Source organism: Bufo gargarizans, chromosome 6 (genome assembly GCF_014858855.1).
Source record: "Bufo gargarizans isolate SCDJY-AF-19 chromosome 6, ASM1485885v1, whole genome shotgun sequence".
NCBI classification, from domain to species: domain Eukaryota; kingdom Metazoa; phylum Chordata; class Amphibia; order Anura; family Bufonidae; genus Bufo; species Bufo gargarizans.
Genome location: NC_058085.1, coordinates 137,304,970 through 137,449,148, shown reverse-complemented (window position 1 = coordinate 137,449,148; position 144,179 = coordinate 137,304,970). Strand labels below are relative to the sequence as shown.

At 44.2% G+C, this 144,179-nt stretch overlaps 1 protein-coding gene across 1 annotated transcript; it reads left to right on the top strand.

Annotated features, from left to right (window-relative positions):
• Positions 1-58,392: 58,392 nt before the first annotated feature.
• Positions 58,393-143,430, top strand: PLCD3 (phospholipase C delta 3). The gene is made up of 15 exons (XM_044298825.1): positions 58,393-58,674; positions 82,120-82,278; positions 83,256-83,484; positions 84,240-84,369; positions 91,865-92,090; positions 108,210-108,411; positions 123,816-123,960; positions 127,328-127,480; positions 132,776-132,853; positions 133,155-133,284; positions 134,295-134,411; positions 134,496-134,662; positions 135,173-135,305; positions 141,232-141,381; positions 142,647-143,430. The coding sequence occupies exons 1-15, from the start codon at positions 58,548-58,550 to the stop codon at positions 142,733-142,735; spliced, it is 2,235 nt and encodes a 744-aa protein (XP_044154760.1). The 5' UTR covers positions 58,393-58,547; the 3' UTR covers positions 142,736-143,430.
• The last annotated feature ends 749 nt before the right edge of the window (positions 143,431-144,179 follow it).

The following is a 144,179-nucleotide window of genomic DNA, read 5'->3' as shown; positions in this document are numbered from 1 at the left end:
ATTATAGCTCTTGGAAAGTGGGGACATAAAAGCATTTTTTTATATGAACCTGTTGTTTCCTTCTTTGTGACAAAGTATCTGCACCTTAACCTACTTGTATCAGCCCTTCTTCTGCTGCTGACCGATCTATAAGCCGCCCAGATGTAACTTGTGCACCCCTCATTGCTGCAGTATAGTAGAATTGATACCTAGGGTGTGAATAGGTGCATACAGATCTCACAGCCCTGCTTTTCTGTAGGGAGCACAAAGATTCATTCCCATGTGTCAATGACACTGCCAGAGGATAATTGCTTTTCTATAGAGATGTCCAGTCAGCACATTCTCTGTAGTCAATGTGTGAAATACTCCAGAGACCTTACAGTCTGTTCCAACTCAACGCTGGACTGGGAGATGGACAAAGAGAAGAAGCATAGACCGTGGTGGAGGAGAAGGGGCAAATCTCCAAGGTGGGTGAGACTGGAGTGACAGCTCTTTTCTTGTGACAGTACCAATGTTCATAGTACACAGTATAGTAAGAAAGGACCAGGAGAAGTCGGCCCCAGCCCCAACTGTTTAGTCAAAAGGGTTTCAAGTGACTGCTCTTAGTTTTCATGAATAGGCAGAAAATACAGAGCAGAAGAATGTATATTGTGTTCCCCTTTGAGAGTTTTTAATATATCGTAATTGGTTGTTTAATTGGTATATTTTTTTTAAACCTTACGATTTTCCATTTTTGCATTTTTGTTTTTCACTCCCCATTTTCCCAGAGCCATAACCTTTTTATTTTTCCATTCACATAGTATATGATGTAGTGGTGAACTGGAATAAAAATGTGAATGAGGTGGAATTGGCAAAACCCCCGCAATTCTGCCATAGTTTTGTGGGGGTTTTATTTACGGCATTCCCTATTCTGTAAAATTGACCTGCTACCTTAATTCTTCAGGTCAGTACGATTACAGCACACCACACTTGTATAGTTTTTATTGCGTTTTAATGCAAAAAAAAAAATGAAAACCTTGGAAGGTGAAGTAAAAAAAAAAATGGTGAATTGGCCATTTGCTGTATGAGATAAAAAAAAATTGTGATAAATGACTCTCCCCATCATTGTACCTTCAATGCTGCATTCATAGCTGATCTCAGAATCTGATACCAATATTACAGTATAAAATAAAAAAATAATATTACATCATGCTTACCTCATCCATTTGCTTGTAACGGGCCGGCCACTGCCATCTTGATTGAAGATCTGGCCCAAAACCTTGCGCGGCCTGTGATGACGGTATTACGTCTGCCGGCGTGGTGACGTCATATGTAACTGAGCACAGGATTTTGTGCGAGATCTTCAATCAAGATGGCAGCTGTTGGCCCATCACAAGCAAATAGATGAGGTAAATATGATTTTGTTTTTCTTACACCATTTCAGAGAAAATTTATTTGCTACCACGAAGCACGAGGAAATTCGGCTTTGTGGTGAATCGAATTTTCCCTGAAATTTGGATCAGAGTTTGTGGACTTAAATTTGCTCAACACTACCTCTAATGCATTTTAATTAATTTTTTATTGTTTATTTAGATTTTTAAACTTTTTTTTTTACTTTATTAAGTTACCCTAGGTGACTATAACTGTTTTATAAGCATATTTCTTTTATTGTTGCAGTCTGGAAAATGGGAACTTGAACTGGTCCTTTCTATCTTCCTTCTCTGCATGGATTAGTGTCACACAAAGTGGTGAGTTTCTCTCATCCTAAAATCCTATTCAACAAAGAGGGTACGGCCACACATGCAGGGCCGTCTTTAATATTGATTGGACCCTGGGCAAAAATTTACTTGGGCCCCCTGGATCCTGCCTTCCCACACCTTAGCAATCACGCCCTCCACCACAACACACACACAAAAAATCCACACACCTGGTACAGTACAGTGAATGACTGTAAATACTTCCAGTTCTGAAGACTCCGGCGGCTCAGGATCAGTGCTCTGGGCAGCTGGGCTCAGGCTGGAAGTGGACACCGCTCTGCAGGAAGGAGACCAGGGCTCGGCTCACCCTAGTGTTACAGTGCACCCCAGCACCCCACAGTATGCAGTATAGCACCCTATAGTATACAGCACCACACAGTATGCAGTTTAGCACCCCACACTATACAGTACCCCACAGTATATAGTAGAGCAGTATAGCACCCCACAGTATACAGCACCCCACAGTATACAGCCCCCCACACTATACAGTACAACACTCCACACTATACAGTACAGCACTCCACACTATACAGTACAGCACTCCACACTATACCGCACCCACAGTATACAGTCCCCCACAGTATACAGTACAGCAGTATAGCCCCCCCACTATACAGGCCCCCCCACACTATACAGGCCCCCCACACAGTATACAGACCCCCCTAGTATACAGGCCCCCCCACAGTATACAGGCCCCCCCACAGTATACAGCCCACCACACAGTATACAGGCCCCCACACAGTATACAGACCCCCACACAGTATACAGGCCCACCACACAGTATACAGACCACCACACAGTATACAGTCCCCCACTGGTATACAGCCCCCCATACAGTATACAGGCCCCCACACAGTATACAGGGCCCCACACAGTATACAGCCCACCACACAGTATACAGCCCACCACACAGTATACAGCCCCACACAGTATACAGGCCCCCACACAATATACAGCACCCCACTATACAGTAGTTTACAGTATAACATAACAGCCCCTGTCACCTTTTTCTGATGTAATCTTCACACAAAAAAGCTCCACAGTTAACTTCTGCAACACTCCTGATAGGACCTGTGATGATCCTCATAGCCATGTGACCAGTAATTGCTAGGGTTACTGGTCACATGGTGATGATGTCATTAAGGTCCTAGATCACAACTTTAACACAGTACGATCACAGACCTTGTTCTAACAACTACACTCTAGCATCTACCATACGATCATGATGCCTGGACTCAGTGCCGGCAGGCATGGCATGGCAGCACCCCCTGTGTAGCTGACAGCTTGACACCCTGGGGCAGTAGCTAGCAGGGCTCAAGAGGAAGCTGCCTTGGGCCCCCCAGGAGCAACTGGGCCCGGGGGATCTGCCCCTTTTGCCCCTTGGTAAAGACGGCCCTGCACACATGCATATTTTTATATCGTTTTTGAATCCAAAATCAGGATCATAGGAGAAGAGAAAATACGTAGGGGGAAATTTGAAATTTAATTTACTTAAAAAAAGTTTGCAACTTTTTAAATGCGACTTTTGAAAAGATAGACACAAGTGGCGTTTACTGGCGCAAATGAAGCCCGAAATCTACGGCAGCTCACAGCTGTCATAGATTTCTGTGTAGGCGCATGGACTAATGGAGGATGCACCTAATTTATGACGAGGCCTGTGCCTCGTCATAAATTAGTCTTATCCTTTAGCAGACAAGGGGATATCAAGACCATTGCAGAAAGAGCTGGTCTTGATAAATCTCCCCCATAATGTTGATACATAAGTTAGTGAAGACAGCAGGATCCTGGACACACAGGGGGTCTGAAAATAAATGAATGAATGAAGATTGCAGACTGAAACGTAGTGCAACTATGTTTTTTAAGGTAACCGCTAACATACGTAACAATATTTTATTACATGTCAAAGTTGTCCTTTGCCTTTAATTCTGAGTAACATACTAAACCGTCCTACATAATAAACAGAAGAATATAATATCCAAGACACTTGCTGTAGACAGGAAGATGTCCTCTTCTCTCCTGAACATCCGTGTTGAAGGAAACTTTATATACTCTATATATGATTCTCTGAAATAAGAGGACCTGTCACTTGCAAGAGCAAGTTTGCAAATCTCCTCACCTATTCTTCTGAAGAAACGCTTGACTAGGGTATTGTCGACTCACTCCAATCCTAACTGCCACCACCCCCCAAATTCCTTTAACCCCAAGAAAGACACTTATCCAAAGGTAGATTTAGTTGGCCACAGCAGCCATTTTATTAACAAATATAACATAAATAACATAAATACTATAAATAACATCTAACATCCCCAACGGCCTTCTTTCCTTAACCGCCTCCGGACCGCCGAACGCAGGATCGCGTTCCGGAGGCGGCAGCTCTGCGCACAGTCACGCATATATGCGTCATCTCGAAAGATGCGAGATTTCCTGTGAACGCGCGCACACAGGTGCGCGCGTTCACAGGATCGGAAGGTAAGCGAGTGGATCTCCAGCCTGCCAGCGGCGATCGTTCGCTGGCAGGCTGGAGATGCGATTTTTTTTAACCCCTAACAGGTATATTAGACGCTGTTTTGATAACAGCGTCTAATATACCTGCTACCTGGTCCTCTGGTGGTCCCTTTTGCTTGGATCGACCACCAGAGGACACAGGCAGCTCAGTAATAAGTAGCACCACACACCACTACACTACACCCCCCCCCCCCCGTCACTTATTAGCACCTTATTAACCCCTGATCACCCCATATAGACTCCCTGATCACCCCCCTGTCATTGATCACCCCCCTGTCATGGATCACCCCCCTGTAAGGCTCCATTCAGACAGTCCGTATGATTTTTATGGATCCACGGATACATGGATCGGATCCGCAAAACACATACGGACGTCTGAATGGAGCCTTACAGGGGGGTGATCACCCCATATAGACTCCCTGATCACCCCCCTGTCATTGATCACCCCCCTGTAAGTGTCACGGAAGGTGTACAGGAAACAAGACCATGCAAAATGAATATATGACTCACTGGATCCAAAACTAAGGAACAAAAGGGAGACCCCTGCATCAGACCTGGCTCTCTCCCTGTCTGCTCAGCCTATGCGAAAATCCCAATGGTGGATGATCGCATATCCACGTATCTCGACTATATACCACCTGAACACCCTACAATAGTGAGGGGACACGACCACCGGCTCCCTACACTAGACACGGAGGGAGTCAGGGCCACCTGGGATCCAGCAAACTGAAAATCACAAATAAATGTACAGCACTTATCTTGTAGAAGGCTGGAAGATAGGATCAGCATGCGCGCGCACACACACTCCAGGAAGTTGTATAAGCCGCACACTAATGCATTATGGGGATGAATTTAAAGGGATGCAATCAGTCCAACTACATGACAGCTGAGAGAGGCTAACGAGATGAGGAACTGAAATTCAAAACAAAGAAAACTCAAGGAGGAGGTTCTGAAAGGCTTCTGTCAGAGCTTCTCAGCTGTCTGGTTGTGACAGTAAGGCTCTATTCAGACGTCCGTATGATTTTTATGGATACATGGATCGGATCCGCAAAACACATACGGATGTCTGAATGGAGCCTTACAGGGGGGGTGATCAATGACAAGGGGGTGATCACCCATATAGACTCCCTGATCACCCCCCTGTTATTGATCACCTCCCTGTCATTGATTACCCCCCTGTAAGGCTCCATTTAGACGTCCGTATGATTTTTACGGATCCACGGATACATGGATCGGATCCACAAAACACATACGGATGTCTGAATGGAGCCTTACAGGGGGGTGATCAATGACAGGAGGGTGATCACCCATATAGACTCCCTGATCACCCCCATGTCATTGATCACCCCCCTGTCATTGATTACCCCCCTGTAAGGCTCCATTCAGACATCCGTATGTTTTTTACGGATCCACGGATACATGAATCGGATCCGCAAAACACATACTGATGTCTGAATGTAGCCTTACAGGGGGGTGATCAATGACAGGGGGGTGATCACCCATATAGACTCCCTGATCACCCCCTGTTATTGATCACCCCCCTGTCATTGATTACCCCCCTGTAAGGCTCCATTCAGACGTCCGTATGTTTTTTACGGATCCACGGATACATGGATCGGATCAGAAAAACACATACGGACGTCTGAATGGAGCCTTACAGGGGGTGATCAATGACAGGGGGGTGATCACCCCATATAGACTCCCTGATCACCCCCTTGTCATTGATCACCCCCCTGTAAGGCTCCATTCAGACGTCCGTATGATTTTTACGGATCCACGGATACATGGATCGGATCCGCAAAACACATACGGACGTCTGAATGGAGCCTTACAGGGGGGTGATCAATGACAGTTGGGTGATCACCCATATACAGGTCCTTCTAAAAAAATTAGCATATTGTGATAAAGTTCATTATTTTCTGTAATGTACTGATAAACATTAGACTTTCATATATTTTAAATTCATTACACACCAACTGAAGTAGTTCAAGCCTTTTATTGTTTTAATATTGATGATTTTGGCATACAGCTCATGAAAACCCCAAATTCCTATCTAAAAAAATTAGCATATCATGAAAAGGTTCTCGAAACGAGCTATTAACCTAATCATCTGAATCAACTAATTAACTCTAAACACCTGCAAAAGATTCCTGAGGCTTTTAAAAACTCCCAGCCTGGTTCATTACTCAAAACCGCAATCATGGGTAAGACTGCCGACCTGACTGCTGTCCAGAAGGCCATCATTGACAAATTCAAGCAAGAGGGTAAGACACAGAAAGAAATTTCTGAACAAATAGGCTGTTCCCAGAGTGCTGTATCAAGGCACCTCAGTGGGAAGTCTGTGGGAAGGAAAAAGTGTGGCAGAAAACGCTGCACAACGAGAAGAGGTGACCGGACCCTGAGGAAGATTGTGGAGAAGGACCGATTCCAGACCTTGGGGGACCTGCGGAAGCAGTGGACTGAGTCTGGAGTAGAAACATCCAGAGCCACCGTGTACAGGCGTTTGCAGGAAATGGGCTACAGGTGCCGCATTCCCCAGGTCAAGCCACATTTGAACCAGAAACAGCGGCAGAAGTGCCTGACCTGGGCTACAGAGAAGCAGCACTGGACTGTTGCATGTCATTCGGAAATCAAGGTGCCAGAGTCTGGAGGAAGACTGGGGAGAGGAAAATGCCAAAATGCCTGAAGTCCAGTGTCAAGTGCCCACAGTCAGTGATGGTCTGGGGTGCCATGTCAGCTGCTGGTGTTGGTCCACTGTGTTTTATCAAGGGCAGGGTCAATGCAGCTAGCTATCAGGAGATTTTGGAGCACTTCATGCTTCCATCTGCTGAAAAGCTTTATGGAGATGAAGATTTCATTTTTCAGCACGACCTGGCACCTGCTCACAGTGCCAAAACCACTGGTAAATGGTTTACTGACCATGGTATTACTGTGCTCAATTGGCCTGCCAACTCTCCTAACCAGAACCCCATAGAGAATCTGTGGGATATTGGGAAGATAAAGTTGAGAGACTCAAGACCCAACACTCTGGATGAGCTTAAGGCCGCTATCGAAGCATCCTGGGCCTCCATAACACCTCAGCAGTGCCACAGGCTGATTGCCTCCATGCCACGCCGCATTGAAGCAGTCATTTCTGCAAAAGGATTCCCGACCAAGTGTTGAGTGCATAACTGAACATAATTATTTGAAGGTTGACTTTTTTTGTATTAAAAACACTTCTCTTTTATTGGTCGGATGAAATATGCTAATTTTTTTAGATAGGAATTTGGGGTTTTCATGAGCTGTATGCCAAAATCATCAATATTAAAACAATAAAAGGCTTGAACTACTTCAGTTGGTGTGTAATGAATCTAAAATATATGAAAGTCTAATGTTTATCAGTACATTACAGAAAATAATGAACTTTATCACAATATGCTAATTTTTTTAGAAGGACCTGTAGACTCCCTGATCACCCCCATGTCATTGATCACCCCCCTGTAAGGCTAGGCTCCATTCAGACGTCCGTATGTTTTTTACGGATCCACGGATACATGGATCGGATCCGCAAAACACATACGGACATCTGAATGGAGCCTTACAGGGGGGTGATCAATGACAAGGGGGTGATCACCCCATATAGACTCCCTGATCACCCCCCTGTCATTGATCACCCCCCTGTCATTGATCACCCAAGTTAGTGGAATTTTTTTTTTCTTGGTTTTTTTTCTTGCAAAGTCTCATATTCCACTAACTTGTGTCAAAAAATTAAATCTCACATGAACTCACCATACCCCTCACGGAATCCAAATGCGTACATTTTTTTAGACATTTATATTCCAGACTTCTTCTCACGCTTTAGGGCCCCTAAAATGCCAGGGCAGTATAAATACCCGACATGTGACCCCATTTCGGAAAGAAGACACCCGAAGGTATTCCGTGAGGGGCATATTGAGTCCATGAAAGATTTAAATTTTTGTCCCAAGTTAGCGGAAAGGGAGACTTTGTGAGAAAATACAAAAAAAAAAAATTTCCGCTAACTTGTGCCAAAAAAAAAAAAAATTCTATGAACTCGCCATGCCCCTCATTGAATACCTTTAGGGGCCCGAAAGCGTGAGAAGAAGTCTGGGATCCAAATGTCTAAAAATGCCCTCATAAAAGGAATTTGGGCCCCTTTGCCCACCTAGGCTGCAAAAAAGTGTCACACATGTGGTATCGCCGTACTCAGGAGAAGTTGGGCAATGTGTTATGGGGTGTCATTTTACATATACCCATGCTGGGTGAGATAAATATCTTGGTCAAATGCCAACTTTGTATAAAAAAAATGGGAAAAGTTGTCTTTTGCCGAGATATTTCTCTCACCCAGCATGGGTATATGTAAAAAGACACCCCAAAACACATTGCCCAACTTCTCCTGAGTACGGCGATACCAGATGTGTGACACTTTTTTGCAGCCTAGGTGGGCAAAGGGGCCCACATTCCAAAGAGCACCTTTAGGATTTCACAGGTCATTTTTTACACATTTTGATTTCAAACTACTTACCACACATTAGGGCCCCTAGAATGCCAGGGCAGTATAACTACCCAACAAGTGACCCCATTTTGGAAAGAAGACACCCCAAGGTATTCCGTGAGGGGCATGGCGAGTTCCTAGAATTTTTAATTTTTTGTCACAAGTTAGCGGAAAATGATGATTTTTTTTAATTTATTTTTTCTTACAAAGTCTCATATTCCACTAACTTGTGACAAAAAATAAAAAATTCTAGGAACTCGCCATGCCCCTCACGGAATACCTTGGGGTGTCTTCTTTCCAAAATGGGGTCACTTGTGGGGTAGTTATACTGCCCTGGCAATTTAGGGGCCCTAATGTGTGCGAAGTAGTTTGAAATCAAAATCGGTAAAAAAAAAGGTGCTCTTTGGAATGTGGGCCCCTTTGCCCACCTAGGCTGCAAAAAGTGTCACACATCTGATATCGCCGTACTCAGGAGAAGTTGGGCAATGTGTTTTGGGGTGTCATTTTACATATACCCATGCTGGGTGAGATAAATATCTTGGTCAAATGCCAACTTTGTATAAAAAAATGGGAAAAGTTGTTTTTTGCCAAGATATTTCTCCCACCCAGCATGGGTATATGTAAAATGACACCCCAAAAGACATTCCCCAACTTCTCCTGAGTACGGCGATACCAGATGTGTGACACTTTTGTGCAGCCTAAGTGGGCAAAGGGGCCCACATTCCAAAGAGCACCTTTCGGATTTCACAGGCCATTTTTTACAGATTTTGATTTCAAACTACTTTGCACGCATTTGGGCCCCTAAAATTGCAGGGCAGTATAACTACCCCACAAGTGACCCCATTTTGGAATGAAGACACCCCAAGGTATTTCATGATGGGCATAGTGAGTTCATGGAAGTTTTTATTTTTTGTCACAAGTTAGTGGAATATGAGAGTTTGTAAGAAAAAAAAAAATCATAATTTTCCACTAACTTGTGACAAAAAATAAAATAAAATGGACTCACTATGCCCATCAGTGAATACCTTAGGGTGTCTACTTTCCGAAATGGGGTCATTTGTGGGGGTTTTCTACTGTCTGGGCATTGTAGAACCTCAGGAAACATGACAGGTGCTCAGAAAGTCAGAGCTGCTTCTTAAAAAGCGGAAATTCACATTTTTGTTCCATAGTTTGTAAACGCTATAACTTTTACCCAAACCATTTTTTTTTTTTACCCAACATTTTTTTTTTATCAAAGACATGTAGAACAATAAATTTAGCGAAAAGTTTATATATGGATGTCGTTTTTTTGCAAAATTTTTCAATTGAAAGTGAAAAATGTCATTTTTTTGCAAAAAAATCGTTAAATTTTGATTAATAACAAAAAAAGTAAAAATGTCAGCAGCAATGAAATACCACCAAATGAAAGCTCTATTAGTGAGAAGAAAAGGAGGTAAAATTCATTTGGGTGGTAAGTTGCATGACCGAGCAATAAACGGTGAAAGTAGTGTAGTGCAGAAGTGTAAAAAGTGGCCTGGTCATTAAGGGTGTTTCAGCTAGGGGGGTTGAAGTGGTTAAAGGGAACCTGTCACCGGGATTTTGTGTATAGAGCTGAGGACATGGGTTGCTAGATGGCCGCTAGCACATCCGCAATATCCAGTCCCCATAGCTCTGTGTGCTTTTATTGTGTAAAAAAAACGATTTGATACATATGCAAAACCTGAGATGTGTCCTGTACGTGAGATGAGTCAGGGACAGGACTCATCTCAGGTTAATTTGCATATGTATCAAATCGTTGTTTTTTTACACAATAAAAGCACACAGAGCTATGGGGACTGGATATTGTGGATGTGCTAGCGGCCATCTAGCAACCCATGTCCTCAGCTCTATACACAAAATCCCGGTGACCGGTTCCCTTTAAGGCCCCTCGACGACCCCAAAACATTCCTAAATGGGGATGTTCCTTGGAGCCCCAAAACCTGGTGGAAATTTGCCACGCCCCTCAACTAAATTATCTCTAGCCGTATAGCTGCCAGTCCATCTTTGACCTGCGGTTAACAAACTCCACCCTATCCTGATATAGGTCCACTTCCTCTCTACGCAATCCTCGCAAATAATTGGCCCAAAAGCTGAAATGAAACCGTCCGTCTCAGGTCCACCGCCGCGCTCTGCCGCCTCCAACACTTCAAAGCCTGCAACACCAAAAATAACTTTGACACATCCCGCATGCCCCTATACCTACACTCAAAAGCCACCCCCACCATCAAACTCGTGATACGAGACACCGATCACCCTTGCTCCCTACAATGCCCCAACAGCAACAAGACCTCATCCTCCAACCCCTCCCTCCAAGACTCCCAGAAACCCCACGCTCTCTCATAGGCAGCCCATGTACCGCCCGCCAATGACCCCCGCAACAAATCCTGCTCGTACGCATCCGGTGCCAGCTCCAGAAAGCGATCTCACTGCAAACGAGATAAAGCATCCACAATTAAATTGCTGACCCCAGGCACATGAGAAGCCATAATCCACACGTTCAACGACAAATAAACTAATACCAAATGCTGTAAAAGCCGAACGACCAGTGGGTGGAAGAGGCCGACAAGTGATTAATGGCTTCCACTACCCCCAAGTTATCGCAATGGAAACGCACCTTCCGACTCCTAAAGGATGCGCCCACACTGACACTGCTACCACTATCGGGAAAAGTTGTAGCAGAGCCATATTCTTCACCCAACCTTCCACCTTCCATTGTTGAGGCCACACCCCCACGCACCAATGCCTCTGAAAATAAGCCCCAAATCCAATGCCCCAGCTGCATCTGTAAACAATTCAAAATCCACAGCAACCACGGCGTCCGCCATCCACAACGACATACCATTGTAATGATCCAAAAAGGATGCCCAAACCCACAAATCCCCTCACAGCTCCCTACCGAGCCGGACAAAGTGATGCAGAGCCCGGGCCTCTGCCATCGCCTGCGCCAACCGCCCACAAAAAATCCTTCCCGTGGGCATGATGTGGCATGCGAAATTCAGTTTTCCCAAAAGTGATTGCAGGTCCCTCAGCTGTATCTTCCGCATGCTACTAGCAGCAGATACCATTCTCCGCAAATCCTCTAACTTATCAACCGCAACCTGCACTCCATTGCAACCGTATCGATGACAATACCCAGGAAACCTAAAGCCATGGTTGGCCCTTCCATCTTATCCCAAGCCAGCAGTACCCCAAACTGTCTCGTCATCGCCTCGAAAGAATGCATCGCCTCAGCCCAATAAACAAAAAATCATCCAAATAATGGATGATGGACCGCAACCCCGACCAATCCCGCGCCACCCATTCCAAAAACGTGCTGAACTTTTCAAAATACGAGCACAAAATGGAGTAACCCCTGGGAAGACATTGATCCATAAAAAAAAATAAAAAATCCCAACAACAGCCTAACAGATGCTGACAGTCAGGATGCACTGGCAACAACCGGAAGGCCGACTCAATATCCACCTTTGCCAGTATTGCCCCAGACCGTATTCGCGAACCCAACGAACCGCCTCGTCAAATGACGTATAAACTACTGAACACAGCTCAGGCACAATCCCATCATTAACCGAATCCCCTTTGGAAAACGATAGATGATGAATCAGCTGAAATGATCCTTTTTTGGGAACCACCCCTAAAGGGGAAAACCTCCAATCCTGCATCGGATGACCTATAAACGTGCCTGCCATGCGCCCTAACTCAACCTTCTTCAGCAACTTATCTGAGGCTATATCCGCAACCACAGCGCTATATCCTTGTGGTCCCACCTGATACTCGGATGCACCGCCTTGCACTGACAAAACTGCTCGTCATAACGCAACCAAGCAAGCCCCCCGTAAACCCGATACGCCTCCCCAATAGCGTCTAAATAACAAGAAAGGGCAGAGCCTTTTCCCCTATAACACTGGCCAGGATCACAAAGGCCTGCAAACAATTTAAGAACGTATGCGGAGTCAGACGAGAACACCGCTTATCCTCATCCTCCTTTCTTTTATCCCCCGTCCTTTCTCTATCCAGCTGAAAATGCTCCAAAGGGAGTAGGGAAAAAATATCCAAATACTTCCCTTTCTAAATTTGATTCCACACCTCTTGATTTAAATGTGCCCCTAAGGGTCCTTCAAAGCAAACATACACCACGCCCTTTGCAGCGTCATCCAAACTCGGCGCATCGCCATCCTTATTAACATCTACTTCCCCGTCCTTATCACCTCCCGACTCTGCTAAAGTCCTTCCAGCCCCGCTGCCACCACTACTACCGCCGTTCACAGTCATCCCCCCTTGACCGAAGCTCCCCTCCCCTGAACCATCCCACGCCGCCAATGGTGACCCCGCCGTCGACCCAGGTGCCATTAAACCCTGCACCAACTTCCATAACCCGGCCCAAAGCTCCCCTAACCCCCCCACCGGCTGCTGCCCCCAGGGTCCCCATCAGATTTGCCACACCCAAGGGGTTAACCCAGTCATGCAGGCCTTCCCCCAATCTTGCAGCCCAGGTCCGGCCCGTCCTTTATTAAAGACTGAGTTAGAAAAATTCTCAACAAGTACAGGGTTTAAACAGCATGGCTCCACCATTGTTACCTTCATATGCTGGGTTAATTGTTACTTTTGCTCAAGTTTTGCGCAATCATGTTTTCCATAAACAGCATTGTGCAAACCCTCCCTTACCTTCAAATTAATTGACTAGTTAAAGGGGTATTAGCATATTTACATTTATGGCATATTTCTGGGACCCACACCTAACACAAGAATGGGGTCCTGTTTCAAGCTACTGGCCATGGAGAGGTGGCTACACATGCCCAGCTCTCTCTATTCACCTATATGGGCGCACTGAAAATAGCCAAGCGCACTTAATCGGCTATTTTCTGAGAGAGCCACACATGCGCGGCCACTTCTCCATAAAGCCTTATTCACACCTCAGTGTTTTGGTTGGTGATTATGATCCAAAACCAGGATTGGAGACACCACAGAGATAAGATATAAGGGCTCATGCACTCGAATAGCGGTCCACAATGCATGGGCACCAGCCATGAGGCCAGCGTTTGCAGATTCAGACCCATTCACATGAATGGGCCCATGATCTGCAAGTCTACATAATGCTACTCAAGACAAATCTAAGGCTACCTGCAAACAGGGGCGGATTAAGTGCATGATAGGCCCGGGGCTGTCTATCCAACTCGGGCACCCCCCCCCCCCCCTCCATTTTAGTTTAATATTTTTTTCTGTATGAAGAGGCTGCGGTGCTTCGTACGCGCCACAGTCTCTTTCTAGGCCATATGACATCGTTCACATGGTGTCACCACCAGACATCTGAGAAGCTCTGACAGATGCCTTTCAGAACCTCCTCCTTGAGCTTCCTTGTGTTTTGCTTTTATTTTCTCATCTCGTTAGCCTCTCTCAGCTGTCATGTAGTTGCACTGATTGCATCCCTTTAAATCCCTTCCCAGACTGCTTCACTTTGCGGTTTATATTCCTTCCTGGAGTGTGTGCATGCTGATCCTACTTCTGAGTCTTCTACAGATAAGTTTTGTTCATTCATTTGTGTTTTTCTGTTTGCTGGATCCCAGGTGACCCTGACTCCCTCCGTATCAAGTGTAGGGAGCCGGTTGTCGTGTCCCCTCACTATTATAGGGTGTTCAGGTGTTATACAGTCGAGGTACGAGGATATGCGATCATCTACCATTGGGATTTTCGCATAGGCTGAGCAGTCAGGGAGAGTGCCAGGTCTGATGCAGGGCTCTTCCTTTTGTTCCTAAGTTTTGGATCCAGTCAGTCGGATATTCATTTTGTGTCTTCTAGTTTCCTGTACACCTTCCGTGACATTATAAACCGCCAAAACCGTCTTAAGCATGAATCCGGTTTCAACCTTGATTGACCGCATGCAAGGTCTTTCACTGGAGGTAGAAGATCTCCGGAAAACTGTCTCTCAGTTTGAGGTGACCGTTTCTGCTTACGTTCATGGAGTTTGTTCTGAGCCTAAAATCTCGCTTCCGGATACGTTCTCCGTGGGTAGTGAGAATTTTGTTCGTTTTAGAGAGGCTTGCAAACTCCATTTTCGTCTACTTCCCCATTCCTCTGGTGATGAGGAGCGGAGGGTGGGGATCATCATATCGCTGCTCAGGGATAACGCTCAGTCCTGGCCCTTTTCGCTGCCGGTGGGGGCACGGCCCCTCCGTTCAGTGGATGAATTCTTTTTAGCCCTGGGTCAGATATATGATGATCCGGATCGTATTGCTTTGGCTGAGTCTAGACTACGTCTGTTATGCCAGGGGAAAAAATCCGCAGAGATATACTGCTCAGAATTTCGGAGATGGGCAGCTGATACTGGTTGGAATGATGCTGCACTCCGAAGTCAATTTTGCCATGGTCTTTCAGAGGGATTGAAAGATGCATTTGCCTTTCATGAGAGACCTACCTCCTTGGACTCTGCCATGTCTCGGGCCGTTTGTATTGACAGTTGTCTTAGAGAGAGAGGAAAGATCACTCCTCCCTGTCATACTCAGTCCCAGGACAGTGCGGCGGTCTCATTCAGTGCACAGGGGTGTCAGTCGCTCTCAATCCCTTCTGAGCAAGAGCCCATGCAGCTGGGTTTGATTACCTCTGACAATAGAAGATTCAGCCCTCATGGGAAGGTTTGTTTCTGTTGTGGGGGTATAAATCATTTGGCAAATGTTTGTCCCTCTAGGAGATTCAGGCAGTTTTTTGAGAGTAATAAAGTAACAAAAAGGAAAAAAATCCTCTAAAAACGTTCCATCTGTTACTATTGGCAAGGTTGATGCGGAAATTGAAGGTTTTCCGTTTGCTTGTAGTTCCCGTTTTGTCCTACCTGCCAGGGTGGCGCTAGAGAGCAAGAACATTTTTTGTGAGATTTTTGTAGATAGTGGAGCAGCTGTCAATCTCATTGATAGTCAATTTGCTATAACTCATGGTTTCCAGGTATGCACTTTGGGAAAGGCTATACCTGTTTTTGCTATTGATTCCGTTCCACTTTCTCAGAAATCGTTAAAGGGCATAGTTCACAATATCCGTTTGATTGTGAGTGATGCTCATGTTGAGGATGTGTCATGTTTCGTCCTTAGCGGGTTGCCTACTCCTCTAGTGTTGGGGTTACCCTGGCTCACCAAACATAACCCCACCATTGATTGGCAAGCGAGGCAAATAAATGGTTGGAGTGACTTTTGCAGAGAGAATTGCCTCACAACATCTGTTTCTGAGGTTTCTACTAAGACTGTACCATCTTTTCTCTCAGAATTTTCAGATGTCTTCTCTGAGAGTGGTGTTCAGGACTTGCCCCTGCACAGGGAGTACGATTGCCCTATTAATCTCACCCCAGGCGCCAAGCTGCCTAAATCTCGTTTATACAATCTCTCCCAACCTGAAAGGGTCGCTATGCGTGCTTATATCTCTGAGAGTCTGAGAAAAGGACACATACGACCCTCGAAGTCACCTGTTGCCGCTGGTTTTTTCTTTGTTAAGAAAAAAGATGGTTCTTTAAGACCATGTCTGGATTTCAGGGAGCTGAACAGTATCACAATTCGTGACCCTTATCCGCTTCCTCTGATCCCGGACCTGTTTAACCAGATTGTTGGGGCTAAAGTTTTTTCCAAGTTGGATCTAAGAGGGGCATACAACCTGGTCAGGGTCAGAGAAGGAGACGAATGGAAGACGGCCTTCAATACCCCTGAGGGCCATTTTGAGAATTTGGTTATGCCTTTTGGTTTGATGAATGCTCCAGCCGTCTTTCAGCATTTTGTGAACAGCATTTTTTATCATTTAATGGGGAAATTTGTATTAGTGTATCTAGATGACATTTTGATTTTTTCTCCTGATTTCAAAACTCATAAGGAACACTTACGTCAGGTCTTGCTCATCCTGCGGGAGAATAAATTGTACGCTAAACTGGAAAAATGTGTGTTTGCGGTTCCAGAAATTCAATTTCTGGGGTTTCTTCTCTCCGCTTCTGGTTTTCGCATGGACCCCGAGAAGGTCCGCGCTGTGCTTGAGTGGGAGCTTCCTGAGAATCAGAAGGCGCTGATGCGTTTTTTGGGCTTTGCCAATTATTACAGGAAGTTTATTTTGAATTATTCCTCTGTTGTTAAACCACTCACTGATATGACTAGAAAGGGGGTAGATTTTTCCTCCTGGTCGGTAGAGGCGCGTAAGGCCTTTTCTAATATCAAGGAGAGTTTTGCTTCCGCTCCTATCTTGGTACAACCTGATATTTCTCTACCCTTCATAGTTGAGGTTGATGCTTCTGAGGTGGGTGTGGGTGCGGTCTTGTCTCAGGGTCCCTCTCCTGCCAAATGGCGACCGTGTGCCTTTTTCTCGAAGAAACTCTCCTCCGCAGAGAGAAATTACGATGTGGGAGATAGGGAGTTGTTGGCCATCAAGTTGGCTTTTGAGGAATGGCGCCATTGGCTAGAGGGAGCCAGACACCCTATTACCGTGTTTACTGACCATAAGAATCTGGCCTACTTGGAGTCAGCCAAGCGTCTGAACCCGAGACAGGCCAGATGGTCTTTGTTCTTTTCCAGGTTTAATTTTGTTGTCACGTTCCGCCCTGGGGTTAAGAATGTGAAGGCGGATGCCCTGTCACGTTGTTTTCCGGGAGGTGGGAATTTTGAAGACCCGGGTCCCATTTTGGCTGAAGGTGTGGTGGTCTCTGCTCTTTATCCTGAATTGGAGGCAGAGGTTCAGGTAGCCCAGTCAGAGGCTCCTGATCTTTGTCCTCCTGGGAGGTTGTTTGTGCCTCTCGCTTTAAGACACAAGATTTTTAAGGAACACCACGATACTGTCCTTGCTGGGCTCCCGGGGGCAAGAGCCACAGTGGATCTCATCGCTCGGAGATTCTGGTGGCCGGCACTTCGTAAGTCGGTTGAGGGTTTTGTGGCAGCCTGCGAGACTTGCGCTCATGCCAAAGTCCCTCATTCACGGCCATCAGGTCCTTTCCTTCCCTTACCCATTCCTTCCCGTCCTTGGACACATCTGTCCATGGACTTCATTATGGACCTGCCTCGTTCCTCGGGGAAGACTGTGATTCTGGTGGTGGTGGACCGTTTTAGCAAAATGGTGCATTTCATCCCTTTTCCTGGCTTGCCCAATGCTAAGACGCTGGCGCAGGCATTTATTGATCACATTGTCAAATTGCATGGTATTCCTTCAGACATAGTCTCTGATAGGGGCACGCAGTTTGTTTCCAGATTCTGGAAGGCTTTCTGTTCTCGCTTGGGGGTTCGGTTCTCATTCTCTTCTGCTTTCCACCCGCAGTCGAATGGCCAGACAGAGCGCGTCAATCAGAATCTGGAGACATATCTGCGCTGTTTTGTGGCGGAGAATCAGGAGGATTGGTGTTCTTTTTTGTCCCTTGCTGAGTTTGCTTTAAATAACCGTCGTCAGGAGTCCTCTGATAAGTCACCATTTTTTGGTGCATATGGGTTTCATCCGCAGTTTGGGACATTCTCTGGAGAGGGGTCTTCTGGTTTACCTGATGAGGACAGATTCTCCTCGTCTTTGTCATCTATTTGGCAAAAGATTCAGGATAATCTAAAGAGCATGAGTGAGAGATATAAGCGTGTGGCGGATAAGAGACGTGTGCCTGGTCCGGACCTGAATGTTGGTGATCTGGTGTGGTTGTCTACTAAGAATATCAAATTGAAGGTTCCCTCCTGGAAGTTGGGTCCTAAGTTTATTGGGCCTTACAAAATCTTGTCCGTCATCAATCCTGTTGCCTACCGTCTTGATCTTCCTCAGACTTGGAAGATCCATAATGTTTTTCATAAGTCCTTATTAAAACCTTATGTCCAACCCATTGTACCCTCGTCTTTGCCTCCTCCTCCGATTGTGGTTGATGGTAATCTTGAATTTCAGGTCTCTAGGATTGTGGATTCTCGTGTTGTCCGCGGTTCTCTCCAGTACCTCGTTCATTGGGAGGGTTATGGTCCTGAGGAGAGGATGTGGGTCCCAGTGACGGACATTAAGGCCACTCGTCTCATCAGGGCTTTCCATAGGTCCCATCCTGAGAAGGTGGGCTCTGAGTGTCCGGAGTCCACTCGTAGAAGGAGGGGTACTGTCACCACCAGACATCTGAGAAGCTCTGACAGATGCCTTTCAGAACCTCCTCCTTGAGCTTCCTTGTGTTTTGCTTTCATTTTCTCATCTCGTTAGCCTCTCTCAGTTGTCATGTAGTTGCACTGATTGCATCCCTTTAAATCCCTTCCCAGACTGCTTCACTTTGCGGTTTATATTCCTTCCTGGAGTGTGTGCATGCTGATCCTACTTCTGAGTCTTCTACAGATAAGTTTTGTTCATTAATTTGTGTTTTTCTGTTTGCTGGATCCCAGGTGACCCTTACTCCCTCCGTATCAAGTGTAGGGAGCCGGTGGTCGTGTCTCTCACTATTATAGGGTGTTCAGGTGTTATACAGTCGAGGTACGAGGATATGCAATCATCTACCATTGGGATTTTCGCATAGGCTGAGCAGCCAGGGAGAGTGCCAGGTCTGATGCAGGGCTCTCCCTTTTGTTCCTTAGTTTTGGATCCAGTCAGTCGGATATTCATTTTGTGTCTTCTAGTTTCCTGTACACCTTCCGTGACACATGGTCTTGGTGCAGCTCTGTCCCATCTGAATGATTGGGGCTGAGCTTCAGTACCAAGCACAGTGCTATCAAATGGACAGCACTGTGCTTGGTAAGGAGCATACTTCCCACTGGAAGCTGGATCTTGGTCTTGGGCCCAGGGTGGGTGGAAAACGGCGAGATCCCAACCAAGCTGCGGCAGTTCGCGGGGTCGGCAGTGCTTACGGCATCAAGTGGATAGGCTTGGAGTCCTCGGGAAGCACTAGGAGCATCCATCAATAGAGGTACCCAGTCGGAGACATCGGTAACGTGTGGAGTATATTGAAGCAACGCTAGTATCCTTACAGCGCCCCTGGATACAGCAGGATGGAGTCGGCTAGTCTTCAGACAGCGTTCTATGACGAGGAGAAGGAGGCGGCCGCGGACTACAGGGATACAGACAGAAAGAAAGTCTGGTCTGATGCCCTGGAAAATGCCAAGCGGCAGCGAGGTGAGAGTTTCCCCAGTTATGAGCAGCGGCTACAGAAGCATGTGGCAATGCGGATGGGTCTCTTGGGAGAGCAGCCCCTGGACGAGTGGGTAACAGAGCTCCAGAGGCTGGTATGTAAGGAGCTTTGGCTGGAGGATGCTTACCAGGCCCTAAGGTGGCATGTCATTCAACATATCCCCTGGACGGCCGAGCATGATTTAGCCGAAGGGAAGGATTATGATGGACCTGGGTTACTATGGGAGGCCTTGAAGGAGGAAATTGATCTCAGCAGCACAGATGAGTCTAGGTTTTGGGACATCTACAACTACCGGATGGGCATGCATCTTTATGCTGACAGATGGGAGGTGAGCAAAGACATGACCCACCTGGTAACAAGGGAGTGGAAGCTGGAGCAGACCTACCAACACTTGCTCAGCTCCATTCAGCCCAAACCTACCCGACAAGCAGAGCCAGATCTGCCTATCCTACAACTGGGAATACTGGGCGGTGATACCCCCTGCTTCCCTACTAGCTCCCAAAGTAGGGAACTTCATCGACTGGTTCTGGGAAGACCTCCCGACTGTAGGTAGAGATGGGACTGAAGTCTCTGCACCTGCCCTACACAGATTCTGCGTGTCTCCTCTCTCCCTATTAATTCATTAGGGAGGGGGTGAAGATGTCTGTTTGCATGTTGTTCACAGTTGATTAATTTCTGTTGTTAGACTTCTTGAACTGTATATATACTGAGTTGGTCTTCAATAAAGTGAGTTCCTGTTCTACCTTCAACATAGAGCCTCGTCTCATGTGTGTGGGGATTGCTATACGCTGCATACTCCCCTGGCTATAATCTCTAGCTCTTGTAAGAGCTGTTCCTGTTCCTTGTTCCTGCATCACTCTCTGAAGGAAGACTGCGAGCCCCCAACCAAGCTGCGGCGGTTCGTGGGGTCTGTGGTGGTTACGGTCTCAAGTGGAGAGCTTGGTGCCCTCGGGAAGCACTAGGAGCATCCATCAACAGAGGTACCCAGTCGGAATGCTAGGAGATCCGTTACAGTCCCTATAGTGTCTACAGCAATTATAATGTCCCCTAGAGTGCTCCCAGTAATAATATTGTGCTCCCCAAAAATAATGTCCCCTAATAGCAACGACCCCACAGTACTCCCATATAGTATATTTCGCCACACTGCCCCAATAAAGTGATTTCCCCCACACTGCCCCAATAAAGTAATTTCCCCCACACTGCCCCCATATATTAATTTCCCCCACACTGCCCCCATATATTAATTTCCCCCACACTGCCCCCATATATTAATTTCCCCCACACTGCCCCCATATATTAATTTCCCCCACACTGCCCCCATATAGTAATTTCCCCCACACTGCCCCCATATAGTAATTTCCCCCACACTGCCCCCATATAGTAATTTCCCCCACACTGCCCCCATATAAGTAATTTCCCCCACACTGCCCCCAAAAAAGTAATTTCCCCCACACTGCCCCCAAAAAAGTAATTTCCCCCACACTGCCCCCAAAAAAGTAATTTCCCCCACACTGCCCCCAAAAAAGTAATTTCCCCCACACTGCCCCCAAAAAAGTAATTTCCCCCACACTGCCCCCAAAAAAGTAATTTCCCCCACACTGCCCCCAAATATGTAATTTCCCCCACACTGCCCCCATATAGTAATTTCCCCCACACTGCCCCATATAGTAATTTCCCTCACACTTTTTTCCATGTAGTAGTTTGCCCCCACAAAGTAATTTCCCCCCACACTGCCCCATCAAGTACTAACCCCCCCACTGCCATCCATTAAGTAATTTGCCACCACACTACCCTTCATTAAGTAATTTGCCCTCACACTGCCCCCAATTAAGTAATTTGCACCCACACTGCCCTTCAATAAGTAATTTGCCCCCACACTGCCCCCAATTAACCTCCTCAGGACCGCCGTACGCAGGATTGCGTCCTGGCGGCGTCCCTGCTATTCTTGGTGGACGCATATACGCGTCCTCTCGCGAGAGGCGAGATTTCCTGTGAACGCTCGCACACAGGCATGCGCGTTCACAGGATCGCAAGGTAAGCGAGTGGATCTCCAGCCTGCCAGCGGCGATCGTTCGCTGGCAGGCTGGAGATGCATTTTTTTTAACCCTTAACAGGTATATTAGACGCTGTTTTGATAACAGCGTCTAATATACCTGCGACCTGGTCCTCTGGTGGTCCCTTTTGTTTAGATCGACCACCAAATGACACAGGTAGCTGTGTAAAGTAGCACCAACCACCACTACACTACACTACACCCCCCCCCCTGTCACTTATTAACCCATTATTCACCCCTGATCACCCCATATAGACTCCCTGATCACCCCCTGTCATTGATCACCCCCTGTCATTGATCACCCCCTGTAAGGCTCCATTCAGACGTCCGTCTGATTTTTATGGATCCACAAATACATGGATCGGATCCGCAAAACACATACGGATGTCTGAATGGAGCCTTACAGGGGGGTGATCACCCATATAGACTCCCTGATCACCCCCCCCCCCCTGTCACTGATCACCCCCCTGTAAGGCTCCATTCAGACGTCCGTATGTTTTTTACGGATCCACGGATACATGGATCGGATCCGCAAAACACATACGGACGTCTGAATGGAGCCTTACAGGGTGGTGATCACCCATATAGACTACCTGATCACCCCCCTGTAATGCTCCATTCAGACGTCCGTATGTTTTTTACGGATCTACGGATACATGGATCGAATCCGCAAAACACATACGGACATCTGAATGGAGCCTTACAGGGGGGTGATCAATGACAGGGGGGTGATCACCCCCTGTCATTTATCACCCCCCTGTCATTGATCACCCCCCTGTAAGGCTCCATTCAGACGTCCGTATGATTTTTACGGATCCACGGATACATGGATCGGATCCGCAAAACACATACGGACGTCTGAATGGAGCCTTACAGGGGGGTGATCACCTCATATACACTCCCTGATCACCCCCTGTCATTGATCACCCCCCTGTAAGGCTCCATTCAGACGTCCGTATGTGTTTTGCGGATCCGATCCATGTATCCGTGGATCCGTAAAAATCATACAGACGTCTGAATGGAGCCTTACAGGGGGGTGATCAATGACAGGGGGGTGATCAATGAGAGGGGGGTGATCAGGGAGTCTATATGGGTGATCACCCCCCTGTCATTGATCACCCCCCTGTAAGGCTCCATTCAGACATTTGTTTTGGCCCAAGTTAGCGGAATTTATTTATTTTTTTCTTTCAAAGTCTCATATTCCACTAACTTGTGTCAAAAAATAAAATCTCACATGAACTCACCATACCCCTCACGGAATCCAAATGCGTAAATTTTTTAGACATTTATATTCCAGACTTCTTCTCACGCTTTAGGGCCCCTAAAATGCCAGGACAGTATAAATACCCCACATGTGACCCCATTTCGGAAAGAAGACACCCCAAAGTATTCCGTGAGGGGCATATTGAGTCCATGAAAGATTGAACTTTTTGTCCCAAGTTAGCGGAAAGGGAGTCTTTGTGAGAAAATACAAAAAAAAATCAATTTCCGCTAACTTGTGCCAAAAAAAAAAATAAAATTCTATGAACTCGCTATGCCCCTCATTGAATACCTTGGGGTGTCTTCTTTCCAAAATGGGGTCACATGTGGGGTATTTATACTGCCCTGGCATTTTAGGGGCCCGAAAGCGTGAGAAGAAGTCTGGGATCCAAATGTCTAAAAATGCCCTCCTAAAAGGAATTTGGGCCGCTTTGCGCATCTAGGCTGCAAAAAAGTGTCACACATGTGGTATCGCCGTACTCAGGAGAAGTTGGGGAATGTGTTTTGGGGTGTCATTTTACATATATCCATGCTGGGTGAGATAAATATCTTGGTCAAATGCCAACTTTGTATAAAAAAATGGGAAAAGTTGTCTTTTGCCAAGATATTTCTCTCACCCAGCATGGGTATATGTAAAATGACACCCCAAAACACATTCCCCAACTTCTTCTGAGTACGGCGATACCACATGTGTTACACTTTTTTGCCGCCTAGGTGGGCAAAGGGGCCCACATTCCAAAGAGCACCTTTAGGATTTCACAGGTCATTTTTTACACATTTTGATTTCAAACTACTTACCACACATTAGGGACCCTAGAATGCCAGGGCAGTATAACTACCCCACAGTGACCCTATTTTGGAAAGAAGACACCCCAAGGTATTCCGTGAGGGGCATGGCCGGTTCCTAGAATTTTTTGTCACAAGTTAGCGGAAAATGATGATTTTTTTTTTTGATTTTTTTTTCTAACAAAGTCTTATATTCCACTAACTTGTGACAAAAAAATAAAAAATTCTAGGAACTCGCCATGCCCCTCACGGAATACCTTGGGGTGTCTTCTTTCCAAAATAGGGTCACTTGTGGGCTAGTTATACTTCCCTGGCAATTTAGGGGCCCTAATGTGTGCAAAGTAGTTTGAAATCAAAATCTGTAAAAATGGCCGGTGAAATCCTAAAGGTGCTCTTTGGAATGTGGGCCCCTTTGCCCACCTAGGCTGCAAAAAAGTGTCACACATCTGGTATCGCCGTACTCAGGAGAAGTTGGGCAATGTGTTTTGGGGTGTCATTTTCCATATACCCATGCTGGGTGAGATAAATGTCTCGGTCAAATGCCAACTTTCTATAAAAAAAATGGGAAAAGTTGGCTTTTGCCAAGATATTTCTCTCACCCAGCATGGGTATATGTAAAATGACACCCCAAAACACATTCCCCAACTTCTCCTGAGTACGGCGATACCAGATGTGTGACACTTTTTTGCAGCCTAGGTGGGCAAAGGGGTACACATTCCAAAGAGCACCTTTCGGATTTCACCGGTCATTTTTTACAGATTTTGATTTCAAACTACTTCTCACGCATCTGGGCCCCTAAAATGCCAGGGCAGTATAACTACCTCACAAGTGACCCCATTTTGGAAAGAAGACACCCCAAGGTATTTTTTGATGGGCATAGTGAGTTCATGGAAGTTTTTATTTTTTGTCACAAGTTAGTGGAATATGAGACTTTGTAAGAAAAAATAAGAAAAAATCATAATTTTCCGCTAACTTGTGACAAAAAATAAAAAGTTCTATGAACTCACTATGCCCATCAGTGAATACCTTAGGGTGTCTACTTTCCGAAACGGGGTCATTTGTGGGGTGTTTGTACTGTCTGGGCATTGTAGAACCTCAGGAAACATGACAGGTGCTCAGAAAGTCTGAGCTGCTTCAAAAAGTGGAAATTCACATTTTTGTACCATAGTTTGTAAACGCTATAACTTTTACCCAAACCATTTTTTCTTTTTTACCCAAACATTTTTTTTTTATCAAAGACATGTAGAACAATAAATTTAGCGAAAAGTTTATATATGGATGTCGTTTTTTTGCAAACTTTTACAACTGAAAGTGAAAAATTTCATTTTTTTGCAAAAAAATCTTTAAATTTCGATTAATAACAAAAAAAGTAAAAATGTCAGCAGCAATGAAATACCACCAAATGAAAGCTCTATTAGTGAGAAGAAAAGGAGGTAAAATTCATTTGGGTGGTAAGTTGCATGACCGAGCAATAAACGGTGAAAGTAGTGTAGTGCAGAAGTGTAAAAAGTGGCCTGTCATTAAGGGTGTTTAAGCTAGGGGGGCTGAGGTGGTTAAGTTATTTGCCCCCACTGTCCCTGTAGTAATATGTCCTCCTCTGCCCCCCAAAGTTGGCACGCACAAAAAAAGAAAAAGGCTAACTACTTACCTGTGCATGGAATGATGAGGCAGGCGCGTGTATGTCAAAGCCCTGCGCGCGCCTGTATATAGGTGCGCGATGACTTCACAACGCAAGCTGCGCTGGGCTTTTACCACCACATAGGCCTCAGGCCTACTAGGCTTGAAGCCTATGGAGGTGATAGGCAACGGGGCAGGGAACTATGTGCTCCCATGCCCCGCCTTAGTTTGTTGGCGTTTGGGTCGGCGTTGGGCCCCCCAGCGATGTCGGGGTTACAGACTCAAACACCCCAATTATAATCCGTCACTGCCTGCAAATCTGTAGTAGCAGTGTTCTAGTAGCCTGTTCCGGCAGGCAAGCGGAGGATCTTCCGGACACAAACCACAGCATGCAGTGGTTTGTGTCCAGCTGGCTCTCCGCGTGTAAGCCAGATGCAGTTTGCCAGACTCCATTATAATTTAATGGGACTGGATCCGGTTCATTCCGGCAGGCTGTTCTCTCACACAACAGCCTGCCGGAATGAAATACGCAGTTGTGAAGCTAGCCTTAACTGTTTACTTCAATAATTTGATCCTGCATCAGGCTGCCCTGCTGTGAGCAAATATCACAATAGTTATCCACCCCAGAAATCAGTATCATTAATTGGTTGCAGGGGGGAGAGCTCCTCTGCAGGGAAGGAGATGGCTTCGGGGGCCCGATGACGGCTTTGGCCCGATGGCGGCTTTGGCACCATGGCTTCGGTGGCCCGATGACGGCTTTGGCACCATGGCTTCGGTGGCCCGATGACGGCTTTGGCCCCATGGCTTCGGGGGCCGATGGCGGCTTTGGCACCATGGCTTCGGGGGCCCGATGACGGCTTTGGCCCCATGGCTTCGGGGGCCCGATGACTGTTTTCAGTCCTGCTGGGCTGATTGCCTGGTTGGTAGTCCATCTTTGCTGATTTGGCCCGTATGTATCACATACATACCTGCTTCCCTAATTTCCTAATAATCCATGTTGATCGCTCACTTTATGTTTTGACCACAAACTGGTCCGGTTCGCCCTACAGCATCATTGTCATGTCTTATGCAGATATTTCGTCTTGCTTTAATTGTTCATGCTTTCGTTCAGGTCCTGCCAGAGGAGAAACAAGTAGGGTAATTCCCTCTAGCATTTCAGTCTCTGATCGTAGTCGATCATATCTTGTCAACCAGAGGATCTGTGTGGCAGTTGCTTAGAATGATCACTGTGGTCATTCAATGGATGGTATACAACAGTTGTGGTCATCACTACAGCCAAGAGATATCCGAAGAACCCTAGGGAGAGAAACAACGGGAACAACCTAACCCAGCTAGGCGTGTCTTAGCTAGCCTGACTAAATGGCTTGTTGTGTGCCCTAAGCCATGATCGTGGGTAGGCCTATAAGTGGGCAAAAACCAAGCCAAGTAGGGTAGAAAAAGAACTCGAATGGCATGTGCAAACTAATCCCCAAGCCAACTGCAAGGCGTCAGGGATCTAGAGCGAAAAATTCGGTGTGTATGAGGCAAGGCCAGAAGGAGACCTACAACCCATCTTGTGGATGACAATCCTCAATATTGCGGATACTGCCCCAAAGCAGAATGGAGGACCAGGAATATGTTGTGAAATGGATCATGAAAACCAACTGAACCTTGTAAAATGTTGGTTCTAGGGAGTACGGGCAATGCCCTAGCCTCAGGAGATTGTGGGACCGAAACCTAACTGCCTAGACCATGCAGGAATGAGGGCCAAAAATAACTATGTAGATAGGAAGAGAATCCTTGAATAGTTCCCCAGACAACAGCTATCTGCTGGCCGTGGTCTGCGCGTTGTTCTACTGTGTGCCCCTGAGAATTGTTTTAACGCTTGAGACGTGAAGACCGACCTACTATCTGAATCTTCTACCGTGAGGAAATGCTGAACCTTGTCCAAAGCCAGATTCAACGTGGTTGTAGGGAGTCTGAGGTTAGTGCGGCAAGAAGCTACGAAGCCATAATATACAAGATTCTGTCTATGACCTCCCATGAGTGAGGGAATGCAATTGCAATGAAGCTACCGGCGAAAATGAATTCCTGGTCATGGTAAAAAGGCAAAGACTTTGCGCGGGGACCTGGTTGACAAGATATGATCGACTACGATCAGAGACTGAAATGCTAGAGGGAATTACCCTACTTGTTCCTCCTCTGGCAGGACCTGAACGAAAGCATGAACAATTAAAGCAAGATGAAATATCTGCATAAGACATGACAATTATGCTGTAGGGCGAACCGGACCAGTTTGTGGTCAAAACATAAAGTGAGCGATCAACATGGATTATTAGGAAATTAGGGAAGCAGGTATGTATGTGATACATACGGGCCAAATCAGCACAGATGGAATACCAACCAGGCAATCAGCCCAACAGGACTGAAAACCGTCATCGAGCCCCCGAAGCCATGGGGCCTAAAGCCGTCATCGGGCCCCCGAAGCCATGGGGGCGAGTTTTTCTTTTTTTTAAATAAAAAAATTATAACTATAATAAGTGACCTGAATAAGGTGCAGGTGAAATGAAACCATGAGCCTGACCGATGCTAACCTACGTGGCCTGAATAACATGCAAGGCAAAATATTGTTAGGAACGACACCTGACTGACGTGAAAGGTGACACCCAACATGAATTCAACTGCATGACCTGAAAAGACAAATGTAAACGTGAAAGAAAATTAAGATAATAACGGACATTAGTAATCCGAAGCACGTGCATACATAAAACACTAACCACCGTGAACCATAAAACGTAGACATTGAAATTGAAACAGATGGGAGAAAAACAAGGGTCTGAGGCATTGCAAGTTCGCTAAGAGAAGTCTCTTATCGTGACAAACAAATGAACAGCTTGTGAAAACATAGCAGGAAACTTACTCCTATTGGCCCACTGACCTCCGCTGAGGAGCTGTTTGGTGAACTGGGGCAGGAGACCAATCTGAGGGAATACGAACCAGAAGTAAAAGGAGACCAGTCTGAGTGAATATGAACCAGGATTAAAGAACCAGAGCGGTGGGTGCAGACTGCCCCGGTGAGATTATTGAGTAAAACCAAGACGTAGCAATGAACAGGAGAATGCAGCTTTGAGTGGAAGCAGAGTACAACACATGATGTAACAATCAAATGGGTGAATGGAGCTTTGGATGAGTGGTACCTAAAAAACATGGTATGGGCGCATGTCATTCCCCACTCTGACGATGTGCGGAGGTCGGCCAGGATAGCAGCACGAGTTTAGTGTTTGTTTTGGAGCCGTGCTGGATCCGCCTCTCATCAGGTGCACTGGGTGGGGTCATTAGTTTAAATAGCACACCAGCCCAGTGCTCTGAGCGGATTATAAGAATCATTGTGGTCTTGGAAGCTAGGAAGGAAGGTTGTCTGTTCCAGCTCAGAAAGATAAGTGTATTTCAAGTTTGGTTGTTTTGTGTCATCTCTCCCTTCCAGGTCCCGGCGAGCAGGCTGCTCCTATTTCCCCTCTTCACTATCTCAGGGAATTTAGGGTTTTCTCAGCCCAGGCACGGGGACACATCACACCTACCTTTAAGGTCTGCATGTGGGCTGAGCAGTGCAGGGAAAGAGGTCAGGGATTAGCTAGGAGGTGACCCTTCCCCTGTCTCTCGCCCAGAGCCTGGTTGGTGGGTTATCTGTGAGTCGGAGTGCACGCCCGCCGTGACATTATAATCCGCCATACTGTGACTGCCATTACTCAGCGGGTTTTTGATGGCGTCAATTGAAGCACTGGTTGACCGCTTGCAGGGGCTATCCCTGGAGGTTGTGGAGCTACGTGGTTCGGTCACACGGTGTCAGAATGCGCTGGCAGCTGGTGCAGGTCAAATTTGTGTGGAGCCTAAAGTGTCTCTCCCTGATCGATTTTCAGGAGGTACGGATGACTTTATCCGTTTTAGAGAATCCTGCAAATTGTACTTTCGGCTGCGTCCATCATCGTTAGGTGATGAAAGTCAGAGGATAGGTATAGTTATTTCTCTGCTTAAAGGGGACGCTCAATCCTGGGCCTTTTCTCTGCCACCTGGTTCTCGGGCCCTCTGGTCGGTGGAGGAATTTTTTAAGGCTCTGGGATTAATCTACGATGATCCAGATCGGGTCTCGATGGCAGAGTCAAGATTACGTAACTTGTTTCAGGGGGAACATACTGCAGAAGCTTACTGTGTTGAGTTTAGGAGGTGGGCTACTGAATTGGAGTGGAATGATCCCGCGTTATGTAGTCAGTTTTGTCAGGGGTTATCTGAAAGATTGAAGGATGCCCTTGCTTTTCACGAGTACCCAGACTCTTTGGAGAACGCTATGTCTTTAGCAGTACGGCTAGATAGACGTATCAGAGAGAGTTTTAGGGCTCCCTCCGCGCAAGGTATCCCTTCTGTGAGTGGTTTCGTCTCTACTGTCATCCCGGGTGATGTTACAGGTAACTCTGGGGTAGCGGAGGAACCCATGCAGTTGGGTCAGGTTTCTTGCCATTCTGATAGTAGAGACTTTAGGAAAGTGCGCAAACTATGTTACTATTGTGGAAAAAGGGGTCATTTTATTTTACTTGTCCTTATGTTAAACCACAGGTGGAAGAGAAAAAGAAAAAAGAAAAAAAAAACTTCCCTCACACAGTATGTGAGGGAAGGAGCAGACAGGTATGCAAACTCCCTGCAGTTCCCATTTTATCCTTCCAGCTATGGTGGCGCTAGAGTCAAAAAATGTTTTTGTTGATGTATTCCTTGATTGTGGTGCTGGGGTAAACCTAATTCACTTTCTTTTCCTTCAAAACCTAGGACTAATTCTTGCACTTTAGAGAACGAGATTTGTGTTTTTGCAATTGATTCTTCCCCTCTTTCTCAAAGGAGTCTTACTCACATTGTTCATGGTATTCACTTAAGGGTGGGTGATTCACATGTTGAAATAATTTCTTGTTTTGTCATGAAGGATTTGCCAGCTCCTATATATAGTTTTGGGGTTGCCATGGCTGACTAGACATAACCCAATTATAGACTGGCAAGCAAGACAAATCATTGGTTGGAGTGAGTTTTGTTCGGATAATTGTCTTGGCACATCTGTCTCTGGTATGTCCATTACGGCTTTACCTCAGTATCTCTCGGATTTTGCTGATGTCTTTTCGGAGGGTGGGGCTCAGGAATTGCCCCCTCATCGAGACTATGATTGTCCAGTTAATCTCATTCCGGGGGCTAAGTTGCCAAAGGCTAAGTTGCCAACCCGAGAGAGAGGTCATGCGAAAGTATGTAGCCGAGAGTTTGGCAAAGGGTCATATTACACCATCTAAGTCTCCAGTGGCAGCAGGTTTGTTCTTTCTGAAGAAAAAGGATGGCTCACTGAGACCGTGTTTGGATTTCCGGGAATTGAACCGTATTACAGTCCGGGATCCATATACCCTGCCTTTGATATCTGACCTTTTTGATCAGATTGTTGGTGCCAAGGTGTTCTCCAAGTTGGATTTGAGAGGGGCCTACAATCTGATCAGAATCAACGAGGGGGATGAGTGGAAAACGGCCTTCAATACGCACAAGGGTCATTTTGAGAACCTGGTTATGCCTTTTGGTTTGATGAAGGCGCCAGCAGTATTTTAGTGATTCGTCAATGACATTTTTCATCACTTGGTGGGGAGGTTCGTAGTGGTTTACCTTGATGACATTTTGATTTAGTCTCCTGATCTGAAGATCCATCAGGATCATGTGAGACAGGTCTTGACGATCCTTCGGGAGAATAAATTATATGCCAAATTGGAGAAATGTTTGTTTGCGGTGCAAGAGCTTCCGTTCTTGGGATACTGTCACTAACAGAGCTTTGAGACGTTCTCACAGTTCTGTTTCTCCACCCCTGTGATGATGTCACTACTAGAGCTTGGAGGAGTTCCCTCTGCCCTGTTTCTCCGCCCCTGTGATGAGGGCTTTATTTTCTGTTTCCTTCCTCCCAGCTGTCTCTCCTGTGTTTGATTTCACTGCCTTTAAATCACCCCTCCTCCTTTGTAGAGGTGCGGATTATACTTTTCATTTGAGCTGTATCTCTCGCTTGAGTAACTTCACCTGTGTGATATCTTTTCACTGGATCTGTGTTCTGCTGAAGCAAGTACTTCGGATATTGTCTGCTGACTTCGGATCTGTTTTCACTGCAGCCGCAACTCCTTCAGTTAAGTGTTCAGACATTGTGTGTTTTTGTTTCTTTGCTGACTGGATCCGAGGCGACCCCGGTTCCGTCCATATACTGAGCAGGGCACCAGTGGCCGTGCCCCTTCCACTATTGTAGAGGTTTCAGTGGTCATCAGCCTAAGGTACGCGGGCATGTCTCGATCCACCATATGGATCCGGACATGTGCATAGCAGCTTAGGGAGAGCTTTTAGGGTCTGACAGGGGTCACCCTTTATCCTCCCTAGTTTGGGTCCGGTCAGTTGCTATTCACTGTGTGTTGCTCACTTACAGCCGTGACATTATAATCCGCCAAACCGTCCTTTTTTGACATGGATCCGCTTTCTGACCTGGTTGACCGCATGCAGGGTCTTTCTTTGGAGGTAGCGGATCTCCGTCAATCTATGACTCAGCTTCAAGCATTGGGCTCTGCTCCGGCCCATGGAGTCTGTTGCGAGCCAAAGGTCTCACTTCCGGAAACGTTCTCCGGGGGCAGTGAGAATTTTGTTTGTTTCAGAGAGGCATGCAAACTCCATTTTTGCTTGTGTCCCCATTTCTCTGGTAATGAGGAACAGAGGGTGAGGATTGTCATCTCCCTGCTCAGGGGTAATGCTCAGACTTGGGCTTTTTCGTTGCCATCGGGGAATCCCTCCCTTCAATCCGTGGAAAGATTTTTTGTGGCCCTGGGGCAGATACAGTGGCGGAAATAATTATTTGACCCCTCACTGATTTTGTAAGTTTGTCCAATGACAAAGAAATGAAAAGTCTCAGAACAGTATCATTTCAATGGTAGGTTTATTGTAACAGTGGCAGATAGCACATCAAAAGGAAAATCGAAAAAATAACTTTAAATAAAAGATAGCAACTGATTTGCATTTCATTGAGTGAAATAAGTATTTGAACCCCTACCAACCATTAAGAGTTCTGGCTCCCACAGATTGGTTAGACACTTCTACTCAATTAGTCACCCTCATTAAGGACACCTGTCTTAACTAGTCACCTGTATAAAAGACACCTGTCCACAGAATCAATCAATCAAGCAGACTCCAAACTCTCCAACATGGGAAAGACCAAAGAGCTGTCCAAGGATGTCAGAGACAAAATTGTAGACCTGCACAAGGCTGGAATGGGCTACAAAACCATTAGCAAGAAGCTGGGAGAGAAGGTGACAACTGTTGGTGCAGTTGTTCGAAAATGGAAGGAGCACAAAATGACCATCAATCGACCTCGCTCTGGGGCTCCACGCAAGATCTCACCTCGTGGGGTGTCAATGGTTCTGAGAAAGGTGAAAAAGCATCCTAGAACTACACGGGAGGAGTTAGTTAATGACCTCAAATTAGCAGGGACCACAGTCACCAAGAAAACCATTGGAAACACATTACACCGCAATGGATTAAAATCCTGCAGGGCTCGCAAGGTCCCCCTGCTCAGGAAGGCACATGTGCAGGCCCGTCTGAAGTTTGCCAATGAACACCTGAATGATTCAGAGAGTGACTGGGAGAAGGTGCTGTGGTCTGATGAGACCAAAATAGAGCTCTTTGGCATTAACTCAACTCGCTGTGTTTGGAGGAAGAAAAATGCTGCCTATGACCCCCAAAACACCGTCCCCACCGTCAAGCATGGGGGTGGAAACATTTTGCTTTGGGGGTGTTTTTCTGCTAAGGGCACAGGACAACTTATTCGCATAAACGGGAAAATGGACGGAGCCATGTATCGTGAAATCCTGAGCGACAACCTCCTTCCCTCTGCCAGGAAACTGAAAATGGGTCGTGGATGGGTGTTCCAGCACGACAATGACCCAAAACATACAGCAAAGGCAACAAAGGAGTGGCTCAAGAAGAAGCACATTAAGGTCATGGAGTGGCCTAGTCAGTCTCCGGACCTTAATCCAATCGAAAACCTATGGAGGGAGCTCAAGCTCAGAGTTGCACAGAGACAGCCTCGAAACCTTAGGGATTTAGAGATGATCTGCAAAGAGGAGTGGACCAACATTCCTCCTAAAATGTGCGCAAACTTGGTCATCAATTACAAGAAACGTTTGACCTCTGTGCTTGCAAACAAGGGTTTTTCCACCAAGTATTAAGTCTTTTTTTGTTAGAGGGTTCAAATACTTATTTCACTCAATGAAATGCAAATCAGTTGCTATCTTTTATTTAAAGTTATTTTTTCGATTTTCCTTTTGATGTGCTATCTGCCACTGTTACAATAAACCTACCATTGAAATGATACTGTTCTGAGACTTTTCATTTCTTTGTCATTGGACAAACTTACAAAATCAGTGAGGGGTCAAATAATTATTTCCGCCACTGTATATGATGACCCGGATCGTGTTGCTCTGGCCGAATCTAACTTACATTCTTTATGCCAGAACAAACTGTCTGCGGAGCTTTATTGTTCTGAATTTCGGAGATGGGCAGCTGATTCAGGTTGGAATGATGCTGCACTCTGGAGTCAGTTCTCTCATGGTCTCTCAGAGAGATTGAAAGATGCGTTTGCTTTCCATGAGAGACCAACGTCCTTAGAGTCTGCCATGTCATTGGCGGTACGCCTTGACAGGCATCTAAGAGAAAGAAACGAGACCTCTCTGTCCAGTCATTTTCAGTCTAGGGGCAGTGGTGCGGACTCATTCACTGTGCAGGGGCCTCATCCTCTCTCGGTTACCTCTTTGGAGGAGCCCATGCAGCTAGGTCGACTTGCCCCTGATAAAAGAGGATTTAGTCCTCAGAGAATGGTGTGTTTTTGTTGTGGGGGCATAGGTCATTTGGCAAATGTTTGTCCGTCTAGGAAATTCCTCAAAAGGTAAATCATCAAACTCTGCTTCATCTGCTACTTTGGGCAAAGTTGATGTAGGAATTGATGCTTTTCCTCTGACCTGCAGTTCCCGTTTTATCCTTTCTGCCAGGGTAGCGCTAGGGAGCAAAGTCATTTCTTGTGAAATTTTTGTCGATAGTGGAGCGGCCGTTAATCTTATTGATACTCAATTTGTAGCCATGCATGGTTTTCAGGTTTGCACATTAGAAAAGGATATACCTGTTTTTGCTATTGACTCTGCTCCACTCTCACAGAGATACCTGAAGGGCATTGTTCACAATATCCGGTTAGCGGTAGGTGACACTCATGTGGAGGATATATCTTGTTTTGTCATTAACGGATTGCCTTCTCCTCTAGTTTTGGGGTTACCCTGGCTCACTAGACATAACCCCACTATTGATTGGCAAGGAAGGCAAATAAATGAGTGGAGTGAGTTTTGTAGAGAGAATTGTCTCACAGCGATTTTGGCAGAGGTGTCGACTAAAACGGTGCCATCATTTCTCTCTGATTTCTCGGACGTGTTTTCCGAGAGCGGTGTTCAGGAGCTACCTCCTCACCGGGAGTTTGACTGTCCTATTAACCTCATTCCCGGCGCCAAGCTGCCAAAAGCACGCCTCTACAATCTCTCACAACCGGAAAGAATCGCAATGCAAACTTATATCTCTGAGAGTCTCGATAAGGTGCATATTCGTCCCTCAAAATCACCTGTTGCCGCTGTTTTTTTTTTTGTTAAAAAGAAAGATGGCTCTCTGAGACCTTGCCTAGATTTGCGATCCCTATCCCCTTCCTCTGATCCCGGACCTCTTCAACCAAATTGTTGGGGCCAAGGTTTTTTCCAAATTGGATTTGAGAGGCGCGTACAACCTGGTCAGGGTCAGAGAGGGGGATGAATGGAAAACGGCCTTTAATACCCCTAACGGGCATTTTGAGAATCTCGTTATGCCTTTCGGCCTTATGAATGCTCCGGCCGTCTTTCAGCATTTTGTTAACAGTATTTTCTACCATTTAATGGGGAAATTTGTATTGGTGTATCTTGATGATATTTAGATTTTTTCCCCTGATGTTCAGACCCATCAGGATCATCTTTTTCAGGTTCTGCGGATTCTGCGGGAGAATAAATTGTACGCCAAGCTGGAGAAATGTGTTTTTATGGTATCAGAGATTCAATTTCTGGGTTTTCTCCTCTCTGCTTCTGGTTTTCGAATGGATCCGGAGAAGGTCCGTGCTGTGCTGGAGCGGGAGCTTCCTGAGAATCAGAAGGCATTGATGCGCTTTCTGGGTTTTGCGAACTATTACAGAAAGTTCATTTTGAATTATTCCTCTGTTGTCAAACCCCTCACTGACATGACAAAAAAGGGGGCGGATTTTTCCTCTTGGTCGGAGGAGGCGCTTGCAGCTTTTTCTAAGATTAAAGAGAGTTTTGCGTCCCGTCTTGGTGCATCCCGATGTTTCCTTACATTTTATTGTTGAGGTGGATGCTTCCGAGGTGGGTGTGGGTGCGGTTTTGTCCCAGGGCCCTTCTCCTGCCAAGTGGCGACCCTGTGCCTTTTTCTCTAAAAAAAACTCTCCTCAGCAGAGAGAAACTATGATGTGGGAGATAGAGTTGTTGGCCATCAAGTTGGCTTTCGAGGAATGGCGCCATTGGTTGGAGGGGGCCAGGCACCCTATCACCGTTTTTACCGACCATAAGAATCTGGCGTACTTGGAGTCGGCCAGGCGTATGAATCCGAGACAGGCCAGATGGTCTCTGTTCTTCTCCAGATTCAATTTTGTCGTTACATTCCGCCCTGGGATCAAAAATGTGAAGGTTGATGCTCTCTCTCGCTGTTTTCCGGGAGGAGGAAACTCCGAGGACCCGGGTCCCATTTTGGCGGAGGGGGTGGTTGTTTCTGCTCTGTATTCTGATTTGGAGGCCGAGGTCCAGGCTGCCCAGACTGAGGTACCTGCCCGTTGTCCTCCTGGGAAGTTGTTTGTGCCTCCTGAGTTACGTCACAAACTCTTCAAGGAGCATCATGATACTGTTCTTGCTGGTCACCCCGGCAGTAGAGCCACGGTAGATCTCATTGCTCGGAGATTTTGGTGGCCGGCTCTTCGTAAGTCGGTGGAGGGTTTTGTGGCTGCTTGTGAGACGTGCGCTCGCGCTAAGGTCCCTCGTTCACGGCCTTCAGGTCCCCTTCTCCCGTTACCCATACCTTCCCGTCCTTGGACACACCTCTCCATGGACTTTATCACGGATCTTCCTCGTTCGCCAGGGAAGTCGGTGATCCTGGTGGTGGTGGACCGTTTTAGCAAGATTGCTCATTTCGTACCCTTCCCTAGTTTACCCAGTGCTAAAACCTTTGGCGCAAGCTTTTGTCGACCATATTGTTAAATTGCATGGCATTCCCTCGGATATTGTTTCCGATAGAGGCACGCAGTTTGTGTCCAGATTCTGGAAGGCTTTCTGTTCTCGCCTGGGGGTTCGGCTGTCCTTCTCTTCTGCTTTTCACCCGCAGTCGAATGGTCAGACTGAACACGTCAACCAGAATCTGGAGACATATTTGCGCTGTTTTGTGGCAGAGAACCAGTAGGATTGGTGTTCATTTCTCCCTCTTGCTGAGTTTGCTCTGAACAGCCGTCGTCAGGAGTCTTCTGATAAGTCACCATTCTTTGGTGCATATGGGTTCCATCCGTAGTTTGGGACATTCTCGGGAGGGGCTCCCTCTGGTTTGCCTGAGGAGGAGAGATTTTCCTCGTCTTTGTCTACCATTTGGCAAAAGATTCAGAGTAATCTTAGAAAGATGAGTGAGAAATATAAGCGTGTGGCTGATAAGAGATGTGTGCCTGGTCCGGACCTGAATGTGGGTGATCTGGTGTGGTTGTCTACAAGAAATATTAAACTGAAGGTTCCCTCCTGGAAATTGGGTCCCAAGTTTATTGGGCCTTATAAAATCTTGTCAGTTGTCAATCCTGTTGCCTTCCGTCTTGATCTTCCACGGGTTTGGAAGATACATAATGTATTTCACAGGGCTCTTTTAAAACCATATGTCCAGCTCACGGTACCCTCCTATTTGCCTCCTCCTCCGATTTTGGTTGATGGCAATCTGGAGTTTGAGGTTTCCAGAATTGTGGACTCTCGCATTGTCTGCGGTTCTCTTCAGTACCTCGATTCATTGGAAGGGTTATGGTCCTGAGGAGAGGATGTGGGTTCCGGTGTCGGACATTAAAGCCACTCGCCTCATCAGGGCATTTCATAGGGCTCATCCTGAGAAGGTGGGTCCTGGGTGTCCGGAGTCCACCCGTAGAGGGGGGGTACTGTCACTAACAGAGCTTTGAGACGTTCTCACAGCTCTGTTTCTCCACCCCTGTGATGATGTCACTACTAGAGCTTGGAGGAGTTCCCTCTGCCCTGTTTCTCCGCCCCTGTGATGAGGGCTTTATTTTCTGTTTCCTTCCTCCCAGCTGTCTCTCCTGTGTTTGATTTCACTGCCTTTAAATCACCCCTCCTCCTTTGTAGAGGTGCGGATTATACTTTTCATTTGAGCTGTATCTCTCGCTTGAGTAACTTCACCTGTGTGATATCTTTTCACTGGATCTGTGTTCTGCTGAAGCAAGTACTTCGGATATTGTCTGCTGACTTCGGATCTGTTTTCACTGCAGCCGCAACTCCTTCAGTTAAGTGTTCAGACATTGTGTGTTTTTGTTTCTTTGCTGACTGGATCCGAGGCGACCCCGGTTACGTCCATATACTGAGCAGGGCACCGGTGGCCGTGCCCCTTCCACTATTGTAGGGGTTTCAGTGGTCATCAGCCTAAGGTACGCGGGCATGTCTCGATCCACCATATGGATCCGGACATGTGCATAGCAGCTTAGGAAGAGCTTTTAGGGTCTGACAGGGGTCACCCTTTATCCTCCCTAGTTTGGGTCCGGTCAGTCGCTATTCACTGTGTGTTGCTCACTTACAGCCCGGACAGATACATGCTTTCTGATTCTGGTTTTGGTATGGAACCCGAAAAGATCCGTTCGGTTCTGGAGTGGGACCGACCAGAGAATCAGAAAGCTTTGATGCGGTTCTTGGGGTTTACGAATTATTATAGAAAATGTATTTCAAATTATTCTACCATAGTAAAACCTCTTACTGATATGACCAAGAAGGGCGCCAATGTCTCTGTCTGGTCGGATGAGGCATTGCAGGCCTTTTCAGCTATTAAGGAGCGTTTTGAGTCTGCTCCCATTCTGGTGCAGCCGGATTTGTCTCAGCCATTTGTAGTGGAGGTTGCTGCATCAGAGGTGGGGGTTGGATCGGTGCTGTCACAGGGTTCATCTCTTGGCAAGTGGGTCCCATGTGCCTTTTTCTCCAAGAAGCTCTCGGTCGCCGAGAGGAATTATGATGTTGGAGATAGAGAGTTGTAAGCTATCAAGTTGGCCTTTGAGGAATGGCGTCACTGGTTAGAGGGGGCATCAGGTGATTCAGAGGATCCTGCGCCGATTTTGGCGGAGGGGGTGGTGGTCTCCGCTCTGTACCCTGAATTGGAGATGGAGATGTTGGGAGCCCAGGAGGGGGCTCCTGGTTCTTGTCCCCCAGGGAGGTTGTTTGTTCCTGAGGGCCTGTGATACAAGGTGTTCAAGGAACATCACGATACTGTCCTCGCTGGACATCCTGGTGGTAAGTCCACCTGTGATCTAGTATCCTGGAGGTTCTGGTGGCCAGGGTTACATAAGAGCATTGAGAATTACGTGACAGCTTGTGAAACCTGCGCTCAGTCAAAGGTTGCTCATACTCGATCGCATGGTTCACTTCTTCCATTGTCTATTCTGTCTCGTCCTTGGACACATTTGTCTATGGACTTTATTACGGATCTGCCGAGTTCCTCCGGGAGAATAGTGGTTTTGGTGGTAGTTGACCGTTTCAGTAAAATGGCTTACTTTATACCACTAACTAGTCTGCCTAACGCTAAGACTCTTGCGCAGATTTTTGTGGATAATATTGTGAAATTGCATGGTATTCCGTCGGATGTGGTCTCTGATGGGGGCACGCAGTTTGTCTCCAGGTTTTGGAGGGCGTTCTGCTCTCGGCTTGGCATTCAACTTTCATTCTCTTCGGCTTTTCATCCGCAGTCGAATGGTCAGACGGAGCGTACTAATCAAAACCTGGAGACCTACTTGAGGTGCTTTGTGGCTGAGAATCAGGAGGACTGGTCCTCATTCTTGTCCTTAGCAGAATTTGCGTTGAGTAACTGTAGGCAGGAGTCCACGGGTAAGTCGCCATTTTTTGGCGCATACGGTTTCCATCCTCAGTTTGGTACCTTTTCTGGGACTGGTTCCTCTGGGATGCCAGAGGAGGAGAGATTCTCTTCTGCCTTATCCTCCACCTGGCGGAGGATTCAAGGGAATTTGGAGAAGATGGGTGAGAGGTATAAACGAATGCCTGACAAGAGACGTGTGACTGGTCTGGACCTGTGTGTGGGTGATCTGGTGTGGTTGTCCACTAAGAATATCAAATTGAGAGTGCCATCTTGGAAACTGGGTCCAAGATTTATTAGTCCGGATAAAATTTCTGCTCCTCTTGTTCTAGTAGAGGGAAACTTGGAGTTTGAGATCTCCAGGATTCTCGACTCGAGAGTTCTTCGGGGTTCCCTTCAATACCTGGTGCACTGGAGGGGATACGGCCCTCACCAGCCAACTGGTGAGGGCTTTTCATAGGTCCCATCCGGATAAGGTTGGTCCGGGGTGTCCGGAGGTCACCCGTAGAAGGGGGGGGGGGCTGTCATGCCCCACTCTGACGATGTGCGGAGTTCGGCCAGGATAGCAGCACGAGTTTAGTGTTTGTTTTGGAGCCGTGCTGGATCCACCTCTCATCAGGTGCACTGGGTGGGGTCATTAGTTTAAATAGCACACCAGCCCAGTACTCTGAGCGGATTATAAGAATCATTGTGGTCTTGGAAGCTAGGAAGGAAGGTTGTCTGTTCCAGCTCAGAAAGATAAGTGTATTTCAAGTTTGGTTGTTTTGTGTTATCTCTCCCTTCCAGGTTCTGTGCGAGCAGGCTGCTCCTATTTCCCCTCTTCACCATCTCAGGGAATTTAGGGTTTTCTCAGCCCAGGCACAGGGACACATCACACCTACCTTTAAGGTCTGCATGTGGGCTGAGCAGTGCAGGGAAAGAGGTCAGGGATTAGCTAGCAGGTGACCCTTCCCCTATCTCTCACCCAGAGCCTGGTTGGTGGGTTATCTGTGAGTCGGAGTGCACGCCCGCCGTGACAGCTCAGCTCTGATTATGGGTAACGCATGAAAAGCATGGTATAAAGCAGACGTATGACTGCAATCTGAAAGTAAGCAGAGTATTGACGTGATGCGAAAGCAGACACGTGAATGCAGCTCTAGTAGTGAATGGAGTATAGGACAAGATGTAAAAGCAGACATGCGGACGCAGCTTTGGATGTGATCGGAATATTAACTTGATGTGACAGCAGACATGGAAAGCTGCTTTGGTGAGTGGGTAAACGACCTGGTGTAGCAGTAGAAGAGTGAACACAACTCTGGGTATAAGCAGAGCATGAAATTTGGTATAACAGCAGCTCTGGTTGTGAACGGAGCATAACATACAGTACAGACCAAAAGGTTGGACACACCTTCTCATTCAAAGAGTTTTCTTTATTTTTATGACTATGAAAATTGTAGATTCACACTGAAGGCATCAAAACTATGAATTAACACATGTGGAATTATATACATAACAAAAAAGTGTGAAACAACTGAAAATATGTCATATTCTAGGTTCTTCAAAGTAGCCACCTTTTGCTTTGATTACTGCTTTGCACACTCTTGGCATTCTCTTGATGAGCTTCAAGAGGTAGTCACCTGAAATGGTCTTCCAACAGTCTTGAAGGAGTTCCCAGAGATGCTTAGCACTTGTTGGCCCTTTTGCCTTCACTGTGCGGTCCAGCTCACCCCAAACCATCTCGATTAGGTTCAGGTCCGGTGACTGTGGAGGCCAGGTCATCTGGCACAGCACCCCATCACTCTCCTTCATGGTCAAATAGCCCTTACATAGCCTGGAGGTGTGTTTGGGGTCATTGTCCTGTTGAAAAATAAATGATGGTCCAACTAAACGCAAACCGGATGGAATAGCATGCCGCTGCAAGATGCTGTGGTAGCCATGCTGGTTCAGTATGCCTTTAATTTTAAATAAGTCTCCAACAGTGTCCCCAGGAAAGCACCCCCACACCATTACACATCCTCCTCCATGCTTCACAGTGGGAACCAGGCATGTAGAGTCCATCCGTTCACCTTTTCTGCGTCGCACAAAGACACGGTGGTTGGAACCAAACATCTCTAATTTGGACTCATCAGACCAAAGCACAGATTTCCACTGGTCTAATGTCCATTCCTTGTGTTCTTTATCCCTAACAAGTCTCTTTTGCTTGTTGCCTGTCCTTAGCAGTGGTTTCCTAGCAGATATTCTACCATGAAGGCCTGATTCACACAGTCTCCTCTTAACAGTTGTTCTAGAGATGTGTCTGCTGCTAGAACTCTGTGTGGCATTGACCTGGTCTCTAATCTGAGCTGCTGGTAACCTGCGATTTCTGAGGCTGGGTACTCGGATGAACTTATACTCCGAAGCAGAGGTGTCTCTTGGTCTTCCTTTCCTGGGGCGGTCCGCATGTGAGCCAGTTTCTTTGTAGCGCTTGATGGTTTTTGTGACTGCACTTGGGGACACTTTCAAAGTTTTCCCAATTTTTCGGACTGACTGACCTTCATTTCTTAAAGTAATAATGGCCACTTGTTTTTCTTTACTTAGCTTCTTTTTTCTTGCCATACTACAAATTCTAACAGTCTATTCAGTAGGACTATCAGCTGTGTATCCACCTGACTTCTCCACAACACAACTGATGGTCCCAACCCCATTTATAAGGCAAGAAATCCCACTTATTAAACCTGACAGGGCACACCTGTGAAGTAAAAACCATTTCAGGTGACTACCTCTTGAAGCTCATCAAGAGAATGCCAAGAGTGTGCAAAGCAGTAATCAAAACAAAAGGTGGCTACTTTGAAGAACCTAGAATATGACATATTTTCTGTTGTTTCACACTTTTTTTGTTATGTATATAATTCCACATGTGTTAATTCATAGTTTTGATGCCTTCAGTGTGAATCTACAGTTTTCATAGTCATGAAAATAAAGAAAACTCTTTGAATGAGAAGGTGTGTCCAAACTTCTGGTCTGTACTGTAGATGTAACAGCGACATGAATGCAGTTCTTGCAATGGGCCTGGAAAGAACCTGTAGTAGCATAGGACGTGTGAACGCAGCTCTGGGTGTGAGTAGAGTAAACCGGATATACCGATAGACGTATGAATGCAACTCTGGTCGAGGGTGGAGTGAAAAAAATTATTTGACAGCGTAGTGTGAATGCACCTCTGGGTGTGGCCGAGAATGAAATTGGTAGAATAGCAGGTCTAAATGTGAGTGGAGCATAAACATAATGTAACAGTGAAAGTGAATGCAGCTCTGAAACAAGCCTAGTATTAACATGTTGTGACAGCGGATGTGTAAACACAGCTTTCACAGTGAGTAGAGCAAACATGGTGTACCAGTCGACGCATGAACGCAGCTCTGGTTGTGAGTGGAGCAAGGTGTGAACACCAGGGTGGTGCGTCCCGAGAATAAAAATGGAGTAAAAATGGATCTGGCTGTCGGCTGGGTACAGAATGAGATGTAACGGCCAACAGGTGAACACAGCTTGAATGTGAGACCAATCTGAGTGAATACGAACCAAGAGTAGGAAAGTGCTGGACAGTAAAGACGTGTGGATTCAGCATAAGACATGAAAGAAAAGTCGGAAGTGAAATGCCGCTCAGGATAACAGCAGAGCATAAAAGTGCGACAGGGTTTTTAAGTACATGGAGCAGTGAAATACGTGAAGTCTAAATATGGTGGTAGCAGGGGGAGGGGGAGACATGTGGCAAGGAACAGCTACAGCAAGAGGCCTAACAATAACAGCTACGTCCGATCTCCAAACATGACGTCATGTGCAGCCCGGGTAACTCTTCCTTTATAGCAAACTGGCTGAAGTAACTTTTCATACGAGATGAACAAAGCGAAGTAAAACTTGTAAGATTTATAGGAACTAACTCCTATTACCAATAAACAAAGTTGAAAAGAAAAAAAGTATTTAGCCCCAACGAGCAAACCTAAGGTAGCAGATTCTGAGGCAAAGCCTCCCGTTCACTAGTAAAGTCGGTTCCAACCGGCCAGGAGAGATGGCCCTGGCCCAGCCTACTTACGTAGTATGGCGCGTGCATGCTACGGTAGCAGAGAGCAAAATAACAAGCTCCATGCTTCAAGAAAGAATCCTACCACCAGAGAAGCTAGTTTGCTAATGACATCCAGCGGCAGCTGTGCACCTGAGAACACGCCCCTGAGTGAGGCTGTGGCTCGTATATGAAGAGCCTCCGCCCCTAATCAGCCTTACCAACTAAACATTTCTGTAGCAAGATAGCTCAGGTGATAGTTATTACATCATAAAATAAATCCATCCTCTATACTGCTGCTTCTTTATGGAGCATTTTGGTCTTTTAGCTCCTTCAGGGACTAGGGCCTCTTGTCTTTGGGCTCCTTCAGGGACTAGGGCCTCTTGTCTTTGGGCTACTTCGGGGACTAGGTCCTCTTATCTTTGGGCTCTTTCAGGGACTACTGTAGAGCCTCTTGTCCTTGGGCTCCTTCAGGGACTAGGGCCTCCTGTGACTGCAACTACTTCAACCCTGATATATGCACCACCATAAGTTGACAGATATGCCCTGGTGGTATTGCTCCCTAACACTAAAAACATACACTCTAAGGCTACATTCATGCAAACGGGAAAAACAGCCACGTGACGGCTGATTTTGTACCTACTAGAAGCCTATGGGGCTATTCACATGGCCGTTTTTTGGCCAGCAGCCATAAAAAAACAGGATATATCCTAGAGCAGTGATGCTGAACCTGCGGCCCTGCAGATGTTGCAAAACTACAACTCCCAGCATGCCCTAATAGTTGTAGACTGTCCAGGCATGCTGGGAGTTGTAGTTTTGCAACAGCTGGAGGGCCACAGGTTAGGCATCCCTGTCCTAGAAGGACCCCATTGAAATCAATGGACCTGTTTTTAATGGCTGTTTAAACAGGAGTGCACCCTTTAATTGCTGTTAAAAATGGGTAAAAGTGCCTTTCAGGGGTTAAAAATAATAATGTTGTGATGTCACAATGCTGGGAGCATCAGGTCCTGCTCCTTCCAGTGCATAGCGAGTGTTCCCATGCGTTCAAGTGGATGATGTGAGCATTTTTTTTATTTTCAGACCCTGCAGAATGGAGGAGCAATATTCATACTAGAGGGCAATATTAGGGGGCATTGTGGTGGCTGGGCCTTATATATACTGGGGTCACTATGGGGGGCATTAAAGACACTTGGAGCACAACAAGGGTGTCATTATAAATACTTATATATTTTTATATATAAAAATCTTATTTATACTGAGGCACTGTGGAGGTGCATAATATATACTGAGGGCACTGCAGGGGTTGGGAATTTCCCCCAACAAACTGACATTCATACGTTTTTCATGGCTGTTTTTAACGGCTATGAAAAATAGATGCAATATGGCTGTTAAAACTGGACAGAAACTGGATGCAGAATGCAGTGTGTCCGTTTTTAATGGCAGTTTTTTTCCAGTCATGTGAATGTAGCCTAAACATTCCTCAAAGTAAATTTTAACATCTGCTTTTATTTTAGCAAGTGCACAAAAACAGTACATGGCCAAGAATGGACAGTACTAAGAGGATTATTGTTTGCACAGGTCTTTGAGTTATTGCCTCACCCTTGCACACTACTAAGGGTCTCTCTGCTGGTAAGTGCCCTGCCCTGCTCAGTAATTTGTCTCCTTTGTGAGGCTGGGAGTGTAAACCACTTCATATGCATCTGTTATTAGACCTTTTACAAGGAACGGCAAAAGGAATGATGCTAAGGCTAAACATCTGAAAAGTAAATTATATGGATTGTGTTTCCTACTGACCTCACACAGAAAATCCTGGGGTTTTAACAGTATGTTTGGAGCTTAGGGTCTAGTTCTTCTGAAAGCCTAGGGAGTTTATCCTGTTTTTATATGCAGTACTGAGCTTTACAACAATAGTGTATGAGACAGATATTTAACATAACGTACAGTATAGTCAGGTGGGAGCAATGCATAAATGCATCTGTGGAGTAAAGCGCCTGTACATATGTATATTGTTCCGCCAATTTCAATTTGATCCCCAACAATATATTGTTTATGGGGGCTGGCAGATCATCAACTGAAGTCTATGAATGAGGGGCAACACATGAGACCGAAGAGAACGTTCCTGTCCATTCTTATTTCCTCCAAAGATAAATTAAAGGGCTTCTGTCACCCCACTAAAGTCATTTTTTTTTTTTTTTGGGCTAGTTACATTCCTTATAGTGCGATATATGAAAATATAATGGTGTTATTTACTTTCATTCAGCCGTTTCTTATAAAAACGAAGTTTTATAATATGTAAATCCGGTCTCTACCAGCAAGTAGGGCGTCTACTTGCTGGTAGCCGCCGCAAAAAAACGCCCCCTCATCGTGTTGATTGACAGGGCCAGCCGCGATCTCCTCCTCCGGCCGGCCCTGTCAGCATTTTAAAAATCGCGCGCCTCTGTTCATTCGGCGCAGGCTCTCTGAGATGAGGAGGCTCGTCTCCTCAGAACTCCCTCAGTGCGCCTGCGCCAATGACGTCTTCTCTTTCGGTGATGTCATCGGCGCAGGCGCACTGAGGGAGTTCTGAGGAGACAAGCCTCCTCATCTCCGAGCGCCTGCGCCGAATGAACAGAGGCGCGCGATTTTTAAAATGCTGACAGGGCCGGCCGGAGGAGGAGATCGCGGCTGGCCCTGTCAATCAACACGATGAGGGGGCGTTTTTTTGCGGCGGCTACCAGCAAGTAGACGCCCTACTTGATGGTAGAGACCTGATTTACATATTATAAAACTTCATTTTTATAAGAAACGGCTGAATGAAAGTAAGTAATATCATAATATTTTCATATATCACACTATAAGGAATGTAACTAGCCCAAAAAAAAAATATGACTTTAGCTGGGTGACAGAAGCCCTTTAAGTTAAATTTGTCTAACTGCGCTCATCTCCTCCCAGCTACATAGTATTAATATCCATGTAGGGAGAGGTTATGTGGAGTAATAGGAGGAGATATAGGGAGAGGTTATATGGAGTAATAGGAGGAGATATAGGGAGAGGTTATATGGAGTTATAGGAGGAGATAGAGGGAGAGGTTATATGTAGTAATAGGAGGAGATATAGGGAGAGGTTATATGGAGTAATAGGAGGAGATATAGGGAGAGGTTATATGGAGTTATAGGAGGAGATATAGGGAGAGATTATATGGAGTAATAGGAGGAGATATAGGGAGAGGTTATATGGAGTAATAGGATGATGTATAGGGAGAGGTTATATGGAGTAATAGGAGGCGATATATGGAGAGGTTATACGCAGTAGTAGGATGAGATATAGGAGAGGTTATATGGAGCAATAGGAGGAGATATAGGGAGAGGTTATATGCAGTAATAGGATGAGATATAGGAGAGGTTATATGGAGTAATAGGAGGAGATATAGGGAGAGGTTATATGGAGTAATAGGAGGAGAAATAGGGAGAGGTTATATGGAGTAATAGGAGGAGATATAGGGAGACGTTATATGGAGTAATAGGAGGAGATATAGGGAGAGGTTATATGGAGTAATTGAAGTAGATATAGGGAGAGATTATATACTGTCTATATAAAATGGTTAAGGCTGTTATCCACTGCATAGGTGACCGCTAGGATCCCCCGATCCTGAGAGCAAGGAGTCCCCTATCTGAATAGCCTGTTAGTACGTATATGCTGGTCCTATGGGGCTGACAGGGATTGAGCTCTGTCAGGCCTGTAGAAATTAATGGAGCAGTGGACTGACATGCACGCTACCACTCCATTCATAGAAGGGGGCCCCTGTTATTTTAGACCTTTAGTGGTCAACTGGACCACCTACTCCTCTTTTAAAGTTCTGGAGGTACATGTGAAAGAATCATTGCAAGTAAGCTTTTAGGCTGGCACTACGTGGCGATTTTGGCTGTGACACCCGTCTTACGAGCAAAAATCACAGTGCAGCAGAGCAGCTGTTAAACTGAATGGGGCTGCTGCATGACTCGCAAGTTGCCTCAACCGCGACCCCAGAATCATTAAAAAATCCAGCAGCGGTGGATTCTGGGGTCAGGCCAATTGAGAGTTGCACTGTGACCACCATTCAGTTCAATAGAGTCACATGATTACTCAACGAGCTTTGGTCGTGCGACAGGTGTCACGGCCATGATTGCCTTGTAGCCCCAGCCTTAGGAAGAAAGGAATTAGTGTATATGAAGTAATTGATGGCACTATATGGAGAGGATATATATCATTTATTTTACACACTTATGTAGCACTACTATATTCAGCAGCGCTTTACAGACATTAGCATCACACTGTCTCTAATGAGGCTCATGGTCTAAGTTCCATATCAGTATGTCTTTGGAGTGTGGGAGGAAACCTGAGTACCCGGAGGAAACCCATGCAAACTCCATGCAGATGTTACCCTTGGTCGGATTCGAACCTAGGTCACCAACGAATCTAGAAGGCTTTTGTGTGAAATGCCTTCTTTGGTGGCTGATGAATTCCTCAGAATATAAGACTTGCCCTGCAAAATGGTTAACTTTCGAATCCATTCATCTGCATGTCAATAACACTTCCTGCGACAGATAACTGCGTATTAATTTGTTAAATTCATAGTGTCATAACTTTTTAATGTATATGAATCATCATATGGATAAATAAATGCAACATTGTGAATATATTTATACTGATTCATTGTCATCCTAATCAGATCCACATTATGTGAGGAAACATTAGTCGTTACATAATGTCTTTTATTGTACTATACCCTGTATAGTAATACAGTTATAAGGACATTGCTATTGGCATACTCACACACTGTGCACAGGTTCATCCCGATAATTAAAGTGTAATTTTCCTATCGCACACATTTATTGCATATTAGTAGGTCTTGCCATATATATAGTGGTCCCTCAGATACAATATTATTGATTCCAGTAAAACCATTGTATGTTGAAACCATTGTAAGTTGAGTAATCAGTTCCAAAGCCCCAAAATGTCATCCAACCTAAGAGAAAATTAAGATTTTATAAAAATAAGCAGATAACTAAGACAGATAAAACAAGTTCTTACATTATAACAGTGAGGAATTGCTGATAACTAGAAACTAATCCAGCTATTTTACCAGAGAAGTGGCCTTGCTTGGATCTGAACCGGAGACATTGTATGTTGAGTCTAGTTTCAAATTACGATGGGTCAGAAAAGACCATTGTATGTGGAAAATATTGTATCCCTAGGCCATTGTATCTTGAGGGACCACCGTATTTGATAGGTGGGGGAGTCCTGCATTTGGAATCCCCAAATATTGGGAGAATGGGCATCCACTAAGGTGAAGTGGCTGCATCCCACCACAGAGTGTATGGCGAGATAGATGTGCTTTCTTGCTTGATTGACTCTTCCTATATCTACCATAGAGATGTGTCACCTCACTTCTGCTCCTCACCTGGCAGAAGAGTGGTCATGTGGATATGCCATGAATGTCTGAGATTCAAATACCTGTTTAATTTAGCCAAAGGTACAGAAAGAGATTTTGTTAAAAATAAATGATGGTCCCACACAGGGAAGCAAGAGAATCAGAAATGAAAAATAGACCTTGACTAAAGCTAGTTGTACACATTAGACTGCATTCTCTAGAATTGGCTCTACCAAGTATGTATGCTTATTTCATAGTTACATAGTTGATACAGTTGGAAAAAGCCATAAGTCCATCTAGTTGAACCAAGGGATAGGTGGGGAAGCGAATCCCAGAAGGAAGTGAGACTCCTTCTGTTTACTTTTAAGAATTCATCTAAACCCTTTTTAAAACTGTCCACTGTTCCTGCTGTGACCACATCCTGAGGAAGTCTATTCCACAGATTCACAGTTCTTACAGTAAAGAAGCTTTGACGCTTCTGGAGACTGAACTTTTTCTTCTCCAGTCGGTGGCAGTGCCCCATTGTCTTTTGAGGGCATTTTACATGGAACTGTTTTTCACATTTTTTTTTTGTATGGCCCATTTATATATTTGTATAGGTTAATCATGTCCCCCCTTAGACGTCTCTTCTCAAGACTAAATAAATGTAATTATTTTAATCTTTCTTCATAGCTAAGACCCATGGCATGTCCTTTATCAGTTTAGTCACTCTCCTCTGTACTTTTTTCCAGCTGCAGGGAGTCCTTTCTATGGACTGATGCCCAGAACTGAACTGTATATTCCAGATGAGGCCACACCAACGTTTTGTAAAGTGGTAATATTATATCCCTGCCCCGCAAGTCCATGCCTCGTTTAATGCATGACAATATCCTGGTGGCCTTAGAAGCAGCTGATTGACATTGTATGCTGTTATTTAATCTACCATCCACAAGGAAACCCAAATCCTTCTCTATAAGTGACTCTCCCAGTGTTACATCCCCTAGGACATATGGAGCACGTTGAACCTGATTTGCTAAGTTGATGCCCAATCACTCAGAGTGTTCAAATCAGCTTGTATTTTATGGACATCTTCCACAGACTGTACAGTACTACATAGCTTAGTGTCGTCTGCAAAAATAGAAATGGTGCTATTAATCCCATCCACGATATCATTAATAAATAAAATAATAGAGGAACCAGCACTGAACTTTGAGGTACACCACTTATAACCTGGGAACATTCTGAATAGGAATCATTGACCACAACTCTGTGGACACGGTCCTTCAGCCAGTTTTCAATTCAATTTCAAACTATACTTTCCAAGCCTATAGACCTTACTTTACCTATTAAACGTCTATGAGGGACAGTATCAAAAGCCTTTGCAAAATCCAGAAACACTACATCCACAGCCGCCCCTCTGTCCAGGCTACTGCTCACCTCTTTATAAAAATCAGGTTAGTCTTATAACTTCTGTCCTTGGTAAACCCATGTTGGTTATCACTTATAATATTATTTACAGTCACATACTCCTGTATATAGTCCCTTAAGAGTCCTTCAAACATTTTCCCCACAACATAAGTTAAACTAACTGGTCTATAATTACCTGAAAAGGACCTAGATGCTTTTTTGAATACATTTGCCTTGCGTCAATCACTTGGCACTGTACCAGTACCTAGAGAATCTTTAAAGCACTCTTGGGTGTAATCCATCTGGACCCGGAGCCTTGTTCACATTTACCTTATTTAACTTATCTTGGACCATATCTACAGTTAGCCAATTGAGTATATTACTGGATGAACTAACAGCCCCAGCACCACAGATATCAGCTCCTTTCTCTTATTTTGTATATACAGAGCTAAAAAAAAACATTTAGTAACTCTACCTTTTCCTCATCTTCAGTAACTACACCCCCCTTGCCATTATTTAGGGGACCTACCTGCTCGGACCTTGGTTTTTTAGGATTTATATATTTAAATAATTGTTGGGGATTTGTTTTGCTCTTTTTTGCCACCTGCTGTTCATTTAGTATTTTAGCTAAATGTATCTCCTTTTTACAGATTGTATTAAGCCCTTTGTAATCTTCAAACGTTACAGCTGACCCCTCAGATTTGCATTTTTTAAATGCCCTTTTTTTGTCTGTTATTGCCCTTTTTACAGTAGCTGTAAGCCATGGGGGGTTTAGTTTTAGCTGTTTATACTGTATTTGTTACCTAAAGGAATAATTTTTTTTGTGCAATTACTCAATGTGGATTTAAAGCTCTCCCATTTATCCTCAGTATTATTATGTGACAGTAGCTGCTCCCAGTCTATGCCCTGAAATGCTGCCCTTAACCCAGGGAAATTGGCCTTTTTAAAATTCAGTGTCTTTGCTCTGCTTGACAGAGTTTGCTTCTTATAGTTTAGGGGGAATATAATTATATTGTGGTCACTATTACCTAGTGTTTCTCGAACAGTAAAATTGCCAACAAGTTCTGCATCATTACAAATTACCAGATCCAACAGAGCATTGCCCTTAGTGGGAGCGTCCATAAAGTGGTCCTGCAGCAAGTTGAGGAATTTTCTCCCCTTTGCAGTTGAGGCAGAATCATGACCCCAGTCAATGTCTGGGAAGTTAACATCTCCCATTATGTCCACTGTACCAGCTTGTGCAGCCCGCTCTATTTGGTTATATATTTGGAAGCTTTTAACACACTTCAAAATGATATACGGGAGGTTGCATCAACTGTTTCATTCTCTGCAGTTTTGCCTGTGCATAACCTTCAGCATGACAGGAAGATGCGCATTAAGGAATTCAATGTATGGCTTGGTGAATGGTGTCTGAACCAAGGGTTTGGCTTTGTGTCTCATGTTAGCTCTCGTTGGAATGGAAAAGAACTGTACAAGAAAGATGGTTTGCATCTTTCTCTCAAGGGAACGAATGTCCTCAGTGAACAGTTCCAAGTATTTGCTAAGCATTTAAACTAGGAAATGGGGGCAAAAGAGTAATAATCCAGCAGTCCGACTGCCCCCCGGAACAATGCCAGAAGATGCCAGTAGCACAAAGGTTAAGAAATGACAAGCTCAGATTCTTGTCTACAAATGCTCGCCGTTTAGGGAATAAGATCAATGAACTTGAGGCTATAATGGCATCTGAGAATATAGATTTAGTGGCTGTTACTGAGACGTGGTTCAATGGGAGTAATGACTAGGATATAACAATACCAGGGTTCTCTCTATACAGGAAAGACAGAGAAGGCAAGAAGGGGGAGGGGTGGCCCTGTATGTGAAATATATTATGAAATCTAATTTGATACAAGTTAGCGAGACCAATTTAGAGTCAGTTTGGGTTACCTTGCAGCTTGATCATCATAAGGTAACTCGTGTAGGTGTGATATATAGACCACCTAGCCAAGTCAAAGAATTAGATGATCTACTAGTTGAGGAAATGGCTAAAATTACATTGAAGGGGAGACTTTCTGATGTAAACTGGAAAACCAAAATAGCTAGTTCTGCCAGTAGTACAGATATTCTAAATTCCCTACTGGGATTATCTCTACAGCAAGTAGTTGAGGAGCCAACCCGGAAGGAGGCCATTTTAGATTTCGTATTTACAAATGGCAATTTGGTATCTGATATTACTGTAGGGGAAAGCTTGTGATCTAGTGATCACCAGTCAGTGTGGTTTACTATAAGTACAGTGACTGAGTTACACCACAAAAAAAACTAAAGTTTTAGGTTTTAGAAAAACTGACTTTTCTAAAATTAGATTAGTGGTATACGAGTCTCTATCAGATTGGAACAGTTTCAATGGAGTCCAGGAGAAATGGGACTACTTAAAAGTGGCCCTATTGAAGGCAACAGAAAATTGCATTAGGCTTGTCAGTAAAAAAAGGAAGAGACCACTGTGGTACTCAGCAGAAGTGGCCAAAATCATTAAAAGCAAAAAGATAGCATTTAGTAATTATAAAAAATAAAAATAAAATGATGACAGGCAAATTTATAAGATTAGGCAAAGAGAGGCAAAACAAGTTATAAGAGTTTCTAAAGCACAGGCAGAAGAGAAATTAGCTCAGTCAGTGAAAAAAGTCGATAAGACATTCTTCAGATACATAAATGAAAAAAGGAAACTAAAACAAGGAATTGCCAAATTAAAAACAAAAGAAGGAAGGTATATGGAAGAAGATAAAAAACTAGCTGACTGCCTCAATGAATACTTCTGTTCAGTTTTTACAAAGGAAAATGAAGGAAAAGGACCTCAGTTAGGAAAGAAGACTAATTAATCTTTTGATGCATGTGTCTTTACAGAGGAAGAGGTTCTAAGTCAGCTGTCTAAAATTAATACAAATAAGTCACAGGGGCCTGATGGGATACACCCAAAACTATTAAAAGAGCTCAGCGGTCACAGGCGTCATCCCAGAAGATTTGAAATTAGCAAATGTTGTGCCCCACAAGAAAGGTAGTAGGGAGGAATCGGGCAACTATAGGCCAGCAAGCCTGACATCAATAGTGGGGAAATTAATGGAAACCATACTTAAGGAGAGGATTGTGGAACATCTAAAATCCCATGGATTGAAAGTTGAAAAACAGCATGGGTTTACTTCAGGGAGATCATGCCAAACTAATCTTATAGATTTTTTTTGATTCGGTGACTAAAATAATAGATGGCGGAGGTGCAGTAGACATCGCTTATCTAGACTTTAGTAAGGCTTTTGATACTGTCCCACATAGAAGGCTTATCAAGAAATTGCAGTCTTTGTGCGTGGACTCCCATATTGTTGAATGGATTAGGCAGTGGCTGAGGGACAGACAACAGAGGGTTGTAGTCAATGGAGTATATTCAGACCATGGTCTTGTTACCAGTAAGGTACCTCAGGGATCTGTTCTGGGACTTATATTGATTAATATCTTTATCAGCGAAATTGCAGAAGGCCTGGATGGTAAGGTGTGTCTTTTTGATGATGACACAAAGATTTGTAGCAGGGTTGATGTTCCTGGAGGGATACACCAAATGGAAAAGGATTTAGGAAAACTAGAGGAATGGTCAAAAATCTGGCAACTAAAATTTTATGTTGATAAGTGCAAGATAATGCACCTGGGCGTAAAAACCCAAGAGCAGAATAAAAAATCAGTGATACAGTCCTAACCGCAGTATCTGAGGAAAGGGATTTAGGGATCATTATTTCAGAAGACTTAAAGGTAGGCAGACAATGTCATAGAGCAGCAGGAAATGTTAGCAGAATGCTTGGGTGTATAGGGAGAGGCATTACCAGTAGAAAGAGGGAGGTGATCATGCCGCTCTACAGAGCACTAGTGAGACCTCATTTGGAGTATTGTGCGCAGTACTGGAGACCATATGTCCAGAAGGATATTGATACTTTGGAGAGAGTTCAGAGAAGAGCTACTAAACTAGTACATGGATTGCAGGATAAAACGTACCAGGAAAGATTAAAGGACCTTAACATGTATAGCTTGGAAGAAAGAGGAGAGAGGGGGGATATGATAGAAACTTTTAAATACATAAAGGGAATCAACAAGGTAAAAGAGGAGAGAATATTGAAAATAAGAAAAACTGCTACAAGAGGACATAGTTTTAAATTAGAGGGGCAAAGGTTTAAAAGTAATATCAGGAATTATTACTTTACTGAGAGAGTAGTGGAATAGCCTTCCTGCAGAAGTGGTAGCTGCAAATACAGTGAAGGAGTTTAAGCATGCATGGGATAGGCATAAGGCCATCCTTAATATAAGATAGGGTCAAGGGTATTCATAGTATTCAGTATATTGGGCAGACTAGATGGGCCAAATGGTTCTTATCTGCCGACACATTCTATGTTTCTATGTTTCTATACATTTGTGTTTCTATCTCTTCTGTGATGTTAGGGGGTCTATAGATTACACCAAGTATTATTTTTTTCAATGTTTATATCCCTTTGAACTTCTACCCATAAGGTTTCCACATCCTCACTATCATCACCCACAATTGCCTCTTTCACATTTGTCTTCAGATCACTCCTCACATACAGGCACACGCCACCACCTTTTCTATTGACCCGGTCTTTCCTAAATCGTGTAAAACCCTCAATATTTACAGCCCAGTCATGCAAAGAATCCAACCATGTCTCAGCCACACCAACTACATCTATGTGTTCTTCTGGTACCATAGCCTCCAGCTATGCTAGCATTTTTCTAGCTAGGCTTCTGGCATTTGTGAAAATACATTTTAAATTACGATTACCTGTAAAGTGAATATCTGGGATTTTCGGGTTACCTTGGTTGATGTTTGTATGTAACAGGTTCTCTTCTTGTTACCAGCAGTTCTATTTTTCATTGGTGTATAGTTCTGCCCAGTCTTCTCCCTACTTTCCTCACTAACCCCAGCCCCTACTAAATTCCCACTGTCCCCTTCTATATTCCACTCTCTATCTACACTTTCTCCCCCCTTATTAGTATGACCCCCACCCTCCCCCAGATCCTAGTTTAAAAGCTCCTCCAGCCGTCTAACCATGTTTTCCCCCAGGGCAGTTGAAACTTCCCCATTAAGGTGCAGCCCGTCCCTAATGTAGAGCCTCTAACCGACAGAGAAGTCAGCCTAGTTCTCTATGAACTGTTTAGGTAGCTCAGATTTACTAGGTGTATGTCAGCCAAAAACGATGACCATGTAATTTGTACGGGGGCCGCCCTACTGTTCCCATAATGGCAGATGTCAGAAGAGACCAGGATCAGGCAGGTTGGATTTCAACTTGTCCTATTCTTTTGTTCTCACGAGAGGGAAGACTGACAGCAGTTTAGTTTACTCTCTCTATAACACATGCACTCTCAGCCGAGCATGAAAGTGTATTGGGGGAGTCGGAGCTGTTGGCCGAGCACTCATCTACAATGTACTGCTAGCCTTAGATGTCTATTTAAGGGTCACACAGCAGGACCCACCAGTCACAATTCATGGGTGCCTGCCAGATCATATTGTGTAATTAAGCTGGCCATAGGGATTAGATATTTGCCATGGCAGTGCAGACTGGAATACCCTCTGCCAACATCTGCTGGGGAAATGGAACAGGTATACTGTAAGTACCAGAGCTGGCTTAACAGCTGCTGTGTCTCCTACCTCTATAGAAATTAACATGGAAGGTGGTTTCAGCACAAATTTGGCCTGGTTTCCGGCACCGAATCTGCGCTGAAAATACTGTATTTTTCGCCCCATAAGATGCACTCCCCCCCCCCCCACCCCCAAAAGTGTGGGAAAAATGCCCCTGCGTCTTATGGGGCGAATGCTGCCATTTTACATTGCAGTCTTCTTTCATAAAGTAGGCGGCGTAGGCAGTGACGTCAGTGAGTTCGGGCTTGCCGCCCGCCCTGCTCTGCCTGCTGCAGGACATTTAGTAAGTAGTACAGATGGGGCTGGGGATCGGAACTTCAATGAAAGCTATTATTATAAAATGTTTAGGAAATAAAGCAGTGAGTGAGCGGTGGGGCCGGAGTACAGTGACCGCACCGGCCCTGCTGCATTTGCATGACACCGGCCCCTCCCACAGGTTTAGCTCCCGTATATTAGGGCATCTGTGGATGACACTATCATGGGGTGGGGGATATGTAGATGAAACTGTTATGGGGGGAGATCTGTGGATGGCACTGTTATGGGGGGTGATCTGTGGATGGCACTGTTATGGGGGATGATCTGTGGATGCCACTATTATGGGGTGGGGGATATGTGGATGGCACTGTTATGGGGTGCGGGATCTGTGGGTGACACATATATAGCAGTGCCATCCACAGATCCACCCCCTGTAACAGTGCCATCCACATATCCCCCTCCATAACAGTGCCATCCACAGATCCCCCCCATAACAGTGCCATCCACAGATCACACCCCCATAACAGTGCCATCCACAGATCCACCCCCTATAACAGTGCCATCCACAGGTCCCCCTCCATAACAGTGCCATCCACAGATCACCCCCCCATAACAGTGCCATCCACAGATCACCCCCCATAACAGTGCCATCCACAGATCACCCCCCCATAACAGTGCCATCCACAGATCACCCCCCCCCCATAACAGTGCCATCCACAGATCACCCCCCCATAACAGTGCCATCCACAGATCACCCCCCCATAACAGTGCCATCCACAGATCCCTCCATAACAGTGCCCCCCTCAGATCCCCCCATAACAGTGCCATCCACAGATCCCCCCCCATAACAGTGCCATCAACAGATCCCCCCCATAACAGTGCCATCCACAGATCACCCCCCCATAACAGTGCCATCCACAGATCACCCCCCCATAACAGTGCCATCCACAGATCACCCCCCCCATAACAGTGCCATCCACAGATCCCTCCATAACAGTGCCCCCCTCAGATCCCCCCATAACAGTGCCATCCACAGATCCCCCCATAACAGTGCCATCCACAGATCCCCCCATAACAGTGCCATCCACAGATCCCCCATAGTAGTGTCATGCACAGACCACCATTAGTTCAAAACCCACCAAAAGCACACCTTTTGGTAAAAATAAATAAAAAATCTTATTTTCCTCCTCAAAAACCTAGGTGCTCCATCTGAACATAACCTGAAGAGTCTGGTGTGATCACTATGACACCCAGTGATCAGGAAAAACAGGCTGCTACTGTAGAAAGCAGGTTGTATACTGTGCTAATAAATAGCTGCTGACTACCCACGCATAGAGAAATAGCTACAGATAAAAATCTAAAAAGTGTGCAAACCTGAGTTTAAAACATGACACAAAGCTTTATTAATTAATATTCTTATTTATATGGCACCTGTTATTTATGTTTTGCTATGTAAACCCTGTAGAGAATTGGCCCTTTTCCCTTTATCCTAAAATCCAGTTTTTGGGGGGCACTCCCTGATACTCGAATGATACCAGATTTAGAGATGAGATATTAACATTGATCTACTTAAGCATCAGTATAATACCTCAGCACTTCATATCATAGTGTGGACCAAAGCCAATATTTTTTTTTTACACAACGACTTCTGATGGGTCACACAGGTTCTAGTGAATCCGTCTCTAGAATTAATGAATCCATATTTATTAATATTTGTTGTCTAAAGTCCCAAACATTTTTACTTATAGTATCATTCATCACATCTCGTCTGTACTTGATATGAATTTTATATTTATTTTTTACCCCCCTTCCCCCCCCCCCCCCAGAGATCTGTCTAAAGGGCTCAACTTGAGAGACGAGCAGTGAAATGCGACTCCAATCTAGGAAGGCCAGGCAGAGACTGGAAATCAGTGCTAAGGAGGAGCAAGGGAAGGAGGCAGGACTGATGAGGGTTGCTTACACACAAAGGCTTCAGAGACAGAAAGAGAGAAGGCGAAGTAGAGACAGGAATATGAACAGTCAGAAGTAGGTTACAGAGCTGATTATAGAAACCGGGGCAGAGACGTTGGCGTAGGCACAGCCACAAGGAGAGACAGAGGGTGGGGAACTAGCAGGGAATAGTCAGGGGTTGCAATGCCAGGCTTCTGGACAACGATATGTGGGGGGAAGCAGAAAAAGTATCAGCCAGAACCTGAAGTGGCTGTGGAGCAGGAGGTCCAGTGTGCCAGGAGCCATGAGACGAGAGCCTTCAAGAAGATGGGTAAGTCTTGTGCATGTATGGACCTTAATGATTGGAAATCAGAGTAGATGTGTATAGGTTGCACAGGCACAGATGAGACATAGGGGTCACAGGACGGGAGGGGGGTAGGGTTGTTACTGTATTAGTTATTTAGTTACATAGAGTCAAATGTTATGCAGAAAATGAGAATCCATGTGTATGCCACGCATGATAATTGTAAAAACATAAATGACAGCAAGTAATTATATACATATACACGCACGAACGCATATATACCGGCATGAGTCTGAGATAGATATACAATAACCTTGATTATCTAGTATCCATGGGATCTTTAAAGGGCTAGGATAAATCAGGCAGCAAGTGCACTGTCAGCTCTTGAAGCAGATGTATTGGAAGCAGGAAAAATGGGCAAGCAGAACTTTGACAAGGGCCAGATTGTGATGGCTGGACAACTGGGTCAGAGCATCTTCAAAACAGCAGGGCTTGTAGGGTGTTTCTGGAGGTTAGTACCTCCAACATGAACAAATGGTGTACTAGCTAAAGAGTCATGGAGGCCAAAGGCTCATTGGTGCGCATGGGGAGTGAATCTCACAGAAGAACTATTTGGATGTAACCTAAATTGCTGAAAAAGTTAATGTTGCCTGTGATAGAAAGGTGTCAGAAAACACAGTGCATTGCAGCTTGTTGTGCATGGGGCTGACCCCTGCTCACCACTGAGTACCTACAGTGGGCACCTGAACATCACAACAGGGCCATGGAATAATGGATGAAGGTGGCCTTGTCCGATTAATAATTTTTTCTTTTATATCGTATGTTTGTCACTTAGGGTACTTTCACACTAGCGTTATTAGAATTCGGCAGGCAGTTAGACTTATTCATTGAAATACCGTATCCGTCTTTCTGGTATCATCCGGAATAACGGATCCGGTATTTAATTTTTTCAAAGCTAGAAAGAACTGCACATGAGCAGACCTGACAACCGTATCCTGCGGCGCGGCAATTTCCAGAACACTTTGTACCGGATCCGGCATTAATACATTTCAATGGAAATTAATGCCGGATCCGGCAAGTGCGGTAGTGTTCCGGGATTGTGGCCGGAAAAAATATTGCAGCATGCTGCGGTATTTTGTTTGGTCAAATACCATACAAGGGACGGAACGGAAGACATCCTGATGCATACTGAACGGATTGCTTTCCATTCAGAATGCATTAGGACAAAACGTAAGCCTTTTTTTCCGGTATTGAGACCCTTTACTGGATTTCAATACCGAAATGAATAATGCTAGTGTGAAAGTATCCTTACATGGGGGAGTAGATGTCACCGGGATGCACTATAGGAGGAAAGTAAGCAAGTGGAGGCAGTGTGATGCTCTGGGCAATGTTCTCCTGGGAGCTGGGTCCTAGCATTCATATATTACTTGGACACGTGCCACCCACCTAAGCATTGTTGTAGACCAAGTACATCCCTTCATAACATAGCTATTTCCTAATGGTGGTGGCCTGTTTCAGTACTATTATGCACGCCCACACTGCAAACAATTTTCAGGAGTGGTTTGAGGATCATCCCAAAATGTTTAAGGTGTTGATTTGACCTCCAAATTCTGCATATCTCAGTCTGATTAGGCTACTTTCACACTTGCGGCAGAGTGATCCGGCAAGCAGTTCCGTCGCCGGAACTGCCTGCCGGATACGGCAAGACGTATACCAACTGATGGCATTTGTAAGACGGATCAGGATCCTGATCCGTCTTACAAATGCATTGAAATGCCGGATCCGTCTTTCTGGTGTCATCTGGAAAAACGGATCTGGCATTTTTTCACAAATTTGTCAATCTGCGCATGCGCAGACCGGAAGGACGGATCCGGCATTCCGGTATTTTGAATGCCGTATCCGGCACTAATACATTCCTATGTAAATAAATGCCGGATCTGGCATTCAGGCAAGTGTTCCGTTTTTTGGGCCAGAGATGAAACCGTAGAATGCTGCGGTTTTATCTTTGTCCTGATCAGTCAAAAAGACTGAACTGAAGACATCCTGATGCATCCTGAACGGATTGCTCTCCATTCAGAATGCATGGGGATAAAACTAATCAGTTATTTTCCGGTATAGAGCCCCTAGGACGGAACTCTGTGCCGGAAAAGAAAAAACGCTAGTGTGAAAGTACCCTTATATGGAAAAACAAGTTTAATCAATGAAGTTCCTATGTTACAACTTGCAAGAGTTAAAGCTGCTAACATCTTGATACCACAGGATGCCTTTAGAGGTCTTATGAAGTCCCAGCCTCAGTGGTTTACAGCTGTTTTGGCGGCATGGGGCCACCTGCAGAATATTGAGTGTTAATGTTATGGCTGATGTACTGTATATATTAGTGAATGTAAACACTTGTTGAATAAATTGTTGTCCCCTTAATTAGCTCATTGAATGTCATGTCCTTGTGTAACCCCAGTCTCTAGCTAATGTCTAACAGAAAACACATAACTAAGCGCAAAAGTATACTAAAATGCTGATAAGACACTTGGAATGTTGTCCAAAATATTATTAAATCAAAGCTTTTGGTAGGGTCACATTAGATTTTACATACATTGTGCTAGTGGAGAAGGCAAAAGTTTATATATTGAGAGTATGAATATGAAGTGGAATAAAAATGTAGTTGCTTTGAAATTCCAGTAGAAACTTTGGCAGTATAAGTGCAGGCAGTCACATTGGAAAGTATGTGGATGGCCTCTTACACCTCAGTAACACACAATTATGGACAACATAAAAAATGCTTAAATAGGCATGTTTAGCCTTGCCCAGAAGTTATCTACTGGTAAATATAAGAAGACACACCTACTAAATGAACATGTTACAAGAGCTTGCTAATGAATGACTTAAAGGCTATTAACCCCTTATTAAAAACTTTCAGCAAGTTTTGTTCTACAATGCCACCTGTCAGGTTGATGTTCTGATGGCTGGATGTATAGCTCTTATCTCTGAATTCCTAACAGCTCATAAATACTTATTTCAGTCATATTCTTATCAAGCTGATCAGGGGTTGTCCAGGTTCAGAGCTGTCTCCCCTTCTTCCCCCACTAAGCCCTTCTGACATGAGCATCGGAGCATTTCATTCTCCGATGCTCTCCCTTGCCCTGTGGGATATCGCGCAGTGTAGGGGGTGTTTGTTTATATTATTACACTGCTAGGCGGAGCAGTGTTCCCGGTGACGCCACTGATGGGTGGGATTTAGCGCTGCCCTAGCCATTTTTCAAGCTAGGACAGAACTGCCCATTAGTGCCGGTGACGTCACCAGGTTCATTGCTAGGCGGAAGCGTCCGCCCAGCTTTCCCTATGGAGAGACCTGGTACGTCTCCAGAAACAGCCCTTGCCCTGTGTGATTCAGTGCAGGGCAAGGGAGAGCATCGGAGCATGTCAGAGGTGCAGAATGGGGGAGAAGGGTATATGTCCAGGTTCAGCTCGTAACCCAGACAACCTCTTTCAATGATGAGCTGTTAGGAGATCAGAGATAAGGGTTATACATCCAGCCATTTGAATTTCAACCAGATAGGACTTGATAGTGTAAAACTGAAAGTAATACTCTACAGTTAGACTGAAACTTATCCCTGAAACCACTGAACATTTTTTTTTTTAATAAAGACCAGTTGAAAAAATTATTTTTAGCCCAATGTGAGTAACATGCAATCATAAAAATTTGTCCACAAAGGTGTTCCTAGCTTTAAAAAAAAAACACATCTTGAGCTGTCAGGTCAAATGTGCAGTAAGGAAATTATAAATGTGACAGCTATAATCTACAAGGTGAAATTATCACATTGTTTGATGCCTAATTTTCTCAAGGGAACACACACAGGAAACCCATAATCCAGTCATTATCACTTCATAATGATACTGTACCATGAAGCCTTACTGGTTACCATGAAGCCTTACTGGTTACCATGGAACTGTGGAACAGTATTCATCACATTGTGTGTGTGTGTGTATATAATATATTTTATTATACATACTGTGTATATAATATATACTCTATATGGAGAAAAGTATTGGGGGACACCTCTTTGAATTTAGGGGTTTCATTCAGTCTCATTGCCACAGGTGTATAAAATCCAGCCCCTAGCCATGCTGCCTGTCTTTACAAACATTTGTGAAAAAATGCCTCATTCTAAAGAGCTCGCTGAATTAGAGTGTGATACTGTGATGTTGCTGTTACAACAAGTTAGCTTGCAGAAATATTGTCCCTCCTAGATATTTCTGTGAATGGTATTATTACAAAGTGGAAGTTTTTATAAATCATAGTGGCTGACCACATAACGTTACAGAGCGTGGTCGCCAAGTTCTTAGGTACATAGGGGGACTCTGTGCGCCAGAAACCCATGTCTACACCAGCTAGGAGCTGTGGAAAGAACCTTTAAAAGTCACAAATTGTGGTGGAAAAAGATTAATATATGTCCCCCACAGTGCATAAAAGTCACCAACACTATGGAAATGGGTATCAGTTATATGCAACTGTACAAAGACTGCACCCAAAAATAGTGAATCATGTAAATGATGTATGTAGAGTAGTGTTATCACATACTTGTAAATAGAGGTGTGGAAGGGTTAACAGTAACTTTGTTAGCAAGTGATCCCTCCTGATACTGTGTAAATGGAGTCTGCAAGGTGCAGTTCCCAGAAGGACTACTGCAAAGGTTTAATTGTCATTGACAGTGTTGCATTGCAATGTTTATTGAGTTAAATGTAATTCATGTACGTGCGCTTAATGGCATTGCATGGAAAACATATGATTAACATCTTGGCAAATTGTGTTTGGTTGCCAGGAGATGAACCTGGTCTGCTCCCTGGTTTAGTTAGTCTAGGTCTAGCTGAACTACTATGAAGACCTAAATGTGTTAGTTCCTGACAACTAGGTCAAAATTCCGGTGAGGCCCAAAGACTGGTGAGGTTCCGACACCCAGGTCCCCCACTATTCAGCTATTTGAGAAGGCAGCTGTGCTCGCACTAGCACCACGGCCTTCTCTCAGCTTTTTCTAGGCCAGTGACAACACGTTATTCGGTCACATGGCCTTGGCGCAGCTCAGCCCCATTCAAGCGAAGCTGATGCCGCATGTAACATCAGTCTGTGTGGCCTTACTCTTATTCTTTTACACTGAAACATCTAGGACATTAACCTGGGATATGAATAATTAAAAAAAAAAAAATTTAGTCAAAGTTGAAGGGGTGTATGCATTGAATCAACTGAAGTCGTTGGAAGGTTGACAAGTCCTACAAGTCCTACAAGTCTTTCTCAAGGACCAACCTGATAGTGGCTGATCTCCTATGGAATCAATGGATCATACATGTTAAAATGCAACAATTCCTCCCAACATCCGCTGTAGTTAGGTTTGGCTGAATTTTATTTCTTGGATATGGCCCACTTTAGGGGAGCTTCTGAGACAGCCATAGCCCTAAATGCAGGTCCTCTAGAGCGGGTCATAAGAGGGGTCTAGAATTGCTTGGAGCACCAATAATCAGCAGGTGTTGGAGAGCCCCCATGTTTTAGCTCAGAATGCCCTATGAAGATGTATGGGGTTACCTAGGGCAGACAAGCCATTTATTTTAATCCAATTCTTTTCATTTCTCAGCGTTAACTGGTTTCTATGCAAATCATTCCACCAAACCTGTTTTACTTCCAGCCACTTCCGCCACTTATTACCTATTAACACACCAGAGCAGAATGTCATTACGTAAGGGATGAAAGCAGTAAGCGCAGGTAAATGTTCTAGCTTTATGTGATTTGTCATGTGCATTTGGATCAGATGTACAACGTGATCTAACATGCACCAGTGAATCACTGCATTGCATACAGGTATATTACATCAGATTGCAGTGGACTTTCCATGTGTTAAACTGGTGACTGTTCACTGGAGCAGTGACTTGATCTAATCTGAGTTCGGGTAGTACAGTCACGTGCCTTGCTAGATTTAGAACTAGGCCTAAGGGCTATGGAATAGGAAAGATTAGTCTTGTCTATCTAAGGCATTGTCAATAATGTGTGCACAATAATATTCCCATATAGGAGTATGATTACTGCCTGGCAGCTGAACCCACTGGTGCCCAGCTGGAAACCCTACAGGTGGTTGTATATTTTTTCTGCAGTGGCATTCAAATGAATAGGCAACCATGTAATACATACTCATTCCGAGTTCACTCAAGAATGATGCTCCTTGCAGCACTCTCCACTCTGGCTAATAAAGAGGAAAGAGGAACTCCACCTAAAATTACCCTCAGTCCATTTCAGCTCTAACTTACATATTAAAGTGCCCCCTGGTGGCTGAGATTCAGTCATTGCATGTCACTCTGAATCCCGCTTTCTAATGTCTTAGCTTGGCTTGGGGGAGATTCTTGATACGTGTTGCTTAGGCCAAGTTCACACTTTAATTATTTGTTCAGTTATTTCCATCAGTTAGGGTACTTTCACATTAGCGGCAGGGGAGTCCGGCAGGCTGATCCGTCCTGCCGCTAGTTCACGTGTGCCCCCGGACTGCTGCTCTGTCCCCATTGACTATAATGAGGGCGGGGGCGGAGTCCTGGCGGCAGCACGGCAGTGCACGGCGAGAGGCAGCCGGACTAAAAGTACGTTTTTGGCTCACAATCACTGAGAGAATAACTGAAGTGTGAACACTGCCTTAGTAAAGCTTAGATGCTCATAGTCCTGAATGCACATATCTGAGATCATCAGATCTCAAAGTGAGAGTTCCATGGATGGAAGCCAACCTGTGTGGAAATCAAAAGTCATATCAATAGTGTTCTTCCCTTGCTTCAGTCTGTGCATAGTTAAGCCTCATGCACACATTGCAGTCCGCAAAATATGGATACCGGCCATGCATGCTGCCTTTTTTTTCTCATTTCTGTAGAAATGTTGTATCCACGTCCGCAAAATGTATAGGACGGTGTGCTGTCTGCATTTTTTTCAGCCCAATTGAAATGAATGGGTCCTCATCCGATCTACAAAAAATGCGTATCAGATGCAGAAAATATACATGGTCGTGTGCATGAGCCCTTATTATGACACTTTATCACTTGCTTCGAACTGCATATTTTTTATATTGTGAACATGAGATAAAAAGTCACACATGTGGGTTGTCCAAGATGATGCTTTTAGCAATCCACCTTCTGGTCACTCTCCCATTCTATAGCGTTGTAAGGTATAATGGCACCAGATCTACTATAGATCATGCAATTCAGTCATTTAAAGAGGTCCTCCACCAAAAGCTTTGGCGTTTTACCGGATTTTACATTTGATATTACCACCATATTAGAGTTCCATCAGTGGCGTAACTACCGGGGAAGCAGGGGAAGCAGCTGCTTCGGGGCCCGGGCTGCCAAGGGGGCCCGGCGCCCCAAGCAGCGTGTGTGACAGTTTATTTTCAAGTTAGATAAATATCGTGTTCAGGGCCCCTTCACAGCCGCTAGAGTGATCTAATTTTACTGTCTGCTAAAAGTCTCCTGGTCTGGGATTCGAACCCACAACCTCCAATCTATAAGTGAATCAGTGGCAAAGCATTTACCCTCACAGCCATAAAAGCTGCATTACAACTGACTGTAAAAAAAAAAAAAATACATCTATACACATGACAGCTGCCCAAACACACCTAGCACTGCTATATCTGTATATGACAGCTGTCCCTGCACATTCAGCTCTGCTACATCTCTATATATGAACAGCTGCCATGTGTATAGATGTACACTTAGCCAGCTATAACAGTAGAAGTCTCATATTTTTTCACTCAGCCTCAAGGCAGCTCTTATGGTCTAGTGGATAGCTGCTCTGCCTCTGAAGCAGAAGGTCCTGGGTTCGAATCCCAGCAGACTCTTTTCTGAAATACAAGCACTGACTCCATATAAGGGCATACAGGGCGGGACAGAATACAAGGCGGGACACAGGAAGAGGCTGCATCGCATCGCTGACATGGAGGTAAGTAGAAGTGTTTATTATTTTTTTTTTAATACCCGACTGTTACTGCCATGGGGGAGCGGAAGGCACCTGATACTGGCACATGGGGGGAGGGGGGTTGGCACCTGATACTGGCATGGGGGGGGAGGGAGAGAGGCACCTGATACTGGCATTGGGGGGGGGGGAGGGAGAGAGGCACTTGATACTGGCACTTTTTTTGTGGTGGTGGTGGTGGGGGGGGAGATGGCACTATGATACTGGGACATAGGGGGGGGGGAGGCACCTGATACTGGCACCTGGAGGGGAGAGGGGGGGTTGGCACTTGATACTGGCACATGGGGGGGGGGCACCTGATACTGGCACATAGGGAGGGGGGAGGGAGAGAGGCACTTGATATTGGCACTTTTTAGTGGGGGGGGGGGGAGATGGCACTATGATACTGGGACATGGGGAGGAGAGAGGCACTTGATACTGGCACATGGGGGGTGGGAAGGAGAGAGGCACTTGATACTGGCACATGGGGGGAGATGGCACTATGATACTGGGACATGTGGGGGGGGGAGAGGCACTTGATACTGGCACATGATAGGGGCACTTACTGGCACATTATTGGGGGGCATTATGGGGGACACTAGGCCGGCAGCCTATCAGAGGCCGGACACTGAGCGGCATCTACTGGGGCACTATATATGGGGCATTTTATACTGGTACATTTTGGGGGGGCACTAGCAGGAAGGGGGGAGAGGAGCACTATGGGGGAAGTTACTGGGGGCACTATATAGGGGTATTTTATACTGGCACATTTTTTGGGGCACTATGGGGACATTAGCTCAACTGGGGGCATTACAAGGGGGTATTTTTTGCACTGTCACATTATAAGGAGAATTATTACTACTGGGGGGGGGGGGGGGCATTATGGTGGGTTTTATTACTGCCCCATGGTATGACCCCCTAGTAGCGGCACCAGCCTCTCCCTGCTCTGCTATCCCTCTGCCCCTTCTCCAAATCCTTATTATAAAATCTTTCTCATTAGGATAAAACACAACATCAGCTCCGCCGAGCCCCCGGCCAAAGTGTGGAAGTGGTGTCCGAGATCCCCAAGGACCAAGCCATGTAACTGTAAGTGTTCATGTGGAGTATGTTTATGTTATACACATATAGCCTACACTGTGCCACACAATATACAGTATACCGCTACACTGTGCCACACAATATACAGTATACCTCTATACTGTGCCTCACAATGTACAGTATACCGCTACACTGTGCCCCACAATATACAGTATACCGCTACACTGTGCCACACAATATACAGTATACCTCTACACTGTGCCTCACAATATACCGCTACACTGTGCCACACAATATACAGTATACCGCTACACTGTGCCTCACAATATACCTCAACACTGTGCCACACAATATACAGTATACCGCTACACTGTGCCTCACAATATACCTCTACACTGTGCCACACAATATACAGTATACCGCTACACTGTGCCACACAATATACAGTATACCTCTATACTGTGCCACACAATATACAGTATACCGGTACACTGTGCCACACAATATACAGTATACCTCTATACTGTGCCACACAATATACAGTATACCGCTACACTGTGCCACACAATATACAGTATACCGCTACACTGTGCCACACAATATATAGTATACCTCTACACTGTGCCACACAATATACAGTATACCGCTACACTGTGCCAAAGGAGTGGGGTTTACACAGGAGGAGGGAGGTGCGAAGCGCGCTGAGGGGGGCCCTTACAAATATTTGCTGTGGGGCCCAGTCACTTCTAGTTACGCCCCTGAGTTCCATCATATATTATGCTTACTGGCCATCTTCTTTGAGAGAACCACCCTCTAGGAGACCATTTTCAGTGCAATTTTGGGCATGTATCTCAGAGAGGCCCACTGTATATTGCAGTCTGTGCATGCTCCTTTATTTGCTGACCCATAGCCCAACCTGTTCAGGTCTACAAACGTCACCTGTAAATAAGTGATACTTGAAAAGGTACAAATATCTCCAGATTTTTATCAAAGTGGACATCATTGGTATTGTATTATATAATGTTTTTCCTAATAGTGACTGATCATAAGCAATGTAATATTAGCTAAACAGATGCCATGTGGTTGGTTGGATGATTATGCAGACATTATTTTAGGTACAGGCCGAACATGCAAGTTTATATTTAGTTACTGAGTGACCATGTAAAGCTTTAGCTACATACTGACTCTTCTCGTAGAACCTGATTTCCTATCCAGACCTCACTGGATTTTTCACATTGATTGCTGTCTTAAACAGAAAAACAAATGCACGTTCGCAATGTGTCACAAGACCCAATAATAGAGTGATTGATGTCTAATCAGGCTGCCCATACCACTGTAAGACCACTTCCCTTTTCCTTTGTTCCACACCCCTCTTTCTGGATCAACAAACACTCAATATACAGGTCCTTCTCAAAAAATTAGCATATTGTGATAAAGTTCATTATTTTCTGTAATGTACTGATAAACATTAGACTTTCATATATTTTAGATTCATTACACACCAACTGAAGTAGTTCAAGCCTTTTATTGTTTTAATATTGATGATTTTGGCATACAGCTCATGAAAACCCCAAATTCCTATCTAAAAAAATTAGCATATCATGAAAAGGTTCTCTAAACGAGCTATTAACCTAATCATCTGAATCAACTAATTAACTCTAAACACCTGCAAAAGATTCCTGAGGCTTTTAAAAACTCCCAGCCTGGTTCATTACTCAAAACCGCAATCATGGGTAAGACTGCCGACCTGACTGCTGTCCAGAAGGGCATCATTGACACCCTCAAGCAAGAGGGTAAGACACAGAAAGAAATTTCTAAACGAATAGGCTGTTCCCAGAGTGCTGTATTTAAGGCACCTCAGTGGGAAGTCTGTGGGAAGGAAAAAGTGTGGCAGAAAACGCTGCACAACGAGAAGAGGTGACCGGACCCTGAGGAAGATTGTGGAGAAGGACCGATTCCAGACCTTGGGGGACCTGCGGAAGCAGTGGACTGAGTCTGGAGTAGAAACATCCAGAGCTACCGTGTACAGGCGTGTGCAGGAAATGGGCTACAGGTGCCGCATTCCCCAGGTCAAGCCACTTTTGAACCAGAAACAGCAGCAGAAGCTCCTGAACTGGTTTACAGAGAAGCAGCACTGGACTGTTGCATGTCATTCGGAAATCAAGGTGCCAGAGTCTGGAGGAAGACTGGGGAGAGGGAAATGCCAAAATGCCTGAAGTCCAGTGTCAAGTACCCACAGTCAGTGATGGTCTGGGGTGCCATGTCAGCTGCTGGTGTTGGTCCACTGTGTTTTATCAAGGGCAGGGTCAATGCAGCTAGCTATCAGGAGATTTTCGAGCACTTCATGCTTCCATTTGCTGAAAAGCTTTATGGAGATGAAGATTTCATTTTTCAGCACGACCTGGCACCTGCTCACAGTGCCAAAACCACTGGTAAATGGTTTACTGACCATGGTATTACTGTGCTCAATTGGCCTGCCAACTCTCCTGACCTGAACCCCATAGAGAATCTGTGGGATATTGGGAAGAGAAAGTTGAGAGACGCAAGACCCAACACTCTGGATGAGCTTAAGGCCGCTATCGAAGCATCCTGGGCCTCCATAACACCTCAGCAGTGCCACAGGCTGATTGCCTCCATGCCACGCCGCATTGAAGCAGTCATTTCTGCAAAAGGATTCCCGACCAAGTATTGAGTGCATAACTGAACATAATTATTTGAAGGTTGACTTTTTTTGTATTAAAAACGCTTTTCTTTTATTGGTCGGATGAAATATGCTAATTTTTTTAGATAGGAAATTTGGGTTTTCATGAGCTGTATGCCAAAATCATCAATATTAAACCAATAAAAGGCTTGAACTACTTCAGTTGTGTGTAATGAATCTAAAATATATGAAAGTCTAATGTTTATCAGTACATTACAGAAAATAATGAACTTTATCACAATATGCTAATTTTTTGAGAAGGACCTGTATAATACACGGACGGTACTGTGCATTTTGGGATAAGAGAACACCGCAGGCAAAACTGCATCATGCTCAGTCCTCGGCATCAAGGGGCCTCAGGACCTGCACTAGACATAAGATTTAGGGTTCATGCACACAGCCGTAGCTGTTTTTGCGGTCCGCAAATAGCAAATCCTCAAAACACGGATAACAGTGATGTGTGTTCTGCATTTTGCGGAATGGAGCATCCGGCTCTCTATAGAACTGTCCTTTCCTTGTCTGTAATATGGACAGAAATAGGACAGGTTCTATTTTTTGCAGCTACTGCGCAATGGACATATGGATGCAGGACAGCACGGGGTGTTCTGTCTGCATCTTTTGCAGCCCCATTGAAGTGAATGGGTCCACATCTAACCCGCAAAAAATGCGGATCGGATGTAAAAAATAGTCATGAGCCCTTGGTGTCAGATTTTGCCCAGAGTGTTCCTAATATTTTCCTTCAATGCTTCACAATTTTATGATCTTCGGTTTAAGCAAAATCTAGAATTTGTCATGTATATTTTATTATTGCTACTGGTTCTAATGATAGGTACATTTAAAGAGGTTCATGCAGCTGTATGAGGATGAGGGATAGCAGTAGTCATCGCTTGTCCTCATACTGTGGAGGTGATCGCTGCATGTAAATGCAGCTTTTCACCTCTACTAATGAGCAGTCAATTGTCAGGAAGGAATCTTCTGTTTATCGCGCAGTGTAAATGCGCCTTAAAGCATTGTAAGGGCTTGTTCACATCTGTGTTGACTTTTCCATTATTCTGTTTCATCAAAGAACAGAAAAACTCGGATCCTTTAAATGGATTGCATGATGGGTACAAATGGCTCACCTTTGTTTTTATCCATCATCTAGTGATGATAATGTTAAAAAACAAATAAAAATTTTTTTTTTAAAAAAATCCCTTCTGTCACATATCGGAAAGAAAAGTTTTGCAGACGGGGTTTTCTTCTGCCGAAAATAGCATAACTGAGCATACCTGATGCTTAAAAGCACACTTTTAAACGAATGGTTCCCATCTCCGACATGAAAATTCAGTAGTCTGTTTCGGCAGCATGCCATGTTATTTATCCGTCAGAACCCCATTGGATTTCATTATATAGTCAATAACCTGTCAGATCCACCAATGTGCGGCAGTGTCTGGTTACGCTGGATACGGAAACAGCATTACTGGATTTACATGCCGGAGATGTGAACATAGCCTAAAACGGACGTGTTTCAGTTTTCCTGTGCCTCTATCAGTGTGCAGGGTTGTATTATTATAGTTGCTGCTCCCTAGGCACTGATTCTGAATACACCTCTTATTAGCAGTAGAGCTGCATTTGTAGAGCAGAGGTGTGCAACCTCTGGTATTGCAGCCGTTACCTAAGCATGGTGGGAGTTGTAGTTTGTATGGTGCAGGCATGTAGGCACAGACAAATGTCGAAGTTTCTCAACTTCATGAGTTGTGCTCAGGTAAAATGTAGATACAAATTTGTATTAGTGACTTCAAGCCTCTGATACAAGTTCTGCAGTTGATATCCACCAGTATTAAAGGGGTTCTCCTATTAGTTGAAATAAAAACAAAAAAATGTCTGATCCTTCATGCGCCCTTTCTTTCCAACACTTCACATTCCTGTTTCAGTCTCTACTACCTGGTGAATATGAGTTTTTTTTTAACTTAAGCAATTCTGAGCATTTTTAATACCGACTTTTGAGAAGTGACATCAGGAAACTTTTGAAAAGGGCTGTTGAAAGCAACATGCCTTATGCTCTGCCCTTTAATATATAACATCCCCAACCTGCGTTATCTGATCAGACTCCCGAATCAAATACAGAACCCAGACCTGATCCTCTGAACAAATACAGATACCAGAACCCCTAAATAAAGACCACAGACAAGCGTACCCCTTAAAACAGACCCCAAACCAGAGTGCAGGAAGTAGGAGAGAATGTGACGCCCACTCAGGAGATATTCTAGCTCTTTTAGGAGCCCAAGGGACCTCCCCCTTTCCAGGATTTTCCTGGACATTTGGCTAGAGTTGGCAAGTATGGTATCAAGGAGAGACACGTTCACACAATTTTTTTTACACCAAGCCACACCTCTAAATCCACAACTCTAATTCCCGACCCAGTGCCTTCACACAGTAATTATTCCCCCTTACTGTCCCCACACAGTCGAATGCTATTTTAGAGCCCCTACATAGTAGTTATGCTCCCTTAAAGCTCCCTTCACAGTAGAATGCCCCTTAATTCCCCCACACAGTAGAATGTGCAATAGAGACGGATTGGGGTATGCACTCTGACGCCAATAATATGCAATGGCAGAGTCAGGTGTAGGTGATAGTCTATGGTTTTGTTCGTGACTGCCAATTGCAGCGTGCGCAGGGTACTGTTGCAGGGCCCTTTAAGGGTGTTGTAACTCACGTACCAGGTTACATGGTAATGGTAATAGTGTCAACAGTGTCTCCTACCTGGGTACGGCTGGACTCCTGTATCCTGGCTCACTTGCAATAAAATGAGTGTTGTGCTAGTAGGAGTAATTGAGGAATTTAGTAGCAGTAAATGAGATCCAGGCCTTTGGTAAAGTTCAAACTGGTCTTTACTTGTTGAAGCATAAATCCAAGTGAGATACAGCATTAGTCTGAAGTCCCAGCAGGTATTGGCAATGTGTGGCAGGGATATATACACTCACCTAAAGAATTATTAGGAACACCTGTTCTATTTCTCATTAAACCCTACCCCTAGCAGGGGGTGGGTTACACTAACCTAACTTCCTCTCCACCCATGAGGCAGGATGTGGGAACATTCCACACCTCCTCACAGAGGGGGGAGCTAAACTGGAATGTACTATTCCAGTTCAGAAATACTAAACTGACACTAAGTCCTTGCCAGAACACATTGCTGCCACCTGCTGGTGAACATAGAGAATGACAACAATATATATTTACAAGGCTTAGAATGCACAATTGTGAGAAAATTACATGAAATTACACAAGATAACAATGTTAATGCCCTTAACAGGTTGTAGCAGTGTAGAAGAGTTTTGTAACATAACTCTGGGATGTTACATTCCCCTCTACTTCGAGTTAAGCTGCCCTTGGCTTATGCTTAGGAGGGAGAGGAACTAGCTCTGGGGTACCCAAATAAGTACAAAGTGCTGCATGAATTACATAATGACATACAAAGACAAACATATAACAGCTATCCCAAGGTTCCGCCCACATGAGTGGGGTGTCCTATTTAACAGTTTCCCTCTCTCGGTATAACCAGTGAACCAAATACTGCACCAAGCAAACATTACTGACTGACTTTGTAGTGTTCTGAGCCCTTTAAACACCAAAGAAAGCATGGGGGGTCTTTACTTCCATAATCCCGCCATTATGCAATGGATTGCCCGCAAATGAAAGGGTGGCTTTATCCTGTATTCCCTTCCTGACACCAAAGTCTGAAAAATATGGCTTATAGCACGATCACTATGGTGACTATGGGTAGCTAATATGTGGCTTTAAGGTTTGAGGCGCCATACCTTAGGCAAAGGCTCAGAAGGGGAGGTATTTAGCGTCTCCATGCGTTTCTGGCAGTCACAGGAGGAGGACATAGTAATCCCATGGAACTCCTGGAAGACACACCAGAATGGGGGTTTAGTAGTCCCATTACCAATCCTGGCACATATAAAAAGCGGGAAGGAGGGGTCTATGACTTCTAACCATTCCCGAAGCAGCGGGGTTACTAGTGTAGCTACTAGACCTGCCAGGACTTACCACTTGGTCCTACCCTGGGTACCCGGGACATATGACTCCAGGTGTAGGCCATTAGTATCAAGCGTTTATAGTAATGATCTTTAGCAATGATCTGGTGGTGTAAATGTACCGCCGATAACCGGATGAACGAACGAAACGCTTGTTCATTGGGTAATGTGATCATTTGTGCAAATACAAAAATCCTTGTTGCCTGACCGCAGATCATGCTGTGTAAACACGGTCTGCTTCCAGGAAACAAGTCTGTATAGAAAAGAGCTATGGCATTAGCGATCGCTCCTCTCCATACTCTGGAGGAGATTGCTGCATGTAAATGCACTGGTCTTCTCCGCTAGCAAGCAGTAGATTGTCAGGAAGGAACGCTTCCCTCGCAACAATCTGCTGGTACATCATCCCATGTAAAGGGACCTTTATCCATTGTAAGAATAGGGCTTAACAAATTGGTGTGTCTTCCTGGACTTATGAGCTTGACATTAGTGAGTAGGATACAAGGGTTAACAGCCCTTTTTTTTATTCTTCATTTACATTTTTTTTTTTTTTGTAAAACAGAGCATAGTGTAGAGACCCCCACACTAGGAACAATAATGGGTACAATGAAAAGGCAATACTAGGGGCATATAAACCCAACTCTGAAGTATGCAAACATAGCCCATATTACAAGGCAGACACAATGCTAAACATCGGGAAACCTATTGAAGTTACAAACATTGAAGCAAGTAAATAAAAAGAGCAAAAAAAAGAAGTAATTGCGACAGAGCAGAGCAGAACCCCATGAGAGGGGCAATTAGTTTGCTTGTATAGTTTTGTATTCAGTAACACTAACCAGCGGTGCCAAGAAATAGTTCATGACAGTTGTTGATTTGAGAAGTCAGATCCTCCAAGCACAGCAAATCCTCCACTCTTTGGAGCCAGAGTTTTAGGAAAGGGGATCACCATGAAGCTGGGATGCAAGCTTTTGCTGCTTTTACTAAGTGTTCCAGAATGGGTACTCAGTAGGATTTCATAAGAGAAGAAAATGGAGGGTAAAGGGTAGTTTAAAGGTGAAGTGTATGAAGGTAGAAGTGATTCTCTATACCTCTCTCTAGAAAGGTGTCATAATTGGGCAGGGACAGCATGGCTTTTAAATTGGAATAAACTTGGCACCATCTGAAGAGTCTTTTATAGGTTGCCTCTTGAGGGAGACTAGCAATGCAAGAGCTATCAACCTTGCAATGAAGCTTAGATTGCTGTATCTCCTTGAAAGGATCCTTTTTCCCGATTTCTGTGGAAGGGGGATGAAGAAGTTTGATATGGGGGACATGGTGTATATAAGTGAGAGAGTAACTGGCCCAGAGTCTAAGCACATTGCTTAACCAATGTGAAGGATGGGTATAGAAAGTACTAAAGAAATTATGGAGTTAATTGGCTCTCTAAAAACTAGTGGACAGGGTTCAGAAATGTTGTTTAGGGAGTGATCCAATGTGATCAGGGGCATAGCTATAGGGGGTGCAGAGGTAGCAGTCGCTACCGGCCCAGGAGCCTGAGGGGGCCCAAAGACCCTTGGGCCACATAAGAAGACACCAGTATTATAGAAAGTGCATGCTGGTCAAGAGACACCTCTGGCTGGAGGGAAGAATTTGACATGGGAGGAGTGCTGTTTCAATTTTTGCCTCAGGGAGCACAAAGTCTATGTACTCCACTGCTCCTGGCCACACAGCACTGAGGGAAGGGGGGCCCAAGCTGAACTCTCACACCAGGGCCCATGAGCCTTCAGCTACGCCCCTGAATGTGATCCAAGAACATTTTTGTATAAAGTAGAAATATGTTTAACAGCTGAAGCTGAACCAGCATCGAAATACTGGAGTACATAATGCACAACACGGAAGACTTACCATGACCACCCAATAAAAGATGAAGTTACAAAAGACCATTTGTTGAGTTTAGTGCAAGGGTTTGTTTCCTTTTTGGATGAACCTTCTTCCTGTCCCATTAAAATATGTGGTAAACAAAAACAACGTTCTTGAACATGTTTAATGAAACGTTCCACTCTAAGACATTGCTTTTTTATTAGTCAACAGTTAAAAGTGTCCTCTTCCCTCATGAATTCCTTCCGATCAACATGTAAATTGAGCAGACAGACAGGACACACCTTTATCTATTTCCACAACATAGACAACACGGGCCACCAAGTAAGAGTCTTCTGGGATAAAGGGGAAGAATGGATTGGCAGAAAAAAAAGCATTGGTGGAAAGACATTTGGGGCAGGTTCCTCTTAACCAAGGACTGGTAGATGGAACAGTTACTGGGTTCAGCTGATGATGTATAAGAATGGGCAAAGGTTAAACTCTTGGATTGTTAATAAGGCAGCACACACTGTATACAAATGCTAAGCTTCTTAGCAAGATCTCAATTCAGATGGGAGCTTAGGGATTGAAAACAGAATCAGGACATTCTTGAAATCGTATTTTGTACAATCCAGTTATCACTTCCAGAAGCTAAAATTGTTATTTGTTTTAGTTCTCTGCATTTCTAGCAGGAAAATAGAGAATATAATTTACCCAAAAAATTCTTATACATAAGCCCTCTATGTTGGAGTAGCTAGGACTAGGCAGGTCAGTGCATCTAGTGATTCACATCTGGCCACTAAGTTTTTTGGATGTTTTATGTAGATGATCATGGAAATTCTCATCTGGTCACTAAAGTCTGGCTCCTGGAGTCGTTGAGTTAGCTTTCAACATTTACAGTAAATCATCCACTCCTTGGCTAAATACCTCAAGTAACTTTATAATCATGGAGGAGTTTGTGGTTTCTGACAGTGGTCCAGATGACAATGACGATGTTAGCGCATCTAGCCCTTGTTGTAAATTTGTCACAATTTAGTACATTTTTGGTGCATCTTTTGTGGATTTTGGTGCATCCATCTGCATTTAAGGAGGACCTTTCATGGGTCTAGACATTATAAACTAAGTATCAGGATACGTAGGGCATAGTGCAGGAATCTAACTGCACTTACAATTTTTTTTTGGGCACTGCTCTGTTTGCCCGCTGTGGCCCCCGTTGTAATCTCCAGCCTGGTATGCTAATTTTAGCATCAGTACAGGGAGGAGGAGACTGCCCTGTTTCTCAATGGGCGTCTCCTTCTCCCTGGCTGTAGCGCTGTCCAATCGCAGTGGAGAGCGTCACAGCCAGGGAGAAGGTGAGTTTTTTTTTCTCCCTGGCTGTGATGCTCTCCTTAGGGCTGTTATGCCCTACTTAGTTTATAATGTCTGGAACCATGAAAGGTCCTCTTTAACTTACTCAAATGAGTGGGGCCTAAGATGTGACATTTTGCACCAAAAATATGCCACATTCTGTTGAAAACTTGTATCTCAAAGTAAGGCTACTTTCACACCTGCGTTTAGGTGCGGATCCGTCTGGTATCTGCACAGATGGATCCGCACCTATAATGCAAACGCTTAGATCCATTCAGAACGGATCCGTTTGCATTACCATGAACAAAAAAAATAAGTTATTTCTTTTTGTTCATGATAATGCAAACGGATCCGTTTTGACTTTACATTGAAAGTCAATGGGGGGCGGATCCGTTTGAAAATTGAGCCATATTGTGTCAACTTCAAACGGATCCGTACCTCATTGACTTACATTGTAAGTCTGGACGGATCCGTTTGCCTCCGCGCGGCCAGGCAGACAGCCCGAACGCTGCAAGCAGCGTTCGGGTGTCCGCCTGCTGAGTGGAGCGGAGGACAGACTGGAGCCATACTGATGCATTCCGAGCGGATCCGCATCCACTCAGAATGCATTAGGGCTGGACGGATCCGTTCGGGGCCGCTTGTGAGAGCCTTCAAATGGAACTCACAAGCGGAGCCCCGAACGCAAATGTGAAAGTAGCCTAAGCCAAGCAAATGTGGTGCATAGCGTCTAGCCATGCACCAAATTTATCATCCAGTATGAGTCACTGTGATAAATTTGGTGTATGTCTAGACAGCCTGTTTAAGTGTACATCATCAACAGGATTAGTAAATCTCCCCCAATGTGTGACTGACTTGCAAGGTGTCAGGTGGCTATCATATCCAGGGGTCTCTACCTTAAAGGGGTTTTCTGAGACTTTTTAACTGATAAGCTGTCCTCTGGATCGATGGGGGTCTGACACCTGGGACCCCAGCCAATCATCTGTTTGAGAAGGCCACAGTGCTGCAGTGAGCGTCATGGCCTTCTCGCAGCTTTCCCTAGGCCAGTGATATCATGTTTATTGGTCGCATGGCCTAGGCACATTAGCCCCATTCAGGTGAATGGGGCTGAGCTATGATACCAATGCACATCTGCTATACAATGCACAATTCTGTGCTTGGCAAGCTATGGGAACGCCGCGGTGCTACAGTGAGCGCATTCTCAAATAGCTGATCGGCGGGGTCCTGGGTGTTGGATCCCCACTGATCAGATACTGATGACCTGTCCAGAGGATAGAATATAGGTTGACAATAATTTTCTTTAATCTTATTATTTGTAGACCAGTTATAAAGACTGATCTCTGACTTGCTATCATTTATGATTTCTACCACCAGAGAGCATGGAGTTAGTAGCCCACAGAACCATGACAAGTGGTTTATCGCACATTTGATTTAAAAAGTAACTTCATATTAAAATGCAATAAGGTAGGATTAGGTGTGAATTGGGGCTCAGTTTTTGTCAGACATTTCCATGCAATTACTGTATTATGGTAAAGTCAATTAAGATGACTAAACCCTTCAATGAGATGTACATTTGGCTTGGAGGAACTGTGATTTTGCTTCTATACAAGGATCAAGATACAGATGCAAGAAAAAGTATGTGAACCCTTTGGAATGATATGGATTTCTGCACAAATTGGTCCTAAAATGTGATCCTGACCTTTATCTAAGTCACAACAATAGACAATCACAGTCTGCTTAAACTAATAACACACAAAGAATTTAATGTTACCATGTATTTATTGAACACACCATGTAAACATTCACAGTGCAGGTGGAAAAAGTATGTGAGCCCCTAGACTAATTACATCTCCAAGAGCTAATTGGAGTGAGGTGTCAGCCAACTGGAGTGCAATCAATGAGATGAGATTGGAGGTGTTGGTTACAGCTGCCCTGCCCTATAAAAAACACACACCGGTTCTGGGTTTGCTTTTCACAAGAAGCATTGCCTGATGTGAATGATGCCTCGCACAAAAGAGCTCTCAGAAGACCTACGATTAAGAATTATTGACTTGCATAAAGCTGGAAAGGGTTATAAAAGTATCTCCAAAAGCCTTGCTGTTCATCAGTCCACTGTAAAACAAATATAAGTGGAAGGATACATTCACTGGAACGGGACAAGGAAAAGTCTCACAGATTCTTATCTCTGCTATGTAATGTGTATGGGCATAGGGTTATTGTCTGTAGGGAAACATTACTATACCTGTAAATTAGGCAGGAGATCTGCTAGGGATTTCTTCATCCACTCTACTCTCCATGTCCTCCTTGTTTTAACCTCCCATGTTCCCATTAGCTTGCTTATGTTTACTGACCAGTACTTTCCCTGGCTTGCTCTGTGGTTTCCCAGGTGTCTCCCGCTTTGGTTTGTGTTATCTCTCAGTAAACAGTTTGTGATGAAGGAGACTCTTTGTGGTCTGCTTGAAAAGATCGGCCAATATACACATCTGAGTCATACAGTTGTAAAGAAAAGGGGGATGCTGCAAGTAAAGTTGGTCATAACTGTAATGTGGTTTATCAGTCGTCCATCTGATTGATCAAAGTATATGCCTGCCATACTGAACAGATTGTGGCAAAAAAGGGACTAAATACCCCTGACTGGCAAAATGACGGTATTCAAGCTGGACACCAATATAGTCAATGGGATCGATCGGGTGCCGGCACTGTCCGGCATATGCCGGATTTAGAAGTTTTGGAATTCTATTCCTATGCCATAAGATAATACTGGAATCTAAATGCAGATGTGCGCTTAACCTAAGGCAGGTACAATTAAGTGGAATGATTGGTTGCAGCTAATCATGCCATACACTTGCATTTTCAGGCAAAAATGGGTGAAAATATTCAACCGGGCAGGTCACAGTCTGCCGTTAGCCAGGATTTATCTTATATTCATAGGCTGTTTAATGGTATTGCTATGCTGCCCACTGACCATTTAGGATAGGTACCATTGTGATGTTGTCTGATGCAGTGCATTTGTATCATCAGATAGGGTTGAATGGTTGACTCTGATTCAAGCAACCTGGGGAACAGCATGGTTCATGCAACAGTCTTATCCTTTTCTTCAAAACATCACGTCTGCAAGTCCTGTCCCACAAATGACGTGTCACCTTTTAGTTCCCGTGCAGTGACTGGTAGGCAGCAGGTGCAGCTGACAGCCAAGTGTGGGTCTATTTGGGGATTTGTTAGCTTCAATCCTATATACATTTTTGCCCGTACTGCCCGGAAGGTGGCATCCATGTGAAAGAAGACCGAGGGCTGGGCCCACAGGTACAGAGGGTACACGATGTCACACAGACAACGGTTCTTTCCCAGCGGTTGAGTTTACTGAACAATGTAGTGAAAAAGAAGCTGAGAATATATAAAACAGATTGGTACACAGAGAATAAGCCAACAGTAAATGTAACACTGTCTAACAATAAACCAGTAAATGTGATGTTTTCCCCAAAGTCCATTAAGCAGCCTAGCTGCACTTGTATGTGCCTGGACGAGTTCCTAGTTGGGGTGCCCCCTAAGTATTGCGCAATACTATTTGTAATCCACAGGGAAATGATGTCTGTCTCTTGTAACTTTAATCCTTACTCCAGCTCCCAGCATATAACACCCTATGAGCAGCCAGTGAGATAAGAAGGTGTCAGCGTATGAGTCCCTTAGGGCTATGCATTAGCTTGCAGCCCGTACACCGCAATGTAAATGTACTTGGAGCGTTATTGTATGTCTAAATGCCACTTCAACAGTGTGGTGCAATGTGATGCGGCAAAGCCGCACTTGCAGTTCCTTGAGCAGGTTCTTGGGGCTTTTTCTTATTTCCTGGTCCACTCCAGAACTGGATCCTACAGACACGACACTGCTGAATTCGTCCTGCAAACCTCACCTTCATGCTGTCGCCGTGCTGTCGCCAGTCTCCACCGTGAGCCGGTCCATTCCCCTCCAGATTCAGCAGAGATGATCCCTTGTGGTTTCCAGCATCACCAAGCACAGTGTCTGTCTGATCACTTCCTGCTTCTAGAAGAACTTCCTCCCCTTACACAGGGAGAGTGTGATGCAATTTGTCATTTTCTAAGTGCACTGTCAAACCTGCATATTCTGTTTGCTATCACACTTGTAAGGGTCCAAAACAGCCCATAAATTAGCTATTTTCCAACTTTGGAAACTAAATAGGTTATTAGTATTCCTCTGATAGACAGCTTCTATGTAGACTTTTTCATCTTATCCTTTGCTGCCATCTACTGACCAAAGTGAAATGTTGCAGTAATTATACAGTTTACAACATAGCAATACATATATATAGAGTAATACATTTAAGGTCCCTTGCCCCACATCCTTACACATGTGCAGATGTACATTATAAGGTCAGACATTTTATGTCTACCAATTGCACAAGAGGTCTGTAGGCAAATAGCACATTGCAAAAGTAGAAAGGAAATAAACCAAACATAATGCTAATGATTGTATGATGACTTACAAATATTGTTGGATTGCTATATATTGGTGATGGATTTTATGCCATGTGTCATATTCTGCATTGTGTTCCCCAGCTCTCTCCGATGACGAAGATGTAAGAACCATGCTTGTGGGTACTCAGCTCTGGAAGATTAAGCCAGGATGGCGTCAACAAAGACTGTATAGGCTTGAATCTGATGGGATGACCATCTGGTATGAAAGTAAAGCAAAAAAGGCACGTTCCAAACAGATCTGTGAGTACCAGTCCTGACTCACTGGCATATTCTACCACAATTATTTAAAATGCTTGCTCCTCAGTAGAATGAGCTTAGGATATTATTGCATACTTCCTGCTCCCCCTAGTGATGACAAAAGGCAGCCAGAATGTTTTCTGTTAAAACAGTTAAATCATAGTCTGTGCAGGGGATTTGGAGCCCTATATCACTGAAAAAAGCTCACTTCGCTATAATGGTTTATTAACAAATTAATCAGCACTGGGTTTTGGACTTAAAAACATTGTGATAATCAAATGTGGTAATTCACTTAAATACCGGGCAACCAATACAATGGCATCAACTGTTGCAGTCTAGTGACAAAAGGGCTCCGACAGTGACAATTATTATTGTCATAGAGAAAAATTATGCCTCTGCTATCGGGACCATCGGAGCCTGCACACAAGCAAATAAAAATAGCCAGAGTATCCTGACATCCTCTCCTCCTACAAAATGTAGGAAGGGAATGTGGAGGAAAGTGTGAATAAGGTCCTTATGCTCTGGAATGGGTGATGCGATGGTCTAGACAAGCACCAGCAAGGAGGACTAGTGTCCAGGGTACTGTGTGCTCTGTATGACCTAGGCATTATGGGGTAATTTTTTGAAACTACACACAAATTGTACAATGGGTTTCGTGATTTGGCCAGTTGGTCGTTGACCTTAAACAGATAGAACTCGTAAGATCACACTATGGGGGAGTCACAAAATTGTTGGCCTATATATTGCCACATTTTGTATTTTAAATTATATAATTAATGAGAGTTGGGAATTCTGAAATTAGAGTACAATTTGCTAGTGTATTGAACTATATGTATATTGCTTACCTATAACCAGAAGTAACTATGTATCTCAGACATCCTTGAACCTCTTTACATTTGTTGCATTCGTCCAGTTCATACTTTTGATTTAATTTTAGTCTGTTTCTCCATCCCCATCCCTCTCTGTGTTTTGTGCCACAGTCTCTGTTTTACACATTGAGTCTGTACGTGAAGGACGGCAATCAGAGGGGCTTCGGAGAAATGGCCGTCGATTCCCAGAGAACTGCTGCTTCAGTATTTCATTCATGGGAAGGAGAAAAAACTTGGACCTGGCTGCATCTACTGAACAAGAAGCCCAGAGCTGGGTGCAAGGCCTGCGCAAACTCATGAAGAGAGTGGTGGCAATGAGCCAGAGGGAAAAGCTAGTTCAATATCCTTATTCAAAAACTGGGTAGCCATGATGTGGTTTGCCAAGGGCATCACCACCATTGCCACCAGGTATTTAGTAACTGCATAGAGTAATGGCTTCCAACTCTTCAAGATCGAGTGTTGGCTACTCAAGTCAAGCTTTGTCAGTGGCTTCCCTTTTTAATTTCTACTATCCTTGTTTTTTCAAGTCTTATTCATGGTACCCTTCTATGTTACCCTTCTATGTTACCTCTATTTGGTTTATGGCTCCCTCTTCCCTGTTGAATTTTATTCTACTGGTTCTCATCTATGACATCCCTGTCTGTTGAACCTGTATGGATCCTATGGGTCCTCTCACCCCTGTCATCTGCATGATAACTCCCATTATCCAGTGTCTAAACCAGTGTCCATGCCAATCTTTTCTGTGTACAGAACAGGAACAGTGGACAGTTTTAAAAAGGGTTTAGATGAATTCTTAAAAGTAAATGATATTAATGCTTATGAAAACGTGTAGAAATCTGAGTCTCAATTCCTTCTGGGATTCGCGTCCCCACCTATGCCTTGGTTGAACTTGATGGACTTATGTCTTTTTTCAACCGTATTAACTATGTAACTATAATTATGTAATTGTGAGCAGATTTCTCATATATGACTACTTGAAATTCTGGACTGTAATTTCCAGTACCGGAGTGTAGTTCTTGATGGAGTCACACAGGTATGTTTTACACAGTTATGTCCATTGTATTCTCTGTATTATCTTCCTTGACTGAGGTGCATTTGGATCCGGGATTATCTGCATCAGGCAGACAGAGATGGGGATGAAAAGATGAGTTTCCAAGAAGTGAAGGCCATGCTGAGGATGATAAACATTGATATGAATGACATGTACGCCTTCGCTCTCTTCAAGGTGACACTATTACACTTATATGTATATACCTGACTAGAGCAGCCTGGACATGTGCAGATTGGCTATATACCCTAAAGGGAAATTTCCTAGTGAGCTGATGCCCACAGGGCCACCTAAGCTTTCCTCACAGTCACTTGCCAGGTACGTAACGGTCTGATGCTCTCAGCATTAATTAATGTAGGAGCATCAAGTACTTTTCTCCCTGGCCAGCAGCCACAGGTACTCTCCTAAATTCAACTATATCACCGTCCTCAGTATGGTAATAGGGCAGTTTTTTATGCTGCACTATGGTATTTGGTTCTGCTGGGGTGGTATTTTGTTATGCACTATGGTATTGCTGTCCCGCCTACTTCTGTTCTTCCTGCCTATTTGTGTTACCCCGCCTTCTGTAAATTTGGGCTAGCCTACAACTTGGGGCCACTTTTATGTTTTTTCCAGGGTCACTTTAAATTCCCAGTCCACCCCTGAACCTTGGATTAACGTTGTGGAAAGGGTTGTAATCAACATTTTTTTTTTTTGGTATGCATTTTAGAAGGCATCTAAAGGCTGTCAAGGCATCTTTGGAGTTGTCGCTTTGCGACAGCCAGGGAGCCTCAGGTTGGTGATCACTGACTTACTGAGTACTTTGAAAGTCTGCCACAACTTTGAAAGTTTTTCCTCAAGTTAGGTCATCAGTATCAGATCGGCAGGGGTCCGACACCCGGCACCCCCGTCAATCAGCTGCTTGAAGAGAAGGCCACGCTCCGTGCAAGTGCTGCCTTCTTTTCATTATTTACCTACTCATCGTCACAACTGTAGTGGTGAGCAGGTGTAATTACAACACCACCGTCCCATTTACTTCTATAGGACGGCTCCTTCCTATACAATTGAATGGAAGGACCCGTCCCATAATACTTGTACCCTTACCTTGGGAGAAAAATATATATCTAGCTCAGTGTTGCTGGCATCTCATGAAATACTACCCTCTAGGACCATCCGTTATTATGTGGCCCCTGAGTAGAGGTTTGCAGAGAAGCTGTCTGTGGATGCTGGCTACATGTGCAGTGCCCAAGTGGCACACACCCACTTGCTCTGTGAATCCCTGCCAACAGTGTGTGTCCCAAGCATAACCGACACTCTACTTTTTATATTAACTCCTCAAAGACCTACGAGTGGAATCATTTCATACTGCCCAGTTCTAATTTTGTTAATCTGTATATTTGGAAAAGGATGGCATATGAAAGGGAGTGTGTCACCAGGAAATTCATTGTGAAACCAGGCACAATGCCTTGTAGGGCTAGCTCAGCTGAATGTAGAGATACCTTTTTACATACAATCCGTTGGAAATGAGCAGTTAAAAGGAGTTGTCTAACTAAAAATCTTGGACAAGCCCTACAGTTGCTTAAAATAACAAATGGCGCTATACCCGCCCTTTTTTCTGCACCATTCTCTGTGGCACTGGTCTGGTCCTTCTGCTGCTGCTTCTTTGACTTGCTAGTGGTGACTTGCTATTATGCAGCACGTGACTGCTGTATTCAGTCACAATGATTGGCTGCAGCAGTGTCATGCCATACACCTTCATGTCATTGTTTGTTTCACAGACACTGAAGACTGTGCCGTATACCGTCACGTCCCTGTGGCATTTTGTAGACATGCACGTGCAGGAGGACTGGAAGAGTGAAGAAAGAGGTGAGTATATTATGATTTTTTTATTTTATGCGATTGTAGGGCTTGTCCAAGATTTTTATTTAGCTCGAACAACCCGTTTAAGAGCACCAAGGATTGTCCCAAGCTTCCGCTGCCAGCCTCTCCATCTTCTTGATTGAAAGGGCCAGGCAAGATGGAGAGAGGGGGACGGGCATAGGAAGTAGGAGTAGCTTTGGCCCGCCATTGGGGTTATCTTTTTTAGGGGGAGCACCAATTCCTTGTCAATTGGAGGGTGAGCCATCCCAACCCACTAGAACATTAATAAGTTACTGTTTCCGTTTCCGATCCGCAAAAAACGGATCGCATACGGAAACCATACGAATATGTTTTGTGGAATAACGGAACAGAAGAGGACTTAAATCAGAGAAAAAAAACCTCAGATACGGAACAACGGATCCATGGAAAACGGACCGCAAAACAACAACGGTCGTGTGCATGAGCCCTAAGGCCTCTTGCTCACAAAAAAATTTTTTCCGTGTACTTTCCGCTTTTTGCGTTCTGTATACGTAACCATTCATTTCAATGGGTCCACAAAAAAAACCTGAATATACTCCGTATGCATTCCGTTTCCGTATTTCCGTTTTTCCGTTCCATTCAAAGATAGAACATGTCTTATTATTGTACTGTTCTATCAGGGGCCAGCTGTTCCTTTCTGCAAAAAACGGAATGCACACGGACGTCATCCGTATTATTTGCAAACAGTTTTTTGCGGACCGCAAAATACTGAAAAAGCCATACGGTTGTGTGCAAGAGGCCTAAAGCAACAGATCACTGATAGCCCTACAAGACATTGTGCCTCAATGGTAAATTCCCTGGTGACAGATTCTCTGTAATATGATAGACCAACATTCTGTAAATAATACATAAAACATTCCATGTATACAGAAAACAGAGTGTATTTCCTCCAAAGCAGAATTGAAAAATCCCCAGTAAACCAGAAACACAAGTCCTGCCTAGTTATGCCGCAATGCAGGGGCAAGAATACATGTCTACATAACTAGACAGATTTGCTTTCCGGAGTTTGGGAATGGTGGGCGGTATGGGAACTGTAATGACTTGTTTTTTTTTGTTGCGCCAATTCATCCCCAGTTATGGGGATGGAGCTACTTCCCTTCCCTGTCAAATATACCCAGCAGGCTGGAGCAGTCTCTCGCTGCCTTCACCAGTCTGGGCCCAGCTGCCAGGTTCATTCTGCTTCCTCATGCAGGCTGCTGCCTGCCTGTCAGTCAGCCTGTCCCTTGCATCCATAGGGCACACGTGCACGCCTCCCCTGCTTTTAAAGTGCCAGTGAGTGTGTGTCCGACTCTTCACCAGTCAATGTTTGGCAACCTGTACAGATATATGGCACTTTCCCCAGTAGGAAGGTGCCTAAACAATAAGGTACCTAGCTTGCTAGTTCCTTGCAAAGGTGTTGTTACAGTTTGCCTGCCCTTGTACTGACTTCTGCCTTTTTCCTAACTCTGATCCTCCGCTTTCTGACCAGACCTGTGCCTGAGTTACCATACTGAACCTTTGCTGCCAGCCCTAACATTGATTCTATTTTCACAAATTGTGCATGCGCTGACCTCGGTCTGTTACTGACTATAAGTCCTACCTTATCTTGAGAGCCGACTAAAAAGCACCCCTATTTTGCTGAAAGAATTCTTGCAACAATCTAGACCAAAGAAGAGAGGATGTAAGAAAAGGGTTAGGCCTCTTTTACACGGGCGTTGCGGGAAAAGGTGCGGGTGCATTGCGGGAACATGCACGATTTTTCCGTACGAGTGCAAAACATTGTAATGCGTTTTGCACGTGCGTGAGAAAAATCGGCATGTTTGGTACCCAAACCCAAACTTCTTCACAGAAGTTCAGGCTTGGGATTGGTGTTCTGTAGATTGTATTATTTTCTCTTATAACATGGTTATAAAAGAAGATAATAGCATTCTGACTACAGAATGCATAGTACAATAGGGTTGGAGAGGTTAAAAAAATATATATATTTAACTCACCTTAATCCACTTGAAAGTACTTGAGAGCTCTGTGATTGTAACTATCCTCATTTTATATTTTAGAGCAAATACTGGTAATGAGTTTGTATCAGTATATTGACCTATAGAAATGTATTGCTTATTATCGTTATTGTTATCCCACTGGGCCCGGCTTCTCTTCTGTCTTCTTTCTTGCTGTGTGCAGGAAAAGAACCTGTGGTGACGTCACTCTGGTCGTCACATGATCTTTGACCATGGTGATGGATCATGTGATGACCGGAGTGACGTCACCACAGGTCCTTTTCCTGCACACAGCAAAGAAGACAGAAGAGATGCCGGGCTGCGTGAGCAAGTGAATTAAGGTGAGTTAAATTATTTTTACATATTTATTTTTACATATTTATTTATTTTTTAACCCCTCCAGCCCTATTGTACTATGCATTCTGCATTCAGAATGCTATTATTTTCCCTTATAACCATGTTATAAGGGAAAATAATAATGATCGGGTCCCCATCCCGATCGTCACCTAGCAACCGTGCTTTCACGCAGTCCCATTAATTTCTATGGGGCCTGCATTACGTGAAAAATGCCCAAAGAGGAGCATGCTGCGATTTTCACGCAACGCACAAGTGATGCGTGAAAATCACCGCTCGTGTGCACAGCCCCATAGAAATAAACGGGTCAGGATTCAGTGCGGGTGCAATGCTTCCAACTCGCGCATTGCACCCGTGCGGAATACTCGCCCGTGTGAAAGGGGCCTTACAGTACCTGATTTACCGTACTGACTCTGTTACCTGCCCTGACCTCAGTTTTGTTTCACATATTCGCATAAACTCTGGCCTATTACAGACTACATGTTTACCTACCCCTTTGGTGCTACTCACCGGTTTCTCTTGACTGCCATGGGTCAGCAGCCAACCACATGGATACTAGTCCAAAAGGTAGCGGCCTGGTTCTTTCCATGTTGTGAAGTCCAGATGCCTGCATAGGGGTTAAAGGATGAATACCAGGAAACTGCCAAGGTAACGCCCTTAGGTTTAGCCCTAATTCAAAACCGTTAGTTGGCACAGTGATTCCACACCCACTGCTGTAACTTTGTTGACACATGCACATCTATAGAGTGACCATAAAAGCAGTCATATTATCTATATAGTATTACTGTATGGAAGTCAGAGCTGTGAACCATCCAAATATTCCTGGACCGTCTGTGAAAATTGGGGACTTTTTTTCCAGTGTTGGAAAAAAGCTGTATCTGTGATTTTTTTTTTTTAGGCTGGTAGTACTTGAGAGCTCTGTGATTGTAACTATCCTCATTTTATATTTTAGAGCAAATACTGGTAATGAGTTTGTATCAGTATATTGACCTATAGAAATGTATTGCTTATTATCGTTATTGTTATCCCACTGGGTTTGGGTGTTCCTTTGGGTGGGGCTGAAGTGCCCAAAATTTACCAGCTGCAATGTAGGTAAGTATGATTATAGTTTGTAAGTTATTGTAATTTGTATGTTATTATAATTTGTATGTAAAAATGTTGGTTGTCTACAGTTCATCCTGAAGGGCCTTTTACATGGGCACCTAATCGGTAACAAACATTTGTTTAACTGATCCATCCATTGGCCCATCTAGACACTCCACCGCTCATTTGTCAGATAATAGAATGTTTTATACAAAGATAAAAATGCTTGCAGTATGGCTGCATATCTCCACATGCACTGTAAATGCCCAGTAGTAACAATTGTTTGTCCCCCATGCTGTTTCTATCATGCCATGTGAAGGTTATTTAAACAAGTATCAACCATTATGGACCAGCATCAGACCATGTAAAAGGACCCTTTTCTCCTCCATTTACTGAAAATTTAGTGCAGCAAGGAAAGACACATCATTCTTACTTCCCTTCAGAATCAGAAGATGTCCAGCAGAGCCATTAACTCAGAACTGGCAGAAACCAGAGGGACACAGGTTTGACCAGAAGTGGTCTTCATGGAAGAATTGCTATCAAAAAGCCATTCCATCGACATGGAAACATAGCTAAGCGACTCAACTATGCACAAAAACATAGGAACTGGGGTGCAAAAAAACAAAAAGTCGAAGTAGGTGCTCTGGACTGATGAGTCAACATTTGAAGTATGTAGCAGTAGCAAAAGGCTGTATATTCGCCCAGAGGCCTGGAGAGTAGTACAATAATGAGTGTATGCAGACAACAGTGAAGCATGGTAGGTGTCCCGTGCAAGTTTGGGACTCCATTTCAGCAAATGGAGTTGGGGATTTGGTCAGGATTAATAGTGCCCTCAATGCTGAGAAATACAAGCAGATAATTATCCTTCATGAAATACCATCAGGGAGGTGTCTGACTAGCTCCAAATGTAATCTGCAGCAAGCAAGTGCGGATGCGGTGCGATTTTCACGCACAGTTGCTAGGAGACTATCGGGATGGGGACCCGATCTGTATTATTTTCCCTTATAACATGGTTATAAGGGAAAATAATAGCATTCTGAATACAGAATGCATAGTACAATAGGGCTGGAGGGGTTAAAAAAATAATAATTAACTCACCTTAATCCACTTGTCCGTGCAGCCGGCATCTCTTCTGTCTTCTTTGAGGAATAGGACCTTTGATGACGTCACTACGCTCATCACATGGTTCGTCACATTATCTATTACCATAGTGATGGATCATGTGACGGACCATGTGATGAGCGTAGTGACATCATCAAAGGTCCTGTTCCTCAAAGAAGAAGACAGAAGAGATGCCGACTGCGCGAACAAGTGGATTAAGGAGAGTTAAATTTATTTTTATTTTTTTAATTTTTTAACCCCTCCAGCCCTATTGTACTATGCATTCTGTATTCAGAATGCTATTATTTTCCCTTATAACCATGTTATAAGGGGAAATAATACAATCTACACAACCTTGAACCCAAACCTGAACTTCTGTGAACTTCTGCATTGCACCCGCGCTATAAAAACTGAACAACGGAACGCAATTGCAGTCAAAACTGACTGCAATTGCGTACCTACTGGCGCGGGTTTGCTGCAACGCATCCGGACACACTTGTGTGAAAGAGGCCTAAGGAAGAAGAACAAGGAGTCCTGGAAGTGATGGACCCACAGAGAACTAATCTCAACATCATCGAGACTGTCTGGGATTAAATGAAGAGAGAAAAGGATGTGAGCAAGCTGACATCCGCAGAAGATTTGTGGTTAGTTCACCAAGATGTTTGGAACAACCACCCTGCAAAGTTCCTTCAGAAATTGTGTGCAAGTCTACCTAGAAGAACTGATGCTGGTTTAAAGGCAAAGAGTGGTCACACCGAATATTGATTAGATTTAGATTTCTCTCTTATTCCTTCACTTTGCATTTTGTCAATTGATAACTATAACTATACTATTAACGCGATTTTTGAAAGCATTCTTCCTTTGCAGCATTTATTCCACACCTGCCTTAAACTTTTGCACTGTAGATATGTGTATATATACATTATTAATCAGGGGCAGACTGGGAACTTAAAACGGCACTAGAAAAATTCTAAAAGTGGCCCCATTTTGTAGTCGGGTCCAAATTGATGAAAAGCAGGGCCAACACAAGTAGATGGGGCCAGCAATACCACATTGTGGCACATTATACCACCCCAACAGAGCCAAATACCACAGTCCATCATAAAATACTGCCACCAGCAGCACAAAATACATCCCCAAAATCTTCTACTAGCCGGCCATAAGGAGCATCGGCCCACTGGAAAATTTCCCTATAACGTCTATGGCAATCCCTTGGTATTAATTAAAATTTCTGGACAAGCCTTTTACCCCTTTAACTTTGCCCTGTTTCCTTCTGTATGTAGAAATGTGATCGTTCCAACTCAGACACCCTGGAGGACTGTGAGATAGAAGAGTTCTGCACTCAGCTCATGCAGCGGCCGGAGTTAAAGGAGATATTTCGCCATTACTCTGGGGAGGACAGAGTACTTTCTGCAGAGGAGCTACAGGAATTCCTACAGCACCAAGGAGAAGAAGCGACTATGGAGAGGGCGCAGGACATAATACAGAAATTTGAGCTGAATGAGAAAGGTAATGGTAAACTTCATTCACATTAGACTTGGGTAAAACATTCATTCAAAGGATTTCTTAAAGGAAATGTGTCATTTTTAATTTTCCCTGCCGATTAATACCAGATTGTGACACATATTTTTTTTTCTAATCTTTTTTATTTTCTTTATATTTTTATTTGTCTATTTCCTGAACATGATTGTGGGGCAGTCATCTTGCCTTAAGGCCTCATTACACTGCTGTATTGAGCAGACGATTGTTGGGAAGGAAGTGTTCATCAGGGAAGGAGACCACTGCATTTCCATACAGCGATCTCCTCCACAGTATGCCATCGCTTGTCCCCATACATAATCATTGTTTGCTAAGTGCTGTTTAGATGGCGCAATCTGCTGCCAGCAAACAATGATAGGTGACCACACAAATGATCTTATTACCCGATGAATGAGCGGCACCTTTACACCTGCAGATCATCGCTAACGAGCGTTCTGATGAATGGTTGTTAACGATTATCTGCATTACAGCAGCCACACGGGCCATAGACATAATAGACCAAAGAGGACCTCACTGACTTTTATGGGAGAGTTTTCTAGACATGCTCTGTGACATGTGCAGGAGGTGGAGGAGGTGAGCTGTGGCCATCACTAAAGATGGATTTACAATGCCCAGTTGTTGGGCCGATTATCAGGAACGAACTTTGCTATAAACACTTTCTTTCAAGCATTATTGTTAATGGTAGATATCTGTGAGATAATGAGATGACTGCTCAAAAATTATGTATAAAGAACAAGAGGTCTCAACATATTAGGCTTAAAAGGGTTGTCTCATCACAGACAATGGGGGCATATCGCTAGGATATGCCCCATTGTCTTATATGTGCGTGGCCCACCGCTGGGACCAGCACCTATATCGGGAACGGAGCGGGCAAAGTGGTGGCTGGAGGACTCCGGTCCAGCCACCACCAAGAGCTCTCCCCATAGAAGTGAATAGGAGAGCAGCGCACATGACCGGCCACCGCTCCCATTCACTTCTATGGGCTGGACGGAAATAGCCGAGCCAGCGTATATGCCCCCATTGTCTGAGATAAGACAACCCTTTTAATGGCCAGTGTGAAATCTGCAGTATTGGATAGGATTTTAAAAAATTAAATTTTTCACTTTCAGTTGTAAATTATTATTTTTTTTTAAATACATTTCTGTATAATTTTTTCTCTAAATTTATTCTTCTACATGTCTTTGATTTAAAAAAAATGTTTGGGTAAAAAAAAAAAAATGGTTTGGGTAAAAGTTATAGCGTTTACAAACTATGGTACAAAAATGTGAATTTCCACTTTTTGAAGCAGCTCTGACTTTCTGAGCACCTGTCATGTTTCCTGAGGTTCTACAATGCCCAGACAGTAGAAAACCCCCACAAATGACCCCATTTCGGAAAGTAGACACCCTAAGGTATTCGCTGATGGGCATAGTGAGTTCATAGAACTTTTTATTTTTTGTCACAAGTTAGCGGAATATGATGATTTTATTTTATTTTTTTCCTTACAAAGTCTTATATTCCACTAACTTGTGACAAAAAATAAAAACTTCCATGAACTCACTATGCCCATCACGAAATACCTTGGGGTGTCTTCTTTCCAAAATGGGGTCACTTGTGGGTTAGTTATACTGCCCTGGCATTTTAGGGGCCCTAAAAATGCCCTGTGAAATCCTAAAGGTGCTTTAGAATGTGGGCCCCTTTGACACCTAGGCTGCAAAAAAGTGTCACACATGTGGTATCGCCGTACTCGGAAGAAGTAGGGCAATGTGTTTTTGGGTGTATTTTTACATATACCCATGCTGGGTGAGAGAAATATCTCTCTAAAAGTCAACTTTTCCAATTTTTTTTATACAAAGTTGTCATTATAGAGAGATTTTTCCCAAAACACATAGCCCTACTTCTCCTGAGTACGGCGATACCACATGTGTGACACTTTTTTGCAGCCTAGATGCGCAAAGGGGCCTAAATTCCTTTTAGGAGGGCATTTTTAGACATTTGGATCCCAGACTTCTTCTCACGCTTTAGGGCCCCTAAAATGCCAGGGCAGTATAAATACCCCACATGTGACCCCATTTTGGAAAGAAGACACCCCAAGGTATTCTGTGAGGGGCATGGCGAGTTCATAGAAGTTTTTTTTTTTGGCACAAGTTAGCGGAAATTGATATTTTTTTTTTTTTATTTTTTTTTAAACATTAGATGTTTATTGTATTTTGTAGTATATTCTTGAAAAGTAACAAGGTAGTTACAAATAGTACAAAAATACAAAGTTCCATAGTTAGTCATGTAAACAACGTAACAAGAACAGATATATGTAACAGATCTCGAGATCACTAATGACAGGTGCATAACCGTCGTTTATACATCAATGTATGTCAGATTGTGGTAATGGAAACAATGTTAGCCAGGGTCCCCAGTGCAGCGTGAAAGAGGTCAAATTGTTTTTACGGTAAGCAATGAGCCTTTCATAAACACAATGTGTAGAAATCATGTCAGTGACATTCTCTATGGATGGGATTAGGGTAGATTTCCAATTTCTAGCTAGCAGGAGTTTAGCAGACAATAATATATGGCATATCATCTTTCGGTAAGAATGAGGGAACCTATCTATTCCTAAGGAGAGTAAAGTTAATTCTGGTGATAACTTGACTTTTAACGTTGTCACTGAAAGGAGGAGTTTTTCTATGTCTAGCCAGAAGGAGTTAAGGGTAGAACAACTCCAGAATATATGGAGTAAATTACCAGGGACTCTGCCACATCTCCAACATTCATTGGATGCGTTCGGAAAGAATTGGTTTAGTCTGGTTGGGGTAAAATACCATCTAGTCAACAATTTATGATATCCCTCCAGAAGGTTTGAGCAAGCCGTAGACCTAAGAGAATGCTTTATCGCTATCTGCCAATCTGAGTTTGAATAGGTCTGCCGGAGATCTCGTTCCCAATTGAGTATGTGAGTTTTTTTGGTGAAAGATATATCACCCAAAATGCTTCTATATATCCTTCTAGTAGGTATTTTCAGGTCACCATCTGGCAAATAGAGAAAGGTATACAGGGGTAGAGGGATAGAAACCGTTCTTGAAGGTAAGCTACTCACTGCATGGGAAATACGGAGATAATCAAATTGTTTATTTCCAGGGATATCATAAATGGTTTGTAGAGAGGAAAAGGATCTCATCCCACTTCCATCATAGAAGTCTTCAAGGATACGTATCCCCTTACTCTTCCATACTGCCGTAGACAGGTCTGGTATAATGTATTCTAATACTTCTAGAGGTAGGGGAATCTCTTTTTTAGCCTCTATATGCTTTGTTTTTTGAAGTACTGATAACCAGATTTGGATCGAGGCCTTTAGAGGGAGGGTTAGAGGCACAGGGCGTTTCGGGTCAATAGCATGAGTTAAAAGAAGTGCTTCAAGGGACTTGCCTGAATTAAGGTCACTTTCTATTCCAATCCACCCCAGGCTATGCTCCCTTCTACACCAATGCCTTAACTGTTTAAAGAGGATTGTCTCATAGTATGCCTGGAGATTTGGTACTCCCAGACCCCCATTTTCCTTATGTGAATATAAGATAGAGGCAGCTACTCTGTGACTACCATTCCCCCAAATATACAAGAGCATTTGCCTTTTAAATTTCTGTAGCAATGTGTATGGGGTAGGGAGCGCTAGAGTGCGGAAATAATATAAAAGTTTCGGAAGCACCATCATTTTATAAATCATTATACGACCTAGCCATGATAGCTCTATTTTTGAGTAATTGTCAAGTTCCGACTGGAGGGACTTAAGCAGGACATCATAGTTGCCTGACAGAAGCTTTGAAAGTGGGAAACATAGCTGAACTCCCAGGTAGGTCACAGAGGATGCAGCCCATTGGAATGGGAATTCTACTCTAAGCACTTCCCTTAGCGATGACGGGATCTTAATGGCTAAAATCTGAGATTTGTTTTCGTTTATTTTATAATAGGAGACTTCTCCAAATGCTCGGATAATGCTCATAGCTGTTCTCAGGGACGCTAGAGGATCTGAGAGAGTCAAAATCACGTCATCCGCAAAGAGACCTAATTTATGCTGTCTGTGACCAGTCGAGATTCCTCTAACGCCACTTGACATTCTAATCATCTCTCCAAAAGGTTCCATCACTAGCAGAAACAAAAAGGGTGAAAGAGGACATCCCTGACGTGTCCCATTAGTGATTGGGAATGGCTTAGACAGGGTCCCATTTACTAAGACTCGGGCTGAGGGCTGGGAATATAGTGCTTGGATAGCACTTAAGATAGGGCTTCTAAATCCAAATTTACTTAAGACTGTAAATGCAAAGTCCCAATGAATTCGGTCAAACGCCTTCTCCGCATCCAGGGTAAGGAGCAGAGAAGGCGTCTGAAGGCTCGCTGCCTTCTGCATTATCCCTAAAATGCGTCTAGTGCCATCTGAGGCTTGTCTTCCCTTCGTAAATCCCACCTGGTCACTATGAATTATCAATGGAAGAACCTGTAGGAGTCTGTGAGAAATGATCTTGGCATATACAGGTCCTTCTCAAAAAATTTGCATATTGTGATAAAGTTCATTATTTTCTGTAATGTACTGATAAACATTAGACTTTCATATATTTTAGATTCATTACACACCAACTGAAGTAGTTCAAGCCTTTTATTGTTTAAATATTGATGATTTTGGCATACAGCTCATGAAAACCCAAATTTCCTATCTCAAAAAATTAGCATATTTCATCCGACCAATAAAAGAAAAGTGTTTTTAATACAAAAAAAGCCAACCTTCAAATAATTATGTTCAGTTATGCACTCAATACTTGGTCGGGAATCCTTTTGCAGAAATGACTGCTTCAATGCGGCGTGGCATGGAGGCAATCAGCCTGTGGCACTGCTGAGGTGTTATGGAGGCCCAGGATGCTTCGATAGCGGCCTTAAGCTCATCCAGAGTGTTGGGTCTTGCGTCTCTCAACTTTCTCTTCCCAATATCCCACAGATTCTCTATGGGGTTCAGGTCAGGAGAGTTGGCAGGCCAATTGAGCACAGTAATACCATGGTCAGTAAACCATTTACCAGTGGTTTTGGCACTGTGAGCAGGTGCCAGGTCGTGCTGAAAAATTTAATCTTCATCTCCATAAAGCTTTTCAGCAGATGGAAGCATGAAGTGCTCCAAAATCTCCTGATAGCTAGCTGCATTGACCCTGCCCTTGATAAAACACAGTGGACCAACACCAGCAGCTGACATGGCACCCACAGACCATCACTGACTGTGGGTACTTGACACTGGACTTCAGGCATTTTAGCATTTCCCTCTCCCCAGTCTTCCTCCAGACTCTGGCACCTTGATTTCCGAATGACATGCAAAATTAGCTTTCCAGTCCAGTGCTTCTTCTCTGTAGCCCAGGTCAGGCGCTTCTGCCGCTGTTTCTGGTTCAAAAGTGGCTTGACCTGGGGAATGCGGCACCTGTAGCCCATTTCCTGCACACGCCGTACACGGTGGCTCTGGATGTTTCTACTCCAGACTCAGTCCACTGCTTCCGCAGCTCCCCCAAGGTCTGGAATCGGTCCTTCTCCACAATCTTCCTCAGGGTCCGGTCACCTCTTCTCGTTGTGCAGCGTTTCCTGCCACACTTTTTCCTTCCCACAGACTTCCCACTGAGGTGCCTTGATACAGCACTCTGGGAACAGCCTACTCGTTCAGAAATTTCTTTCTGTGTCTTACCCTCTTGCTTGAGGGTTTCAATGATGGCCTTCTGGACAGCAGTCAGGTCGGCAGTCTTACCCATGATTGCGGTTTTGAGTAATGAACCAGGCTGGGAGTTTTTAAAAGCCTCAGGAATCTTTTGCAGGTGTTTAGAGTTAATTAGTTGATTCAGATGATTAGGTTAATAGCTCGTTTAGAGAACCTTTTCATGATATGCTAATTTTTTGAGATAGGAATTTGGGGTTTTCATGAGCTGTATGCCAAAATCATTAATATTAAAACAATAAAAGGCTTGAACTACTTCAGTTGGTGTGTAATGAATCTAAAATATATGAAAGTCTAATGTTTATCAGTACATTACAGAAAATAATGAACTTTATCACAATATGCAAATTTTTTGAGAAGGACCTGTAATTTGACATCGCTGTTAAGTAGCGATATAGGACGAAAATTAGCAGGGGAATCCGCTGGTTTACCTGGTTTTGGGATGGTGACTATTGTAGATTGAAGCATATCTGCTGGAAATTGTTGGCCATTTAGGACAGCATTAAACATGTCTACTAAATGGGGGAGCAGTGTTGGGGCATGAATTTGATAATATTCATTTGAGAACCCATCGGGTCCTGGAGCTTTATTTGGTTTAAGAGATTTTATGGCGGCCTGAATTTCCACTTGAGTGATGGGAGAATATAGGTCAGCAAGTTGATCTTCATTTAAAGAGGGAAGGTGAATAGTATCTAAAAAGGATGATATTTTCTCAGACGTTGGTTGTGGTGTCAAAGGATCTAATTTTAAATTATACAGCTTGGTATAATATGTGCTGAAAGCGTCAGCTATGTCTTTGGGGTGATATAGTTTGGTGGTGCCATCCGCATCTACAATGAATGGTATGTTAGACTTTTGTATCAAAGGTTTCACCTTTCTCGCCATTAGTTTGCTAGGTTTATTATAAGAACGGTAGTATAACATACGTAGGGAGGTAATTTGGCGGTCATAATCCATTTGTAGAATTGAATGGAGTTCATGTCGGAGAGACATCAACGACCTGTGTAAGTCTAATGAGGGGTTAACCTGTAACAAACCTTCTGCCTTAGTGATTTCTGACAGTATTGAAGATAGTTTGGCTTCCTTACATTTTTTATAATATGAACTTTGTTTTAGCAGAAATCCTCTTATAGTAGCCTTATGAGCCTGCCATAAAAGGAAAGGGCTAATATTTTCTGTCTTGTTGTATTCAAAGTACTCTCTTAGATTAGACTCTATTTGACCTTTATAGTTAGAATGTTTAAGCAAGTATACATTATTCTTCCAAGACCTTTGAGGAGGGGAGGTTTGAGATATGGAAACTGAGCAGAGTATTGGGGCGTGGTCAGACCAGGAAGTTGTTCCTATTTTAGCCGAGCATACTCTAGTAAGTAAGGATCTGTCTACAACAGAAACATAGAAACATAGAAACATAGAATGTGTCGGCAGATAAGAACCATTTGGCCCATCTAGTCTGCCCAATATGTCTGAATCCTATGAATAGTCCCTGGCCCTATCTTATATGAAGGATAGCCTTATGCCTATCCCATGCATGCTTAAACTCCTTCACTGTATTTGCCGCTACCACTTCTGCAGGAAGGCTATTCCATGCATCCACTACTCTCTCAGTAAAGTAATACTTCCTTATATTACTTTTAAACCTTTGCCCCTCTAATTTAAAACTGTGTCCTCTTGTGGTAGTTTTTCTTCTTTTAAATATGCTCTCCTCCTAAATCAATACGAGAGAAAGTTCTATGTCGTGGGGAATAATAGGTGTATTCTCGTGAGCAAGCATTCAGACAGCGAAAGGTATCGTATAAGCCGGAGTTTCCCAGCCACTTACCAATGGTAGGGGAAGGGGTCTTACCTCTACCTGTAGAATCAATCCCTCTATCAGGTATAATATTAAAGTCTCCACATAGAAATAAATGGCCTTTTTGAACGCTCCTGATTTTTTTTAAATATTTTGTTCAGAAACCGTATCTGGGATTTATTTGGAGCATATAAAGTAGCTAGTGTCAAAGTAGTTGTTCCAATCATGCCTATCAGAATGATATATCTGCCATTCTCATCTACAATTACTTCGTCTATTTGAATGCTCAGAGAATCTTTCACCAAGATAGCCACCCCAGCCTTCTTTTTGTCTGAATTAGCTAGGAATATCTTAGAAAAACCCTTTTGTGAAAATGTTGGAAGCTTTAGTTTGGCAAAATGAGTTTCCTGACCGCAAATTATGTCGGCCTGGTTACGGCGGACTTCCCTCCACAATGAAGCTCTCTTATAAGGGGAGTTTAGACCTTTAGCATTAATGGACATAATTTTAACCGCCATGCCAAATCTGACTTAAGAATGCTCTAATAATTGGAAAGGCACCTAATATTGCATCCTGACAATAATGATAATGCATATCGGGAGATCTGAAGAAATATAGAGGGTAAAACAGAACAATGTAAAAGAACATTGTAGAGATAATGTAGAACAATATTTTCTAACAGGGACCCAGATGTTGTGGATCCTAAAACCTTACGGGGAACAATTAGTTCACTGAGGAGCTTCCCCCTGTAATTGAAATAAGAGTCCGTGGGACTATCCTGGTTCATCTGAACATGGAGTAATCAGTCCCCTACAGTAGACCAATCCGGATGCAGACGAGAGGGATTTTTCGCGGTATGATGGTCCTCAGCAGAGGAAACCGGGATGTTCCACTCTTTCAGGAGGGCTGTCCCTTCTTCCACTCTTTTGATAACATGGATTTTACCATCTTTGTTAATCAGGAGCTTGAGCGGGAAACCCCATCTGTACACAATTTTCTTCTCTCTGAGAATATTGGTAACAGGAGAAAGGTTCTTTCTGGCTTGAAGTGTAGCATAAGAAAGGTCAGAATAGATCTGTATTTTTTGGTATGGGTGTGGTAGGCCCTTATTTTTTCTGACCGCAGAGATCAAGTCCTCCTTAATATGATAGAAATGGATTCTAGCAATCACATCTTTTGGGAGAGCTTCAGCCACGTGTTTCGGTTTAGGAAGACGATGCGCACGATCAATGAGAAAGAACTGAGGATCAGCATCTGGTAGGGCAGCCTGAAGAAGATCTTGCAGGTATTTATAGAGGTCTGAAGGAGGCACAGAATCTGGAATACCTCTGAATTTCAGATTATTGTGTCTATTCCTGTCCTCCAGGTCCGCCAATTTGGTTTTTAGGGAATTCACTTCTTCTTCCAGAGAGTAATGAGCATCAATTAACTCATTATGGGAGCTGGTGAGCTCGCTCATCTTACTTTCTACATGTTCAACTCTCTTGCCCACGTCATCTATTGACGAGGTGATGGTTGATGCTACTCGGTGAAGCTGAGATGTCAGGGAGCGGTGCAGGGCCGTCATCATAGCTTTTAAAATACCCTCTGATGCCGCTTCATCTGAGGCAGGAAAATCCTGCATTGGGTCATCTGCTGAAGCTAGATCAGCAACAAGGGGGTTGAGTGGAAGCACAAATACTGATGGCGTTTTGTATGAGGGGTCACCTGGGGAGTTGTGTACTGAGACACTCACCGCTGATTCAGGCGCCATTTTTTCCCCTCCGTCCACCTCTGCTGCACCTCGCTGATTATTCCTGCTGCTCCAGTGAATCAGGCGGGCTTCTTCACCACTCTCTCCGTCTGAAGAGGAGGTAGGCTTCGGTGAATGATGTGGAGGTGAGTGAGCCTCCGTCGCTGGGGCCATACTCCGATTGTCAGCTTGCAGCTTCTGGGGAGAGGATCGTGCCGGGAGCGCGCCATTATTGTGATCTTGCGCCGGATAAAAGTCTGTCAAACGGCGGACCCCCATGCGGTTAGACTTCTTGCGAGTCATCATGACGATCGATGCAGGTATCGGTCCTGGTTTCTGAGTGGATGTCCCTCAGGACAAGCTTATAAGTCGCTTTATGGGGGAAAGTTAGCGGAGCTCCTTCACAGTGCGGCCATCCACCTCGCTCAGCAGGCCACGCCCCTTTTTTGTTTTTTCTCACAAAGTCTCCCTTTCCGCTAACTTGGGACAAAAAGTTCAATCTTTCATGGACTCAATATTCCCCTCAGCGAATACCTTGGGGTGTCTTATTTCCGAAATGGGGTCACATGTGGGGTATTTATACTGCCCTGGCATTTTAGGGGCCCTAAAGCGTGAGAAGAAGTCTGGAATATAAATGTCTAAAAAATGTTACGCATTTGGATTCCGTGAGGGGTATGGTGAGTTCATGTGAGATTTTATTTTTTGTCGCAATTTAGTGGAATATGAGACTTTGTAAGAAAAAAAAAAAAAAATTTCCGCTAACTTGTGCCAAAAAAATGTCTGAATGGAGCCTTACAGGGGGGTGATCAATGACAGGGGGATGATCAGGGAGTCTATATGGGGTGATCACCACCCTGTCATTGATCACCCCCCTGTAAGGCTTCATTCAGACGTCCGTATGTGTTTTGCGGATCCGCGGTGTCCGTGTTTTGCGGATCCATGGATCCGCGGATCCGCAAAATCCATTCAGACGTCCGTATGTGTTTTGCGGATCCGATCCATGGATCCGTGGATCCGTAAAACACATACGGATGTCTGAATGGAGCCTTACGGGGGGGGCTATCAATGACAGGGGGGTGATCAATGATAGGGGGGTGATCAGGGAGTCTATATGGGGTGATCAGGGGTTAATAAGTGACAGGGGGGGTGTAGTGTAGTGTGGTGCTTGGTGCTACTTATTACAGAGCTGCCTGTGTCCTCTGGTGGTCGATCCAAGCAAAAGGGACCATCAGAGCACCAGGTAGCAGGTATATTAGACGCTGTTATCAAAACAGCATCTAATATACCTGTTAGGGGTTAAAAAAATCACATCTCCAGCCTGCGAGCGAACGATCGCCGCTGGCAGGCTGTAGATCCACTCGCTTACCTGCAGTTCCTGTGTAAGCGTGCGCCTGGTGCACAGGAAATCTCGCGTCTCGCGAGATGACGCGCCGATGCGTGACTGTGCCTGAGTGAGCCGCCTCCGGAACGCGATCCTGCGTTAGGCGGTCCAGAGGCGGTTAAAGGGATTTTCTTACTGCATACATTCAAGGCATACAGAATGGCTATACCATAAATGTCTGATCAGTAGGTGTCCTATCAAAGGAACCTCCTCTGACCCTGAGAATGTTTTGGCTGTTTTTGTCTTTTCCCTTAGACTTCAAGAGAGAGTGAATGTTCCCAATGTACCCTTTCTTAGGATTAGTTGAGGATGATGATACTGGGACCCTTATCAATAAGAAATAAATGTCTTATTTTAGGGGTTGCATATCAGTAAACATATCTACTATGATGAGGATAATTTTGCATGAGGAAAATTTGTTCCCACATGACGACTGTATGTCCTCATAGGACAGCAGTAATCTCCACAACCCCCTTATCGCAACCCATACACAATGTGGTCCAGCTGTGGATCTGCATGTGGATCACCACAAATTGATGGGCCGCACCAGCACTGGCCAGGCAATGCCTGTACTTGCTATTTCTTTACTTGAGTGTTGGTGGCTGAGTGGGCAGTCCAAGCCATGTCGAGCTCAAGATCAGGAAGTGGAGAGGAGAAGACTGGAGCAGTGGCCGAATAGCAGCAGTGGCGGATCGGTTAGGTGAGTAAAGATTGTTATTTTTTTCCACTCTGACCCTGATTTCAGTTAAACTTTCTCCCTCTAAATACCCCTTTAATGTTTAAATGTTCAGTGTATAAACAGGTTTTACGAGACTTCTTTCATGATGACCTATCCTCTCAATAGGTTTTGAGTATCTGGTCAGTGTGAGTCCGACACCCAGGACCCCAGCTGATCAGCTGTTTGAGAGGGCCCTGGCTCTCCTATGAGAGCCGTACCCTTCTTGCAGCTTTCAAAGAAGCACAGTATTCACTGGGTTAAGCTGCAAGAAGGCTGCATGTGAGCACCAGGGCCCTCTCAAATAGCTGATTGGCGGGGGTCCCGAGTGTCGAACCCCCACTGATCAGATACTAATGACCGATTCAGGGGATAGGTCATCAATTTGAAAGTCTTTGAAAATCCCTTTAAAGGAAAACTTACAGACGTGTCCTCCCAATATACAGATGTAGCCTGCGTTATTTTGACACTAGTTACGCCGGAATGGTTACTTTGACGCAATTTGTTGTATGATAGTAATGCATTTTTATTGCTTTAATGCAAAAAGCCAGTCAAAATAACAGCAGCTACATCTGTACATAAAAATGGTGCACACAAACGTATTTTCTTTCCATGTCCGTTCCATTTTTTTTGCGGACCGTATACGGAACCATTCATTTTAATGGGTCCCCTAAAAATACAGAAGTTACTCCGTGTGCATTCCTTTTCCATATGTCCGCATGTCCGTTCCGCAAAAAAATAGAACCTTATTGTCGCATAAAGGGACAAGAATAGGACTGCTCTATTAGGGGCCAGCTGTTCCATTCCGCAAAATAAGGAATGCACACGGACGTCATGCATATTTTTTGCAGTTCCGTGTTTTGCGGACTACAAAATACATAGGGTCGTGTGCATGAGCCCTTAGACTTATGTTGGCAGAAGCCGTTGATTTCAGCCAGACCTACTATTCATCCTAATGTTTTTAAAGGGGTTCTCTGCTTTTCCTATCCTGATGATCTATTCTAGGTCATCAGTATCAGATCTGCGGTAGTCCGACTGCTTGCACCCCCTCAGATGTATGTATGTATGTATGAAGAGAAGGCAGCGCTTCACTGTTTATCTGCTCACTGTCAACATGACAGCGGTGAGCAGATATAATTACATCTCAACCGTCCCATACACCTCTATGGGACGGCTCCTTCCTATTGAAGTGAATAGGTAGGAGCAGTTGTAGTTACTCTCTGTTCTATTAAAGTGAATGAGATGGAGGAGTTGTAATTACACTGCTTGTCGCTGCAATGTCGATGATGAACAGGTAACCAGTGAAAAAAACACAGCACTTGTACAGCTTGTACATCGGAGGAGGTGTCAGCAATCGGGACCTGCAGATTTGATATTGATGACCTGACCTGAGCATAGGTCATCAATATAGGAAAAGCAAGAGAACCCCTCTAAAGGGCATCTGCCAGCAGATTTGTACCTATGAAACTGGCTGACCTGTTACATGTGCGCTTGGCAGCTGAAGGCATCTGTGTTGGTTCCATGTTTATATGTGCCTCCGTTGCTGAGAACAATTATGTGTTAATAAGCAAATGAGCCTCTAGGAGCAACGGGGGTGTTGCCGTTACACCTACAGGCAACTGCCACGCCCTATGCACTTTGATTGACAGCCTTGTCCTGACAAACAAAGGTCAGACAGTTTCATAGGTATAAATCTGCCGACAAATGCCCTTTAAATGTTACTGTCCCTCTAAATCCATGTTTTTATTATTGCTGATCTCTGACGGTTGAGGCCTGAAGGTATTGTTTGATCCCATCCATGTGCCTGGAGGAGGACAAACAATGAATTAACATTTGGAGTTAAACTAGCTTTTTTATAAAGATTCATACTTCAGCCATTCTCGTAAGTGGATGATATAGAAGGAGAGGCATGTGGTGTGTGTAGTCTCTGGTGCTATCTTCTCATCTTGTGTGTGGTAAACCTGTTCTCCTTGATCTGCCGGTTCAGCACAACATTACGCTCACGTCTGCACACCCAACAATACAACTCGTCTGAATGACAGATCACCAGGGCCGTCTTTAATTTTGATTGGACGCTGGGCAAGAATTTACTTGGGCCCCCTGGATCCCGCCTTCCCACACCCTAGCATGCAATCACGCCCTCCATCACAACACACACACACAAAAAAAAAAATCCACACATCTCGTAGAGTAGTAAACTTTAATAATGATGAGTGGCCACTAGAGGTGTTCCTTGGCAGTAATGTAAATACTGCCTTTTTTTCTAAAAAGGCAGTGTTTACATTACAAAGCTTGCAGAGACATGCTATAGACACCAGAACTACTACGTTTAGCTGTTGGGGTTCTGGTGACTATAGTGTCCCTTAATATAGAGGGGGAAGAAAAGAATCAGCACACAAGTATCAAATAAAATGGCTGTATCGTTATTCTAAAAATTTAAAAAGCACAACTTCTGACACAAATATATAGTATTTTGCAGATTACTTTTTTTTTTTTTTTACAATGTGCAGATAGTACTGTACTACTAACCCCTCCATCCACCCCTACATACAGAGTAATACAGCGCCACATACCTCTTACATCCAGTGATGTCTCTTTGATGTAGATGTTCTCTTTCCTAATCTTCTCCTTTCAGACCTTCAATCCAGACCACAATTTTCCAGCCATTTCTCATCTCTGCAGTTTGTCATACTCTCATCTTCTGGACAAATCATCCTACCATCCCCCAATACTGTGCCGCTGTGCTCCCCAATACTATACTGCAGAAACAGATAAACCCCCTGATAATAGTAGTACCATGCAGATAGTGCCCTTCAATAATTATTGGCACACAGTGCCCTAAAATAACTGCACCCAGCAAATAGTGCCCCTGACACTAATAGTGTAAACATAACGTCCCCCAAAAATTATTGTGCCAAGGTGCCCCCACAGTAAAAGTGCTCCCAAAAGCCCCACCAATAGGAATAATTCTCTGCTAGAGCACTGTGCCCCAGAAGTAATGATGCTCCCATAGTGCCTATACTAGTAATAATGTTCCCCATAGACCCCCAATAGTAATAAAGCCCATCATAAGGACCCCCAGTATTAATAATTCTCCTTATAATGTGCCAGTGCAAAAAATACCCCCTTTTAATGCCCCCAGTTGAGCTAATGTCCCCATAGTGCCCCCATAATGTGCCAGTATAAAATACCCCTATATAGTGCCCCCAGTAAATGCCCCCATAGTGCTCCTCTCCCTCCTTCTTCCTAGTGCTCCCTATAATGTACCAGTATAAAATGCCCCAGTAGATGCCTTCAGTGTCCCCCATAATTTGCAAGTATAAAATACCCCTTCTTAGTGCCCCTATAGATGAGCCCATAGTACTCCTCTCTCTCCCCTTCCCCATAGTACCCACCATAATGTGCCTTAGTATAAAATGCCCATATACAGATCCCCCATATAAAATACCCCTTCTTTGTGGCCTCAGTAGAAGCCCCATAGTGTTCCTCTCCCCCCTTCCCCCATATAAAATACAATTTATTTGTGGCCTCAGTAGATTCCCCCATAGTGCTACCAATAATGTGCCAGTAAGAAGTGCCCCCATAGTGCCACCCAATAATGTGCCAGTAAAAAGTGCCACCAATAATGTGCCAGTAAGATGTGCCCCCATAGATGCCCCCACAGCGCCCCCAATAATGTGCCAGTAAGATGTGCCCCCATAGATGCCCCACAATAATGTGCCAATAACAAGTGCCCCCATAGATGCCCTCCAATCATGTGCCAAAAACAAGTACCCCATAGATGCTGCCCAATCATGTTCCAGTAACAAGTGCCCCCATAGAAGCCCACCACTTATGTGCCAGTAGCAAGTGCCTCCATAAATGCCCCCAATTATGTGCCAGTAACTAGTGCCCCCATAGATGCCCTCCAATTATGTGCCAGTGACAAGTGCCCCCATAGATGCCCCCCAATGATGTGCCAGTAACAAGTGCCCCCATAGATGCCCCCCAATCATGTGCTAGTAAGTAGTACCATATAAAAAAATAAACACCTATACTTACCTCCATTAGGCTGGCAGCGATGCTATGCAGGCCTCTTCCGGCCTGTGTCCCGCGCTGTACAGCTCATGTGGCGCGATGACGCAGGCCTAGTGCCTGCAGCCTATCAGAGGAATAGGGAAGGGAGACGCCTCTCCCTCCCCTGCCCCGCCTCTGCACATCTATCTGTATCACTGTTCTGAGGACGGCGATACAGATGACTATGGAGATGAGCGCTTCCACAATGGAAGCGCTTATCTCCCTGTGCCCCGCCCCCCAATTGTCCCCAGGGCCGCAGCAGGACTCAAGAGGCAGCTGCCTTGGGCCCCCCAGGAGCAACTGCAGATCACACACATCTCATTCATTACACTGGATCTGTCTGTCTATCAATGATAGGAACATATTTCACCTCCAGACAGAGATCTAGCTCCAGGCCACATGAGATAGATCTGTACATGGCGAATGTCCCTGCCTGATATGTGCAAAACCAGGACGGTCTCATGTAGTCTATGGACTGGTATAAACCCTCGGTAATCTGGCTGTTGTAAGAATACAACTCTCAACATGCACACTTGCTCAGCTGTTTTCAGAACTCCCATAAAAGTAAATAAAGTCTGCTGAGAGTTGTAGTTTCGAGTTCTGAAGGTTGCTAGCTCCATCCTGACCCTAGCAGATCATTCCCAGTTGGTTTCAGTCTTAGGATCCATCCCTGACTCTCCTCTCTCTTGACTTTTTCCTGTAGCGAAACAACATGGCCTGATGATGCAAGAAGGATTCATGATGTACCTCCTGTCTGCCGAGGGTGATATCTTCAATACGAAACATAGGAAAGTCTATCAGGACATGAGCCAGCCCCTGTGTCACTACTTCATCTGCAGCTCCCACAACACCTACCTGACTAATCACCAGCTTGTTGGAGACAGTAGCACCGAGTCCTATATTAGGTGAGACAAATATTCATGCGGGTTCATACCAGTCAATCAAAATCTAATCTGCGGTAGATATTGCTGATGTACACTGGAGTAACCCAACAAAGTGACACGTGGGTGACATTCCCCTTGTCTATGGGGTGTGTCCCAACATTGTGGCACTGTCAGCCTAGTATGAATCGTCACATCCTATTGATGAGAGGAATGGTAACACCCAGCAGTCCGTTTATTCATACATTTCTAGGAATAACAGAGGAACGTCACAGTGCAGAGTTCTAAAAAGAAAAAGAACAGACAAGTCAGGAGAGGCGACCCGTCCTAATTCTAATATTAGTATCCTAATCGCTGCTGTTAGAGATGCACAGAATCTATTGATGCAAACATGATGAGCATGGGTTAATTTATGAAAAATGAAACTGAGACAGCAGTTAGATATGGAATTTCTAAGTAAGCATAAGGCCTCATGCACACGACTGTTCCGTTTTTTGTGGTCCGCAAACCGCGGATACACAAAAAACGGAAGCCGCCCGTGTGCCTTCCGCAATTTGCGGAACTGAACGGGCAGCCCATTGTAGAAATGCCTATTCTAGTCCGCAAAACAGACAAGAATAGGACATGTTATATTTTTTTGCGGGGCCACAGAACGGAGCCACGGATGGAGACAGCACACAAAGTGCTGTACCCATCTTTTGCGACCCCATTGAAGTGAATGGGTCCGCACCCGAGCCACAAAAACTGCTGTTCGGATGCGGACCCGAACAACGGTCGTGTGCATGAGGCCTAACTCGAAATGTCATGATCTATATAATCCCTTACAAGCCAATCATACTATATACAGATTTCTAGTGAATTTCTAACATTAATTTGGTGCTTTGAGCTTCTGAAGACCATCCTGTTTCCTAAAACTGTGTCTGGATTGCATTAACCCGAACTATATGTTCTACATCTGTCATATCTATTAGCAGGCATGTCACATAACGCAAGCAGGTTGTCCTCTCCTCTAATCTCCACCACATTGTGGGCAGAGGATGGATCTGTAACATAGTAACATAGTATATAAGGCCGAAAAAAGACATTTGTCCATCCAGTTCGGCCTGTCATCCTGCAAGTTGATCCAGAGGAAGAAGCCAATTTTCCCCACTTAAAAGGGAAAAAAATTCCTTCCCGACTCCAATTAGGCAATCAGAATAAGGCTACATGCACACAACCATATGTGTTTTGCGGTCCGCAAAAAAAAAAAGGATGGCGTTTTTTGTTTTTTTTGCGGGTCCATTGTAACAATGCCTAAAACGGACAAGAATAGGACATGTTCTATTTTTTTGGGCGGGGCTACGGAACAGACATACTGATGCGGACAGCACACTGCATTTTTTGCGGACCCATTGAAATGAATGGGTCTGCATCCTATCCACAAAAAAAAAACGGAACCGACACGGAAACAAACAACGTTCGTGTGCATGTAGCCTAACTCCCTGGATCTACGACACCTCTCTAGTAGCTATAGCCTGTGATATTATTACACTCCAGAAATACATCCAGGCCCCTCTTTAACTCTTTTAGTGAACTCGCCATCACCAGCTCCTCAGGCAGAGAGTTCCATAGTCTCACTGCTCTTACCGTAAAAAATCCTCTTCTGTGTTTGTGTACAAACCTTCTTTCCTCCAGACGCAGAGGATGTCCCCTCGTCACAGTCACAGTCCTGGGGATAAATAGATGATGGGAGAGATCTCTGTACTGACCACTGATATATTTATACTTAGTTATTAGATCTCCCCTCAGTCGTCTTTTTTCTAAAGTGAATAACCCTAATGTTGATAATCTTTCAGGGTACTGTAGTCCCCCCATGCAGGTTATTACTTTAGTTGCCCTCCTCTGGACCTTCTCCAGCTCTGCTATGTCTGCCTTGTTCACAGGAGCCCAGAACTGTACACAGTACTCCATGTGTGGTCTGACTAGCGATTTGTAAAGTGGTAGGACTATGTTCTTTGCCCCTTTTGATGCAACCCATTTTCTTATTGGCCTTGGCAGCAGCTGCCTGACACTGGTTTTTGCAGCTTAGTTTGCTGTTTATTAAAATTCCTAGATCCTTTTCCATGTCAGTGTAACTGAGTGTTTTACAATTTAGTATGTACGGGTGTCTTGCATTATTCCTTCCCATGTGCATAACTTTACATTTGTCAGTGTTAAACCTCATCTGCCACTTCTGTGCCCAAGCCTCCAGTCTATCCAGATCCCTCTGTAGTAGTATACTGTCCTCTTCCGTGTTAATTACTTTACACAGTTTAGTGTCATCTGCAAAAATTGATATTTTACTGTGCAAGCCTTCCACAAGATCATTAATAAATATATTGAAGCGAATAGGGCCCAATACTGACCCCTGAGGCACTCCACTAGTGATAGTGACCCAATCTGAGTGTGTACCAATAATAACCACCCTCTGTTTTCTATCAATGAGCCAGTTACTTACCCACATACAGACATTTTCTCCCAGTCCGAGCATTCTCATTTTATATACTAACCTTTTATGTGGTACAGTGTCAAATGCTTTGGAGAAGTCCAGATACACGACATCCATTGATTCGCCGCTGTCAAGTCTAGAACTTACCTCCTCATAGAAACTGATTAAATTAGTTTGACATGACCGATCCCTCATGAAGCCATGCTGATATGGCGTTATTTGCTTATTTTCATTGAGGTACTCCAAGATAGCATCTCTTAGGAAACCTTCAAACAGTTTACCCATGACAGATGTTAAACTTACCGGCCTATAGTTTCTGGGCTCTGTTTTTGGACCCTTTTTAAATATTGGCACCACATTTGCCATGCGCCAATCCTGTGGGACATTCCCTGTCAGTATAGAGTCCGCAAATATCAGAAATAAGGGTCTGGCTATGACATTACTTAATTCCCTTAGGATACAGGGGTGTATGCCATCCGGTCCTGGCAATTTGTCTATTTTAATCTTTTTAAGACGCCGCTGTACTTCTTCCTGGGTCAGACAGGACACTTTTAATGGGGAATTAACTTTTACATTCTGCATTTCATCTGACAGTTTATTTTCCTCAGTGAATACATTGGAGAAAAAAATATTTAATAGCTTTGCTTTCTCCTCATCGCTCTCTGCGACTCCCCCCTCATTACTCTGTAGAGGGCCTACACCTTTAGATTTATACTTTTTACCATTTATAAAATTGAAGAACATTTTAGGGTTAGTTTTGCGCTCTTTGGCAATGAATCTCTCGGTCTCTATTTTGGCTGCTTTTATTTGTCTTTTACTTTCTCGCTACCCTCCTGTTTTAGTGATTTAAATGTGGTGTTTTTTTGTCATTTATTGTTTTCTTTACAGTTCTATTTATCCACATTTGGTTTCTTCTTGTTCCTTAACCTTTTATTCCCATAAGGTATGTACCTCTCACAATTAGATTTTAGGATGCTTTTAAAAATATCCCATTTTGTGGCTGTATTTTTATTTTTGAGGACTTTGTCCAAGTTAGTTAGACCTATGGTCTTTCTTAGTTGGCTAAATGTAGCTTTTTTGAAGTTTGGTATTTATGTTACTCCCTGAAGAAACACTCTTTTAAATGATAATTGGAAGGTAATTACTTTATGGTCACTATTTCCCAGGTGTCCCCCAACCTGCACGTCTGTTGTTCTGTCAGGCCTATTGGTTAATACTAAGTCCAGTATGGCCGTCCCTCTAGTCGGGTCCTGAACCAGTTGGGAAAGGTAATTGTCTTTGGTTATTGCCAAGAACCTGCTTTCTTTATGAGATATACAAGTTTCAGTTTCCTAGTCTATATCTGGGTAGTTGAAGTCCCATAAATCACTGAAAAAAGGTGCACCACAATAATATGCGACTGACCATACTGGGTAGGCCCTCAAGCTGATGTTAAAAGCTGAGACTTTAGCCAATATAATCCAATCAGGAACATATCGGAGCCCTGCGCACCCCGTCAAGGTGTCTCAGTGTGGCGTGGGTCCTACTGCTAAACTACCTATCGTGTGTGAACACAGTCTGATAGGTGCTAAGGACCGACTCACAGCCAAACTCCTACATACCTCCATAGTAAGATCCCTAATACAATGGGAGGGAGGAGGAGGCTGCGAGCCCCACCTATAACAGGCCATGTGACACAGGCTACCAGGTGCACCAGAATGTTACCAATGACAAGCATGAGCACATTCAATACATGTAAAGAAAAATAACTAAGTGGCCTAAATGGGAGGAAATGCTCAACCCCAAACACTGTAGTGTGTTTATAATCGGGGGAGCAAATGCTCCGCAAGTGATCCGTTGCTAACGGCAATCCCCAGCAAAAATGCATACAATGGAGGAGGCCGGCAGCGGACCACATGCACCATAAAAACATCCTACACAAGATTAAATAATGTGTGGATGAAACGGATCACTTGCGGAGGAATTGCTCCCCCGATTATAAACACGCTACAGTGTTTGAAGTTGAGCATTTCCTCCCATTTAGGCCACTTTACTCCATAATAACGACCTCATTATGATTTGCCGCCTCGTCTATCTCATTTAGTAGTAGATTTTCTGTGGACTCTGGTATATTAGGTGATTTATAATAAACTCCTATTAGTAATTTGATTGTTTTTGCCTCCATGTATTCATGTCCCTCACTTATATATCTTCTCGGACTGTGGGCTTTAGACAGGACTTTACATAAAGGAAGCCCCCTCCCCCTCTCCGGTTTTGGAGATCCTTTCTAAACAGACTGTAACCCTGTATATTAACTTCCCAGTCATAACTATCATCCAGCCATGTCTCAGTTATTCCCACTATGTCATAGTCCTCCTCACACATCACTAATTCCAGTTCCCCAGTTTTATTAGTCAGGCTTCTGGCATTAGTATACATACAATTATGAGGTTTATGTATATTTTTTACCCTACACCTTCCTGTAGTAGCATCCCCAGAGGACAGTTATTTATATGCCAGCATTGCTTCATTCTGTAAAGTTTACAGGACAACTGGAGAACATAATTACAGTGTTGGGTAAATTACCGGCAGGGTCAAAGGCGAAGAGCTCAGAATGTGCTGGACACCACAGAAATGCATGAACCCCTTATTTACCAATTCAGGCCCAAAAATTACACGTGTTCTGCTTTATAAAAGCTACTGTCGGCAACAGCGCAATTCCCTGTAAAGGGAACCTGTCATCAAAATTTACCTATAGAGTTATTTATATGTTATTTATATGTTCCTACTGTTCATGCTCCCATCATCTATAAAAAATTTTTTTACACTCAACAGTAGTGGGTTTATGTCATAATTCAATTTTGTAAATGTACCTGATCATCATCACCAGGTAGCTCATGGAGTCATTGGGGTGTTATGTTGGATGAGGAGAGTCACCCAGAACCCCCCCCCCCCCATCTTACTGTCACAGACCTGGTCGTGCAAAGACCTCCTTGCGTTACGGTCATCCTGACATGCGAATGCGCCAGGACCAATGTCAGCTCATCACTGTGACAGAGGAGCATCTGGAGCCACATGACTGTGGACAATAGTGAACACTTGAAGCCAAGGTGTATACACCTCATTGTGCATGTCATGATTGCAGTAGCGGAAGGAGGTCTTCTGTGCCTGTGCGCTATTTCTCACAGCCAGGCACCAACGTCAGGAAGGTGTGGGCTTTAAGAGGGAGAGTGGAGGTCTGTGAGAGCAAGATTTGCGGAAGAGCAGGGGGAGGTGACTCTTGACTTGTCTCATTCAGCGCAACGCCCCAATGACTCCATGAGCTACCTGGTGATGACGTCAGGTACATTTTCAAAGTTTATTTTTTTACATAAACACACTAGTTTTGAGCGTAAACAAAAACATTTTTATAAATGAAGGGAGCATGAACAGTAGGAACTTGTAAATAGCTCTATAGGTCAATTCTGATGACAGGTTCCATTTAAAGAAAATTTGCAACCATATTCTGCAAAGTATAAATGAGGGAGTGCCCACAAGGGTAGTAACCTAGCTTTTCTGGTCTTAAGATTTCCAAATCTACCTATCCATGCAGTAATACATGCACCTTTCCTGTTTCTTAACGTGACTAGACAGATTTGCTGTCAAAAACTCTAGAAAAGCTGTGTGATGGCATCATTTTGATTATATTGGATACCACCCTGTGCTAAATGCCTTAGCTTTTTGAACATATACTGTACATATGTGAATTATTATACTGTATGTGACATGTTCTGTTCTATAGAGGCAAGCTTGTCTCTGTTGGTCTGCACAGGTCTATGTTGGGTTCCAGGATAGATACTTGGCAGAAATGAAGGGATGGGCAGCAGTGGTATAATCCAGGGGAATGTTTCCCAGGAGCACAGATGTGTATGCACATGTACCCAGACTATGGATGTATACCTAGCACTTGATGGCTCTTCCCTCGAAGACATGTCACTAGAAACGTAGAAGACAGACAGAAGAAAAAGACCACAAGGTCCATCTAGTCTGCCCTTATAGTATCACTTATTTTATTATAGACACATGCAGTGGCTTACATAGAGAAGTAACGGCCCCATAGCAAGGATCAAACCAGCCCCCCCCCCCCCCCCCCCCCACACAGGACAGAAGGGTTTCTGCCTAAACCCTTTTCAGTGACCCTTGGGCCATTTATTCCACTGCCTCATTTGCTAAAAGTTGTTACTTTAGAGGGTAGAGTACTGACCAAGTTTTCAACCCCAGTAGAAGAGGAGATGGTCCCAACTGGGCCCCCTCTTGCCCTGGGCCCCATAGCAGTCGCATGGTCTGCTGCTATGGTAGTTACGCCCCTGGACACATGTTTAACCCAAACATTACATTCTCTGACTGTTGATTTGCCAACCACTTCTGCTGGGAGTTTGTTCAAAGCTTGAACTACTCTTTTTTGACATGTAACCCCCAACTAATTCTAGACTGTGCCCCTTCTTTTTGCATATTTATTTATTTTTTCAATAAAAAAAACATTTCCCTCCTGAACCTTATTTATGCCATTAACATACCGTATTTTTCAGACTACAAGACCCCCCCCCCCCCCAAAAAAAAAAAAAAATGGGGGGGAAAGTGGCAGTGTGTTTTATAGCATGAATGCTAATCACTGCGCGGTGAGCAGTGAGGGAAGCACAGCACTGGCTCTACTTACCCTCCCTGGTCATATTCCGGGCCCTGCTCTGCACTCTGTCCTGGCTGCGTATGGCTGCGTACAGCGTCAGGACGTAGTGTCCATTGGCGCGCACTATGAACTCAAGCTGTGCTACATCAGCTCACAGTGAAGTGTTGGCTGGAAGAAGACCAGGGAGGGTGAGTGGACCTGCAGAGTGGCAGCACCGTCCAGAGCAGGAGAGGTAAGTTTATTTATTTAAAGAGGACCTTTCCTGCCGCCCGTTTTGCGGACAAGAATAGGCATTTCTATAATGGGCCTCCTGTTCCGTTCCGCAAATTGCGGAAGGCACACAGGCGGCATCCGTTTTTTGCAGATCCTCAATTTGCGGACGGCAAAAAACAGCATGGTCGCGTGAATGAGCCCTAAGAGGGAGATTTATCAAATTGGTGTAAAGTAGAACTGGCCTAGTTGCCCATAGCAACCAATCAGATGTCAACTTTCATTTTCCAAAGGACCTGTGAAAATAGTGGAATCTGATAGGTTGCCATGGGCAACTAAGCCAATTCTACATTACACCAGTTTCATAAATCTCCTGTATTGGACCCCCACTGATCAGATACTGATGACCTATCCTGAGGATAGGTCATCAGTTTAAAAGTCTTGGAAAACCCCTTTAATTGCCTGTGCTGTCTGTCCACATATATGTTACCACAAGGACACTTCAGCCAATAAATTACATTGCAGGTGGCAAAATATTTAACAGGTATCTCCCATTGTAGAGTGCCAGACGACTTCTCCTTTTATTACAATTACTGCAACCTTCTTGTATCCTCTCTCCTTTTTAAAGGGCATCTGTCAGCAGATTTGTACCGATGAAACTGGCTGACCTGTTACATGTGCGCTTGGCAGCTGAGGGCATCTGTGTTGGTTCCATGTTCATATGTGTCTGCATTGCTATAAAAAATTATGTTTTAATATATGCAAATGAGCCTCTAGGAGCAATGGGGGGGGGGGGGGGGGTTCTGTTACACCTAGAGCCTCTGCTCCCTCTGCAACTGCCGCGCCCTCTCCACTTTGACAGGGCCCGTCAGTGAAAACATCATAATGCCTGGGCCCGGTGGAGAGGGAGCAGTAGTTGCAGAGAGAGCAGAGCCTCTAGGAGCCCGGGCAATTTGCGGGCACATATAAACATGAGACCAACACAGATGCCTTCAGCTGCCAAGCACATATGCAACAGGTTAGCAAGTTTCATAGGTAAAAATCTGCCGAAGATGCCCTTTAACCACCTCCGGACCGCCTAACGCAGATGTGCGGTCCGGAGGTGGCACCGCTGCGCAGAGTCACGCATATACGCGTCATCTCGCGAGACACGAGATGACGCGAATATGCGCCCGCGCATGCGCAGTTCGCGCCGGCATTTCGCACAGGAGTATTTCGTCAGCAACCTGCCAGCCGCGATCATTGGCTGGCAGGTTGCTGATTTTTAAAAAATCCAATCAGAGAGCCGAATAACAGATCATATTTGTAAATATGATCTGTTATATGGCTGCCTGCTCCTCTGCTGGTTCTTTTCGTCGGTTGGATCCAGCAGAGGAGCAGGCTTCACAGTGAGTACACCAAACACTACACTATAGCCCCTGATCACCCCCCTGAACCCCAATTAACCCTTTGATCACCCCTTTGATTGCCCCTGTCAATCACAAGTGAAAAGAAAAAAGTGATCAGTGCAAACTGTCACTTTTTTTTTTCCACTGGTATTGACCGTTAGGTTTCAGTATAGTTTAGGCCCCTTGGTTAGGTAGTTTAGGGATCGGTTAGCGTATCGCTAATCAGCATTTGTACTTTTATAGTATCTGGAAGTGATCAAAACTGATCACGGTCAGATCTTTAATTGTACTAGTGTCACTTTAGTTCTCCCTCCACCCAAAACGCAGTGTTTGCCCGATCAGGCCTGATCGCTCGCCCACACGTGCGTTCGCCCACACCCGCCCCACCGCAGTGACAAAAAAAAAAATTTTTTTTGATCGCTGCACATTCAATTTACACGCACTGCGGCGATAAAAAAATCTGTTTTGATATTTTTTATCAACCGCAGCGGCCTCCGGTACTTCGCTAGGCTCCCCTTTGTAAGACAGGCTTGCTTTTTTTTCTTGGGTAGTCTCAGGGAATACCCCTAAATTTAGTTGCCCACATGTCTAACAGGGGGTATTCCTCTGAAGAGGCCTACAGGCTTCTGACCCAGTCGGATGAGGAGTGGGAACCCTCATCTGATGAATCCAGTGGGTCAGAATACGAACCTGTAGAAAGCAGTGGCTCTCTGACCCAAAGTTCGGACGAGGAGGCTGAGGTCCCTGATAGAACCAGGCGTACCCGGCCCCGTGTCGCTAGACCGCAGGTTGCGCAGGATCCGCTTCAAGAGCAGCAGAGTGGGGCTGGTGCTGTCGGATTACGTGGTGAGGCATACACCAGCAGCCCAGCCCTTCCTGGACCTAGTACCAGCACTGCCGTACAACCTGGTGAAGTAGCGAGCACCAGAAGGGCAGTTGAAGCTGGTACGGTGGCACGTGCAGTAGTGACCCCGTCGCAGCCACCGCAAAGACGTGCCCGTAGAGCCCCTAGAATCCCAGAGGTGCTGGCAAACCCTGATTGGCAGTCCCCAACTTCAGCCGCACCTGTAGTTTTCCCTTTCACCGCCCAGTCTGGAGTTCGGGTTGAGACAGCTCAGATCGGTTCGGCCCTGGGATTTTTTGAGCTGTTCTTGACTGCGGAGCTCTTAGACTTAGTTGTGGCCGAAACAAACAGGTATGCCACACAATTTATCACCGCTAACCCGGGAAGCTTTTATGCCCAGCCTTTCCGGTGGAAACCAGTCCAAGTTTCCGAAATTAAAACTTTTCTGGGCCTCCTCCTCAACATGGGCCTGACAAAAAAGCATGAATTGCGGTCATATTGGTCCACGAACCCGATTCATCACATGCCCATGTTCTCTGCTGCCATGTCCAGGACACGATTTGAGGTCATCCTGCGTTTCCTGCACTTTAGTGACAACACCGCCTCCCGTCCCAGGGGCCACCCTGCTTTTGACCGGCTCCACAAAATTCGGCCCCTCATAGACCATTTCAACCTGAAATTTGCAGATATTTATACCCCAGAGCAAAACATCTGCATAGACGAGTCCCTAATACATTTTACCGGGCGCCTTGGCTTCAAACAATACATCCCAAGCAAGCGCGCCCGGTATGGGGTCAAATTGTATAAGCTCTGTGAAAGGGCCACAGGCTATACCCACAAATTTCGTGTCTATGAGGGAAAAGATCAGACCCTGGAGCCGGTCGGTTGCCCTGACTACCTGGGGAGCAGTGGGAAGACAGTTTGGGACTTGGTGTCACCCTTATTCGGCAAGGGGTACCATCTTTATGTGGACAATTTTTACACAAGTGTGGCCCTCTTTAGGCATTTGTTTCTAGAATGGATTGGCGCCTGTGGTACCGCACGAACTAGTCGCGCGGGCTTCCCCCAACGGCTCGTTAGCACCCGTCTTGCAAGGGGGCAGAGGGCCGCACTGTGTAACGAAGAACTGCTCGCGGTGAAATGGAGAGACAAGCGTGACGTTTACATGCTCTCCTCCATTCACGCAGACATGACAATACAAATTGAGCGAGCAACCCGTGTCATTGAAAAGCCCCTCTCAGTCCACGACTATAACCTCCACATGGGAGGGGTGGACTTCAATGACCAGATGTTGTCTCCGTATTTAGTTTCCCGCAGAACCAGACGCTGGTATAAGAAGGTGTCTGTATATTTAATTAAATTGGCTCTGTACAATAGTTTTGTTCTCTACAGTAAGGCTGGGAGAACTGGATCCTTCCTCAAATTTCAGGAAGAGATCATCGAGAACCTCCTGTACCCAGGAGGTTCCGTGGCCCCATCCACCAGTGTAGTTAGCCGTCTACACGAGCGACATTTCCCCAATGTCGTTCCTGGTACCTCAACCCAACCGTCACCCCGAAAAAGATGTCGTGTCTGTAGCAGGAGTGGAATAAGGCGTGACACACGCTATTTCTGTCCTGACTGTCCTGACCACCCTGCCCTATGCTTTGGAGAGTGTTTCCGGAAGTACCACTCACAGGTACACTATTAGCATAGGGATCATCTCACCAGGATAGGCACACAGGGCTATTAGGGCCCATTCACTCACTGCTGCTGCAAACGTCTCCTTTCACATGGGACAAAGTGCATAACGCACTTCGCCACATCTTTGGGCGATTTGCGCTTTGCACATTGACCCATGGGGAAGGAGAGGTTTGTTCTATAAAGGTATAAAAAATAAAAAAAAACACACCAGTAAGCAAACACGTTAATGTTCAGTTCAAAAAGTTAAAGTTACATGTTCTGTTGCAAAGTTAATAAAATTATTGCGTTGCGGCCTGGTTTTTTCTTTTATTTTTTTTTGTCTTTTTACCTTCCAGGTGGACCAACCGATCGACTAGCTGCAGCACCGATGTGCATTCTGACAGAAGCATTGCGCTGCTGTCAGATTACACGCAAGTCGGTGTATGCGGCGCTGCAAGACAGGATTTTCTCCTCTGCAGTGACAGATACGTTTGTCGAGGCATACGAGCTGAGGAGGAGGCGGCGTTCCTATGCTTTGGCAAACACTTTGTATATATATAAAAAATAAATAAAAAAATCCCGGCAATGATTTATTCATCCACATCGATTGATGCGAATGGAGAAATCTGGTTTGCCAGGGCATACGAGCTAAGTGGGTATGGATGTAGGGCGGAGCTCCTATGTCCTGGCAGACGCCTTTCCCCTCCATTTTTTTTTTTTGGGCAGAGATTTTTTCATCCACATTGATCAATGCGAATGAAGAAATCTGTGCCTTTCATTTTTTTCTTTCAGCCCAGAGGCTGAACGGAAAAAAAAATCTCATTACCTGTATGCTCAATATAAGGAGAATAGCAGAAACTCCTAATGCTGGCCATACATGTAATGATTGCAAAGTTAATAAAATGTTGCAAAGTTAATAAAATTATTGCGTTGCGGCCTGGTTTTTTCTTTTTTTTTTGTCTTTTTACCTTTCAGGTGGACCAACCGATCGACTAGCTGCAGCACCGATGTGCATTCTGACAGAAGCATTGCGCTGCTGTCAGATTACACAAAAGTCGGTGTATGCGGCGCTGCAAGACGGGATTTTCTCCTCTGCAGTGACAGATACGTTTGTCGAGGCATACGAGCTGAGGAGGAGGCGGCGTTCCTATGCTTTGGCAAACACTTTGTATATATATAAAAAAAAAAAATCCCGGCAATGATTTATTCATCCACATCGATTGATGCGAATGGAGAAATCTGGTTTGCCAGGGCATACGAGCTAAGTGGGTATGGATGTAGGGCGGAGCTCCTATGTCCTGGCAGACGCCTTTCCCCTCCATTTTTTTTTTTTGGCAGAGATTTTTTCATCCACATTGATCAATGCGAATGAAGAAATCTGTGCCTTTCATTTTTTTCTTTCAGCCCAGAGGCTGAACGGAAAAAAAAATCTCATTACCTGTATGCTCAATATAAGGAGAATAGCAGAAACTCCTAATGCTGGCCATACATGTAATGATTGCGGAGACCCTCAAATGCCAGGGCAGTACAAACACCCCACAACTGACCCCATTTTGGAAAGAAGACACCCCAAGGTATTTGCTGAGGGGCATATTGAGTCCATGAAAGATTGAAATTTTTGTCCTAAGTTAGCGGAAAGTGAGACTTTGTGAGAAAAAACAAAAAAAAAATCAATTTCCGCTAACTTTTGCGAAAAAAAAATAAAATTCTATGAACTTGCCAGGCCCCTCATTGGATACCTTGGGGTGTCTTCTTTCCAAAGTGGGGTCACATGTGGGGTATTTATACTGCCCTGGCTTTTTAGGGGCCCTAAAGCGTGAGAAGAAGTCTGGGATCCAAATGTCTAAAAATGCCCTCCTAAAAGGAATTTGGGCACCTTTGCGCATCTAGGCTGCAAAAAAGTGTGACACATCTGGTATCGCCGTACTCAGGAGAAGTTGGGGAATGTGTTTTGGGGTGTCATTTTACATATACCCATGCTGGGTGAGATAAATATCTTGGTCAAATGCCAACTTTGTATAAAAAAATGGGAAAAGTTGTCTTTTGCCAAGATATTTCTCTCACCCAGCATGGGTATATGTAAAATGGCACCCCAAAACACATTCCCCAACTTCTCCTGAGTACGGCGATACCAGATGTGTGACACTTTTTTGCTGCCAAGGTGGGCAAAGGGGCATATATTCCAAAGTGCACCTTTCAGATTTTGCAGGCCATTTTTTTACACATTTTGATTGCAAAGTACTTCTCACACATATAGGCCCCTAAATTGCCAGGGCAGTATAACTACCCCACAAATGACCCCATTTTGGAAAGAAGACACCCCAAGGTATTCCGTGAGGGGCATGGCGAGTTCCTAGAATTTTTTATTTTTTGTCGCAAGTTAGTGGAATATGAGACTTTGTAAGGAAAAGAGAAAAAAAAGAAAATCATCATTTTCCGCTAACTTGTGACAAAAAAAATAAAATTCTAGGAACTCGCAGTGCCCCTCACGGAATACCTTGGGGTGTCTTCTTTCCAAAATGGGGTCACTTGTGGCGTAGTTATACTGCCCTGGCAATTTAGGGGCCCATATGTGTGAGAAGTACCTTGCAATCAAAATGTGTAAAAAATGGCCTGCGAAACCCGAAAGGTGCACTTTGGAATATGTGCCCCTTTGCCCACCTTGGCAGCAAAAAAGTGTGACACATCTGGTATCGCCGTACTCAGGAGAAGTTGGGGAATGTGTTTTGGGGTGTCATTTTACATATACCTATGCTGGATGAGAAAAATATCTTGGTCAAATGCCAACTTTGTATAAAAAAAATGGGAAAAGTTGTCTTTTGCCAAGATATTTTTCTCACCCAGCATGGGTATATGTAAAATGACACCCCAAAACACATTCCCCAACTTCTCCTGAGTACGGCGATACCAGATGTGTGACACTTTTTTGCTGCCAAGGTGGGCAAAGGGGCACATATTCCAAAGTGCACCTTTCGGATTTCACCGGTCATTTTTTACACATTTTGATTGCAAAGTTCTTCTCACACATTTGGACCTCTAAATTGCCAGGGCAGTATAACTACCCCACAAGTGACCCCATTTTGGAAAGAAGACACCCCAAGGTATTCTGTGAGGGGCATGGTGAGTTCCTAGAATTTTTTATTTTTTGTCGCAAGTTAGTGGAATATGAGACTTTGTAAGAAAAAAATAGAAAAAATAAATCATCATCATTTTCCGCTAACTTGTGACAAAAAATAAAAAGTTCTATGAACTCACTATGCCCATCAGCGAATACCTTAGGGTGTCTACTTTCCGAAATGGGGTCATTTGTGGGGTTTTTCTACTGTTTGGGCATTGTAGAACCTCAGGAAACATGACAGGTGCTCAGAAAATCAGAGCTGTTTCAAAAAGCGGAAATTCACATTTTTGTACCATAGTTTGTAAACGCTATAACTTTTACCCAAACCATTTTTTTTTTTTTACCCAAACATTTTTTTTTTATCAAAGACATGTAGAACAATAAATTTGGCGAAAAATTTAAATATGGATGTCGTTTTTTTTGCAAAATTTTACAGCTGAAAGTGAAAAATGTCATTTTTTTGCAAAAAAATCGTTACATTTTGATTAATAACAAAAAAAGTAAAAATGTCAGCAGCAATAAAATACCACCAAATGAAAGCTCCATTAGTGAGAAGAAAAGGAGGTTAAATTCATTTGGGTGGTAAGTTGCATGACCGAGCGATAAACGGTGAAAGTAGTGTAGTGCCGAAGTGTAAAAAGTGGCCTGGTCATTAAGGGTGTTTCAGCTAGCGGGGCTGAAGTGGTTAAACAAACCTCCTCATCAGAACTAGAAATCCTCCTAGCTAGTGTGAACTGACCCCTAGGAATACTCTGAAACACATGGGGGGCATGATGACTTGAATGCAATAACAGATTACAATGTGGTCTCCATACCCAATTCGGTAAGTGTCAATTCCACATCCAGAAAATGTATCCTTCGGGACTTTTACTGATGTCATGACCATGGCTTTCAGTGGCTAAGAACTTAGCAAAAGTAGAATGAGACATGTAGTAACTGATAATACAAAAGTTCATGTGAAAATGATGAAATGTTTCAGTCTTGAGATGTTGTGCAGTGGTGACTGTCTGGAGAGCATTTTGAGGGAACACATGGACCTCAACATTGTGCTTGTAGTTATTGTTATTTAAGTCTATTGCCTTCTTCCTCTGTAGGGCGTTCATGGAGGGCTGCCGTTGTGTCGAGCTAGACTGCTGGGAAGGGACGGGAGGAGAACCTGTGATTTACCATGGCCACACTCTGACCTCCAAGATACTGTTTAAGGATGTCGTCTCAACTATAAAGCACTATGCATTCAAAGTAAGTCTCCTGCAAGTATAGACTGTTCCCAGGGAGAGTGGGATCTATGACCGGAATAGTGATTAAAAGGGAAAATTTAAGGCAGAGTCCAGACCACTATCCTCAAAGGTAATATTTTATTAAAACGCTAAAATAAATCCATGTAAGACACGTTTTCGGGTGGTCCGTCCCCTCCATCAGATATCTGCCCTACAAATCTGTCATACATGGATTTGTTTTAAAGTTTTAATAAAATACCTTTGCGGACAGCACTCTGTACCCTGCCTTCATTTCTCCCTTTTGATCACTCAGACTCTGATTTAGCACTGCCATAATTTTTACATGGGAGACACAACTTGTTAATAGTGACAGATTGTTCTGATTTAGAAGGTGTGAGGTATCACTCTTGCCAGAGATCTCAAGCTTGAAGATATAGCAGTCATTGGTTTATTGCCTACAATGATGCTGTTATGTACCTAGATGTGCAGGCTGTGTCTGGATTCTGGCCTCCATAACACTGTCCATAAGCTCTGCTTTTTGATTCCTTGAGAAATTATTTGTTTTACTGACTTATATAGCACTGACATATTCCTCAGGGCTTTATAGACGGTATCACCTCTTGCTGTCCCCAATGGTCAATCAGTATGTCATTAGAGTGTTGGAGTAAAACCAGAGTCAACTCACGCAAACACAGGGAGAACATACAAAATCCACACAGATGTTGTCCTCGGTCAGATTTGAACCTAGGACACCAGTGCTAACCACTGAGCCACAGTGCTGTAGTTCCCTAACACATGGAGTGCGTCTGGTATTGCAACTCAGCTCTATACAATTAAATGAGTTGTGCAACAATACCAGACCCAGACCCTAAACATGCAGGTTCAAGGGAAGACTGGGAAGTTAAAGTGGCCCTGGAAAAAAAAATTAAGTGGCCCCAAGCTGTAGGCGGGTCCAAATTGACGGAAGACAATATAAGTAGGTGTTGTCAGGAATATCATGTTGCGGCACAATATACCGTAGCAGCAGAGCCAAGTACCACATTGCAGCACAATACACGGCACCAGCAGAACTAAATAAGACAGTGCAGCACAAAATGTATCTCCCCAGAAATTGCCCCCTGTGGTGGCCAGTGTCCTCCTACTCCAGTTGCCTCAGGATGGTAATAAAGGTAAATTCGGGAGTCAAGAGGGCAACTAATAATTAATTGTGGGACCATTACTTCTCTGATTGGTGGCTGTGGGGAGGGCTCAGGCAGCCCCCTGGGCATCAGCCCATCGGGAAGTTTCCCTGTAGGTTCTATGGCCAGTCCATAAACACACAGGTTTCATATTTTTGCTCTGATCCCACAGGGGAAGCAAGCAAGGAAGCAGCTGGAGGGCCATTACTGTCCTATTGCTGTTTTTAAGCATTGAAAACAATTTGATATATCACATCAGATGGACATGTTATGTGAATAGATTCAGTAATATAGAGTTATGTAGTAGAATGATTTACTGCTGACAAGACATTGTGTAATATATTAGTTATGCCGCCTCACAACAATATAATCTCGTCACTAATACTTATCCAGTTATACTAGTTTGTCTCTGTTTACATCTCTTTATGTGAACACGTTCAGCTTAAGTGCTAGGAGAGGTCCTGGGGCATACAATGAATTTAGCCACATACCCCCATTTACAGCCAGTGGATGACATATGGCACTGTATGTCTATATATTTGCATAGGTCCGAGTCTTTTTATGGAGGTATATGTCGAGGACTACTCCTGCAACGTGCCACCCCCAGGGCCAATCGTGTCCCAGGTCTATAGGAATGCCAAGTGGTGTGGTGTAGCCTCAATAGTTTCTCTGAGTGTCACGGTGCTCCTACCTGGATACCGTCTCTCCCCAGGGTTAGGCTCTGAAACAATAAAGGGGAGAGTAATGGTGGAGGTAGAGAAATAGTAGAGTCCAGACTTTTATAAAGTTCAATAGCTTTAGGGCTCATGCACACAACCGTATTTATTTTGCCGTCCGCAAAACACGAATCCGCTAAATAAAACGGATGACATCTGTGTGACATCCGTATTGCATCAGGTTTTTTTGCCGATTCATTGTAACAATGTCTGTGCTTGTCCGCAAAACAGCCAAGAATAGGACATGCTCTATTTTTTTGCGGAACGGACATGTGGAAGTAAGGAAACGGAATGCACACGGAGTCATTTCTGTTTTTTTGCGGACCCATTGAAGTGAATGGTTCTGTATATGGATCAGGAAAAAAACTGAAAGAAAACAGAAGGAAAATACGTTTGTGTGCATGAGCCCTAACTTGAATCAATTTGCATCCAGACAACATGCAGTCTTTCTCTTGGTTCCAGAAGGTTTTGGCATAAACTGGCAGGCAAACGTAAATATTCTGCTTTATCTCCCTGCTGTGCTAAACTCGACTTTAGTCTGGGTCATTGGACTTAAGGGCTGTTCTGGTATCTTTGGATTTGGGTGCCTTTGGCTGTTGACCCCCTCGCAACACTCCATCGGTTAATCTATAAGGAGTGTGGGCGATTCTCATCTCCTTTCAACTCTAGACTAGACCAAAAACTGACTGAAAACTTCCTTCAGCCACTCCCTCGGTAGGAAACGGCACTGGCCCACTTCTGCCCAAAAGGGGAAGAATGAAATAGTAAGTTCCATTCTATCTAAAGATTTCTCTACCATATACGCTGCTGGTGAACCAGGCATATAACATGTAATACAACAAATAACAGTTACATAGCAGACAAATGAATGCACAGCGTAAGAGGACCTGGAATAAATACCCAGATGACATTATGGTTAGTCCATTAGAGACAGTAGCAGGGTGTAGGAATGGTAATACCACTCTGAGGTATTACACTCCCAACACATACCTTGACATACATTATGTCCTTTTCTTTAATTGCTAGGTGAATATAACCGTCAGGTAAAATAGTGGTAATCAATCTAATATTTGGCTGAGGCAGAGCCTCTTTAATATCAAGCCAGTCCTCTCAGGAAGCAAGCTCCAGATTGAGTTCTGTTCTCTTTAGTGGCAGGTTCATTTTCCTTATATTTAGTAGCTCATTGAAGTCAATGAGAAACACTGAGGACAGTGATTGGCTGCAGTGGTCATGTGCCGTATAACAGTATGACGCCGCTGGAGTTTGTAAATAAGAAGCACCACAAGGATCGGACTAGTGAGTATAACATGGCTTTTTATTTTAGGCTATTGGAGGGCTTGTCCGAAATTTTTAATCATCTCGGACAACCCCTTTAATGGAAATTAATCGATCTGTGTAAAGAACTGCTGGGGATCCAACAATCACAAAACTGATGATACTTTAGTCCTGGTTCAGTATGTGTATTTTTAATTGTTGTACATGTTCTTTATGACAGTACTCACCGTATCCCGTCATCTTATCCATTGAGAATCACTGTGGGTTGGAACAGCAAGTGACAATGGCCTATCACTTAAGGACCATCCTCGGAGACATGTTACTAACAGAACTAATAAAAAATGCTGATCCATCTAAACTGCCATCCCCAGAGGTGAGATAAGAGAAACATTGAATTGGTACATTGTGTCACCTAACAGATTTTTAGAGTCAGTTAAGAATTATTAGTGTTGTGTACAGTCCATTTTTTTCCCATATTTTGGAAGTTACTCCTTCCATACAGTCATCATTGACTGGAAAACCATGGTCATTTTGAAGTGTGAATACCAGTGACCACACTAGTGACAAGCCTATGGACTGACTATGTACCAGTGACCTCTCGAAGGGCATGTTCAGCTGGAAAAATCAGCTACTGTAAAACAAAATGAGCTGAGCCTTGGATTTCTGCCGAAGACTTTGTTGGCACTGTCATGCCAAATGGGACTAATACTTGTGTGATACTTGCCTTGGTTTCCACACAGGAACTGTCTCTAGAATTGACTTGTGAATTATTTTTTGTCGCAATCTGGGTTTCAAATCTGCACCATATAAACTTAAATTATAAAAAAGTTGGGACAGTCATGGTCACCATAAGAACTTTCTTATCCCTTCAGTTTTTTTTTCTAGAATCACGACTTGATATCTGCATATTGATGCCATTATACATCTCCCCTCCAGGGGTGCACCTAGCTTTTCTGCTTCCTGAGGCCAAAACTGAAATGGCACCCTCTCCCCAGTGACAATTTCTTGACCTAACACCTTCCCTCCAGCCCTACTGTTGAAAACATACTTGGAAAACATTACATACAGAGCTACAAAACATACAGGGTAATACAGCACCACATACCTCTCGCATCCAGTGACATTCTCTTTCTTTATCTTCTCCATTTAAACCAGACTACCATGATGATGTCTCTCAGCCTTCTCTCATCTTTGCAGAGTTTGATAAACAGACATCTTAGTTTCCCACTTTTCCATCCTCCTCCCCACCTTCTGAACACCCCATCCTGCCACCTCTAATACTGTGGCTGCTGTGCTCCCCAATACTATACTGTAGAAACAGGTAATCCCCCTGAAAATACTATTACCACACAGATAGTTCCCCTTCAGTAATTATTGGCATACAGTGCTCCAAAAAATAACTGTGCCCAGCACATAGTGTCCCTGACGCTAATAGTGTAAACATAATGTCCTCCAAAAATAATTGTTCTAAGCTCCACAAAAGCACCACCAATAGTAATACTTGTCTGCCATAGTGCACTATGTGGTAACAGTGAACCCAGTAGTAATAATGTCCCTCATTTTGCCCCCATAAGTAATGATGTCACCATAGTGTCCCCAGAAGTAATAATCCCCCCTATAATGTGTGCCTGTATAAAAAAATACCCCCTTATAAGATGTGCCAGTACAAAAATTACCCCTTATAATGTTTGCCAGTAAAATAATCACCCCTTGCAATGTGTGACAGTACAAAAATACCCCCTTATAAGAGCCCGAACATACTCACCGAGCCCCGGCAATTTCCCGCCAGTCGGCCATTTTTGCGGCTCCCCTGCAGAGAAAGAAGGAGGAGGAGGGAGGAAGGAGCTCTGCTGGCTGCAAGAGCCTATAACAGTGATTCCAACAAAACCTCCCTGCACAGCACAAATCGGCCATAAGCTCCAGAACTAATTCATATTATATATTTGCAGTTTGCCTATGTGTACAACCCACTGGGGCATATAAGAGAGATAAAGTAGCATCTCGGACTGTACACTAGACTATCAGCTGCAGTCTCACTACAAGAGGATCCAAATAGTACGACTCAGAGCACTTCAATTAACCCCGTACACAGTATTTTGATCAACACCCTGATACAACAACGGGGCCACAAAAAGCACAAAGCGCCGCAGAAAAACTGCGAGAATATACTAGACAACCAGAGGAAGCTACGCACTCACCTTTGCCTCAGCGTAATATTAATACCAGAGCAAGTTCTGTATCCGATGTACTACCTAATACAACATCTTCAGAGGAGAATACTGAAGAAGTCACTCTCAAGCAAGTATCCACCCAAGTCTTAGAAGCCATCACTGCATGTAAGACATCCCTCACAGGGAAATTATATGAGGTCAAGATTGATTTGGGACTACTGCACCAAGACCTGCATAATCTGCGAGAGAGGGTTCAACACGCTGAAGAACGTATCTCCCGTATAGAAGACACCACTGCCACTCTTCCTAAAGCAATATCTGATCTCAACGCCAAGTGGAGACCTGAAAGCAGAAATCAGATGACCTAGAAAACAGGCTCCGCAGAAATAACATCAGAATCATTGGCTTGCCTGAACAAGCAGAGGCTCTAGCTAGAAGGCAGCAAGAAATCAAATTCGACAATACTAGACTCTCCATATTTCTGGATTTCTCCATGGAACTGCAAAAACAACGCCCCACTTTTATGGATGTCAAGAGATGACTGAGAGAGGCCAACATCCCTTACTCCATGGGCTATCCTGCAAGACTCAGAGTAGTGGACGGCGACAGAACGGTCTTCTTAACTTCCCCTGGAGAGGTCGCTGAATGGCTGAACCTACGACGCAGATCTCCAAGACGCTGAACAGACCGGCAAATTTCAGGGACTAATCACATGAGGATTTGGCTTAGTTGAAATGTGATAGAATTATCCAGTTGCAGCTTCTTGTTAATGCATAGATTCCATTTAGATGATGATATAGGGAGTTTTAATATAGGCATGCATGTACTAAAATGGCTACATCATAACTGTGGTCACGGCCTGCATGCTTCTGCCAACCTTCATTTCAGGCAGTGGCAACCCAGTACAACTGGCCTTCAGTCTGGATTAAGACACTGGTCCTGACATATTTCTACAGTTGCCAATACATAAAGTTAAGAAAGTTCTATAGGTCTATTAGGTTGGAAAACTATTATGGTAGCTCCGTTAGCTACAGTTTTGATGTTACAATACTGTTCTAATATACACTCACTGCATCATACTTCACTCCTGAGTCTATATTTACACCCGGGATTCCATAGCTGAACTAAAAGTCTTATCATGGAATGTTAGGGGACTGGGTACACCTAAAAAAAGATCCATGGTTCTAGCTTTTATTAGGAATCACAGCCCACAAATCTTGTGCCTCCAAGAGACGCATCTTACAGCCAGCATTTCCCGGGTCTTAAAGAAGCCTTGGGCTCAATGGGACGCACATTCCCACCACAGCTCTTCATCCAGAGGAGTGTTTTTCTTGGTACACAAACAACTGCTCTGGGAGGTGAAAGACCTAGTCACAGATTCAGAAGGCAGATTTGTCTTTGTTCACTCTCTTATTGACAGAGTACAGTACACGTTATTAGGCATTGATAATCCTCCCCCTGGCTCTGTGCAAGTTCTACACCTAGCAGCAACATTTGCAGCTACGTACCCACATGCCAGGATAATTTGCATGGGAGACTTAAATATGATGCTGGACCCCTCTTGGGATCAATTTTCAAGGGGTAGCAGACCCAAGGAGTGTGGGGAGTGCAACTTAGTAGATTCCTGACTGAATTTAGATGGGCAGACCTCTGGAGAGTTCAGCATCCTAGAGACAGGGAATACTCCTGCCATAGCAGGAGCCACAACTCCCTAACTCGAATTGACTACTTATTGGGCAACGGGTTAGTAACACTAAACCTGCGATCCATAATATATCTTCCTAGGGAAATATTGGATCACTCGCCGATATTGGGTACTCTGATTCGTAGTGCCCCTTCTGTATGTGTATGTATATTTATGTATAGAATGAACATACAACCATTCTGGCTGAATCTTATGGGCTCGGCAGACGGGACTGTCTCTCAAGTTACTGAGTTTCTGCAAATACATGGAGATGAACCTAACTTGATTCTAGTGTGGGATACCTTAAAGGCATTCCTCCACGGTTCCCTACACTCAAGCATCTCATATATTAAAAAAGATACTAAATGCTCGGAGTCGGAGCTTAAATTGAAGTGCACCACTCTGGACCAGAAATATATTAGACACCCGACCGATTTCAACAGGACTGCTTGGCTACAGGCAGGTAGACATTACTTAGCTATCCTTAAAGATAAAGCGGATAGGAAACTGTTCTTCATGAAACAGACAGCGTTTGAGTTGGGAAATCAGTCAGCCAAACTACTAGCCCAATTAATTAAGAATGACTTGCCCTCTTCAACAATTTTGACAATCAGAGACTCAGCAGGACAGAAAGTAGGAAACTATTATTAATACCTTTACACAATTCTATCAGGATCTATATAGATCCAGCATAACAGTATCTGAATCAGAGATAGCCACCTACCTAGGAGGTACAACCCAACCCTCACCACACTGCAAAGTGCTCAGTTAGACCAACCACTTTCCTTGGAAGAAGTAAAACCGGCCATAGCAGATCTTAATAATGGGATGTCTCCAGGGCCAGACAGGCTCCCAAAAGAAGTATATGCTAAATATGCAGAGGTGTTTGCTCCACAACTGCTAACCACCCTTCACTCGGCATTGTTGCTGAGACGTCTGCCAGACTCATTTATGGAAGCCACCATAATACTGTTACTTAAACCCGATAAAGAATGGAAAATCATTCATTCTTGGTATTTTGAATTGTATCAGAAATGTATGTAATGGATGTCAATTTACATATGTCAATAAAAGAGTAAAAAATACCCCCTTATGTGTGCCAATATAGAAAATGTAACATGTGCCAGTAAAAAAAAAACGTTTAGTGCCCCCTGTAGAACAAATGTCCCCACAGTGGCCACCTTAGAATGTGTACCAGTAGAAGAATGCTCCTTTATAATGTGCGCTAAGTACCAAAAAATGCACCCCACCCTATGTGTCAGTACAAAAACTGCTCCCTTAGAACATGTCAGTACAAAAAACTACCCCCTTTTAGTGCCCCCCTTATAATGTGTGCCAGTACAAAAATGCTATGTCCCCATAGTCCTTTCTCCGACCTACACCCCACTGTTGCCCAACACCATGCTGCTGCTGCCAAATAAAAATAATAAACTCATATACTTACCTCCATTCTGCTGTCAGAAATGTGGTGCAGGACACAGACCTCTTCTAGTCTGTGCGCTGAGCTCTATGCAGCCCGGCTCAAGCAGCGCAATAATGATGACATCGGTCTCTGATAGGCTACAGGAACTAGGTTTAAAGGAAATGGTGGGCCAGGGAGACATCACTCCCATGCCCTGTCGCGAGATTCAAATGTATTGCTGTCCTGAGATGAGAGTTTCCACAATGGAAGCGCTCCTTGCCCATGGCCCTTCTGCCCCCCTCTTGCCCCTACTTGGTGCTGCCTGAGGAAATTGCCTCACCTCGCCTCATTTGCGGTGCACCCCTGTTCTCCTCCAATATCATGAGACTGGACTTGTGCTTTTATTTTTAGGATCTGAAGGGGAAAATTCTGGTGAAATCAAAGAAGCTCAGTAACCGCAGACTGTCACTTGGAGAGGATACAAGAATGGTGAGTGTGGAGTCAGCTGGAAATCCAGATGTGGGGTATGGGATACAAAATCATGGAGACCATAGGTGGGATGAAGGAATGGGTGCACTGGAAGGACATGGTCAGTACCGGTGTGACAGCGGCCTGTAAGGTATAATTAGACTAGAGACACAACATACCTGCTGCATTGCTCACCGTTTGTAGAGGATCTGGACAGGTTTGTTTTAACCAAAGAGTAATTTGAAAAGCAGAAGTAGAAAGGGCTCATGCTGATGGGCAGTGTGGGATGTTTTTGCATTTTTGCCCTTTTCTTTCCATTCAGGACATTGCACAGGAGCTCTCTGACCTGGTGGTCTATTGCCAGTCAGTAGAGTATCGCGACCAGCCAGGAAACGTGTGTGAGATGAGCTCATTCAGTGAGGACAAGGTGCGCAAAGTAATGAAGGAATCTGGTAAGTAGATAACACCCATAGTCTGGATATCAGATGAGGAGCTCCAAAAAGCAGTTGCCTCCTGTTATTATAACCAAGAAAGGGCTGAATGACCTTTTTTTCTGGTGAAGTTGGAAGAAACTCAGTATGGCTGCCCTTATTGCTTTTCCAGATTAAGGTCTCCTGCACACGACCATCTTCGTTTTGCAGTCCATAAAATACGAATGCAGACTTTGTGAATCGCTCACTTTTTACTTGCCCCTTTGTAGAAATTGCTATTTTTGTCTGCAAAACAGACAAGAATTGGACATGTTCTATAATTTGTGGATGGGGACAGCACACGGATGACATATGTGTGCTGTCTGCATTTTTTGCAGCCCCATAGAAATAAATGCGTCTGCATTGAAAATATGGTTGTGTGCATGAAGCCTACAGCTGGGGTCCACAAGGCAACTTTGGATACAACACATACCACATGGCCAAGGATCACAGCATCGAGATGCTACTGTACTGTACCTTGCAACATAATGAAAGTGAATAGGGTTACTTTGCAACTCGCAAGTTGCTTCCCTGTGGTTCTGATCAAATTCAAGGGTTCTGGTCTCAAGTCCATAGCATGGACATTAAAACAACTGTATTATAGCCAAAATTAATGAGACACCATGGGATAAACTGATGGACTGTTAGGCTGTGTTTAGGGCCTGAGAGCATCTCTGTGTCATCCTCAGCCTGTGCACTAGTCATAAAACAATGTAAAGATCTTGCCTGGAGTCTTCCTCTAAAATTAGTTTTTCACAACTCGGGGGACTCTTGTAACATTGACCAGATATTCACAGAAATTGATAGAACTGAAAAAGTGGCAAATCTATTTTTGTCCAACCAGTACCTGTTCTCTCTGAATGCATAATGGAGATGGGCCTGTGTGCTGTGCCCATGCCTCAAGCAATTGCTGTTACAGTATCTGCCATTTTCTTACACTGAGTGAATTATGGCTACTGTACCAGTTGACTAGACAATGTATCTTCTTGCAGGAAATACTTTAGTTCGGTACAATACCCGACAACTCAGCCGCATTTACCCTGACGGATTGAGGGCCAACTCTTCCAACTTTAGTCCACAGGAGATGTGGAATGCAGGCTGCCAGCTTGGTAAGGTTACACTTGATGCCGGTATTAATCTTTATCTTTTCCTCTCCTTTTCTTACTGTACACTTTTCTCTTTCTGTTTTTCAGTGGCTCTGAACTTCCAGACCGCAGGTTACAAGATGGACTTGAACAGGGGGCGTTTCCTGGACAATGGTGGCTGTGGATACATCCTGAAACCAGAATTCTTGTGTAGAGAGGATACTCTATTTAATCCAGAGGATGGCAGCAGTAGAATGAAGATTCTGAATGTTAGGGTGAGCTCCTGGTTGTCCTCGTGGGACTCACCTGCCGAGTAAATAACTCACCTGCCGAGTCAGTTTCACTCATAAAAGGAAAATAGGTGTGATTCTGAACAGTCGACACGTGAAGCATTAGTGGGCAATTTCATTTTACATTTCTTTATTCCTTGTTATTTCATCAGTGTTATAAGATGAATAAACTCGAGCTGTTTGTGGCTGCCACTAGGGGGAGTATAGGAGCTTCCTGTATATGGATTGGTTTTGTTCCATAAGAGTTATATAAATCTGTATGCAGTTAGCTCCTCCTAGTGGTGGCAGCAGGTAGAAATCTTTTTCTCATTTAACTCAATGGCTGTGAGACGCATTGAGTTTGAAACTCTACTCTGACCACCAAGCCTAATAAAAATATATTATGAACGTAACCTGTGCAAGGTCTGCATAGATGGTACATAGATGTTCTAATATTAAGCGTACTCTTGTTTTATGACCATTCCATAATACATTTTATGTTTATATTTTTAATAGATCATTTCAGCCCAGCAGCTTCCTAAACTAAACCAGGAAAATCCAAACTCTATCGTGGACCCATTTGTGCGGGTGGAGATTCACAGTTTGGGGAAAAGGAGGGAAAGTGAAACAAATTATATCCTCAATAATGGTGAGAACCCCCACACTGCAATTTATCAGGCTGACGTGAATATTAATTGGGTTATGTACATACAAGAACTGACTTAAAGGGAACCTGTCACCGGGATTTTGGTTATAGAGCTGAGGAAGTGGGTTGCTAGATGGCACCTAGCACATCCGCAATACCCAGTCCCATAGCTCTGTGTGCTTTTATTGTGTATAAAGACAGATTTGATACTTATGCAAATTAACCTGAGATGAGTCAGAGCTTGAAAATATGACTCTTCTCTGGTCACACAAGTAAGATATGACTCTTTTATGTTAATTTGCATATGTATCAAATCGTTTTTTTGCACAATAAAAGCACACAGAACTACGGGGACTGGATATTGTGGATGTGCTAGTGGCCATCTAGCAACCCATGTCCTCAGCTCTATACCCCAAATCCTGGTGACAGGTTCCCTTTAAAGGGGTTCTGCACTTTGTTTTAACTGATGATCTATCCTCTCCATTCAAGTGAACACAGCTTAGCCCCACCCATGCTAGTTGATACTAGTCGTGACGTCAGTGGGACGGCAGTAAACAGTGAGAAGGTCGCTGCACTACTGGAGTGCCGCTGCCTTCTCAAACAGCTGATAGGCAGGGGTCCCGGGTGTCGGACCCCCGCCAATCAGAAGCTGATGATCTATCCAGAGGATAAATCATCAGTTAAAACAAAGTGCAGAACCCCTTTAAAGACCTTATCAACTATTTTCTTTTTATTGTTCCAGTGAAATGTGAAGCAACTTTGTAAATCTTTTGTCATAGGTAGATCTATGTTTCTCAACTACAAATTGTGTAGTTTGATCCTGCAGTAAGAAGTAGTGGACATATAGGAGTATGACTGCAGGATCAGAGAGTTTTTTCTTTAAACCCCTGGACATATGAAAAAATTCCCGATCTCTAAGAACCCCTTTAAGCACAGGCAATAAGCAGCTGTCAGACACTCCTGAAGCTTATCTTCCTTGCGAATAAAAAGGCATGTTGAAATCCAACATGATGATCTTTCATTCCCTCAACAGCCGATGTCATGGGAGAAAAGTTGCGACATCCCGATACATATTAGGGAGAGTTCACATCACCGTTTCATTTTCCGTTCTTCTGATCCGTTAGGAGAACAAACAAAAAAACAGGATTCTGTAAAAAAAACTGATCCGGTTAAATTTTTTAGATGGGAAAAAAAGTCATGTACTTTTTTTCGTCTGAATAAAACGGATCTCGGATGGAAATGGCTCAGGCCACCTTCACATCTGCGTTAGCAGATGTCCAGTAGCGTGTTCCTGCAGGGAAACGGAACAGGCGGTTGTCAGCCGGACCACATTATACTTCAATGGGACCGGAAGACATTGCGTTTGCATCTGGCTGCGCCGGATCCGGTTCATCCTGGCGGGATGCCATCTGATGCAACAGGATCCTGTTTTTTTTTATTGCTCTTCTTCTGACGGATCAGAAGAATGGAGAAAAGGAGATGTGAACTCACTTAGATGGTTGACCTGGCATTCATGTAAGGTGTATGACATTAATTTCACTAGGGGTTATATATGGCTTTGCTGTCCTTTTAAAGGTACTATTCCAGCCTTCATGCTGCAATAACATACCTTTCCCTATAAAATTTTATTTTAAATGCTTTGGAGCTGCACCATGTGACCTCTCTTTACTTCTGTCTGATATCTTCTACATCACGTGCAGTACGTTGCTTAAAAAGAGGTATTCCGGATGTTTGAAGTTATCCCCTATCTACAAGATAGTAGATAACTATTAGATTGGTGGGAGTCCTAGCGCTGGGACCCCCACTGATCACAAGAACTGGGTCCCCGTAACACTGGAGCCCCCCTGAAATGTGGCTGCTCAATTTATTTCTATGAGAGTTCCCAAGATAGTTGAGTACAGCACTGGAAGTGGCAGGAGGAACGGATGGTAGGAGACCCGAGGAACCAGTGAATAGAGTAACTAGAGATCAATGAGGTACATCACTTTCTTGCATTTAGACTAGTTATACAAAACCAGCATATTCCACAGTACTGTACAATTGGGAGAGTAAAGCTAGTATAAGGCCTCATCCACATTTCTGTTTATCGCTGAAGAGTGCTGTCCTCATTTTCTGTGGACAGCACACGTAACTGTTGATTTGAGTGTGTCTGTTCACATATCAGTATTTTTTTACTCACCGCGGGTGAGTAAAAAAGATCACGGAGACATGCACTACTTTGGTCCATGATGCGGACCAAACGCGCCCATTGAAGTCTATGGGTTCGTGAAAATCACAGACATCTTCACAGATGAAACAAGGACACTTATTTGACGGACTCATCTGTAATGAGCGTTCCTAGTAGCACTTGTTAGCGATGATCTGGCAGTGTAATACTGATCGGGTCTACTGTTCAAAAAGTTTAAGAAGGTGCATAAACTATATTGGGAACAGCAAAATAAACGGGGAAAAAAACACCTTGTACAAAGTAATATAAATACTTTATTAATTCATCTTGAAAATACATAAAATCATCAGAAAGGATATGTGGCTACTGACATTCACCCAAGTGGACACAAGATGGCAACGTAACTTAAGGTCATGGTAAATAAACACAGTTCATAAATTAGATAGATAACATGTAAAGCCAATGATGGCACAACTATTAGAACTAGTGAAAGAACTGAATAGAGAAGCAAGCAGATGTAGTGATACCGACCAGATGTCCAGCCACTTCCTCCCAATGCTGTTTCACCCAGAGGCTTCTTCCATGGGTTACCAATAATATATTGTTTCTTTTTAAACCTCACCAAGCCAATCGCTGAGTGAAGTCACAACTAATAAAAATGAAACTCATCTAATTGTGGGTACAGGGAGAAGGTCAGCTGTGTCCTCCCATACATCGAGTACCCCATAAAGCAGGATTCAGGACTAGCACCAGGTGAAACATTCATTGGTTAGCGTGGTGTACACCCGTCCTTATGTTATCAACCCATCCAGTGTACTGCCAGGACTCAGAGGTCCAAAATGCCTGTAGGTTACATGACTACTCCTAGGAGCATGTGCAACGCGCAACATGCGGCTAGAGTCCTTTTAAGATAAAGAGATAAATGTAATTTTTCGTGAGACCAGTTGCATTTCAGCAACGAGGGACTAAGTCCCCCTATGTAGAAGGTGATGGTGGAACCCAGGTGTAGGAATGCCAGAGTGGTATGAGGGTGGCCTAAGGTGTCCCTCTAGGTGTGGCTGGATATCTGTGAACCCCAGGCATTGCCGAATGAAGCAGAGCAAATAGGATGAATAGGTGGTGGAGAGGATGATGAAATAAATTGAGTCCAGACTTTGTATGAAGTTCAACTGCCGCTTTACTTTGCATAAACCTTTCTTCAAACGGTTTACAGACTTGGTCTTGGTTTTCAGCAAGATTTAGCATGAAAATGGTAGGCAAACCATCTTGGCCCTGCTATGCTAACAGGATTAAATAGCAACTTTTCATTTTGCTTTCTGCTCTTACTTCTCTCTTTGTCTGACTCTATGGCAAGGCACAGGGCAACTTCTTCCTGGCTAATGAGACTTTCAGATGTAGTATCTCTGTTCCAGCAGAACTGAAGGTGTTCTGGCTGGCATAGGCAACACATAACTCATCCTATAACATGCTGTATACCAGGGGTCATCTACCTGGTATATGGTATATATCTAACTAATACTGTATATATTGGCATGACCTCAAGAAAACTGAGGAGGCGCATCAGGGAACACATTTGGGGTATTGCAGCGGCCAGGGAGGAATCTGCTATAACAAAATTAAAATGTATTCCTAGGCATTTTAAAAAACTTCACGGTTGCGATGGCTCCTTGATCCGTTTCAGAAGAATAGACCACGACTTCATCAGTGATGGCCAGCGAACAAATGTGGGCTGCCATCTTTAGTAAGGTAGACTCACCTGTCCGGCGATGCACAGGTAAGCCCTTACCTGTGCCTGTGCCGCAAGCCGGTCTAAAATCAAATGCTGTCACCGAACAGCCCGATGAAGGCCCCCGGCGGCTGTTCTGCCTGCTCCCGGTGACCGCATTTGATTTCAGACCGGCTCCCGACACAGGTAAGGGCTTACCTCTGCATCGCCGGACAAGTGAGTCTACCTTACTAAAGATGGCAGCCCGCATGTGTTTGCTGGCGAAAACACTGAGAACTGGCCATCACTGGTCTTTATATCGACACAAGGTGGAAGTTGGAAAAAAACTGCTCACCCAGAAAGCAGTGAGATGGATATTTGAACTCAACAGTGTCACTCCTAAAGCCTCATTCACACGTCCGTGTTTTACAGAACCTGTACAGCACACGTCCCCATTCATTTTAATGTGTGCATTCACACATCAGTGTTTTAGCACGGTCCGATTCATGTTTTTAGCACGGATGCATGCTCTATTTTGACCGTGTTTACGGATCCATCACGCCCATTATAGTCTATGGCTCAGTGAAAACCACAGATGCAACACGGATGCCATCCGTGTTGCATCCGTGTTTCACAGATCATTAAAAAGAGATTCTTTGAAAATTATTTTTTCAGCTGTTCAGTGTCAGTGAAACACGGATGCAACACGGATAGCAAAAAACAGACACACGGATCCAACACAGTGTTTTGCCTTTTCATAGGTGTATAACATTTATATCAAAATATCCTAATTATAGTGGATTTGATATATAATGGGCCATGTTGTGTTATATTCACCATTTTGTATGTATTTTAAGGTAGGCTGAAAGCGGTTCATGGAGAGAACAGTTCATATCATTTCTTCTATGTAGATGTATCAGTCTGAGAAGAGTCATTATTATCTCCTTATAGATTTATGACTGAGATGAGGATATTTTCTCGATGCATCTAGTACTAATTATCCCTACGGTTTAATGTCTATTGATGAAGCAGAAAATCTGTGATATATGTATACGCGTATAGTAAACTTTAGTTTTTAGTATAACATAATCAATAGGACACATGTATTGTATTATGTTGTTAAATATTATGAAGGACATCAATGCATCTATTATGTTATATATTTCTCACTAGGAACGCATACACTCCTAAAGCATGATGAGAAGATTTTTTTACATTTTTTATTTAATTACAGTAACAAGGTACATGCAAAAAAGCCTGGGCGTCTAGCAAGACGCTATAAGCGGTAGAGATGTAATACATCCTGACAATACATATGACATTAGTAGGGATGGTACATAAGACGTATCCAAAAGATTACAGTGAAATATGTATACAATCTGTTGTTGCAGAATACAATTCACAGTTCCCTAAGATTTAAGTTGAGACACTATATGGTTTGCGAGCTAGAGTAAGTATATGCATATTAAACTATGCGCAGGGGCGTAGCTATAGGGTGTGCAGAGGTAGCAGTCGCTACCGGGCCCAGGAGCCTGAGGGGCCCAAAGACCCTTGTGCCACATAAGACACTGGCATTATAGAAAGTGCATGCTGGTCAATTTACACCAGCATGCACTATTTTCGTTTATTTTAGTGTTCCCAGTGTCATAATGCTGCCGATTACCTGATGAACAAGCAAATGCTTGTTCATCAGGCAATCCAGATTTTTAAGCATTTTTTTTTTTAAAACTATCACTTGCCCGAGAAAGATCATGTGGTCCAATCACAGATGTGGTCCATCTGCTGCAGGCAAACAGCTAGTCAGTAATGGGGATGAGCGCTGGAATAAGCAATCGCTCCTCCCCAGACTCTGGGGGACAATCACCTGCGAAATCTGCTAGTGTAATACTGGCCTTCCAAACAAGTATAAAATGGCAAACCATCTAATCAAGTGAGAAAAGCAACAAAAGGATAGAGGTCTCTGCCCATAAGAGCTTACACTTTAACTGTATGATTCAAGATTTCAAAAACTAATAATGATATTGTTTAACACAAAATTATACAATCACTATTTCCAGGGTTTAACCCCATGTGGAATGAGTCGCTACAGCTGGAGGTGTTCTGCCCGGAGCTGGCTCTCGTCAGATTTTTGGTTGAAGATTATGACAAAACGTCCAGTAATGACTTTGTGGGACAATTCACTCTGCCATTTCCCAGCTTGAAACAAGGTAAGCGGATGGAGATGATATGGAGAAGGTCCTAAATATTGGGAGCACCATTGACAGACATTTATCAGGACTGCCAAAGCAGTATGAATTGAAAGAACGGTACCTAGGCCAGAGGTAGCAGAGCAGACGTCTGTGGTAAAAAAAATGTATTAACTCTTCTGGCAACATCTTTCATACATTTACAGAGCTGCTGCCATATGGCGCAGGCACTGAGCCTGTACCATCCACAGTTCGCATCAGCTGTATATTACAGTGGACACTGCTGGAATAGCCATGATCAGAGTTAACACTGATCTCAGTCTTTTTAACTCCTGGTGACATTTTCCATGCTGCAGATTCGCCCACATCTGGACACTAGTCACAGATTCTGCACCAAGAATGGACGTTCGTTCTTTTATTTTTATATTTTCCTGCAACGTAGATTTCAAATGGAGATAAAGCTGTAAGTACTTCCCCGCTGCTACTATGTAGATAAGATGTAGGTACACATTGAAGAGGCTGTAGCGTGCCCACAAGCTCCGCTTTAAACAGCTGATCAGCGAAGGTGCCAAGCATTGGACCCCCACCAACCTGAGGCCTTATTCACATTAGTTTTTCACTGCAGTGTGTTGTCCACATTTTCTGCAGACAGCACACACATACCCATTGATTTTAATGTGTCTGTTTACACATCAGTATGTAATTTATTTTTGTTGATGGTGGTCCATGATGCGGGCCAAACACCCCCATTGAAGTCCATGGGTTCGGGAAAATCACAAACACAACAAGAATGGCATCCGTGTTAGAAGCATTTTTTAATGACCATTGATAGATGCTTTTGAAATAATTTTTCAGCTGAGCAGCGTCTGTGGAATACAGAGGGCAAAAAACAAACACGGACGCTTCACGGACATAATCATGGACTGATTTTTTTCAAGGATGTTGATGGCCTTTCACATAGCTTAACGCTATTCTTTAATTTTTCACCAGGCAGAAAAAACGTAGCAGTCGGAGACCTTTTTATTTATTACGAAGCTCCAAATGCCCTGCATAGGCATAGATTTAAAAATAACATCCTGGCTGCCTGCAGCCACCATTAGAGGGAGCTAATGAGGCCAATGCATAATGTCTTATGCAACGTATACCACTATGCAGTAAATTCCTCTGCTTTCTCTAGTGGGGGCAGGCAGCCAGCAGGCTACATTTTAAATCTATGCCTATGCAGGGGATTTGCAGTATACATGGAACATAGTCTAGCTTCTGATCATGAATCTTTATTTTCTCAGGGTACCGTCATGTTCATCTATACTCCAAAGATGGCGCCTCCCTTTCCCCAGCTACCCTCTTTATACATGTGCACATTGAAGACCCGTGATCAGCCGAGCATTGGACACATTATCTCCTATCCGCACCAGGAAGACCAGAGTTTGAGCCCTCCTACTACCCAACAGCAGTTGCTTTTCCCGTTTCAGCTTTCTCAAAGAATCCATATTTACTGCTTGGTGCAGTCTCTTTACCCGTGCCTTTAACCTAGTAGTCTCACAAGACATTCCTACAGCAGGGATATGGATACAGGGCACATAAGAGGCAGCCCATATGCACAGAGTATACACTTCTGCACGCCGTATACAGAGACATAGACATTTCAAAAACTGCAGTAAGCTGGCAGGAGAAGAGTCAATTATATTTGCACATATTGTGCATGTTCTTACAAATGAATATTGATCATGCATTAGGTAGCCACAATTACCCATATTTCACCCAGATGTGCCTGGTGAGCAGTAATGTACATTTTCTTAGCAATGCCCGCCAGTTCTTGATCCTTAGTGCCTGTGCCCTATGTGAACACTACAGTAATGTGCCTTCCATGAGGACAGCTTGGCACTTACTGCCGGGGGTATCACGCACAAGGACAGGCTGCGACATCACATCCCTACAAAGAGCACTTTTCATGAAGGAAAAATAACATATACTCCAGAAATATTTTATTAATATATTTTTTATCTAGCAGTATGTAGAATTTTACCTATTATCAGTGCAACCTTGTAATAAATATACATGTGTAGCCCATTACTTGTCTTTTTACTGCGTAAATTACGGGTTTTGCGGCCTGCATTTTGTGTAGGGTCAGCTTATGATCTAAGGGGGTGCACCAGGAATGAGGCCAGGTGAGGAGATCGTCTCAGGCAGCCCCATGTAAGGGCAAGGGGGGGGGGGGGGGGGGGCAGCAGACAGGGCATGGGCAATGAGCGCTTTTATTGTGGCAAAGGGGTTAGGTTAAGAAATTGGCATGGGGGGTTGGTATTTCAGTTTTGGCCAACAGAAAAGCTAGGTGCACCCCTGGGCAGGCTGTAACCTGCAGTTGTTGCAAAACTAAGTCTCCCAGCATGCCCTGGAAAACAACAAGTTGCAGAAAATCTTTTGGACATTTTCATATGGTCAGTGTTTGTAAGCTAAAACCAAGAGTGGAACCTACAGAGAAAACGTATGGAGAGATTTGTGGCTTGCGGCTTTTGGCTTACAAAATGACCAAATACTGACAGTGAAAGACCTTTCCATGATGGAGTCACATTCTCATCTCTACCATTATATATTTTTGTCACATGTGCCACGTTTTTAAGTTTCCCCCCCTATCCACAGGATAGGAGATAACTGACCTCTGGGGGTCCAACCACTGGAACCCCCACCAATCCCCGACAATGGGGGCCCTGTTCCCCTGATGTGATTGAGCGCCAGGTCAGGCAGTGCTCTCCAGCTCCATTTATTAATTCTCAATGGGACCGCTGTACTTGTGCTTTATCCGGCAATCCGATAAAGAA

Coding starts and splice junctions, on each gene's coding strand:
- PLCD3 (XM_044298825.1), top strand. CDS start 58,548: ATGCCAGGCTTCTGGACAACGATATGTGGGGGGAAGCAGAAAAAGTAT. Junction 58,675..82,119: donor GAGAGCCTTCAAGAAGATGG/GTAAGTCTTGTG, acceptor TGTGTTCCCCAG/CTCTCTCCGATGACGAAGAT. Junction 108,412..123,815: donor AGCACCGAGTCCTATATTAG/GTGAGACAAATA, acceptor CTTCCTCTGTAG/GGCGTTCATGGAGGGCTGCC.